The sequence below is a fragment of the Chrysemys picta genome, chromosome 8, assembly GCF_011386835.1.
Source record: "Chrysemys picta bellii isolate R12L10 chromosome 8, ASM1138683v2, whole genome shotgun sequence".
Classification (NCBI taxonomy): domain Eukaryota; kingdom Metazoa; phylum Chordata; order Testudines; family Emydidae; genus Chrysemys; species Chrysemys picta.
The window spans coordinates 49,301,637-49,445,815 of NC_088798.1; the positions used below are offsets into that span (position 1 = coordinate 49,301,637).

Genomic DNA, 144,179 nt, shown 5'->3' on the forward strand with positions numbered 1-144,179 from the left:
TTCTAACAAGCACAAATTCTACATATAAAAAAGTGTTCTAAGATGTATGGTATAATATCTTGCACATATTCTTAAACTTATAAATTTTACAGTAGCATTTCAAACCTGAAAGACTTCCCTTCCTGTATTCGGTGTCATGCTTTGCTTAAATTCCAGCACTGTGTACCATACATTGGTGTTAATTGTTCATTTTTTATTATACATTTTTTTTTTCAGATGACACAATGTACACCCAATGGGCATGATTTTCCATTGCCCTGCACCTTGTGTAGTTATTTACTCCAGGGGAAACTGAGTTTAATTAGAATGGTAATGTTTTACACCTACTTTGCACTGAAGTAAATTACTACACAAGACAATGCAGAATCAGGCCCAGTGTTATGTTACATGACATTCTGCTAAAGCAAATAAAAATAATGAATCTGCAGCTAGCTAATGGCTGGTAGAAATCCATACTGAAGCAGGACATCCTTGCAATTTGAAACAAGAATAAACTATAAATAAGAAAGACTTAAAAAAACAAGGGGTGAAAGACTTCCACCGATTTCACTAGAGCAAGGATTTCACCCAAGAAATGTAAAGCCTCATGCTGTGCCACTGAAGCGAGTCACAAATTACCCATTGACTTCAATGGTGCAGGGATCAGGGCTTTAATCAGACAAATTCTCATTTTTGTAAAGATCCTGGAGGACTCTAGCAGAGGTATAAACTCTGGGCAGTGACTGGCAGAGTAAATTATCATTCCTTCTATGGAGGTAAGGAAGTTAACTTTTTACCATCGTAAGACATTGCTGTCTCCCAAGAATGGAGGTAAATTCTTCCTAGGGAGAAAGTAGATTGATCGGAGGAGAGCCAAGGCTAATCAGGGCCCAAATCTACCAACATTTTGGGCCCTCTCACCAAGGCTTTTTGTTTTGGTATTTGAAAAGTTTAAAATCCTAAAATTTTACATACAGAGATGGCAAAGTTTTGCCTTCCCTTGACAGAGGGTTCCTCAGCTGCTCACACAACCATTATTTTGATAGTTAAGTACTATAACGGCATCAGATTTGCAACGTTAACAGCAAATACCAGCTTCTTTCATTTTTTGTTTAAAATGGTGAAGCAGCACATACCAAAGACCCAAGAAATACAATAGTGAATGTTATAGCAGGTTACTTATTATAATTATATAATCATTCTGAACTTAATTTTAATCTGTTGTATCATGCTGATTATGAACCAACCCTTGGATCTTGTAAAAATATTGTAAGTCATTTCAAAGAAGAAAAAACATTTTCTAAGCTACTGATCTACATTCTTGTAGTGCAGTCAGCTGTTCCCTTCAACTCCAAGCTCTGATGAGAGGTCTAATTCTGCCATTTGCTGCATAAGGACACTAGCCTGAAGTAGACATGGAAATATGAATTTTGGCTGCAGCTAGATGCACTGGGCCCTGAGCAAGGAGCAAAAACAAGGGCTGGGATTCTCAAGGCTGCACAGGGCAGTGGTTCTCAAGCTTTTGTACTGGTGACCACTTTCACATAGTAAGCCCCTGAGTGCACCCCCCCTTATAAATTAAAAACACTTTAAAACACCTTTTAAAAAATATTTAACACCATTATAAATGCTGGAGGCAAAGCGGGGTTTGGGGTGGAGGCTGACAGTTCACGACCCCCAATGTAATAACCTCGCGACCCCCTGAGGGGTCCCAACCCCCAGTTTGAGAACACCTGGCATAGGGGATTTCAGTGGGAAATGGGTGTTTAGATCTGATAGACCTCTTTGAAAGTTTCAGCCTAATCTCCTCCGAGGCTACTTCTGGAGCCAAGTCCTTCCATTTTCCTCCAAGAGGGCTCATTTTACCTCCCGCACCTTGGTGCTTTTCTTCTTTCCCTTCTCTGTTCCCCACTTCTGTTTGTGCCCCTACTATTTGATTTCCCTCATTTGCTCTCCCCACCTCTGCACATTTCTCACTTTTTCTTTCATTAACACACCTCTTCTCAGTTCCTTCCCAGATGTGTCTGGACTGCACTTCGAGTTCTTTGTGCTGTGTAATGAATTCATATTGCAATGTCTCCAGCATTAACCCAGGCACTGGATCCCCTCAGGAGAAAAGCACAGGCCTGAAATACTTTCTGAAAGGAGAGACTTTGCCTCTTTTTCATAGCAACACAGCAGAGACCCAGAGCCTGGGAGAACAACCTCTGCCGTTTCCCAGGCAGCCCTGTTTTGGACAGGTGATAAATGGAAAGTTTTGCTCCTGTGGAATCACATAATGTTGTCAAAATGAAGCATCTGCTGCTGAATGAGATTCTGCATCATAACATTATCTTGAACATGTTTTTAAAGGAGGGAACTGATAAGATAAAGAATATTGACAGAGAGAATAGAAAGGAGAAGAGAAGCAAAGTAGATTGTTGTGAGAAGTAAACTGCTATTTTTAGATGCTCTCTCCCCTGACTCAATCTCTCTGGCATACATGTATGAAGCTCCTAATGAAGTCAATGAAAGCACTATATATGTATCATAAGACTAAATTTGGGCAGAATATGTAAAAGAAAATAAAAAGTAAATGGATATAAAGAGTATATAGATTTGCATTAAGACCTCAAAGAAAGCACCATTCCCCCACCCTCCAAATGAGGTGGCACGTGCCAAGGAAAAAAGGAAAAAAAGAGACAACGAGAAAATAATGAAATAATGGTTTTCTTTGCATTAAATGATCAATACAAATGTCAAGATCTGATTGACTATGGGAGTAACTGTTCACTCATACAAATTTGGATTTTAAAATGAATGTTCACATTCCTTTTTTGGGTCATTGTTTGGGAATATGTTAGTGAGCCAGATTAATCAGGGATATTTACAAATAATGAATTTTAAAATAAGTTTTAATTTTATCAGGGAATATTACTCAAAAGTATTAACTTTGATTATCAGCTCTTTGGGCCAGAACCATCTTTTTGGTCTGTGTTTTTACATGCCTACCACAGTGGGCCCCTGGTCCATAACAGGTGCTCTTACAGACTACCATTTTGCACATGTTTATGAATTCAAAATCCACCCATTTCCACTTTAGAACTCCAATTCTGAAAGTCACATTCTCCTCCTGGAACAAAAATGTAACAAATGACCAATGCTTCCAATCGAAATATTACACATCTTGAATGAACAGTAGCAAATACTTACTGTAAACTTATCCAAACCAAGTTACAGGTAAAAATAAATAAATAAATAAAATAAAATAAAAACACCTTTGCACCATCCACTAAAGCAGTTGGCATTCACCACTGGCAGACATGATACCAAACTAGATGAACCACTGATCAATGCTGATATGACAACTATAATAGATTTATAAATTACTGCTTTGCCCACTGAAAGGTGCCACTTCACTAGTCTCATCTACACATTTAATTTTATAGTTCTGACAATTTTACTTGAGAATTAACTTCATCAACATCTAATAATTATTTCCACTCTTTTCCTCAGTTCCATATTAGATCACACTGATCTGAATTGTTTCCTTCAGTTGTAATAATACCATTCAATGAAGTTCCCATGAACATAAGTACGAACTTTCCCAAGAAGTTGCAAGATGGAGGTTAAGATGAGTTCCATGGAGGGTGAACACCTCGAAGGTCATTCCATTTGTCACAATATGGAGAGAGCACTCACCCTGGCTACAACCTTAGCTTTCTGGTGCTATCGCTCACCGGAGCTAAGAATAGGAAGAAATAGAGCAAATATGAAAAAGAGTATTAGGGTTACTCCGAAAAGAGTCTCAGTTAAGCCACTGTGACTCTTTAATCCACATGAAAGATCAGGTTGCTGGAACTGCTGGAATACAAAACATAATGTGCAGTGTGTCTTTTCATGGGGTCTAAAGGGACAGAATATTAAAACTCCACAGGTAGCAAAGAGAGGTGAGACCTATGGAGTCTCAGAGCTTTACAATAAATCTTTTCAGAGGTTCAATTATTACTTTTGGAAGGACTAAATCAGAGGTATTATCCAAGTCAATAATGGAAGACATACAAGACTAAGGTTTTGCCAAGCTGATGAGTTGAGAGACCGACTTATTTTTTTCAGCTTTATTACTGTAATCTTGTACAGAGCCCATAGTCAGTCAGTAATTAACCTCAGGGTACTGGCAGGCTTAGAGTAGAGAGTGAAGTCTGCCCTGTGCCACCTTTAAGGCTTCAGATATAATCGTTAAATTCCAGAAGTGTTAACTCTTAAAAGTAACTTAGCTTCAACTGTCTGGATTCTAAGTCAGGTACATTGAAACATATGGGAGCATCTATGTCAATCTCACCCTCAGACATTACATTGAGAAGAGTCCATTTTACATCTTGAGAAAGTTTTAGATTGAAAAGAAAATATAGGGATTGATGCATACCCCGTTGGCAGCTGTGGAAAATTTCCACAGGGCTCTTATATGGAGGCATAAATTGGCCTGGGAAGTCACTTTCTATTTTGTTTTCATTTATTATATTTTATTAGTTAAAACTCCTCTTTAAATTTGCAATGCGCAAATTGATGTTGCTAAATTGTATCAGATACTTAGGACTACATTTTCAGCTAGTGTAAATCAGAATATCTCCACTGAAATCTATGGATCTATGTTGATTTTATACCAGCTGATGATCTTTTCCTTAAGATGAGTTTTTCTTCTACTTTTTTAGCATTTTAACAACATAAAACATAAGTGATTCTGGTAATCTATATTTCCATTGAAATATCCATGTATTTATAATATAAACATACTATTATGATATGTGTTTAATACAAGTTTTTTAATCATAATACAGACCTGGATTGCTAACTATGGTAGGAAAACCTGCAGATGACTACTCTGGAGAAGGAAGGAAGTCTCTAAATAGAGAAGCATTTGCTTCTCACAGCCCTTGCCCTCTGAGGACTGGTCTTCACTAGAAAATTTAACCATTTTTTAAACAACTGAGTCGAGTGGTACAATGGTGACCACAACAGTCAGCGTAGATGAGGAGAAGTCACATTCAGCATTATGACAGTTCACCATGGGTAAACACCAGGTTTACACATGATTGGCTGACATGATACTGTACACAGGTCCTTATCTATATGGACAGTCAGCTCTGTGTTAGCCAACTTGACCATTAAAGGAGAGTTTAAATTACAATAAAGTTTCCTAGTGAAGGTAAGGCCAGCAAATGAAATTTAAATACCAGTGATAGTTCAAGAAGACTGGTAAGTAAGTTATAAATTAAAAGATTCTAATGTAAGATGTATGGAATTGTTAGCCAGTAATGTTTAAGTATCAATATTTATTATATATTGATAGGTATTTAGTTTTGCCTTGGAGTGAAAAATGAATAGCGTGTGCCTAGAAGATGAGAGAAGTTTACTGTCTGAGCTTCACTGTTTGAGGCTGTTCCCATTTGTTAGATTGAGAATACAATAAATATTGTGTACACAGAACATTCTTACAGGAATTGCTGTTAGCCTCATAATTGCAGTCTAATAACAAGGAGAGAAGAGTACAACATTAAACCTAATGACTATTTGTATCGCCAAGTTTCTGTTTAGTACCTAAACTAAATATTGTAGAACATTTTACTATAAAGGAAATTTACCTTTCCTGATTGATAATTTGCAGGCATATTCTTCAATCCTGACACTTCCCTCCAATCGGGCAAAAATATCTTAACTTCCTGTACTTTCATCTTCCTGGTATTTATTTTAAGAAGCAACTTTTCTATTCCATACAGCATTAACACTCGGTCACCACAGTACAAATACATTCACAAGTGAAAAGGCCACACATTCTAACCCACTAAGGCCAAAATTTCAAAAGTGGCCTTAGATTTTGGCTGTCTATCTTGACTCCCGTTGGGGCTGATTTTCAAGAAGATTAAGAATCAATAGATCTAATTGGTAGTCAGCAAGTTTGAAAATCAGGCCCCTTTAAAGGGTTTCATTTTGGGGACCCAAAATGCATGCCACTTTTGCAAAATTTGGCCAAAAATTGTTGCTCCATCTACCACTTGTTCAGCTATTATTGCCATACAACAGTTTAAATGTGTCAATTTGGCAGAATATGAAAAGCAATTTACCAAAATTCCCAAGATTTAAAAAACCCATCAACATCTCCATTTCAAGACTATCCTTCCTACAGTAGTTGAAGTTGCAGATAAGTTATTTTCTTAAAATTATATGCTTGGTTATACAAAGTTCTCTTTTTGGAGAGGGGAAGGGAAAAGGGTAAAAAATAAGCAACCTTAAAGATGAAACTTGGAACATTATAACATTTGCCTTTGAAGTTTCAGTCTTGTTCTGTGGTTACTGTGTAAATGAAGATAAACTCAGTTTAGGAAAGAAAAGAAACAAATTGAGCCATTTAATCTTCTTATACTGATAATTGCAAGCTGTGATAATTCTTTACACTTTGTGCTTTTAGTACTTTCACATGACAAGACTTAGGCAGCCCTTAGTATTTAGTTTAAATAACTTGTTATATTTAGCGCTTGCTTTTAGACTCACACTGCTTTTTGAATTTTACTTCCGATACAATTTTCGTATTTTTATTGTAGATCATCATGCAGGTATTTTTCTTCAGTAGAAACTTTAAATTCGGGGTCTCAGCAGAGAGGGATCTGAAATTGCCTCTTATTTAACTCTCACTTCCTATACTTATTGCCTCTGTTTGGTCACATTCACAATAAATTTGTATCCCCAATTGAACAGTAAAGGTTGTTGCAATTGAAGATTTCATCTCCAATGTTTATCCAAACACTAATCTAAAGCCTACTGAAGACAATGGAAAGACTCCTCATTGGGCTCTGTATCAGGCCTCCAATGAGAGGATCAAAAAGTAATGTTACCAATTTGTAAGTAAACAAAAGATTTTTTTTAAATTTTAATTTAAAAGCTTTCCTTTCTGAGAAGTAATTGTAGATCTCAACTTTAAATGAAGTAGCTAACAAATGTAGAAGGGGCCAGCATCCTGATTAAACAGAAATTTGTGTCTGCAGATCTTGTCCTGGGTTCTAAAAGTAGTTTGTCATGCACTACTGCAGGAGTTGTAGGAATAATATGGGTAATTCACAAAGAAGGGTTGCTGTTACAAAAGAATACTTTATCCAAGGCTGGTTCCCTCTGCTGAGTTCTCTTCAGTCTTTTAGGGAAATGATCCAGCTTATTCCCATCTGAGCCTACTGATTGCCCCAAATCATCTAATCCCCATCTGATCAGGATCTCCTGGGGGAGAGGGAAGTAGCTAATCCATCACTAGCACAGCTCATCTTGACTACTTTAAAGGGCTACCCAGCCTATGACAATCATAGCTAGTAAAATAAAATAAATAAACCACAAGAAATAAATAATAAATGCAAGCTAAACAGAAAATAACAGTTTAGAAAAAAAGAAAAAAAAAACATCAAAAACCCAAGGTTGGAATTAGGAAAGGGATTAGGGAAGAAACAAGCATTTTCTAAATACTACAAATTGACCACCCAACAATAGACAAGCATTGGTTAATAAACTAAAATAAACACAAATATGAGAAAACCAAACAAAAAAGGAAAAAATGTATTACTATTTTTTTCAAAAACATTTGTAACCTGTTTCACCTCCCCACCAAGACCCTTCTCGGCTACCCCGAAACATGGTGAGTAGTATCTTAGGCCTTGTCTATGCTAGCAAAGTAGGTCAGCATAACATTGTGATTCGGAGGTGTGTGAGAAAAATCCACACCTCCTAGTGGCATAGTTAAGCCAACCTAAGTACCAGTTTAGACAGTGCTAGACTGACAGAAAATTCTTTCATTGACCTAGCTACCGCTTCTCGGGAAGGTGGATTACCTACACGGGGGGGAGAACACCTCCCATCAGCATAGATAGTGCCCACACTGAAGCTCATCCACGGGGCTGCTGTAGTGTTTCAAATGTAGACAAGACCCTCCTCCATTGGTAGCACCTTTGAAAACACGGGGACTAATCATGGAATAAGTTACTAGTCAACATTAGTAAATGTGGCAAAAACAACACCACTGACCTTTAGTCTGTTTGTTGTCCATATAAGGCTTGATTATGTCATTTAGGCACAGTCAGAGGTATACTGGGGGGGAATGGGGAGGGTAGACTTGAAGCGGAAGCCAGAATAACCCACTTGTGAATAAAGCCCCCTTTGCTCAGTATATAAAAGTGGATTGCTCACTTTACTGCTTCAGTAGATTGAACTCATTGCACACATGAGGAGTTCCTTGAATCCTTTCATTCTCACCCACGAGCTTGCTGAGTACCACCCTCCTCTCTCCTTCTACTTCAGGGACTCTCTGCAATCCCCCACACTGCCCTCTTCTACCATGCCAGGGGCTGTGTGTGCTCCCATTTCCCTTCCCCCATGTCAGTGTACCCCATTCCCCCAAGCCAGAGACCCTGTGTGTACTCCCATTTCCTCCTTCCCCTGTACTAGGGTTTTCATTTTCCCCCTCCAAACCAGGGGCTCTGTGTGACTCCTGCCTTCCCATGCCAGAGTTCCCACCACACTCCTACCAGGGGCTTTGTGTGCCTCCCTTCTCTATAATTCCTCCATCCCCCACCATTATTATCTTCTTTCTGTTGGTAAGATAAGTCATTCAGATTGTCAACATATTCTACACTACTGGGAGGATGTGAGAGAGACAAGGTGGGTGAGACATCTTTTATTGGACCTACTTCTGTTGGTGAAAGAGACAAGCTTTTGAGCTACACTGAGCTCTTCTTCGGAAGAGAATCTTTGGAGGATGGGGGGAGATGAGATCAGGTATTATGTAAAGATGTTCAAGAACTAGCTGATGGCACCAATTAATTTATAGACAATTGCAGAGGTTCTTAAAATGGTGGTTTTAAAATACAAATGGCAGGGGCTCAGTGTTTCCCCATCTCCCCCCCCCCCCCCTCGCTGGTTTTCTGATTTTTCTCCAAATCAATAGGGTTCTACCCAATGTCTACAACATTCCCTGATATTGATCAGCATTCAAAAACATTCAGAAGAATCTTGTTACATCCACAGATATGGTGGGTGAGGTAATATCTTTTATTGGACCAACTTTTGTTGGTGAAAAACAAGTATTCAAGCTATGCTGAGCTCTTCTCCAGGTCTGGGAAAGGTACAATATGTTCCACCTTTTATTTAGCTGTGATACTGAGCATCTTTCCCAAACCTGAAGAAGGGCTATTTAAACAGAGAAATAAATAATATCAAATTGAGCATAAGGCCTCACAAGTTCAGCTAATACATTTTGAATACATGCTGTGTACAGCATGGATCATGGAAACCATTCACTACACCAAAAGCTGGTCTCTGTGCATGGCCACCAAAAACAGGATATGTGCAGAAAAACTATGTAGGAAACTGAATGTTCAGAATATCCACCACAGAGACAGGATGCACAGCATCTCTTCCATAATTGTAACCAAATACCACAATAGCCCCCATAGTCTGCAATGAAAAGCCTATATACATGGTAAGTCCAGTGGATCTTCAAACACAGATCTATTAGGCTGTCCTTATCTATCTTTCACTCAGTCATTCACTTCCAAAACTACTCTCTCAGGACCTAATGCAGAGGTAACCACAGAACTGTGCCCTCCAGTACACAAGGGATGAGGCGGTCACTGGACTGGCCTCTTAGCATTCGGTCTCTCCCTCGGAGGGCCATGGCCTATAAATGCACTAGTTTCCCTTGCATTCAGGGCTTTTCCAGACCCTTCTTGGGCTTCAATTTTTTTACATTTTATTGTAACCAATACCCTATTTCAAGTCCTTCTACCATTCTCCAGCACTCCTCTGGATTTCCATAGTACATTATTAATGCATCTATCATAAGCTCATAAATTAAATGGCAGAACTCTAGACTACAGTTCATCTAGGGATCAGCTATCTTAAACTACTGTTTTGAGATTTTAACAAAGTTTTGCAACCATCTCTCTTTTTCCTATTTGCTAAACTTGTTAAACACACTTCTTGGTGAATGGTAAATAGAGATGGGCAGCTGGACATGCAAAAATTGAATGAATAGCACTGAGAAGTGGATTCTATTTATTATGCATGGATGATTACTTCCAGCAGATATTAGTTTACTACCTGAACATGTTTAAATAAGGCTTTAATACAAGATATCAAAATATCATAGTTAAAGAGGTTAGCTGGTGTCTTTTAGGAAAACAGATGAAGACAGTAAAGAAAAAAATATTAGTTGATATGATGCAAAAAAAGTTGTCTAGAGATTGAGCTATTTTCTTTCCAGATGCTGTTAAAAGATAAAATGTTAGTAGAAATTACACTGAATACCCCACTTTCTAAACAGGCTTTTCATTAATTTCAGTTTCTTTCAAGGTTTTGTGATAGCTCATTAGGGCATCATGCAAATTAAGATTTACAGCATGAAAGGTAGTGGTTCAGGAACAAATTACATTTTGTCAGGTTTGTTGTTTCTCAAGTGTCCGCATGTGTAGATGTTTTATTTATAAGGGTGTTGTAGAGTATGTGTCACTTCCCTCAGACATCAACTGAGCTGAGTATCCTGCACCTTTCAAGGCTCACTATTTCCAAATCAAATAATATAATGCCTTGGAATTATCTGGCTTAAACATCTTGGAAATTAATTGTACTTTTGGCATTTTATGACTATAAAAGATAATTTGCCAGCTCTCTGAAAAATAAGTACTGGTAGGTTTATACCAAAAAAAGTGAGATAGGGGATATCAACTCAAGCTTCAAAAAGTGCTTCATATTTTACAAAAACATGGATTATGTTTTCTAGTGGTTTAGGAAGATTTTTTTCTAAAGGCTAAAAAAGTTAACAGAAATATCCCTGAAAGTTTAAAAAAAACAAAAACAAAACAAAAAAGGAAATCTGAAACAGCAAATGTCCTGTTCAACAACATCTATGAAATAATTCAGTGCCACCACTATGTTTTTAGGCATTAGATCAGAGACAGTTGGGGAATATGTAATAGAAAAATGAAACTAACATTATTTAATGCATATTACAGGTCGGCATGAACTTTAGCCTGAAGGGATAAAATTAAGCACAGATGTGATTTTTGCAGCTCAGAATCCTCTCTAGTTTGATCTATACATAAACATATGCTTGTATTTGTGTTTATATACATATATGCACACAGCATGTATAAATATATATACACACACACACACACACACAAATATATAAAATGTGTCACACACTGACCTAGTATGCCTTTGTTCCTCATCTAGTAGCTGGACCACATAGAGGTTTGAGAGTCTGCCATTGCTTTTGGTACTTTAACCTCAAACAGAAGAGGCTTGTGTGCTTTTAAATCCAGAGAACTAGGGTTCATTCAGTCTTCCTAGCCAGGATTATCGATACACATATACATGCTGTGTATAGCATAGGGCCATATTCTCCTCTACATTGGTGGTATTCACACAGTGGAAGAAACCTAAGGGAGTTGGAATTCATAGAGCTTCTTGCCCATTGTTCAGCTGGGACATCAGGTTCCTCTCACAGAACAGGTGGGGTACATCTTAGTGCAGCAAATGTCCTTCAGTCTATGCAGTACTCTGGATACCCATAGAAATCTTGTGCCTCCACTAGAGCTGGTCAGAACCTTTCATATTTTGAAATGTTCTAGGGAAAACCAGGAAACATTTATTGTGATTTATTTATTTATTTTTGCCAAAAAGTTCTGATTTTTCAACCGGTTCTAGCCTCTCCACGAAGAGCCCTGCTGGCATCTCTTCCCTTTGGCAGCACAGTGTTTTCCACAAACAAATTGATGGTCTCCCTCTACAGCTACACAGTAATACTGTCTGCAGCAGCATTATTTGTGAGTGTATTTCCAGTTACAAATCTTTGGGGTCAGTAGAGGTTCATGCCACAGAGTGTGGCTGCTCCCCTATCCAACCCCACAGAAACCAGAGGCTTGATGCAAATGAGCTCCAGCAGAGGGGCTTTTTAAGGGTTTTTAAGGTGGTAGAGCACACTGTGTCCCTTTGCCACATTCCAACTCTTCTGGCTCCTCTCCTCAATGAAGCAAAGGGAAGGATCTGACAGCTAGATTATACACCATTTCTGGTAGGAAAAATGTCACACATGATGTTTATATAGTGCTATGTAGGTGATTTTACTATGATACATATTCAGACTCAGACATACACCAGGACCAATCCTGTAGCCTTTTCTAACTCCCATTAAAGTCAATGGGAGATTGTATGGAATGGCTATGCAATAAGCCAGGAAACTTAAAAACTTAATTATGTCTCAACAATCCTCCATACTTACACATCCTTCCCTGCCCCATTTTTAAATGCCTGGGGAAAAACATGAGCTTTGCAATATGGCCTGAAGGTCACCGGTTTCAGGCTATACTTGAAGCAAAGTGAGGAAGATAATTCCAAAGTTGGGGCCCTCAAACAGTACACCCTCGCAGAAGTCCCTTCTCATTTATACTAACTTGGCTACAACTCAAGCAGCTCTGATACTTTCACTTGCTATACATTCAATTGTCATATATTCCATATTATAATGCTATATATTAGCAATTGATGGAATAAAATATGCATGATATGATAAACATTTCCCTTCTGTATTTGGGGATGGGAGAGATCATGTATTCATATTTACATATGATGGTGATGATGAAGAAATACTTTCCACTCCAACAGTAACTAAGGACAATGTTAAACAATAGCTACTAAAGTTAGACATATAATTTGCATCAAGAGCTTTAAAAGAGCTGGCCAAGAAGATCTCTGGATCATTAAATGTTGATAATCAGTAAGACTCTGAACACCAAGGAAGTTCCAGAGGACAGTCAGCCTGACATTGATCTCAAGAAAAAAATTGAATGGCTGATACAGGACTCAATAAAGAATTAAAGAGGGTAGTATCATTAACATCAATCAACACACATTTATAAAAAGTCTCAACAAGCTAATCAATTGCCTTTTTGATGCGATTACAAATTTGGTTGATAAAGGTAATAGCGTTGATATCATTTACTTAGATTTCTGCAAGGCATTTGACTTGGTACTGCACAATATCTTGATTAATAAACTTTAATGATATAAAATCAACCTGGCACACATTAAATGGATTAAAAACTGATTAAGTGAAAGGTCTCAAAATGTAATTATAGACGGGCAATGATTGAGTGACTGTTTCTAGCGTGATCACACAGGGCTCTGTTCTTGGTCCCATGGTATTTACCATTTTTTATCAAAAACTTGGGAAAAAAAGAGACTAAATGAAGGAGGAGGAGGACTGGTCAGCAATAGAGTGATCTGAATTGCTTGGTAAGCTAGGCACAGGCAAACAATATGCATTTCAACACAGACAAATTTAAGTTCAAATATCTAGGAACAAAGAATGCAAGCCAAACTTACAGGATGGAGAGGGCTCTATCCTGGGAACTAATACCTCAGATAAAGACGTGGGTTTCATGGTGAATAATCAACTGAACATGAGCACCATTGCAATGGTGTGGCCAAAAGGGCTAATGAGATCCATATACTGAGTAGAAGTAGGGAGGTTATATTCCTCTGTATATGGCATTGGTGGTACTGAGATACTGTGTCCAGTTCTGGTGTCCTCATTTCAGGAAGGGTTTTGAAAACAATTGGAGAGAGTTCAGGGATGAGCTATGAGAATGATTAAAGGATTGGAAAACTTGACTTATAGTGAAAGCCTTGTTAAGGAGCTATGACAATCAGGATCCAGACACATTCTGGGGAGAACAGAAGGTTTAACCCCTCAAAATGAGCAGTTAAACCAACTAATTGCATACTGTAATGATTGTGCTAGAAAAGTATATTAAGTAAGGTCTTTTATGAAAGCTTGTAATATTCTGAACTTGATGGTCATTATGAGATATGTATACAGACTGGGGTTATGAATTTATGTATTTGTACATACAGAAAACTGTGATCATAATCTGTACTACAATTCCAACTACACCTCACAGACATGCAGTGAGCATTAACGAGAGAGAGAGAGAGAGAGAGAGAGAGAGAGAAAATCCTTAAAAGCAAGGAGTTAAAACCAGAGTCAAGTAATGATCCATTGTCCAGCCCAGGAAAAGAAAATGATGGACAATTAGAGTTAATGGAAAGACATTGAGACACTCGAGCTATCAAGCCAAGAGGAAATCTCCCTATCCTAAATAAACATAAGTCACCACTGACTGACAAAGGGGGGAGGGAGGGAAAAAGCCTGTTATAAACAGATTTAGGACAGAGTTTTTATCCAGACCTTGAGGGAGAGTCTTGTGGCAGGAGGCTGTCTGTGTTTATTTTTTAACCAAGCAGGTCTCTGATGAGCGGAGTGTGCACGCCAAAGTAAGCTGGTATCAGCAGGGCAGGTTTCATGCCTTTGGGGGTGACTAGCCAGAGAGGAACAGTCTGAGTGACTGGTACTGAAGAACTAGAGGAGGGTGGATTTGAAGAGACTCTGCATTGTAAGGGCTGTTGGTGTCACCTTGCAAGGGATAACTAGCTGGTGAGACCCAGAGTGGGACCTTGTGTTTGCAAGCAAGGTACTGGTGTCAGGGAACTGAACCACAACTGCATATCATAAAGGTCCTCAAGTTTACAGGGCAGGCAGTGACAGAACCTCTTACCAGTCTGGGTGATCCCCAAAATGTCACAGGAGTTCAATCTATATATCAAAGAAAAGATTAAGGGGTGACTTGATACAGTCTATATATACACAGTACCTACATGGGGGGAACAGATATTTGATGATAATATTAAGAGAATCTTTAGCTGACAAAGAAACAAGAACTAATGGCTGAAAGCTGAAGCTAGACAAATTCAGTCTAAAAATAAGGAGGAAATTTTTAACAGTGGGGGTAACCAATCACTGGAACTACTTAACAAGAGTTGTGGTGGATTCTCCATCACTGGAAATGTTTTAATCAAGATTGAATAGTTTTCTAAAAGATATGCTCTTGTTCAAGCACAGCTACTGAATCTGAAGCAGGAAACTAATATAGGGAAATCCAGTGGCCTGTGTTAGGCAGGAGGTTAATTTAGAAGATTACAATGTTCCCGTCTGACTTTAAATGCTTTTCATTCTACATTACTATAATGAAAAAACAAAAACTATAAATACAATATCAGAAAATAATTCAAAAGTGAAAATGGCTAATCTTGTAATTACAGAACAGAGGGTTATAGAAAATAAGAACAACAAACAACAAACCTGCCAGATTATTCTAAAAGAATAGTGAGAACGTATATTTTCTCTTTACACTGAGGGACAATTAAATGTCATATTACTGGTAAAACAAGGACTATGTGCTTCTTAATCAGAAAAAGGCTCGACTGATTCTCTATAATTCTTCATTAAAATGTTCCTAGAAAGCCATTATCATTACAGTATGCGCTGAATTACACACACTTCTCTACAAAGCTCTTAAATGAGTTAGCCGGGAATTCACACAATTTGTTACGTGGCTCTCATGCAATTACTATAAATTTGATGTTTTATGGATTTATCCATAACACCCTCTCTCCTTGTGCTCTGACCTGACAGTCAAGATCAGCTGAGGCACTGGAGAACCCCTCTGGAGATTTGCACATTTTGGAACTGATGAGAGAGCATTTTCTGGGAAAAGCCTGTAAATGCGGAGCTCGCTTCTCATGCTGATGTGGTATCACCACAGTTAGGTGACTTTCAAGGCATGCTGCAAGCCCTATTTAATTGTACAGGCTTTTCTCTGAGGAAGTATTTTAGAGACAGAGACACAGAGACTGTGTGTGTATAGCTGTCTGTCAAAGTAGGGTATTGGGATTCTATTGACACCTACATTTTCAAAGGTGATTGCATGTGCCTCAATCTCTGGGTTGCCCAAATATGGGACATATTAACGATGAGCACCTGCCCACTGAAAATTAAACCCCTTTAAGGCAAAGTTGGGTAACCAAAAACATAGGCCTGAGCTTTTTAACTAACAATGGATCAGTTTGTTAACAGTTCGTTTCTTATTTAGAGTGCTTAATTTTTGCACATTTAAGAGAAATTTGATGCATACATTTAGTACATCTACATATATTGTGACAAAATTCCTCCTCTATCTTGGTGGGTCCTGTGCTTATTGGCGGATTTTCTTGCCTCAGAGATTCACCATGTGGGTTGGGGAACAGCCCAGAGATCTTCCCCTCTGGAAGAACCCACAGTCCAGGTCAATTGGGAGGTTTGGGGGGAGCCCAGGCCCGCCCTCTACTCCAGGTTCCAGCCCAGGGCCCTGTGGATTGCAGCTGTCTATAGTGCCTCCTGTAACAGCTGCATAACAGCTACAACTCCCTGGGCTACTTCCCCATGGCCTCCTCCAAACACCTTCTTTATTCTCACCACAGGACCTTCCTCCTGGTGTCTGATAATGCTTGTTCTCCTCAGTCCTCCAGCAGCACCCACTCTCAGCTCCTTGTGCCTCTTGCTCCCAGCTCCTCACACTTGCACCACAAACTGAAGTGAGCTCCTTTTTTAAAACCCAGGTGCCCTGATTAGCCTGCCTTAATTGATTCTAGAAGCTTCTTCTTAATTGGCTCCAGGTGTCCTAATTAGACTGCCTGCCTTAACTGGTTCTAGCAGGTTCCTGATTACTCTAGTGCAGCCCCTGCTCTGGTCACTCAAGGAACAGAAAACTATTCATTCAGTGACCAGTATATTTGCCCTCTACCAGACTCCTGTACCCCACTGGTCTGGGTCTGTCACAATATGTATAAGTGCTGATTATATCTGATTTGCAATATGTTTCACATTGATTTAGAATTCTTTTAAAAAAATAATTCCTCCTAAAATTAATTCCTCCTTAAGAACACAAATGTGATATGGGGGTGGGAGGTGGGGGTTGGCTGACTAGCAAGAGGTTACCATCTTGGCTGTTCACCAATGAATGACTAAACCCAAATGGAAACATGTTACATAAAACTTGTGCTGAAAAATAACTAGACTGAGTGGCAGATTAGGATAGATGAATGTATTTATTTATTAAAAAGAAGAAAACCTCACAAATATTTTCCGTCCATCAAGTTATGTATATATTCCATCTGCTGTAAGCTATGTAGCCATGTGATTTTTAGTACTGTTATCCTTCTCCTCTCCACTAGATACTGCATCCTTCATTCCTAACAAGTAGTACTTATACCAGTGAGAAGTGCCATGGAAGGTCTAAGTATTTCTCAAATTGAGAGAGGGATGTAGAATCTGACCCATCAAAATCAATGGCAAAACTACAAGGATCTTCAATGGGAGCAGGATTGGGCCCATTGTCACAGTGTAGTACTATTGACTTTGGTAAGAGGATCAGACCCATCTTAGTGTCATGGCATAATAGACTGGACTTATTTAAAGACATTAATTACATTCAATTTTTGTTTTAAAAACCTATTTCCTCTTCAGAGTTACCATTTTTGGTTACAAATGTCTCATGATAAAATATTACTAAATATGTAAACAGTCTTACATACCATATTAGGCACCCAGGCATAGATGGGCTTGCACCACATTGTACATGCAAACATCTTACTAGCAAAAAGAACAGGAGTACTTGTGGCACCTTAGAGACTATCACATTTATTAGAGCATAAGCTTTCGTGGGCTACAGCCCACTTCTTCTAATAAATTTGTTAGTCTCTAAGTTGCCACAAGTACTCCTGTTCTTTTTGTGGATACAGACTAACACGGCTGCTACTCTGAAATCTTACTAGCAGTATTTTAGTAACTTAGTTACTGATCCTGCCATTGCCTGCATGCAGCAGACATGTGTGGGGAGCCATTTGCAGGATTGTGACCTGATATGGTGTCTTTACATTGATTCCAGATCTGTTCCTTGTGGTCTGATTGACACCCTCAATTTTCCTCATGGGATTTATACTCAATGCTCCATTTTGCTCTCTGCGGAACAGACCACAGATCCGCCCACAAAACCTGCAGATCCTGCGGAGCAGCAGGAGACAGCACCATTTGCAGAGGCACCCTGTGCCTCTGCACCAACTCTTTACCCCTACTCCCATGAGCCCTGGCCATCCAGTGGACCCATCTGATCTCCACGATGGCAGAAGAAGCCTAGGAAAATGAATACAGGGTGAGGCTGTATTAATTTTCCATGGGGAAATCTGCTGGGCATTTGGAAGGAAACAATATGCATCCTCTCGGCCCTACTTACAGATCCCTGTTTCCACAGAAACCCCTTGGTAGGGAAAAGGCAGAGGTGGGGGAAGATATGCTGCCACATTAGCAGGGCCGGCTCCAGGCACCAGCATAGCAAGCAGGTGCCTGGGGCGGCCAATGAAGAGGAGGGCAGCACATCTGGCAGTTCGGCGGCAATTCGGCAGCGGGGCCGTCACTCCCTCTGGGAGCAAAAGACCTCCTGCCAAATTGCCACCCTAGAATGAAGCGGCGCTAGAGCTGCCGCCAAATTGCCGCCGAACACGGTCGCGGCTTTTTTTTTTTCCCTCCCTGCTTGGGGCGGCAAAAACGCTAGAGCCGGCCCTGCCCATTAGCGTTGTGTTCCACCCAGCTCTTTCTACACAGGAAGCACATGAACTGTCTACAGATCAAAGAGACATGATCAGGAGCTTAATTTTCAAATTTACAGATAGCATGAGGGGAGGAAAAATCTCCCCAATGTCAGATAGAACTCGATATACAGCCAAACCCTCAGCTACTATGAATGGGCATATCTTCACTTAAATCAACAGAGCCATGGTCATCTACAACAGCTGAGGATGTGGCTCAATATTTTCTAGTTGTTAGAATTAAATATTTGCATTTGCTGTAGACTACAAAGTAGATTATCCTGAAGGTTTACTGTCAATAGTACAGTGTATTCTATTTGTCCACTGAGAAGAGGTTCAGTTATATACCCAAGGTTATCAACTAGGTGATCTATAATAATATTTTCTTGTTTAACTTAGAGGCTCAGAAACAGTAAACAGGTGGAACGTGTACAAACAATATAGTGGCTGGGGAGAACAGCAGCAACCTGACTGAGAAATATTGTTTACAGACTTGATTATTTAATGTGACTTGAGAATCCTTTCAAGACCGTCAACAGTTTGTCCTTATTGCAGATAAATCACCATGAATGCACAAGCATTTTATTCTATATGAATAGAATTTTGGTATCTTGCTGATTCCTTATCCAGTTCAACTATTTGCTTCATTATCATTACTTCAATTAACTTAGTGCTCAGAGAAAACTGAAGAACTGTATTATCAGGAAGCTGTTAAGATTAATTTTCAGGCAAATGAGGTACTAAGTGGGGTTCTTAAGTGCGTAAAAATACAGTCTGTCTACAGCAGTAAAGCAACATTCACAGAAAAGGAGGCATTTTGATCATTTCAACCATAACTGCCTCTTTATTCACATTAAAAGGGATTTGAACATTTTATAGTGGAAGTCTTCCTCCACCATTAAAATACAGTAGAGTGAGAAGGCTGCAGGAGAAAATATCCTATCCTCAGAAAAAGCTATTTTCAAATGGGATGCTATACTTTTTGTGGAAATGGAAAAAATATCGGATTGTCAAATTGCTGGTCTGTGTCTAAAAAATGTAAAATATTGATCCAAATGCTGGTGGTGAATGATGATTATTTTCTTTTCTTCAAGACACTCATTCAAAGTTTCACAAAGCTGTGAAATAAACCATCTGAGAAATGAAAGCAGCATGAAGACTGTCTTGACACCATCTTCCTTACCAATGCTAGAAAATCAGAGTGCACTGTAGCAGTACTGAACACTCAAAAATATATAATACTGTGCATTTATATAATGCCTTTCATGTGAAGCTCTCAAAGCATTCTAGAAACAACTTTCATCATACACCTGAATGGTGAAATTCCCATTTGAGCTGGCTGTGTGACTGCCATCTTGGCTGACAAACCAGTGACCTATATCACTAAAAACATAAGCTGCTACACCTTGAGCTAAAGAGCCAAGGCTCCTTAGTGGGGGCTGTAACAACTCATCCCGTCTATTGATGGGTATAGAGAGGGACCTGTATCACCCAGATACAAGTGGCTTACAGTTGCATAGTGCATAAAGTGGTTGCTCAACTATTACTTTCTTGCTGAGCACCATGGAGTGATATTAGGAGCCACGTCACACAGGCAATGCCTTCATAATGTTCCAAGGGGCACTCCAGACAGGACCACGAGGCTAAAGAGTTCTTCTGGCTGTAATCTCCAAAACAACTGAGCTTGGATGAGGTCACCAGGTGATGAAGGAAGAGGTACATAGAGCATCCACATAACCCTCATAATCCTCCTAACGTAACATTACCGCCCCAGTTTAGAACAAAGTGTTGTCACAATTGGGGACAGAGGCAAGATCTAGAATCAGGATTCACTTAGGGTTGCTCAGGGGGGCAAGAAGCTCTTTCCATGAGCAGTCCTGTGGCTTCTGCCTTTTGAGAAAGTATGGAACCCTTTCAAGCTCATGCATTTCCCCACCCTGTCCCAACCCAGAACATGCACACACTCCTTGCTCACTGGGTGGATTATTCTTAGATTTAGTAAAACAACATTATATGCAACATATGGGGCTACTGCACCCCTTTTTACATCACTGATTAGATACAGGATTTTATCCTAAGTAACCTGCTCAAGGTCACAAAGGAAAATGATAGCAGAAGCCAAAATAAAATCTTCATTCCTAGTCTTGTGTTCTACTCATTAGAAAACACTCCCTCTATAACACTTGCAACCTTTTAATTCCAAACTCAACTACTTATTAACCATATGTCATGTAATAATCCATTGTCCTGTACACGTACACACACGGGCTGTCAGTGGACCTGGCATTGAAAACAGCACACCTCCACTAAGCTAAAAAATAGAACTCTTTTAGCTGTGAGAGAACAGGAGGGTTGAGTCACTAGGTGACCACCTTTAGGAGTCATTTTGCACACTAGAACTTGTGTAATAGGTGTAACTGTGTAATGCTGTGAAGAGGATTCTGAAGGTATGTTGGCCTTCAGAAACTTAGGGAGGGGACTTGACTTCAGAGAGAAAGCTGCATCTTTGAAGTGCTGTCTAAAACAACTGTTTTTAGACCACTCACATGAGCCTCGCTAGCCCAAGACTGTTGACCCAGGCTGGAAGGCTCACTCCAAAATGCTGCATAGACTCACCCTATGGGTTTGTCTACACTCTGCTGAAACCCCAAGTTTGTGGAAGCTGTGTTTGTGGACTTGGTGTTCCCAGGCTTGTGCTTGAGTGTCAGGTTTACAGTTGCCAGATCCACATCTCACAAACATGCTAATGCCTCCATATAGCACCACACAGATCTTCTGACTCGGGTCTGCAGCTTGAGCTGCTTCCACACTGCAAAATGATAGGGCTTGGACCCAAGTCTCAGAAGGATTAGATACCCACCCCCAAGGTGAGTCCTAAGTCCTGAGTTCTTGCTGATCCAAGGCCAGACAGCTGTGTGTGTGGACAGTAGGCGGATTTGGGCTCAAACTTGAGTCCAAGCCTGGGTTTACAATGCCATGTAGACATACCTTGAGAGGTGCCCCAGGCACTAGTCTGGTTTTAACAAACCAGACTGTGCTACAAAAGTGTTCCTCTTCATTCACCTAGCTTTGTTTGGATTTAGCCACTAAAGACCCATAGTTTTGGCAGATCTAAGCCATATTCAAAACTAAACTGCAGCTTGGGTTACTTATGTGAAGTCTATGCACTTAGTCAATCCATATTTATCAAAGCAATTTCAGGCAACAGATATTAGGATGCCTTTTGATAGACAGGCAGTTCAGGCAGTAATAGGAAAACACATTAAATACATAGGATAGGCATCACTGACACCTGATATGGCACAAGCCTTGGGCTGCTTACATCGTTAGCCAAATGAATGCAGCTGGAGGATGTCTATCAGCATCTACTATAGCTATTGGGTTTATTGCCTGGCAAGTCTGTATACTGACATTAGAATCTTATAGAAAAGAGAACAGACTAAACAACATTCAGAGAAGTAAAAATATGTTGATTATACTGCTCAGTTATTTTACCATTTGTGCATCTATTGTAATATTTGCATGCTATCATTCATCCCTGTGTTGTCTATGTGGATTGTAACCTTTAGAGAATAATGACTTGAATTTTTACTTGTCTATAAAGGACCAAACACTATGCTGGTGCTATATAAATAATACATTAGTACTATTAGGAATGGGAAGAATTATGAAAAACACATGGAATTAAAGTTATTCAGGTTAGGTAAATAGGACTATGGAGATTATCGGTGTACAGTAATGTGCTGAAGGCATTATTTGCTATTTTCTTTTTCCCCCCTGTGACTTTTTCCACCATTGGCTTCTAACCACTCTCTCTTTTCTTGGTTTCTTTCATCTACTTAAAACACATTGTTATACATTTTCCATTCAAAGTATTAAATAGAAAGTGAAGATTCTGAAACTGCAGTTGTATAGCAGAGCTAGTGAATGCCAAGTTTTGGTGTTTGTTTGTTTTTTTAAAACCATGATAGATTGCCTTAGTATTATACCTGATGCCCCCTGTAGATGAACTCAAACTTTCTCAGCTACTCTCGCAGCTCTTTAAATTGGGAGAAATTTAAATGCTGCGTAGTTGCTGCTTCATATAGCTGTTCTGAGCACGTTCTATTTCCCTTCCATCAAGTTCTCACTTCTACATATTCTTCTTAAACCTAACTTTGGTTATTTCTTTCTATTTCTCTTTTGCTTCTTTCCACCTTCCTCCTTGCTTGATTTGTAACTACATGAGAATGCATCGCCAGCACCATTGTTATGCCCTAGCATGCCTGTAATATACCACATATCCACAAAAGTGCTTCCAACAGAAGCATTCACATTGTTGTTGTGACTGCAGTTTCTCTGAGCAAGGCTAATAGATATATCATTTGCCACTGTGTCACTCTGCATCACTGAAGTGCCAGCATAGACATATCAACTGCATCCATTCATCTGATCCTTCCAGCACTTTCTCACACTGCACCAGTTACCCCTTCAGTGACCTCTGGCTGAGTTTATGTACTCTACTGTCCTGGGATCAAATCATCCAAGTGTCTTACCCTGGGAAAAAAATGGGCAGCATACTCCTCAGGCCTCATTTTATGCACATTTTCACCAGCATCCACTTCTGTAGATCCACTTTATTGTGTTGTAGTAAAAGCTTTGCAACCTGATTTAAGATCAAAGTCATATCTGCTTCTCAGAAGCCAGCCTAAAATACTCCTGGCAGACTACAAGGAATTTGTGCGGATCTGAGGTGAAGATGAGATCTGAGTTCAGCTGCATTCGATCATTTTGGAACACTCTTGTTTATGATGGAAGTCTGAGCAGCTGCCCAGATGGATATAAAGTGCACTAGGAAAAAATGTACGCTGTTTGAATCTGTCAGTATGTCTCTTTCCTGTGGCCAGACAAAGTGACTAGGGGAATCAAATTTTTCATTCTGTGATTGTACATGGCAAATGAAAGCAGGGGATACTAATGATAGTAACCTACTTTGCTTTATTTATCCATTTTGGATCCCTCCAGTACTATGTGCACAGGACCCAGAAGTGGTGCTCCATCACAGCACAGAAAAGGGAGCACATATCTGACAACTCATGGGTCAGGGTACCTGACAAATTTCAGGGCCAAAAGACAGAGAAACAAAAATGACACATTTGTGGCAGAAAAAAATGAGAAGAGTGTGTGTCCAGTCAGATGAGAAGGAGCAAAAGAGAAAAGTTGGAAGAGGAAGAAAAAACAGTACTTGTATGGACCATCAGACCAGATATAGAGACGAAGAACTCAAAGCCATGAGAGAAAACACTTACTATAAAAACAGTGAAATAAATCAGCAGGAGTTCCATAAGAAGCCATTTGAGAACATATGCAGATAACATGCCATCCCCAAGTACCTCTGCATGGTCCCTATATCTGTACAGAAGATACCCATATCTCATGACAGAAGAATAGAACAAGACAGTAACAACGCACACAAGAATGCTCTCAGTTTCTCCTGTTCCCATCCAGTCCTATCAGAGCTGTGACCAGGACAGAGACAATATAAGCCCAAATGAACCTCATTACCACGTCTTGCATTATTTCCCTATGGACTGGGTTATGTCTTGTGCTTTATATTCATTTTGGCGTGCTGCTCATGCTGCGGTTGAGCTACCTGTTTCTTGTTAAATTTTCCAGCATGTATGTCCATATTACAGCCAAAGCAATCAATGATATGTAAATAAAAGGATATTATTGACTATTTAAATCGAATTCCTGAAGGGCCAAATGGAAACCTAACAGTCCTCAAAACATAATTCACTATTCCAAAATTGCCATCAGCATCTATTGCTCTTTCACACAGTGCTCCAGAATTCATATTCTTTGCCTGAAGTCACAATACATGTAGCTATACATTGCAATTCACAAATGTAATATTCACTACCAGCAAATACTCCAAGCAGAAAGGAAAGCAGAAAAGTGAACAGTTAATGGCATTTGATTCAGTCTTTGCCTTTCCCTTGCTCAGCATCACATGCTTATTTGTCTGCAAATTTCTTACAGCATGTCTCATAAGTAGGGTGACCAGATGTCCCGTTTTTGGGGACATTTTCTTATATATTCTCCCACCCCCTGTCCCTTTTTTTCCCCCACCGTTGCTATCTGGTAGCTCTACCCATAAGGGTAAAAATGCCTCATAGTAGCAATGCTTACAATATCATGTTCCAAAAGATCTCTGTCTGTATTTAATTAAGCAGCAAGGTCTGTGATCTTTTCAGTTGTCAGCACTTCACCTTTCACAAAAATTCTGTCTAGAACACATCTGGTACATGCACTGGGGAAGGATGGATTTTCAAATGCACCGAGGTAACTCAGGAACACAAGTGTCATTGAAAGCCAGAAATAATCCCATTAGTTAGAGTTGAGTAAAGCTGGAGTAAGCAAACAAAGAATCAGGACAAATATCGCAAAGGTGGTTAGTATATGTCAGCATTCTGCTCAGAGATATGTTCTTCACTTTACCAGCTCGATGCGAGTGATTTTTCATCTTTATGTCTAAATGGAAAACTGGCAATTAACTTACTGGCCAATATAATTTTAAATCTACAAATATATTCTACAACTTCACTAAGGTTTCTGGTTTGTCTGTTACCCTTGGCCTTATTTATGCTGGTTTTTGAAAGTAGAAGAAGAACAGATATTTGCTACTGGGGATATTTTCCACAGATTGGAAATTTGAAGTAATGGACTGTCGTTCTTAAAGAAGATTGTACGAGCTCATATCAGACCTCTTGATACAGTAACATGAGTACTGCACCAAATGTAAAAAAAAAAAAAAAATAGAATTATGTTCACCTTACTCAGCAATGGAGTTTGTTTTTTGAAAATTTGAAAAGTCTCTGGGACTCAGATTAGTATTTTATCTATGGAGATAGTGTTTGTCAATTTAGAACATTACCAGTGATTTTTTTTTATATATATAAATTACTCTTGTTATTCTCCACAGGTGCATGAGGCAAAAAGCGTGGGCAGGTTTTCCTTTTCCAAAGGAAATACAAACAAACAATCACTAGAAAACAGAATTGGTAGTGACACTCAACATGTTGCACATTGAGAAGGGCCCAGATTCACATCAGAAAGAAAGTGAATTCTTATCTTCATACTCACCCAATATAAAGTTAAAATAAACATGAGAACACTACACAGCAGATTCAATAAATCAGATCATTTCTGGTGTGTGTGCGGAGAGAGAGAGGACTGCATTGCTGCCCAGCCCTGCACTTGAAAATTTCAACAGAATCAACTTTATTCTGTGAAGGATTATTTGCGTAGTTACAATCAGGTGTAATCAGCCAAGATTGGAAATACCAATAAATTGTTACCTGTATAAGACATCTTGAAGAGGGGAAGGGATAACAGGCTAAGACAAAACTACTACTTAGTGACTTCTGCTTATTCAGGATATATTTTTCTCCTCTTTAGATGGTTTCCAGATCTTTGTTAGCTAACACATCATAATCATTGCCAAATCTCTCTTCAAAAACCCCTACCAGTGGCCTGTAATTATGCTTGGAAGGGTTCAATTTTTATTGGTAAATGTGAGTAAATGTCAATTTCATCACTCACGCACAAAGAGATGAATAAAATATTTCCATTTATAATAAAAAATTATATATAGTCAAAGAACCAAAAATGCTGTTTGAAAATGCAGTTTTATTTAAGGATATTTACTTTGTATATTTGACATATATTGAAAATTTGTGTTTTAATAGTTATAGAGCTTTAGGTTTTTGAATCTCAATGCCTACTGTCGTTAACTAAATTACTGTCTGACCTACTGTCTGACTCCATGCCGCAATTGTGAAAATTTAAATAGTTTTAAAAAAGCTTAAAATAAACATTGATATTATCCATCAAAAGGATAAGAAAATAAAAATCAAATTCTGCCCAGCCTATCTATAGTCTTGAATTTATTTAGCAGATACTATAAGTACACTTGTCCTTCCAAGGCTCAAACCACTATATTTATGGCTCAGAACTAATCTCTCTATGATTAAATTACCAAGTAAATACAATCTCAGAAGCCCCCGAATACGCCCTAAACATTTTGTCACTATAAGGAGCATTTCTGTAACTAATTACAGCTAAAGCATCTGCAAGGAGACCTGATCCAATATTTGACTTATCATGCCATATTTTTAACAAGCTCTTTCACATAATAGTATTGAACCTATAGAAGTAAAAAGATAGTATGCCCAAGGATTTGGCCCTAAATCCCTTTTGTGCCACCAGTGGCACAAAGCGGATTTAAAGCTGTCCCGTAAATGAGCAGCTGAACTGTCTCCCACCTGGAGGGAATCCTTGGCTGGGACAGACTCCTGGAAAGGAAAAAGATCTCCCCCCCCACACACTCCTTTTTGTCCTCAGGCACACCAAGCTCTGCTCCAACACACCTCAAGATTCAAGGAATAGCGTGAGATTCAAGTTAATAACATGTTATTTTTCATTCTGAAGTAAATTTACATTGAGCATGTCACATTGTCAACAAATGATTCTGAAATTGCGTTTTCAAAACTAATTATAATGAATGAGGGCAGTCTCTGTAGTCTTTGCAATTAAGTCAAATTAGAGATTCTGCTTGCTCGCTGGCATAATCTAGCATGTAGCCTATTGGAAATGAAAGCGAGGGCAGATATATATATATAGATATATATATATACACACACACACACACACACACACACACACAAGGCCTGCATCTTCAGTTTTGATTGTTTTTGTGCCTTAAATAAATCCTTGTTTATAGGAGTAGACCAGCTGTTTCTTGTGTTCAATGTTGCTTGAATAACTTTCTCAAAGATTTCAGTAATGTTCACAATTTGGTCATGAATTTCCAATGAGTAAAACAAAAAGAAAAAGGGATCCTCACCTTTAGTAACTCTTTCACTGCAGTCAAGTTCTCTATAGTGTTTTACTTTATGAAGCAGAACTACAAGCATGGATGATATTGTGAGTCTTTTTTGCATAACATCACTCTGCTTCTAAAAATAAGCACCGAATTACACATCTATATAGGCTGTAATAATTAATTTCATATACATATTAATTTGCAATATATATTGAGGGGCAAGGTGGGTGATGTAATATCTTTTGGTCCAATAAAACATATTACTTCACCCACTTTGTCTCGCTAATATACTGGGACCAACATGGCTACAACAACCCTGCATAATATATATTGGGGAATTTCAGATGATGAAAATGAGGATTTCCTGAATCTCACTTACATTAAATGAATATTTGCTTGTGGAATACATTAAATCTATTCTACACACCACAATGGGTACATGTGAATCTGATGTTGCTGCTATAGTTATCAAATAGTGGTTAATCTACCCTTCGACTCATGTTCAATCCTATGTTTGACATTACACTATTGTTTTAAGGGGACTCTTCTGGTGTATTCAGCTAAATAATGTATGGTTTTGTTTTCTGTGCAGTGAATTTATTCACCCAAATTCCCATTAAAATGGGATTTGGAGATTTATAACCCCATCCTGAGGAAGAGATATGGCTGCCATTTGGTAAAGCATAGTATTGAAGCCCATTGTAAAGAAGACAGCACTGTGTGCTTGATTCACAGAGACTTTACACGTTTGTATTGTTTTAATTATAGATACACTGTGCAGTGAAAATTATAGTTAGGGTTGGACAAGCATTTTCATTCTGAAGAGTTATTTACAAATGCTGCTCAAACTTCATCAAGCTTTTGAAGCACTTGGAGGAGAAGAAGGTGATCAGGAACAATGAACATGAATTCACCAAGGGCAAGTCATGCCTGACCATCCTGATTGCCTTCTTTGATGAGATAACTGGCTCTGTTGATATGGGGAAAGCGGTGGATGTGAAATATCTTGACTTTAGCAAAGCTTTTGATATGGTCTCCCACAGTATTCTTGCCAGCAAGTTAAAAAAGTATGGATTGGATGAATGGACTATAAGGTGAATAGAAAGCTGGCTAGATTATCGGGCTCAATGGGTAGTGATCAATAGCTCGAAGTCTAGTTGGCAGCCGGTATCAAGCGGAGTGCCCCAGGGGTCGGTCTTGGGGCTGGTTTTGTTCAACATCTTTATTAATGACCTGGATGATGGGATTAATTGCATCCTCAGCAAGTTCACAGATGATACTAAGATGGGGGAGAGGTAGATACATTGGAGGGCAGGGATAGGGTCCAGAGTGTCACACCCCAATGGCCCCCTTGAGGGAGGGGGCCATTGGGGTGTGACAAGAGTGACCTAGACAAATTGGAGGATTGGACCAAAAGAAATCTGATGATGTTCAACAAGGACAAGTGCAGAGTCCTGCACTTAGGAAGGAAGAATCCCATGCACTGCTACAGGCTGGGGACCGACTGGCTAAGCAGCAGTTCTGCAGAAAAGGACCTGGTAATTACAGTGGATGAGAAGCTGGATATGAGTCAGCAGTGTGCTCTCCTTACCACGAAGGCCAAGGGCATATTGGGCTGTATTAGTAGGAGCATTGCCAGCAGATCAAGGGAAGTGATTATTCCCCTCTATTCGGCACTGGTGAGGTTACACCTGGAGTATTCAGAGTAACAGCCGTGTTAGTCTGTATCTGCAAAAAGAACAGGAGTACTTGTGGCACCTTAGAGACTAACAAATTTATTTGAGCATAAGCTTTCATGGGCTACAGCCCACTTCATTGGATGCATGTAGTGGAAAATACAGTAGGAAGATATATATATATATATATACAGAGAACATGAAACAATGGATGTTTCCATTCACACTATAAGGAGAGTGATCAGTTAAGGTGAGCTTTTATCAGCAGGACAGAAAAAACTGTAGTGGTAATGAAAATGGCCCATTTCCTGCAATTGGAGATATGAGGAACTGTGTGTGTGTGTGGGGGGGGGGGGGAGGCGGAATAAGCATGGGGAAATAGTTTTACTTTGTGTAATGGCCCATCCACTCCCAGTCTTTATTCAAGCCTAATTTAATGGTGTCCAATTTGCAAATTAATTCCAATTCAGCAGTCTCTCATTGGAGTCTGTTTTTGAAGTTTTTTTGTTGTAATATTGTGACTTTTAGGTCTGTAATCGAGTGGCCAGAGAGATTGAAGTGTTCTCTAACTGGTTTTTGACTGTTATAATTCTTGACCTCTGATTTGTGTCCATTTATTCTTTTACGTAGAGACTGTCCGGTTTGGCCAATGTACATGGCAGAGGGGCATTGCTGGCACATGATGACATATATCACATTGGTAGATGTGCAGGTGAATGAGCCTCTGATAGTGTGGCTGATGTGATTATGTCTAGTTTTGGTCCCCCCACTACAGAAGGGATGTGGACAAATTGGAGAGAGTCCAACAGAGGTCAATGAAAATGATCAGGGGCTGGGGCACATGATTTACGAGGAGAGGCTGAGGGAACTGGGATTATTTAATCTGGAGAAGAGAAGAGTGAGGGGGGATTTGAGAGCAGCCTTCAACTACATGAAGGTGGGTTCCAAAGAGGATGGAGCTAGGCTGTTCTCAGTGGTGGCAGATAACAGAACAAGAAGCAGTGGTCTCAAGTTGGAGTGGGGGAGGTCTAGGTTGGATATTATTTCACTAGGAGGGCGGTGAAGCACTGGAATGGATAACCTAGGGAGGTAGTGGAATCTTCATCCTTAGAGGTTTTTAAGGCCTGGCTTGACAAAGCCTTGGCTGGGATGATTTAGTTGGGGTTGGTCCTGCTTTGAGCAGGGGATTGGACTAGATGACCTCCTGAGGTCTCTTCCAACCATAATATTCTATGATTTTACAATTTGGGATGAAACTGGAACATCTGTTCATTGTCCAGAATGGATTTAAAGTTGAGCACAAGTGTTTTATCTATTTCAAGGAAGAAAATGGCAGATATAGTTGTGCAGTTTAAAAATTTAATTAAACCTTTTGAACAATTCCAGTGTCAGCACTGAATTACTCAGTAGTGCTGCAGAAAGGATAAATATGAGATCATAAGGCATATGCATAAGTGGACAGAGTTCAAGTGGCAACAAAACAAAACAAAAAACAATCAATTTTGGGATTTCCTTATTTTTCCATACTTCTATTTTGCATTCTTACCATTATTTCTTTTAACATAGTTTTTGTTGTTGTTGTTTGAAAACATGGACCAAAAAAGGCCATTCTGAATGAAAACTTTGTGTTGGTCTTTACCACATTATGCTTTTCATACACAAAGAGATGTCATGTCAAAGGCCTTAGCTTCTTAATGACCATTTTCCCACACAATTTTGCTATTTGCAATTTTTACCCAAATTTATTTTTCTGCGTTATTTCAGAGTTGCAAGGTGGGCGAGGTAATATCTTTTATTGGGCCAATTTCTGTTGGCGAGAGAGACAAGCTTTCAAGCTTAAACAGAGCTCTTTGTCAGGTCAGTGGGAAAATGGTTTAACTCATTAAGAAGCCAAGGCGTGGGAGATGACATCTCTTTACCCCGTTATGCTTTTCATACACAAAGGCCAACAGAACGTTTTATGGGTCTGAAGAGCTTTGTGTTGCTTGAAAGCTTGTCTCTCTCACTAACAGTTGGTCCAATAAAAGATATACCTCACCCTTGTTGTCTCTCTAATATCCTGGGATCAAGGCAGCTACAACACTTGTTTCAGAGGTGTGTAATAAAAATGTTCATTCTTCAAAAGATTTTATTTAAAACACAAAAACAAAATAAAAATTCTACCAAGCTTATTCAATCAAGATAGATTTCCACCCACCTCTTATTGATACCATCACATAGCTGCATCCCTATAAGTCTTCTCACCTCGCTGAGCATCAACACCAAGAGCAGAAGTACAGTGAACTTGGAAAACCAAGATAGAAATGGGTACTTCATGAGAATGAGGCTCTAGCAATCTAAGGTGAGCTTGTCCAGGCCAAGTACAGTTCCTATCTATTATTAACCATCAGCCAAAGACAGAGCTCAAACACATTCCAAAGGGAATGATAGTATGAATAACTGGGGCACTAAGGAGGGAATCCATAGTTTGATAGATTCCAAGGCCAGAAGGCACCACTGGGAGCATGAACTCCTGTATAGTGCAAATAATAGAATTTCCCCAAATCAATTCCTAGAACATATCTTTTAGAAAAAAAATCCAATCTAGATTTAAAATCATAATCTACCACAACCCTCGGTAAACTGCTCCAACAATTAATTACCCTATCAAAAATTTAAACCTTGTTTCACGTCTGACTTTGTCTAGCTTCAACTTCCAGTCACTGGATTACGTTATAAATCTTCTCTGTTAGATTGAAGAGCCCAGTATTAAATATTTGTTCCCTATATAGATACTTATAAACTGTAATCAAGTCACCTCTTTGTTAAATTAAATAGATTGAGTTTTTCGAGTTTTCACGACAAACCATATTTCTAATCATTTAATCATTCTCATCACTCTTCTCTGAATCCTTCCCAAGTTATCAACTTCCAGCTCATTACCCCCAAATCTTTCTCAGTTTAACTGCTTCCCAGAATAGAGTTCCCCATCATGTAAGTATGTCCTACATGATTTGTTCCTAGATGTATACGTTTGGCTATCTCAAAATGCATACTGTTTGCTTGTGCCCAGGTTACCAAACAATTCACATCACTCTGAATCATTGACCTGACCTTTTCATTATTTACCACTTCCCCAATGTTTGTGTCATCTGCAAACTTTATCAATTATGATTTTATGTTTTCTTCCAAGACATTGACAAAAATGTTAAATAGCATAGGGACAAGAAGTGATCCCTGACGGACCCCACTGCAAACACAACTGCTCAAGGTGGTTTCCCATTTACAATTACATTTTGAAAGATATAATTTTGCCAGGTATTAATCCATTTAATCCATGTTAATTTTATATTGTTCTAGGATTTTTAAATCAAAATGTCATGCAGTACCAAGTCAAACAACTTAGAGAAGTCTAAGAATAGGTTACGTTCTCACTTATTTATCTATTTAGTCACTTTAACAATTGATACCCTGCATGACCTCTATTGGTTGAGTTTTGACTCCCCCCTCTGCCAGGTTTTTCAAATAATGAAAACTGAATTTTGTTATTTATATGCTATTTCCATCTTGTGCACCTATTAATGTTTTGTTTCATTGTGTGTTTATATAAAAACAATAAAAATAAAGTTAAAAAAGAAAACACCTTAGATAAAGTCTATGTATATTACATCAACAGTATGACCTTTATCAACCAAACTTGTAATCTCTTCAAAACGAGGTATCAAGTTAGTTTGACAGGATCTATTTTCCATAAACCCATGTTAATTTAGATTAGTTATATTACCCTCCTTTCATTCTTTACTAGTCAAGATCCATATCAGGCTCCATTATCTCACCAGGGATCGATGTCAGGCTTAAAGACCTGTAATTATCTGGGTCATCCCATTTATCCTTTTCAAAAATTGGCACATTAGCTTTTTCCAGTGTTCTGGAACTTCGCCAGTGCGCCAAGATTTATTGAAAATCACCGTTAACTGTCCAGTAAGGTCCTCAGGCAGTTCTTTTAAAAGTCTTTGATGAAAATTAACTGGACCTATGATTTTAAAAGGTCTAACTTGTAGCTTCATTTTGTCATCCTCCAGAGGTACCAGTGGAATGGAAAGAGCATTTTCACCATATGATTAGACTATATCATCTGTTTTTCCCCAAATACAGAACAGAAATATTTATTTAACTTTTGCCTTTTCTGCATTATTAATTCTACCATTTCCATCCAGTAATGGACCAACACCATTTTCAGGATTTATTATATACATGTCTTCACTTCCCCTCTAAACCAGGCCATTTTTTAAATTCAGCACAGCTTTCTTCCTCAGTTATGGGATTACAGCTTTGGGGGCATCTAGTAAGGCATTCTTAAATGTTTCCCAGTTATCATTCACATTTTTCTGAAGTGTAACATATTCCAAAGGCAAATCTCACCCCTATTCCTTAAAGAGTGTTTCTGTTGGGGTGCCATGGTTTCCAGATTCATGGGTCTGGAGAAAGCAGGATAGTGAGAGGAGACATGGTAGAAAGAAGTGGATAGCCATCTGAACTGCTCCAGATTCTCCCCCACCAAAAGTCAACTGGAAAAACAGTTAAGTTAATAGCATATGGTGTCCCTATTACACTGTGGAGATAGGGTAGATTGGGATTGGGGAGTACTTCAGGAGAGGTACAAAAACCAGGAGCGGATTGATCCAGAAGGAGAAATGGAAGCTCAAATGCCTCTTGCTTCCTGAAAATGTTCAGAGATCTGCAGGTCAAAGGGGCTAACATGTAGATTCTTCTGAGTGTGTGTGTTTTGCCAGAAACTGGGAATGGGCACAGGAGATGGATCGCTTGATGATTACCTGGTCTGTTCATTCCCTTTGGGGCACCTGGCGTTGGCCACTGTCAGAAGACAGGTTACTGGGCTAGATGGACCTTTGATCTGACTCAAGCTGGCTATTTTTATGTTCTTATGTGGGTGTGGGTGAGTGAGGGGGGGAGTTGGAGGCAAAAGCACTTCCAACACAACAATGATCAACTTGAGAAATATCCTCTCCCCTCAGTTCCATGCAGGGCAGAATGGAATCCACATTTGTCATAAGAACTGTATATATTCAAAATATTTGATCAAGGTTAGGAGTACAGCGAGGTTGTAACCTTTACTGTTTGAGGACATGGAATATGGCAATTTACTGTAGCTTTATGAGGATATTATTAGAGGTGGAATTCCATACATGGAAATGAGGAAGAGTGGAGAAAAGAGATTTCTCAGTTTTTCAAGATGTCACTTAAGACCCAGTCTCACTGTAGTGATGGCTTCTAAAGATCCTACATCAGCAAAGAATCAGAATAGAAGTCATAGTTTTGAAGTAGTATCAGGGCAAAGGTTAGACAAAGTGGATGAGAAATAGCCATGACTATTACTATTTATTATTCTTCGTATTACAGGCAGTGTCTAGACACCCCAGTCAGGCATTTGGATCCCATTGTGCAAGTCACCATACATACATATTATGTAAGAACAGTCATTGTCCATAAAACGCTTACCATTGAATTAGACTTTGGGATTATTCTTCAAAGCGAGTTTGTGGTGATTAGTTGAGTTTTCCAACTGACCATAGCCATGAAATGTTGCAGATGTCACACAATAATTTAGGAGATCTGTTAAAATTACAGTAAATATTTGTAACAGGTGGAAACAGTATCCAAATACTTGTACAGTATACATATCGTAGATGAGAAGTGCCTATGTTTTGAAAAGAGATTCAAAGTAGATGGCTGTCAATATGCACGCAGGTTTTTTAAAATAGGCTTGATATTTTTCCCCATGGCGCATTTTTTATTCCCAGTTTTTTAATCAAAAATATAGATGTGAACTTTTTTTTTTAAAACTCATGACATCTAAAGGTTTCACATTACAGTCATCTGGCAAAATGCTACAAACCTCACTAATAAGAGATGACATCCTCTGTTGGCTAGCATCACATTTGTAATATTTGTTTTAGTGATAGTACTAATTTAGCTTAGCATTTTCTTTTTACTTTAACATATCATTTGTTATTTATATTGCTTCATAGGTGTGTGACAGGATGACAAGGAGTCAGAGCCGAATAGCTGTTCCCCGGCGTGCCGGAAGCGCTGTGAAGGAGGGGAAGGAGTTGATTAGCAGGACCCGCAGACCCCAGTTTGAGAAAAGCTGGTTTAGATAATTCAGAGGTTTTATCTGGCACAGCTCACATGTGGAGCTTTGCATTATAAGAGCAAAATAAAAAGGGATGCGCAGGACAGTGAACTGCATTGAATAAATTTATGTGGTTTCCAGTTTACCCCTGTCTAGCAGTGGGTGTAAGGTGAAAGAGGTTACTAGTGCCTCGTTTGCACACTGAGGATCCTGTGACAGGTGGGTTACAGAACCCCCCTTGGGATTGCCACCTGATGTGCCAAGGCTACCTTTGAGCCCATTTTCCCTGGCAGGTTGGGACTTCAGTACTCTGTCATGTTGAGCCAGGCACACTAACCCCTACAAACACACACCCAGGTCTGAACCATGTCCCCCACAAGCTGCAGACTTAATTGAAAACAGCTTAAGAAGTGCTACTGTTTTTAGCACCCAGATACCCAGTTCCCAATGGGGTCCAAACCCCAAATAAATCCATTTTATTCTGTATAAAGTTTATACAGGGTAAACTCATAAATTGTTTGCCCTCTATTACACTGATAGAGAAATATGCTCCCCCAGGAATTAATTACTTGCTCTGGGTTAATTAATAAGTAAAAAGTGATTTTATTAAATATAAAAAGTAGGATTTAAGTGGTTCCAAGTAATAACAGACAGAACAAAGAAAATTACCAAGCAAAATAAAACAAAAACATGCAAGTCTAAGCCTAATACAGTAGGAAACTAAATGCAGGTAAATCTCACTCTCAGAGATGTTTCAATAAACTTCTTTCACATATTAGACTCCTTCCTAGTCTGGGTCCAGCAATCACTCACACCCCCGTAGTTACTGTCCTTTGTTCCAGTTTCTTTCAGGCATCTCTTGGGGTGGAGAGCCAACTCAAGATAAAATGGAGGGGTTTCCAAAGCTTTTTATATTCTCTCTCTTGTGGGTGGAAACCTCTTAGTTCTCCTGTTCAAGATCACAGCAACAAGATGGAATCTGTAGCCACCTGGGCAAGTCACACGTCTATGGATGATTCAGCTTTTTGCAGGCCGACGCCATTGTTTACATGTTAGTTTGAAAGTTTCCAGGAAAGCTCGGATGTGGATTGGCGTCACCCAAAGTCCATTATTAGTTAAGTACTCCCAATTACTTGAATAACCCCTTCACACTATGTTGATCAAATCTGCCTAAAGTGTTTGCTGTAGGAAGCACATAAAATACAAGCATAGAGCCAACGCTCATAACTTCAAATATAAAAATGACACATGCATACAAATAGGATGAATATATTCAGTAGATCATAACCTTTGCAAAGATATGTTACATGGCATATCTAGCATAAAACATATTCCAGTTATGTCATATTTACACTCATAAGCTTATTTCTATAAAGCATTATGGGGTGCAATGTCACAGATGCCACATAACCCCATATTTCTGGACTTCACCTTGACTCTTGACTTTTAAGAGTAAGGGAGCAGGCATGACAGGGGTTTGCTCCCATGTATAGGTTCCAAACACACTCATGCTGGAGTTAACCACCTTGCAGTGTCACCAGGGCTTGCAGGATCAAGCCTAAGGGGCAGCAGAAGAATGTTATGGAGGAACAAAATGATTGGTAATGCTAGAGATGAGTTTAGATCTGACAATACAATTAAACTAGATATGAAGTGATGGGATCAATTCAAACTTTTGGTATAATATAGGATATGGTCAACATAGCTAAAATGAACATTCTGGCATAGATATTTATGTGTGTGGCTTTTTAAATATAAATATTATGCACTCAGGTTTTTTGTTTTGTTTTAAATAAAGTGTTTGTTTAAAAACAGTTATGTCAGGACTATGGAGATCACTGCAGGATAGCTCCTAACTGCTGAGACCTCCTGGATATGGTGATGTCACCAGTGACATAAACATTGCAGGAACAATAAAGTAGGACCAATTTGGTTCAGGTAAGGGAGATTTTTAATGGCTAGTGGGGCACTGGGGGAAAATACTGGTGTTATTTTTTATCTTTTGGGATCTGGCATTGTCATGAAATTATGGTACTTAGGAAGCACAGCAATTTGGGAGACCTGAAATTAGGAATTTAAAAACACCTCTGCCCTTTGGAGCATGCAGCATAAAAATGATTTTAATAGCCTATTTTCAGTTAATCATTAAATGTTATGGTTCAAATATAAGCTTCTATTTGAAGCTTATATTTGAACCATGAAAAATAGTTCTGCCCATATTACATAGAGAACCAAGCTTTTTTTTTGGCCACCTTTGGCTTTTATATAAGGAGAAACAGGAAGGTTGGGGTGATTGGGTACTTGGGAAAATTAGATTAGAAAAACAGGTTGATTATATTTAAATTATTCTTTTCTATTGATAGACTGAAGTACAAATATGATTCATGCCAAGCATCTCCAAACCACCGTCAGCATTGATTCATAGTATTTGCATGGCATTCCTAAAATATCCCCTCTCCCCCTCACCTCCTTTCTGTCTTTGCTTAACAAATGTTGCAAATGGCACAACTATTTAAGTTCCATGGGGGAAAAGCTGGTACATGGTTTTTATTTTCTTAAAGCAGAAGAGACACAAGTACATATAAAATCTTTTCTTAGCAGGGGCTGGATCTTCTACATTAGAAATCTTGTACATATGAATTATACCTCATCCCTGAATTTTATTTTATTACTAGCTTTTACTTGTTACTTTTTTTACTAGTTCAAAATGTCATATTTTATGAGTCATTTAACAATGCATTGTTCCAATGGAAAGTATCCCCATCCGTGAGCTGTGTTCCCTTTCATGTTATTTCCAGTCATGATACTTATAAAGTACATATTTATGTGAATGCCTGCATCTCCCCCCCGCCAAAGTCAATATTTACATTTCTACTGTATTCATCACCTAAAACAGCTGACATACCAGACATTGAAAAATAAGGTATAGGCATTAATGTTGCCAGTAATTGGAAATGGTGGGGAGTAATGGTGTTTAAAAAAATAATAAAGGAATAACAGCTAACATGCATTAAATACAGTATATAATATTAATAAAAATACCTAGCTCTCATATAGCGCTTTTCTTCAGTAGATTTCAAGGCACTTTAGAAAGCAGGTCACTATCATTATTCTCAATTCACACAAGAGAAAACTGAGGCACAGAGCAGTGAAGCAACTTGCCTGTGGTCACCGAGCAGGCCAGTGGCAGAGATGGAACAGAAGCCAAGTTTCCTGAGTCCCAGTCTAGTGCTCTATCAAGCTGGCCACACTGCTTCCCATGAGTAAATAAGAAATTTTAAAAATTAGAATAATATTGAACTCAGAACTCAAAGCTGAATTGTGACCATTACAAGCATCATATTACAGTTTGTCTATTAAGCCCAAATTTCCTTTTGCTTTGCTGAAGTGGCTATTCAAGTAGATGCTAAAGAGCACTACACTATTTGGGAAAAAACACCCAGATAATTGTGGGGTCTTGGCCAACTTTCCCTTTCTCAGTGCAAGTAGTTGTGAGAGAGCTATTTCTGAATGCATAATGGCTGCTCCATTTGCTGACACCATCATTGCACTCATCATACCTAACCAATTACTTTGCAATGCACTTTGAGAATGAGATGCCTTGACTATGAAAATCTATAAACCCTCTTCTATTCTAATTAGTTCTGTGAACATTAAAGCATTCACTTAATCTGTGAGTTGGCAGATATTCCACTGTTTGAAAGAACCAAGCTCTCTCTTAAATTAGTGAGAAATACTTTAAGTTATACTATAACAAAGTTTGATCCAAATGGTGCTAGATGTTGACATAAAAGGTGACAGTTTACCAAAAAAAAAAAAAACATTGAAGGAGCTAGATGGCAGAGGATTGGTTCTTCAAGTTTTGGCTAACAATCAGATGATTGAAATGGACTTCTAGTGATGGAATAAAGTTATTCCCTTGTCAACAAAACTTCAGTGTGATCTTAGGCCATTGCGGCTTATCTTGAGAAAAGAGTCCATCATTTGTACATTAACTGCTAAGTAAGTTGCTTACAATATGAAACAGGATATTGAGTATTTTTTAATTTTACAAAGAACTGCAAGAGGCCAATTTTGCAGCATAGTAAAACCCTAATTGTATCGGGAAGGATATTAAAGTGTTTTTTATCAGTTTGTTACTCATATGGGTGAATAAAAAAGGAATTCTGTGAGCCATCTTGGCAAAGAAATATGGGGACCTTTACAGCTCAATAGACAGAAGATAAAGGCAAACCAGGCTCTCTAGCTGTTGTGTGAAGGGGAAAGAGAAAATGGATAAGGTTCTGACAAGAATGAATGAGATCATTTCTAGTTTGGAATCAAAAATTCCTCCCTGTCCCTGTTCTGTCTTCATCTTTCATATATGCATCCGAAGAAGTGGGCTGTAGTCCACAAAAGCTTATGCTCTAATAAATTTGTTAGTCTCTAAGGTGCCACAAGTACTCCTGTTCTTCTTCATCTTTCTATCCACTTTATTTCCATTTCTCACTTCATTTTGCTGTTGAACCAAGAATCCCACAGGTCTCCTACCCTTCTCAACAGGCCAAGAACAAGTGATGATGTAATGCCAACAGACCCCAGTTGTCGGTGGAATTGAACCTGGGACCTCTGGAGCTTAGTGCATGAGTCGCTACCGCATGAACTATAAGCCAACTGGTTGTTAGCTAAGGCTGAGGAGCAGACTTAATCTCTCTCTCTACGTGGTCTCAGTGCCACTAGATGGGACAGAACACCACACCCAGAAGGTGTGTGGGTTACAATGAGATGGAGGAATAGTTAAAGCAAAGGGAGTTGAAAGAAATATGTGGTTACAGATGACAGTATTTGGATTAGATAGTTCAAGGCAAAAATATATCAAGAGTTTGTTGAATAGTGAGACTGTATACCTCTGTCTTGGATCCCTTATGAGATCCTTATCGCCATCATATGAAAATGAATCATTCTTGCTTTGTATCAAAATACAGTGGTTTGGGGTTTAAAATTGAATGTGTGAGAGAGGTTGAACTCTGTTTCCAAGACCTGGGGTGTCTCATCCATTTACATTTTAAAAGCTCCAAAGAGATGGTCATAACTAATGTAGGCTTTTTGACACTGTATGGTGAAAGTTATTAGCATAAGAAAATCCTACAGTTAAACATAAGGAAGCCTCCCCCTAGTGGGAGGGAAGAGTGGCACAGAGCAAAAGGTGAGGCAAGATATAGATATTTAGGAAACCTTCAACAAAAAAAAAACAAGGAAAATAAAATATTTTACCTTCTTAGTACCAGAGTATATTGTATTAAGTAAATAAAACAATTCCATTTACTCCCTGATTACGTATTCTGATCTGTTCCATTCTCCTTATTCCTCCACCTTTTCCCCTCTTTCATCCCCGAAACACCTATACTCCCCTCCCCCTTCTTCCTGCCCCCTCACAAACCTTCCTTTTGCTTTGGCAGCAAAATCTGACCACAATTCAAGCCCAATATGTGCTTGAACAAGGAAAGGAGATGCAGATGTGTTTTTATTGTGGAAAAACACAACAAAATTTGAGGCATGTCTCTGCCTTCACTTTCTGAAAACCCCTTAAATATGCGAGAAAATATATGAACAGTTCTGAGAGTTTGTTCCAAGTTGTTCAGAAAATCATCTTCCTCAGAAACAGTTCCAGAGACTAGAATGGCTTGAAATTATTAGGAACAGTGAGTCTCCTGGTACCTCCTAGGGAGGTACAAAGGTGGGTCTAAGCCTCTGAGCCATGAAGACTGAGCCACAGTATCCATTTCACTGTATCTGCAGAACACCAGCCAGCTCTGAAATAGTGTTCCCATTAGTAATTCATGTGTTACTTGACACATGGGTCATGGGTATTTTTAATTTTCAGAATGTCAGCGATGTGCTGGAGGTAGCTTGTGGGAACCCTTTCTTCATATTCTGCCACCAAAATGAGAAAGCAACTTAGGTGATTTCTCACCCTCTGATGAAGTTTGTTATTTCTCAAGATACAGCTGTATCACTAATCATCCCTGATGGAGAAAATGTTATGCCTGAGGTTCATAAATCTAACAAAGAACAAAATGTTTGCTTTTGGAATGCATTTCATTGCACTGAGAGCCATGTATTTTCAAAAATATTTAACCAGCAGGGTAACTCCTCAATTCCAAAACAAACCATCCTTTAATTATTTCTCACTATTGAGATGCAATACTGTGCCACACAGCCTATACTCACACAGGTTATTTTTCAGGGAAAGAAAACAACTATAAACATTTTCAAAGTGGGTCCTTGTATTAATTGGTTTGTCAAGTGGTATTGCCTCTTCTGTGAATTTTAATGGGAATCTCTTAATTTGTTTCCCCAAGTCCCTCGCCTTTCTCTTCTCTTGGAATGCATACAGCTTGAGTACACAGGCTTTATTGCAGGCTAAAGGGAGAACTTATTGTGGGAGCAGCTTGTTAAAATATTACTGCAAAAATCATCAATATACTAAAATGAAGAATCATACTCATAACATATCTGACTCACTTGGAAAGAGCCCATTCATTACATTGATCTTGACACCAACCCCACATCTTGAGAGATACAAGGTCCAATAAATGCATATTATCAGTATCACAGTCTGGTAACAAATGAGACTCAATTTACTATAGTCAATCCTGTAACTACTCAGAGTCCCCACAATGAGTCATATCCCTATGCCAGCACTGATATCTTTTGTGAGACCATGCAGAAAGTGGAAGAGGTATAAATTAAAAGCCAACTTAGACAGTATTAACCAGCTCCCTTCATCATGCTGCTTTTGTACAGAAGCACCCATGGATTTGACCTTGACCACAGAAAACAGACTATTTTTTCTAAAGATAGCACAAAAAAGAAGTAAGCCATTAATACCACATCATGTCTCACCCACATCTTCTCCTGATGGGAACAGGAGGTAGCTTTTGTTTATTTAGTGTGTAACTAGTGAAGGCTGAGTGTGACTTGAACCCTATTTCTCAAATATACACTTTGTACCTGAAGGGATCCCTAATATATAGAAACACTGAAAGAAGAAACAGGAAACCAGGTACAGTGGGGCAAACGGACTCAAACTCAAAACTCATAAATAGTGCTCAACGGGAGCACTGCCAGCTTTTCCGCCGCCCTAGGCAGCGGAAGGTCCCGCCCCGAAATGCCGCAGTCGCTGCCCCCCAAATCGCAGCGCCCTAGGCGACCGCCTAGGTCGCCTAATGGGTTGCGCCGGCCCTGGTGCTCAACAGAAATCGTATAGTAGTGTATATCAGCTCTGAAACGGTTTACAGTACTTATGCATTTTAGCCTTGATCTAACTCCCACCTGAAGACAATAAATAGACTAGTTGGATTAGGTCCTTCTTTATTCTGCAGATTGCAACTTGCCATTTTTTTCCTTTTCTTAGGCTACAGAGTATGTGAAAGACATGGCAGATCATGAGTTTTTAATGTTTTGTTTCTTGCCCTTATGGAGTAATTCTCTCTTCCCCTTTTCATCTCTCATATTCCTTTTGTGCTGAAAGAGTCCCCTTCCAGCAAGGCTAGTGTAAATTTCAAGTCTTCTGAGCATTGTGTTTGAATGGAAATGATTTGAGGTCAACAGTAGCTGAGTTTTGAGATATGGGTTTTCAGTATAATTTTCCCTCTTGCATTAGGAAAGTGCCTTTTATAATATCTTATTTACACCCTTTGTGACTGTATGAATTATATCCCTCTAATCTCCACAAGTCAGTTCTTTCCATTGTCATAGCAACACCTGGATAGGATCAGCAGCAAACTTCTCTATTTGCGGAACCCTTCAATTAATGACAAGCTAATGACAACAATAGACATTGTCTTCCCCACTAGCCTCCCAGGTACAGGAAGACCTCCATACCTTATCAGAAATGGCAGGGTCCTAAAACAAGGAGGGAGCAGTGATCAAAAACATTTATCTCTTGAGCCAGCATGCCAGCCTTAGAACTATCCTGTAGTATGCCCATTGCATGTGAGCAATCTGCAACTCAAGTTCTAAGCCAGAACACCACAGTACTTCAGCAGCATAGAGGCCGAAAAGGCCCCAAATCAGAATGTCAATGTTTAGAGAGGAACTAGAGCGTCAAGGTAAACAACACTCTAAGCATTCCCACCAAGAGATCAACTGTTGTCCTTGACCAGGAGTGCACACAAAAGAAAACACTAAAAAAGGTTTTCTTTAATGTAGACCAGGGCAGAGTAATATGTCTCTAAAGTAATTTCAAAGTGAAAAAGAAAGCAATAAGCACAGTGGTTGGTAGATTAGAGACTGTGGGAATAAGTGTGCTCAGAGCAAAGCCTTCTTATCCAAATGAAGAGAAATGAGGAAAAAAGCAGTAAGGACAGAAGTGCCATAGTGTAGCCAGATCTATTTTGACTCAGCTTATTTTCCCCATCACTGAGAAGGGCCAGCTATGCCATCAATCACAGTCAGATCATTTTTTCCCTGTTAAATAGACAACTTGTCAGGCAGGTAACTAAATGTATGTTATGCTTCAACAATGCCACTTAGGAAAAGAATCGACACACTGAGTGTGACTTTCACAATACAACAATTCATTACTAAAAGATGGTTGTGGCTGCAAATAAAGCTCTGAGGGCAATTTCCCAACAGCCATTCACCAGAGTCAACATCAGTTGAACTTTAGGAGAATGGAAAAAATGTTAACTTCACAAAAAATATTGCTGATTGAAATACAGCCTCCCCAGGAAGCTGAATACGCCCAGGCTAAAATATTTAGCTTATAGGAATATAGTATCATAATTTTAAGGAAATAACTTGATGAAATTGATCTGGGTTACAATACACGACAAAACTTCAGAAGAAATCTAAGCTTAAACAATGGAATTTCATTACAAAGAATTCCACACTGTAAAATGAAAATATCAGTGTTTTTTTTAAACACAGCCTTCTAAGATGGGACAGATAATAAACAATTTGGTGTAGGCGGAAAACATTTTTCTTCAGTTAGTTTTACTCTGGACTCATTGATTAAGCTCAGAACTTCATTGAGGATTTTGTCCCATATGCTAAAATGTCATCCATAAAAAATTATAGTCCCATTTTTGTTCTTTAGTAGCTCTGTTAAAACTTGGAAAACTTCAAAAGCGCTGGTAAACTTTGAAAACAAAATCTCCCAATTGGTGTAAATAATGTAGTAAGTTTAGCACACTCTTTGACCAAAGGAATTTGGCAGACCACTTGAGTCACCTAGCTTGAAGAATACAGGAGCTCCTGTGACTTTAGGGACAAAGTCTTACTATGTTAGAAGGATATATTTTTTTCTCACTACTGCTTCATCTAGATTTTTTAAGATCCACATAGGTTTGTATTTTCCCACTTTCTTCTTGGTAACCAGGAAGGTATTACAGAAGCCGTTTGGTTACTGTCTTGGTGAAATCTAGTCATAGAATGAACCACCAGTTTTGAGGGATTTTCAGGTTTTTTACCTTCCCTTGCTGCCTGTGGCTCTGTGTTACTTGCTAGGATTATCTGGGTGTATTTTTCAAGTAATTATTTCCTGGCCATTACTGGTGTACCTCAGTCACTTGTATTCTCTCCCTGTGGCACATAATTCTTTAGTCTCATGGGGGGGCTCTGTAATACTTTGGTCTAAGTTTGATTGTTGGGTTTAGTGTATTGGTGCTGGGTAGCCTGCAATATACAGGAAGTCAGACTAGATAATCTGGTGGTCCTCTTCTAGGCTTTACCTTTATGACTATTTTATTGTTTTAATATTTTTTTCCACAAACTGTCATAGCAGTGGGCAAAATACCTTTTCATAAAGCTAAACTATTTGTTCATGGTGTAAGATCATTATCACTTTTGAGCCAAGTTCTGAAGTCTTCAGTAAGTTTTTACCCTGAAAAGAGCAATGCAAAGCAGTATGAATGGGGATGGGGTTAATGATCTGGTCCCATAAAGTGTTACATCTTCATATATTTGCCTGGAATATTTCCTAAGCAAGGACCAAAAAGGTATTTGCATGTTACCTTCTGAGCTTTCTGTAATCCAGACATCTGCAGGTACCATGACAACAAAAGTTAATTACAGGCATTTTAGCTGACGCTTACATACATCTTTGAAGTGATTCTTCTTAGTTAATATTTTCATTTGTCTACATTTGCCATGGCATAATGGAAGATGCCTCCATAAATTCTTTTTTGAAAATTGCACTTATATGATTATACTGTCTAACTCCACCCACTTTCCTTCCAATTTGAAATCTGTAAAACCTCCAGCAGTAAGTCTACTATGGTGGTGTACTGAAAACTGTGTTAAAATTGTGATCACTTTCAATTCTATGGGGTTTTCCTGGTCCTGCTTGCAGGCCGGGAGCTCAGTAGGGAAGCACAAGATCAAAGTTAATTCAGACAGCCAGACAGCCTAAATTATGGTGGGTTGAGTTGTGCCTCTCCGTTTTACAGAGCGGCCTGCTTTCTCTCTCTCTGTTTTGGGTTCTTGTGTATTATCATTTTGGATTCTAGGACAAAGTAGTGTTAATTTTCAACCTTAAAGCAAAAATATTTGTATGTTTTTATTTAATTTTGCTGTTTGTACATTGTGAATATAACATGAGTAGAATGTCAGTGTGGCACATACTATTCATGCATGTACTGTTCTAAGCCCAGTCTACATCTGTACATAATAAGTCTCTGCTTTCAAATCCAAAACCTAGTTTTTGTGAACAAACAGCATGCACAATTTAAAAAAATCTACCAGTAGTGTTTTATATCACAGTGCTTTACATCACAGTAGGGGGTGGGGGTGGGAGTGGGGTATGAAGTAGTATCTTCCAAATAACCAGAAATTAAACCAGATGTGAGTTAACCAGATGTGAGCGCCCTTGGACAAAGCTGTTTAGGAGTCAACATTTGCTGACTTGGACTTCATTGAAAAGCTTCAGTCTTAAACTGGAATAAAAAATGTGCCATTTGTTAAAGGCAATAGGCATCAGTCATTGTAAAAGTTCTTTTTAAGTGGTTTATTTATGCAGCTATGAGGAGGATTTTTGCACTGATTGTAACTGAAGTGGTGAGCTCAGAGGAATGTATTTGTTCCATAATATCCCTCTGCAGGAAATAGGAGGGAACAATGTGTAGTAATGCAAATTTTCTTTTGAATCTTACAAAACCCTTGCTGCAGGGATTTTATTTTTAAGGGTCTCTTTTAACATTTGTTGCTCTACTGGATAAATTGTATGTCATCATGACAGGATTTTTCTATGCTAGAGCACAAGCTGATTTTATAGGTAAATCACTTATATATTTTTTTTCTGACACAAACACTAAACCAATACTATGTAGTTGTAAGTTACAAAAAAACACCACCAAAACTGCTTTGGTGGTGGTGGTAAGTAGCTAATTGGCTAAGTGTTAGAGATGAGTCTATGAAGATTTTTAATTATACAATGCATTGTCATGTGTATTGCTAAAAATGTGGCTAGTCAAATGTCCACACAAAATGTTAGGGTTAAATAGATAAGCTATAGTAAATGCATGCCAATGAATGTATCTGGGTTACCCAGAGGATTAAAGTACATTATTTACTATTCAGACATGTTCACACCCTGAATTCCACCAGAGGGCAAGATTCAATTACAAAAATATGGCTGTCTTCTGCAGCATAGGTGATACGAAAGGCAAAGAAAGTCCTAACAAAAACATTTTTCAGCTTTTCCAGGGTTTGCAAAGCTTTCTGCCTATATAAACAAAATATAACACTGGTCAAGGATAGATGGGAAAGAAATTGATGAAACTGAGGACAAACAAAAAGATTTGGTCTGAAAGTCAAACAATGCTTACTATGGGTACAGTAATATTTTACCTACTTACATGAGAACAGATTTCAAAACTACAAATATTAAACTTTCATTACCTGCTTTAATCACAAAAGATTCCAGAGCACTTTAAAGACAGTGCATTACAGAGCTGCCTGTGCAGTTTGCATTGTAATTTTTTCAACAAGTTGCTCTTAAAAGCATACAAGCCAAAATTTTCAAAAGCACTCAACAGCCAACAGCTCCTGGTTAGGTGCTGAAATGAAGTGGCCAGATTTCCAAAAGATCTCAGCACTCAGAAATGTCCACTGTTTGCAGAATAAAAAGAAAAATAAAAACCTCATGTACATCAATTTTAACATCTTTAGAAAGCTGTTGAAACAATCTGTTAGCTGAAGAACTCCACTGAAATAACATTTGTGCTTACTTTATGACTTAGTTCACATATTTGTTTATTTTTAAATTAGATATATGCATGTTTTTCCAACTTTTGCCATTCAGGAAATTACTGATAACATTGAAAAAGATGAGTGTCAGAGAAACAGAGTACAGAATATATCTGAATGGTATTTAAGCATTTGACAGAGTGCTTCATGAAATTGAGTGAATAGCAACTCTCCAAGTATTCACATTTTCTCCAACTTTGATACAGTATTGAGCATTTCATAAGACATCAGTCCTTCTGTGGCCCACGTTTCTGTGTCAGGCCCCCACTAGCTTATTGTTTGATTGTCAAAGCATTCTATTCTTAGGACCATCAGTGATAGAATCATAGGACTGGAAGGGACCTCAAGAGGTCATCTAGTCCAGTGTCCTATCTGACAGGTGTTTGTCTAACCTGCTATTAAAAATCTTCAATGATAGAGATTTCACAACCTCCCTAGGCAATTTATTCAGTGCTTAACTACTCTGAGAGTTAAGAAGTTTTTCCTAATGTCCAACCTAAACCGCCCTTGCTGCAATTTAAAACCATTGCTTCTTGTCCTACCCTCAGAAGTCAAGGAGAACATTTTTTCTCCCTCCTCCTTGTAACAACCTTGTATGTACTTGACAATTGTTATGTCTACTATCCGTCTTCTCTTCTCCAGACTAAACAACCCAATTTTTTTCAGTCTTCCCTCATAGGTCATGTTTGCTAGATCTTTAATCATTTTTTCAATGATCCATGTTCCTTAATCTGAGAACCACTGTGCCTGAGTCAACCTTATGCCTCTGAACATTCTCCACGGGCCTGATCCAACTCCCATTTAAGTCAATAGCAAGTACTCTGGGCCCTGACAATGCCCTCAGACTAAATTACTGTAAACAGATCTTTTTTTGCGCACATCATGCTTGAAAGTTCCTTTCCTAAAAAGTGTCACAGTATGTACCTCTAGAAATTGATTTTGCCAATCAGTGTTGAGGTTATTCCTAGAAGAAGGTCACTTTGGGGGGTGGTACTTTCAAGGACACAGATATTGAAGAAGGCATTGATCACCAGCTTAGAAGCACTCTTTATACACGCAGGAAATTTTGCACCACTAGATTTTAGTATGGTCAGTTCACCAATATGTCCAAAAATACTGGTTTTATTGAGGGGCACCCACAAGTCTAACATCATAGATATACCCTATTTTACATCATCAACTAACTTGCATAAATATTTATAGTAAGAATATCCAAATTAACTTCCAATGCCTAACTGAAATACTTTCACATTCTTCAACTGCCCTCTGAAAAACCTGAACAAGAAGTATCACTACAATCTATATCAGATATTTTTTAGATACTCTGTGCAACTGCTTACTATGGAGAGATATCAAAGTATGTGTCATGATTGTCAGTCCTATAATATTTTCCAGTTAGTGTTTCAGGATACCCATAAATCCTCCTTATGAGTATAGCAAATTTCATTTCCTCACATAACTGTAAACTCATGAATTCAATAAATTTCATTACAGTAAAACTGACTCTCCAGTGGCTTGTTCCCTGCTAAGTGACTGGCAGCAAGTGTTTAATGACTTCATTATTTTACTGTTACAGAGTACAATATGTCATCCCAACACTAAAATATACAGGATACATCATTAACAGCTCTATCCTGATTTTGAGCAGAAACATGAACTATAAGTAACAAATATACACATTAAGTACATGGTCTAATGAAAGTGGCAGGCTTCACACTGTATTTGTGTTCCTCATCCAGCATCTAGAAATAACATGTGCTGCCTAGAAATAACGTGTTGTGGCATTTAACTACCTTCATCAATAGTATTGAAATTCAGCCTACAGGCTCCAAAGATCTAATGCTGCACATGCATGAAAATGGAGTTTTACATCTTGCGATCTGTATTCTCCATCATGGTCACAAACAGTTCAATATCATGCTAATTTCAGGTAGCCCTCAAAACTCTGGCAAGTCCTTGGTTGGATATAGTTGAGAGCACCTGACAAACTTCTGACTGAGTAATCATCAATTGAAATAATTTGTCATTTACTGTTGTAGCAGATAATTCATTTCAACAACACAGAAAAGTGTATTATTTTAAAATGTGTTCTTTTCTGTTGTTGTATGAGACCCCAGATGATCTTTTAATCAAGAGAGAAAACAGAAGTGTATCAGTTTCTTCCAGCTACCTTATCTTCTTCATCTACATTCTTTTCACCATGAAATTCCTCCTCACACTCTTAAATATGCTACTGTACAACACATTGAAAACAACACTCAGTGGAAAACAGAACAAGTTTCCAGTGTTAATGCATGGATTGTCAATCAGATAGTGCTGACAATGACCAGAGCAATAATAGCATGACCAAGGATAAAAATTTATACAGGATATCAATCTTCATATCTTAGGACATAAGCCAACCACTAATTGCAGAGGGATGGGATAAAGCTTCCTCGGAGATGTTTTATTGCATAATTATCTGTCTCCTTTGAAGATGACTGCTAGAGACAGAACAACAACCTGCCCTAGATGGACTATTGGTCCATCTAGTATGGAAATTTGTAAGTTCCCGTGATTAAAGTAAGATTTGAACTTACTTGCACTTTAAATCTAGATCCCACTGAGTTACTTTTCAACCAAACCCTTTCTCAAACAGCTAAATTTGCAGCACAGACCTTCAAATTAGGGATGTAAATTGGGTTGCATAAAATAGGAACCAATACAATTCTGGAGAATAAATTTTATTTTATTTTATTTTGGTGTGGGATTTTTCCATTCCACATCCTGGGCATATTTAGCCTAAGCAGAATGGGTTAAACACAGTACAGTAAAAACAAAAATTGTTCTTGTTTCCAATCTAGCAGGGCAGAATAATTTAAATGTCTTGCTTTTTTAAAAAAATATCACTGATTTAAATTAGTTTGATGCTTTAATTTATGCCATTGCAAACTTTAGATTAAAGTTTATAATGAATTTATAATGAACAAAAAACAAAAACCTGCTAGGATATCTTACTTGAATTTTACAAAACTGCTATAGGTAAAAAACAAATATTTCAACATTTAGCCTGTCATCCTGTGAACACTTAAGAAGGTACATAACTTTACTCACATGAGTACTCTTGTTGACTTCAATAGCAGTCATGTGCTTACAGCTAATCATGTGCAGAAATATTTACAAAAATCAGAGTCCACGTTTATTTTTATTAAAAACTTTTTAGTTGAAGCAAATTAGATTTTATGCAAAGCAAAATAAAGTGTTTACAACTAAAAGTTACTTAGAGTTTCAATATTTTAAACAAAGTTATTGTAAACTTTTTAATATTTAGGCTCCGAAGAGCACAAGTCCCATTGACTTCTAACTGACAACCTGGATGAAGTACAGGTTGAAGATTTCCAGCTTATATTGAACTTCCACAAGCCAAGTACACCTCTAACCCAATATAACGCGACACAATATAATATGGTGCATATAGTGTGGTAATCCTGGGGCTCCGGCAGTGGGGCTCGGGCGGTGCTTTAAAGGGCCCGAGGCTCCAGCTGCTGCAGGGAGCCCTGAGCCCTTTAAATCACCACTGGAGCCCTGCCGCCGCTATCCCGGGGCTGCGGCAGTGGGGCTCGGCCGGCGATTTAAGGGGCCTGGGCTCCCCGCAGCAGCCGAAGCCTGGGGCTCTTTAAATCACCACTGGAGCCCTGCCACCGCTACCCCAATATAACGGGGTTTCACCTATACCGTGGTAGGGATTTTTGGCACCCAAGGACAGTGTGATATCGGGGTAGAGGTGTATCAGAAAATGATGCATTGGTTGCAAATATAGCACGGGCTATTTGCTTATCAATGTTGTGTGTGACTTTGTGTTGTTTTCGCAGTAAGGATGTTCATGAGGACCTGAACTGGTCCTTTTCATCAGAGACAAATATTTTAAGTGTGAAAGTTCTTTGAGATTTTTTCTATTATCTAACAACAAACTCCACTAGCAATTACAACACTAAACAAGTAAATACAAAACATCCACAGTAGCAGCATATGGCTATACAATGGGGAGGAAGTAAAAGACTAGAATATGAAAAATAAAATAGATCTGATTACTTTTTAAAAACCTATTCAAATAAAAATATTGTATTGATTAAAAACAAATCAAGGTTATTTGTCTAAAACTACAACCTAGGTTAGCAGATGCAAGAAGTCTGGATAGTTTGGCTAAGGCTCAGAATCAATATGTGAACTTGTGTGTCCTTATCTTAGCCCACCTTCTGAACCTGCCAAGATACGCTCTTCCTAATTTGTACATTGTAGATATGATGAGATTGAAACATGAACAGATATGGCCTTCAGAGAGGAGATTCTCAGAAGATAATGGAGTGCAGCAAATGAAAAGTGTGGAATAACTACTTTAGCTGACAAATTAGGGGAAAAAATATTTACTAAAAATGAGGAGTGAAATCCTCCCCACTGAAGTTGGTGGCAAAATTCCCATTTTAAATTTCCCTCTTTATCTGGCATTTCTTTGTCTCCTGTTCCCTGCCACTACACTACCTAAAATTTGAAACAAATACAATAAATTGTACTATAATAAAGACTACAATTATGGGTTATTCTTCAGTGAGTTTTTGCATTTTCCCCACTTTGGGAGAAGTTAAACTATAAATAACAAAGAAATGAATAAAAATAAATGAAGGAAATATTCAAAATCCTCAAATTGGATTATCATAGTCAAGAATCTCTACATTGTATGAATTTAGTTTTGGGGGCATGGATCAGCATTCACATCACACTCCCCATCAGTACCCCCGGTCCGGGCAAGCTAATAGTCCAACCAGCAGACCAAATTCAGTGATGAATCCTGGTCATGTGCCACCTGAGGTACATTGCTCATACACTAGGAAGAAGAATTTAGCTCTAGCTAGAGAAAAATAATTAATGCAGTTGTTTCTTATATATGAGGTCCTAACAAGACCCTGGAATACGCTGTCTGCTTCTGTGTTGTAGGCAGGCTATTCCTGAGGTAAACTACAAGAAAAATGAATGGTTTTATCATTGGTAACACTAGAAGTGTGAGAGAGATTGGCTCCATTATAATAATAATAATCGGAACTCTAAACCACCTCTAGATTTAGAGTAGTTTATTTTTGCACATGTGCATTGTTATTTGCATCCATGCCAGAGACAAACTGCAATGCCATTTAAAACAGAATGATTTACGGAAACAGAACTCAAGCTACTGTCTTCTGATGCAAGAAAATTCTGTGTCAAACTATTGCCTTCAAGGTCCATTCCTGTAGGTAGTGCTAAACTATCTCAGTCACAGATCATCAAATGTAGTTTGGTATTACCCAGAGGCTTTCACAGTTTTCTGAACCAGTTTTGCCCATCTTGACCTATCGCTTTCCTGTCCATTGCCACTGTCACTGCATAGATTGTGATCAGGAACAGACAGCCCTCCCAGCCTCAAAGCCTTGACCCGATTCTCTGACACATGTAATGCCTCAGTGTGCGTCTCAGGAAATCAGCTACTCCTCAAGGTATGTGTGCATATGCCAAAGCTCATCTTCAGTGGCACATATGGATGTGCATTGCATGTTAATGCTCATAATGGACTGGAAAGCAAAGGTGGGATTTTCAAAGCTGCCTGAGAGAAATTGATGGGAAGGGTATCCTGGTAGCATAAGCAGCTTTGAAATTCTCAGAGTAGGACTATCAACACTAAAATTTTCTGAGATCTTTTGTGGAGTTGAGTCTTCTACATGAATCCCAGTTTCATTACCAGTGAACTGAAGTAACTTGCTCATGTATTTTCTTATAAAATATGACAAAAGTGTGGTTAATGCATCTGGTTTATTTGATATTAGCTATATTCTAAAGGTACCAACCCCCCCCCCCCCCCCCAAAAAAAAAACCACCCTCTTTCCCTTCCCTTAGACTGCTAATTCTAACTGCTCTTGAGGCAGTTCCCGAGTTATTCTCACAAGGCCCTGCATCCTTATTGTAAAATGCCATCTTAAGGTGCTCTAGTTTTAAACACTTATATGCACAAGATCGAGTCCATATAGCATATTTACTATTTTATTTTTTAATTAGGCCAGTACTTATCGCACTAGGAAACAGCTAGCCACTTCCTTCTGCACACCCCATACTGATCCAGGTTCCTTACAACATGGATAATGGCCACTTAGAAACTTTCCATACATTTAAAAAGATTTGATTACTATTAAAATATCCTGTTTCTGGGTATTTCTTTTCATCTATTTAATCGATTTCAGCAAAGAAAGAAAGATCCAATGTTTGAAGAACATATGGGGTTTTACAGAGATGAAAAAAATATAATATAACTAAAGGCCTTTTTTGGCCCCAAATGCCTAACTTACAAAAGCCTTTTGGGAGCACGAACCTAAGGAAAAAGACGACTTGCGGTTACACAGTCAATTTTTCCCATTTTCCACTAGTTTACTAAGGAAAGCATAGAATTGTAAAAATTCATTTCTAGGAGTTAGAAGAGGCTTTTACTGAATTCTCTTAGACTTTGAAGGGCACACTTGGCAGTGCTTGAGATAAAGATTAAAATGGCATAGACCTTATTATACAGAAGTGGCTTTAGATACAACAACGGCCTTCTGGAAGCTGAAGCAATCAACACATGTCAGACAACTAAATCAAAGATATACTTGCTGATAAATAAAAGGAGATCTGTGGGTAAATCAGTGTTTTTCCTTTATTTAAAGTAATTCAGTGCTAACTCTAGTGATAGCCTATGGAACACTGCAACAGGATTGCAAATATTTTGATACAGTATATCAACAGTATCAGTATCAATGGATACAATAGCTACAACAGTGTTGGAATTTTCATTCCTCTTTACGATAATCATGCAACTACTATACTAAAAGGAAAGTCACAACATCAGAGGTAACCACTCCTTGTAATATATATAGTTGACTTTTCCTTTAAAATAATAGGAAGCTGCTAAGAAAGAACAGTTTTCAAACTTCACAGCTGATGTGGTTGAGATTGTGATCTTTCATAATGGGGAAATAGACATATATAGCATGATGGCATGACCTATCAGAGAGGAAAGGAGAGGAGAGGAGAGAAGAGAGAGAGAGAAAAGAGCCAGTAGCCAAGTAATAAAGAGCACAGCAAAGAAAGAGTTCAATTTATCCGAATTGCCAATCACAGAGCTCAGCATTAGTCACAATACACCCTTCCTGGCCAGCTTGTGCGCTTCCTTTTAATTCTCACCCAGTCACCCAATTAGCACCTTATTAACTACTCACACAGGGCTTCTACTTTCAGACAAGTCCACTGTAGCTTATAACTCATTATGTACATAAACACCATTGCATCCTATACTTCTGCTTCAGGTATGAAATAGATTCTAGTGAATAGCAGCCTGTAAACAGATCCTGCAATGGATTTTAGCTTGAAGGACTACCATTACTTCCTGTAATTTACAGTAAACATATTAATGAACATTTGAAATATAGGGCAACATCCTATTTTAATAGGTATATTACATTACATACATACATCTCAACTAATCAGTAGCATTACATTTCATATTGTTCCCTATTCTTGGCACCTATAGATCTGCATTTTGGCTCTCATCTAATGTATTGCTTCCAAAGGGCCAGATCTTCCATTGGTGTAAAGAAGCATAGCTCTAATGGTTTCAATGGAACAATTTTAATTTTCTCCAACTGAAAATGTAGCCCAAATTCTCTTTTGAATATCAGCTATTTTGAAACAAAATATGAAAATATCTTACAGATCCTCATGTCCTGAATGCTCACTGGGAGTTAATCATGAACTGGGAGTTAATCATGAACCCTTCATCATGAACTGTTTCTCCACTTGTGGGCCAAATTAATGGTGCACTGGGTAATCAAGGATTTTTGGGGAGCATCCAGGAGAAGGGTGATTTTCTATCACCATAGCATTTGACTGGGATCAAGTCCCCAGCCAAAGGTGACAAGAATAGTGGGTCTGGTGTGCAAGGGTGCATTATGCAACCAGGAAACAAGGAGAAACTGGGGGTAATGTGGCTATTTCTTGGGGAGGTATTTTTCTCCCACCACATTGGACCCAAGACTCAGTTTGTAAGAAAGGCCAGGTGTTAGCAGCTGATATAATGGGATATAAATATTTAACTAAGACTCCAAAAATAAAATAGAAATAGCAGCTTCCAAGTTTATATATATATATATATATATATATATATATATATATATATATATATATATATATATATATATACACACACACACACACACACACACACACACACACACACATATAATTCAAAACAAATGCACAGGACTTTTTAAAATCTCAGCAGAGCAATCATAAGCTCTTCTCACAAAAAATACACTTAAATGTATTTGTCTGTTTTTTATTTTAATTAAAATGATCTCCTCCTGATCCAGCTGTTGGTGGATGCCAGCTTGTGAAATAATTAGAAACCCCATGGAACACAAGTAGTATTCCAGTCCAGAACAAAGTTGTAAACAATTTCGGAAACAAATCTTGCAGCCATTGAAATCCACTGTACCTTTCCCTTCTACTTCACTGGGAGCAGGATTTGGCACTGTTTAGTTCCGATTAAAACATCAGTGGAGGAAATGTATTTTTGCAGCACATGCGGTGTTTTCCGGCAGGTTGATGCACAGTTCCCTGTTTAGAGATGTAAACATCTAGGACAAAAGCAATGCAGTAGCTCCACATCACTATATCCATGGATCTGTGAAAATATCTGATTGAGCCCATAAACAGCATAATTAAACTGGACCAAATCTTTCAAGTCCTTGCTCAGAGCCTGTGACAGAATACACCTCTTTATGCACACCCTACACACTATTATAAAAATGTTTGTAAGGTATCATTTGAAAACTCAATTTGCTGGTCAGTATTGTCCTGATAAAATATGTGGGGCAACATTTTATGTGAAGTTTTAAGATTCCCCTATATGGTGTTATTAACACATGTTCCAAATCCCACAGTCCTGCCTAAAGAGAAATTTGCCAACAAGCCAATCCTAAACAAAAGAATGTGTGCTCTGCTTAATTTGCATTTAAACAGTAAACGGAGTCATCAAGTAAGGAGCGAAACAAAGAAAGCTCAAATAGGTGAGAAAAGCCAGCAGGGGTCATCCTTCCACATAGACTCTGTCTTCCAGTGCCCAGCTGGAAATGTTTTTTCAAGTGACGTACCGAAACTATAAAAAGGAGGGCAAACACCCTAAGGCACCTCTCTTTCTCTGCCCATTGCATTGACTACACCTAAAAGAGACAAAGGAAGTATTCATTAGACACTGAGGGAAGGGTCGTGACCTGAGAGTTTTGTCAGTAATCTGCTGGAGCATATGGTGAGAAACTTTGCTCAAGTGTAATACAGGTTGTTAAGTTAGGCATTAGTAAAAATTTTATCTATTTTTCTTGTAACCATTTCTGACTTTTGTGCCTCATTGCTTGTACTCGCTTAAATGCTATCTCTTTGTTGTTAAGAAACTTCTCTTCCTGTTTTATCTAATCTATTGTGTTTAAATTAAAGTGTTTGAAGGACTATTTGTGATGCATATTATTCCCTTTAAAAAAATAACAGACTTAAAATACTAGTATGGCCCAGGAGAGGACTTACATTCTGGTGAAAATACGAGATTGGGAGTGTGTTGGGGTCATCTTGCAGTATAAGCAAGGTTGGTGAGAGCCAGAGTGTAACCCAAGCGTGGCTGGCAGGCTGCAGTTGCACACACAGACATTCAGCGTGTGGCTTGCATGCTTGAAGGCTGTTTGTGGGCAACCCAGATGGGAGCTACTTCAGCAAGACATTGTAAGGTATGGAAGGTTTCAGGGCATGGGTGACACAGCCCCCAGCTGGTCTAGACTGTGCCCTGGGATGTCACAGAGCACTATGCAGCTCTCCACATCCACTAAAGCAGGGAAGACAAATTTTGGATCCGTCTGGGAAACACAGATATGAAGAGAGATGGCTCTGTGCCATCCTCTCCTCTAAGCCTCCATGAGACTCCAGATCTGTAGATGGGGAGGGTAACAGAAGTGGAGGGTGAGGAGGCTGGTTGTGCTCTACCCAACCCCTTCCACCGCCCCACCCCTCCCACCTCCATGCCTGCTGAAAATTCCATGTGCAAATTATTCCACAGACTGCATTATCTTACATTTACTCCCCCTTCATATTATGGAGCCACTTCTGAGGAAGAGATGCAGCCATGATCAGTGGGGTCCCTGGAGCTTGGCTGCTGCTTGTAGGAGTAGCAGGGAGAAAATAGGCACCACTGAATGGCCCTTGCCTTGAGATCCACATTGATCTTGGGGGTTTAGCTGCGGTTTAGCTCTGTGCTCAAAGGACTTTTCCCTTCCCACTCCCATGATCAGAGACACACAATGCACAATGGGACAGGAGGCAGGAGCCCATTATGTTTTGGCAAGTGGAGCTGGCTATCCGCATACATCTGTATGCCACAAACTGTGCTCTGCCTTAGATAGCATTTTTCCACTCTGTTTTTGGTGTGTTACTGTGCCCAATGATACCAATTAGCCTTTAGGTTGAGAATGTACTTCTGTGACCCAGCCATCAGGCTAATGAGAAGCAAGGATGGACCAGGCCTCAGGCCTTCTCCTACTACTCATAGGATGCTAACACTAATGGCAGCTCTAACATGGAATTGTGGCTCTAACTCTCCAGAGTAATGGTGGAGAGTTCTTTGTGGCATATCCCCACTTGTACACTGAAGCAAATCTAGACACAGCCTGCCCTACAATGCTGCAATAACAAGAGTTACCTAGGATCAGGTCCTACATATACAAGAATAATATTATCTCTATATCCTAGTCTTGCATAGAGTGAGTATTTTTCCACATCTTTAGGCATGTTCAAAAATGTCATGACTTTGGGCCATGTTACCAGGAGTCAATTCCAGCATTACTTGGCCGCCTAGTGACAAATCCTCTCATTTAAATTCTAACAGAGAGAATGGATTAATATCTTTATGTTCACAAAGCCAAATAAATATTTAATTCCAAATTTCATAACATCTCTCACATGAATGACTTATTGGAGATAGGAATTAATATAAGAACAACAACAAAAGGATGGACATCACCTGTAGCTCAAAGGAAACATTCTGGCTACTTCATATAAATAGATTGCAATGGCTAGCCAGAGACAGAAAGTCCTGTTGGACTCTTAATATCTTTTTAATAATTTACTACAATAATAAAACACAGCTTTGAGATCAATGATAAGAAGATAGTCAGGTGAATTACCAGCATCAGCAAGAGAAATTAACATCACTATATTCACTATAATCAAACAAACATTTAGGACTGTGGATCAGATTTACAAAGGCATTTAGGCCCCTAAAGATGTTATGATTTTCAAGGAGAGATAGGCACCTAACTCACATAGGTTCTCTAGTAAATCTAATTAGACACCTGTCTGTATCTGTAGGTATCTAAGTAAATGAGGCCCTGCTTCATATATGCAGTCTTCCCTTCCCTCCCCGCCCACCACCCTGTTGATCAAATTTGGTGGCACTCTTTGTAAATTTTTAGAACCCTATGAACAGATGAAGATAATGGTTTAGAATAGCAGTGTGACAGCACTTGTATCTGCTATCACCATCCTATAATATTCAAATGATACACAGAAAACTTATTGCACATTCATATTGCCTGACAAAGTCCCCCAATACCAAAGTTACCACAAAGAAATCAAATAGGATATACCACTCACAAAATTTTAAATACTGCCATTTGGAAGCAAGATTTTTGAAAGTCAATTACTATGGCTTTTGTCTTCCAACTGGTTGCCCCGAGATTGCCACTGATTTCAGTGGGATTTTGCCAAGGGCACCTGAGTCAGACCCTATAGAACAAACTGCAAGATTGCGTATTAGCAATATCATAGAATGGATTACTACCTGAAATTACAACATGAAGTACGCAACAGCTGTTTGCAGCCCGCTGTAGCTCTTAAACTGCTTTAGTGGTTCTGCCATCATGGATGAGAGTAGTGAAAAAAAACTGTACCGTATTTGGCAAGGGTGATCTGATGAAGTAAGATGTTCTGAGTCTTGTGGGACCTTTCCTTGAGCTAGCCATCAAGATTGGATCTTTCAGCTAGGACATAATGCATTTCCCACTGATTCTGTACCACAGAACTACATCTTCTGAATCAGAATGTATACAACTCACCTTATCAACCTCCTGGATACTACCATGCCTCCATAATAAACACAATAAGTCAGGGGTCGGCAATGTTTGGCACGCGGCTTGCTAGGGTAAGCACCCTGGCGGGCCGCAGAGCCAGCTTTAGGAAGTGTGGGGCCCGCTTTGAACAGTTTTGACGGGGCCCCGGCAGGGATGACTGAAAAAAAAAAAACCACGTAAAAAAACATGTGGGGCTTGTTCTCACCGGGCGGCACTCGTAGTCTTCGGCGGTTTGTCCTTCACTCGCTCCGGGTCTTTGGTGGCACTGAAGGACCTGCTGCCGAAGTGCTGCTGAAGACCCTGTGCGAGTGAAGGACCCGCCGCTGAAGTGCCGCCGAAGACCCGGAGCGCTGCCCAACATTTGTAAACCCAAAGGAAACATGCTCATGAATTGTCATAAGCAACTCAAACAACTCAAGGAATGCCTTTCCTATTCTCCAGAGCTGTGCTGTGGAGCCTCAGATGTAAAGGGACAGAGGGCTGGTGAGACAGAGGGCTGAAAGTATCAAGCTCTGACATTTTATTCAGTTTTAGAATAATCATTTCATGTAGCTCGCCATTATTATATATCTGAGCACATTACAGCCTTTAGTACATTTATCCTCAATTCCTCTGAGGTAGAGAAGTACTATTATCCCCATTTTACAGATGTGAACTAAGACACAGTGAGATTAAGGGACTTGTTCTCACAGGAAATATGTACTGGGGCAGGGAATCACCCCGGGACTCAAGAGTTCTAGGCTAGCACCTTAAATCACTGAACATCTCCAAGTAAGCTACAATGTACACAGTATTACAATCTATAACAGTTAAACTTATGTGATCTTGCCTCTCCCCACACCCCTTATTTGTGTCTGCAGCCAGGGTAGACAGCTGCTAGGGCTAAGGATCCAAAGACTTCCAAGGTCTATGGGCCTGTGGCAACCACATCATGCAGACTGCCCCAGGATCCCAGGGTTTCCAGACTCCTGGGCCACCTGACTCCCCAGGCTTCCTGATTCCCCCAGTCTGGGGAGCCATCTGCCCCCAAAGTCTGGAAAGCATAGTCACAGTCCAGGGCAACTACACCTGTACTGCCCCACTCATGATTCCTCAAGGGCACATACTGTAGGCTCTCAACTCCCAGCCATCACCTCTCTTGGGTGGAGAGCTGAGTCTCACTCCCTCCTACTGGGGTTTTCCAGGCTGCACAGTTCCCTGCTTATACTGTGATATCCCCAGAAAAGAAGACTGCCTAAAAAGCCAACATCTGCACTTCGCTTTCTCTCCAGAGACTGTGACCAGTGTATTGCTGCAGTTATAGGTTACCATACAGCCCTTTCTAAGGGCTTGTCTACACTGGCAATTTACAGCACTGCAATTTTCTGGCTCAGGGATGTGAAAAAAAACACACCCCTGAGTGGAGCAAGTTTCAACACTGTAAAGTGCCAGTGTAAACAGTGCACCAGCACTGGGAGCCGCTCTCCCAGCGCTGATAGCTACACCTCTCATGGAGGTGGATTTTTTAGAGTGCTGGGAGAGCTCTAGCCAGTGTAGACTAGCCCTAAGAAAGCACATTACATTTCTCCTCTAGAGAGGTTACATGCAATCCTGGCCCACAATACAATGGACCCCAAAGATACCTACACTTAATTCAATAAGATCTCCCAAAGATATACAGGAAATTACCATATCTGTCACATTCTGGGTCAATCGGCAGTTGTCAGTTTCAGTGCCGGTAACCAGAGGCGGCAGCAGTGAAACTGACAAGAATCATATCAATGTTTGTTAGAAGCTACCAGGATCCTGGGGAGCATATTTAGTTTGTGTTGTGTTTCTGTAAAGGAATTTTTATGGAGTTCCCATTTTGTAGGAAATTTTAAAAAATAGTTTTAGTTACAAATTAGAAGGTAAATACATTTTAATGTCAAAATGTCCTGATCAATGGAAATTTGAGTTTCAACCAGCTCTACTTATACATGAGAACATTCTGCTCCTGGTCCTGGCCAGAGATTGAGAGGACCTACCACCCTGGATAATGAAGACAGATGACCTTATTGGGAGAATAAGGGGTAATTCTTCAAGATAATGGGATAGATACTCAGCTCCTCTGCTGGGTGTTCACATGGTATATGGCCCGCAGTACCATAGCATATGAGAGCCTAACAATCTAGAACATATTTATCCTCACAACGCAGATATGAGGTGGTACTTCCCTATTTATTCCCATTTTAAAGGCACAAAAAGACTTGCACAAGACACACAGAAAATCTCTAGCAGGCCAAGGAATTGAACTCAGGTCTCCCAACTGTTGGTCTAGTGCCTTACCCACTGAGCTTTCCTTTTGCTACATATAGTGAGACTGACTTACTCTGGTTGAGAACCGGGCCCTATATATTGCCAACTCTTCCAACTAATGCCATTTTAGCCATTGCTGGGGCCAGTCTCCCCAGGACTCCTCCAGCCTACATAATTTCTACTGAGAAGCCTAAAAAAAAAAAAAAAATCAACCCACCTTTGAATGGTGACCTCACCCACTTCCTTGCTTCCTGGGAAAGAACAGTCAATCAGAGCTGTTCCAGGAAGGCATCAGCTCTCTGTCCTCAGGAGTCAGAGAAGATTTGGGAGGAGGTGAGAGAGGAAGCATGCAAACCCTTTTCACAACAGCTGAAGGAAGATGGGAGGAGGGAGCAGAAAAAGCCCAGCCATAAAGAGTAGCTCTGCTCCTTCTTCCCTCCTTGAAGGGGTGGGTAATCTCTGCTCCTCCCCTCTCCAGTGCTGCAATACAAGGTGTGAGAGGACAGATGTGTGAAGATCCCCAGGAGCTGCCCTCCTCCCCAGGCCTGGAAGGGAGTGAAGAACCTCCACAGATACAGGACCAGCAGACATGTGCTGGGATGCAAGGGGTTACAGAGTTGATTTAGGAGCTGAGGCAGAAAATTAACTGATGTAGGAGTGCAATGGCCAAAATCTCATTTCTCATTATAAAAGCAGCAACACTAAACTGTCACACACGCTGGGGAGGAGGAAGGGAGTTCAGAAGTCTGTTAAAAAGAACATTTAATTTTTTAAAAACAAATCTCATTATTTTGGGTCTAATCTCATTTTGTTTTTTACTCATGTTTTCATTTTTAAACTTTTGGAGTTATCAGTACTGAATGATATCCATCCATACTATATGCGATGCCAACCACAGTATTTACTCTTGCATTTATTCAAGCATTTTTATTTCACCCGGGGGGTGGGAGAGGGAAGGGAGAGGGAGAGAATGAACATGCTACTGAAAATTTGTGCAACTTAACCATGATAGTAATACCTAGCACAAGTAAAGCACAGGTAAAGTGCTGGCATTCCATTTAATTATGTAGAAAGACAGTGTCTACTCTGTTTGAAGTGATTGTCAAGTATGGAAATTTCAACCTACCTTCAGACATAACAGTGAAAAATGAGTTTCACTTTGGAAAATTATTTGCAATGCAGGTCTCTTCCCACTTTGATCACATTTTGCAAATTCGCCATCATTTTGCAGTCCTTTTTGTAAATTATCACATCTGTTCTGCAGATTTGTCCATCATCTACCTATATATTTTTAGTGTGCCAAACACTATGGTAGCTAGGCAAAAAATGCAAATGGCCCTATGTGATGCTTTATGATTGAATATGACCATTTATATCACTGATATTGCCACTGTTATACAACTGCAACAAATCTTGTACAAAGTATGTCATGTAAGGTATTGATGGAAAAGTTATGATTTGCTAAGTATGGCTATTCTATACTATTTGCTAAGTATGGATATTTATATGCAAATATCATTTTTGTATTTGAAGTTATGAATATTGGCTATGTAGTGGCATCATACACGTGTTCCTGTGGGTAACACCCACCAGATAAGATTTACCTCAAGGCTAGACTGCTATGTGTTGATGGCCCATTAAGGATATTTCACTCTAACAGTGGGCCATAGGAGAAACGCATCCCACTCCGTAAGCCTTCCTGTGGATTCCTCAGCAAGAATATGGGCATTGGCTACCCCTGAGAGTCAAAGTATGCAAGGACATATGCTATGCTCAGGTGAACCGAGACTCCATCTTGGTCCAGTAACTTTCTATACACATGGGCTATGAGATGTGTTTAAGACAGTAAAATTCCAGGCACATGGCAGAGGATATAAAAGACCCCTGAAACATCTCCACCATGCCTCTTCCCTGCCTTGATTGTCTGGATTATGGATTTACAATAAAAAGGAACATTTTGAACTATAAACGGAGGACCTTCCAATCTTTTGGAAGATACCAGAGAGACTTTACAAGCCTGTGGTTTATTCTATCACTGTTACAATCCTGATATAAGGAGTTTCCAATTATTTGTAGGTATATGATTTATTAACTATTAACGCTCTTCTTCTTGCATTTTATTATTAAACCTTTAGATTTTAGTTACTAAAGGATTGACAGCAGTGTGATTATTGGATAAGATCTGAGTTATATATTGACTTGGCTAAGTGGCTGGTCTCATGGGAATTAGAAGAACGCTAAATTTGATCAAGTATCAGAGGGGTAGCCGTGTTAGTCTGAATCTGTAAAAAGCAACAGAGGGTCCTGTGGCACCTTTTAGATGCATCTGAAGTGAGGTTCTTACCCACGAAAGCTTATGCTCCCAATACTTCTGTTAGTCTTAAAGGTGCCACTGGACCCTCTGTTGCTTTTTCCTAAATTTGATGAAATTGGACACTGAGTGGTTACTGAAAACCAATGTCCGGGTGGTGAGACAAGGGCTGGAATGCCTAAGGAGAATGCATCTTTTTGTAAACCAGTGTGGTGAGATGGAAGTTTGCTTTTGCTACTGGCTTGGTATAATTTACTGATAGAGTAACCACCAATTTACAGTGAGTTTGTCCTATTTCTCAGCAGTCCTGAATCTGGTATTCTCAGCTGTGACCCACTGAGGCATGGTGTCACACCGGAAAGACCAAGGCCTGAACAAAGAATGTGGAGGGGCAGGATCCCATGAGTCTTATTTCTTTGAGGGGAATAGGATATGCCAGTCAGAAGGGCATCACTTCTGGGACAGTTTAGGCAAACATGCATCTTGCATTGTTCTCTGAATGAAAGAAGACATTGCTGTCCTGTGCTAGGGAGTTCTGCGACCAGGCGTCCTTCTTGGAGAATGCCTTATCTCAGCTAGAACAAGTTTAATCCCAAATACCATGACCTGTGGCATCCTTGTTGATCATAGAATTCTTGGAGTAGTTCAGATTGAGGAACTGACACAAAATATCCCATTTTCTTATTCAAGCCAACAAGGAGCTTAAATTAGGTAGTTTCACTTTTGGTGCTAACCATCCCTTTTAAGACACTGGGTATCTAAAGATTAATAAACTAGTTTGGCCCACGTGTAGGACTGAGTATTTTCAAAAGAGGTAATAGCAATTTAAGTGCATAATCTAAAAACTCAAATGTACTTAAAAAAAAAAAAAATAAGTGATGTGTATGAATTTGCTGATGAAAGCAAGAGTAAAACTCTGGCTAAAGCCAAGAATGCTGCCTATTAGGCCCTGAGCCAGCAACAATATCAATTTTAGCAAACTAATTTTCAATAGAGTTCTGCCTTGTGTTGTATTTAATCTGATGCTTGGCACATTAGAGCAGTTTTCAATAGAATTTTTTCCTTTTCCCCTTATTAGACATTATCTATAATGCCTGCTAAAGTCTATATTAAGTCTGTTGTGGTCAAAAAGAGAATAAGTAATTATCTATTTTGAAGAATGACAAGATAAATATGTAAGAAGCTGCCAAAAACCTGATGATGAGCACAGGATAAACTGTTTATCAGGAAATGAAATGCAATAAAATTATTAGTTTGGGGGGTTTCCTACTGAATAGATGATTCAATTCCTAGTCAACATGTGTACCTGTTTTGGATACCCATTATAAGCACATGTAAATTAAAATGACAGTAGTTTATGTTTTAGATATTTAACAGTTAACCATGGTGTACAATAATAAGATGACTTATACTGGTGAATTTTAAGGGGAAAGCTTTGTTAAAGCTGCAATAAAACAAGATGTCAAAAAGGTGGTTTGAGAAAGATGTTGAAATATGACCTGTGATTCATGCTATGCCTTATTCCGATTGCTAGCCTAGAAATAAAATAGAAAAATAAAACAAAGGTTTTGTTTCCTTGTTTGTGGGAAAGGAAAATCAATTAGTATTTCTTATTCTACAAAACGTATAATATATTGCTGGTGTTTTGTTTCAAATTAAAACAGGGCTAGAAAGGCATGAAGGAAGATGATGTTTCATCAGCACACAAATAATAGTTCTTTCAAAAATCAAAGTAGGGCAGTTTGAAGCAAGATTTCGTAGCTTTAATATCTAAAATGTGTTTGGTCCTTAGGGTCAGAGGGCCATATTATTTTATGAGTAACCTGATATGAAAAGGGCATAGAGCCAAAAGCCACAGGGGAGTCAAACAATATGAAAGTTTGAATCTCAACTTACAGGCCAAGAGTTAGTATGTTATTAAAAGAGCTCTAATACAACTATATACTTTGGGGAAAAAATAAACTAAGACAACTTAAGTCTCAACTTTTCCCAAAATTAGATTAGATCTCAGGTTCTGTAAAGGAATTTAGCCAACTAAAAAGCTATTACTTACTGTACCCATATCAGATGTGAAGAATTGCCAGCAGAAGATTGAGGTGTTTCCAAATACGTGGGCACTTCATAAGGGCAAAAAAATACCCACCTAATATAATAAAGTAGTACAACCTTTTTCAACTTCAGCACTATCGTCATAATAATAAGAGGGTCTTTTAATTATATTTTTCACTGTTCTTTTGAAGTCCCTGAAAGTTCACACCTTTGGCACAGTTGGCACCTCAAAGAATTTGGTCACGTGAGAGAGTGAAACAAAAACCTAGGTTTAATTTATTTGTTTAATTCCATTTTTGGTGGGTACCTGCATCTTGGATTAAACTCTTTTCAAAGGTTTTTCATGACAACAACATAGTCCCAGTGCTGGTGAGTCCACAACCACAGCAGTGCCTGGACACATTCCAGAATACTGCCTCCTTTCCTACCTGGTTTAAATGAGGAGCTTTTCCCTTGCTTGAGACCCACAAGCCCTATCCCTCAGATACTGGTGACCATAATGGCGCAAAGGACAAAGCTTTTTGGTAGTATGTTACTGTCTTCTACAAAGCACGTGTAAAGCTTAATCCACATTGGTTAGCAGTCCGAGAAATGTCAGTATGGCTATATGAACAGGAAGTAATAGCATAGTAATGCTTTGCTTCACACAAAAGAACCTGAATAAAAAACTGTATTCAGGTACTAACTCAAAACATTTAATCACATGGAAATTAATCCAAATTCCTCAGACCTAAAGAAATGGTGGGTTAAAGTATTCAAATACTATTCACACAGGTGATGGTTGCAGTGTGATTAGTTGTTTAATGATGTGATAGACTAAACTTTTTTTTCTGTATTTTTTTATTGATTTAAAACAAGTGATTTGTTCTTTTAGTATATTCTTTTACTTGGTACTACTATTTTACACATTAAATTAATTAGGTTGTCCAAAATTCTGTGGCAAAAACAAGTAAAAATTGATAAACTATTTTTTTTGTTGCTAAACTTAGTTAAATATGTGTTAAATCAGATTGTTTAAATTAATCATTAGCCCCTACACATTCCATCTTGAGCATCTTGCTGAGTCCATTTTGAGCTTCCAAGTGTAATTAATGGCTACTTTTCTTCCACTAAGAGCTGGATTAACTAACATAATTAAATAAAAGAAAATAGAATTATAAACCTCATAAAAGAAATGACTGGCTAATAGACCATATTGGAAGGGATGCACTCTTCAAATGAACAGATGCAGACAAGAGCTACTAGGATGATCCAAGGAATGGAAAGCCTACCTTATGAGAGGTTTCAGAGTGGTAGCCGTGTTAATCTGTATCAGCAAAAACAACGAGGAGTCCTTGTGGCATTTTAGAGATTAACAAATTTATTTGGGCATAAGCTTTCATGGGCTAGAACCCACTTCATCAGATGCATGGAGTGAAAAATACAGGAGCAGACATAAATACATGAAAGGATGGGAGTGCTTTACCAAGTGTGAGGTCAGTCTAACGAGATAAATCAATTAACAGCAGGATACCAAGGGAGAAAAGTGGTAAGAGAGTCGCCCATTTAAGGAGCTTGGTTTGTTTAGCCTAAGCTAAAGAAGGCTGAGGGGAGATATGATTACACCTCTATAAATTCACCAGGGGGATAAATACCAGGGAGGGAGAGGAGTTATTTAAGTTAAGTGCCAATATGGACACAAGAAAAAATGGACATCAACTGACTATCAATAAATTTAGGCTTGATATTATGTGAAGGTTTCTAACTATCATGGAAGTGAAATTCTGGAACAGCCTTCCAATGGGAGCATTGAGGCCAAAAGACTTAACTGGTTTCTAGACTGAGTTTCATAAGTTTATGGAGAAGATGGTATGATGTGCCTACCTACAATGGCATGTAGACAATCTGTGACTGCAAGCAGCCAATATCTCCAATGGCTGGCAATGGGACACTGATGGGGAGAGCTCTGAGTTACTACAGAGAATTACTTCCCAGATATCTGCCTAGTGGGTCTTGACCACATGCTGAGGGTCTAACTGATTGCCATATTTGGGGTCAGGAAGGAATCTTCTCCATAGTCAGATGGCAGAGCCCCTGGGTTTTTTTCCACCTTCCTCTGCAGCATGGGGCATGGGTCACTAGAGTAAGTGGTGGATTCTCTGTAACTTAAAGTCTTTAAACAATGATTTGAGGACTTCAGTAGCTCAGCCAAAGGTTAGACATCTATTACAGGAGGGGGGTGAGTTTCTATGGCCTGCAATGTGCAGTAGGTCAGACTAGATGATCGTGATAGTCCCTTTTGACCTTAAAGGCTATGAGTCTTTTTATTCAGATTCTTATACCTAACACTCATCAAGACTATCACCATTTTACAGATTGCCACACTAAGGATGTGTCTATGCTGCAATCAGTGGTATGACTGAAGCATACATAGAGATAGCTCAAATAACTGTGTAGCTGCAGCTACATGGGTGGCAGCACATACTAGTTTCTCTGTATGTGCCCAGGATCTCAAATAGGATTGTACTCAGGCAGCCAGCATATGCCATCACATCTACACTATTGTTACTTGAGCTAGCTAGATCAAAGCTATCTTGGGTATCCCCACACATGCTTCCAAATCACACCTTTTGAGTGCAGAGCAAGCAGCTTGAGAAGTTAACGGATTTATCTAAGTTCACACAGCAAGTCCATAGCAGTGCTGGGAACAGAATCCAGTTCTCCTCACCCTTAGTCGCAGGCCCTATTGCACACCCTTCCAGTTCTCATGTCTCTAGCTTCCAGTAGAGTAAGCTAATAGCATCCAGTCCCTTGATAGGAAAATATTCATTTTTCCCCTATCACTTATTGTCCTATATGTTTTTGTTTTGTTATATTGTTTTTAAGAAGGACACTTTCAGTACAGATAAAAACAAACTAAACTATGCAAAAAAGATCAGCAGAGTAAGTGGTTAATGCTATTAATGAGAGTTAGAGGAGTCTGAAAAGATCAGGTGGTAGTCCTCTGCCTGAGCAAATTCTTAATGGCTTTGTTTCATGTTCTGATAACTTCACGGAATAAATGCCCTGTGAATTACTTCACTACAGCTATTCCAGACTCCATACATGTTTCCTACTTCTCAGTGTTTAAAGCTGCTCTCTCAATCATTGATATTTCCAGATCACTTGCTTTACATCTTACTCTCTGCCATAACTAATTTCAGCACATCTGATGTATAGTTCAACATTCTGGCAAGCTGATGCAATTTAAAGAAAATTAAAATTTGATTTTATGGTGCCATTTTGTGTTTAAGACTGATTTAAAAACACAGCATGAAGCAAATTTTGTTTTTTATTTCCTGCTTCTTATACTTTTTTGTTCTTTCAAGATTACATCCCTATTCTGACATGGACACATCACCCTAAGGCCAACATTCCCTTCCTAGTAAAGTTCATGAGCTGAATATCAGCAAATAATCCTTGCTTTTTAAAATAATCAAAGTCTGCAAGAAGTGTTCAGCCAACCTACTTCTGCAATAATATTTTATTGTCTTTTTTGAAATGCCAAGCTCATACACATTTTTTTATTATATCACTAAACCATGTATTTCAGTTCAGTCAGAGGTTTAAACATTACATATACCGGATTGTGTTTCACTCTGTGTTGCAAACACCACTATATTATGGTGCAGCTGTCAGAAAAAGGAAAATAAAATGGTGTACTGGATATAAAACCCAAACTAAAATACTGCATAGTACAAAAAACAAACCCAGATCTGGTAAATTGCAATTAACATTGTGATTTTGATATCCAGTCTAACTACAGCGATGCAGAAGAGGGTTTTCTTAAGCTAAATTCAGAACAGAACTATGTGTTGCAAATAAGTTCTAACATTTTTCAAAAATCTTTTTTTGTATATATTATCTTTCAACCCAGAGTGCCCCTAACACTCTTAAAAACTTTGCAAACTTGTATGAGGAATGACTTTCCCTCCCTGAAATACACCATCTTTTGGGAGAAACACTCAGCGCTTGTCTACATTTGAAGTGCTATAGCACTACAGCTGCAATGCCACAGCTACACCAATGTAGCACTTCCATGTAGACACTACCTGTGCTGACAGGAGGGGTTCTCCCATTGCTGTAGTTAATCCACCTCCCCACGAGGTCTTCCATGAACCTAGCATGGTCTACACTGAGGTTTAGGTCAGCTTAATTACATCGCTGTGGATTTTTCACACCCCTGAACAATCTAGTTATGCTGATGTAAATTCCCAGTGTAGACTAGCCCTCAACATTACATGTTAATCTAGTAGGGGAAGCAAGAAATACTATGTCTAACAAACTGTAAGGAGAGCTTATTTAAGCAGAATGCAACTACAAAAGCAGCCATTAAACAGCCAACATTTGCCACACAGGTACCAAAGATTTTTCTTATTTTAAATTGAAGGAACATTTGTTGTGATCTCAAATACTACCATGTGGTGACTGCTGGCAAATGCAGATCTTGATAGCAGGTTCTATAGTTAGGTTGGAAATAGTCTGGACATCAGGGTTAAAACCTCTTAGTAGCAAGAAGTACTAGTAGATATTAATGATCTCAAGTGATCAAGATTTGGTGTCATCTGAGTCAAAAGATGTAGTTCAATGCCCCTTAACATCATACTGGGACACTGGTTCAGTACTGACTGAGAAGGAAGCGAACAACATTGGGTATGGCCTTTACTACTGCTGGGAGCAAGTCTCACAGCCGAGGTTGACAACTTATGCCAGCAGGGCTGGGGCTAGTATGCTAAAAATAGCAATATGGGGCTGGAGGCCCCATAGCTGGGGCTGCAGCTCAGGCTCTGAAAACTGTGGGGGAAGAGAGAGGGGCTTCAGAGCCCGGGCTCCAGCCAAGCCTGAATGTCAAAGCAATATCTACACAACTATTATTCACTATTTTAACATCTACACTCTACCCCTGACTCCACTAGCTCAAGCCTTTCAACTCAGGCAACAAGACTTGCTCCTAGCAGTTGCTTAGGCATATCCATACTGAATTACCAAGATGAAATCCTACAGCATCCCGGTGATTTTGAGATTTGCAGGCAGTTTCACCCCATAGTTATATGGATACACATGTTGTATGCTAGGTCAATTCATAACAGCCTATAAAAACGTTAAATGCCTCAATTTAACAGGATGCTGGCAACAATTTGTTGTGATCTGGATTTTTTAAGGAACTCTAGGTTTTTATACAGTCAGGATAGTTCATTCTCAGAAATATGATACCAGCAAATAAAGAGTTGAGGAAGTTTTTGTCCAAGGGAAAAATACACTTCATTCTCTTAATACATCTTAATAAGTTAAAGCAATCTTGATTAGATCGTTTTAGTTGTGTTACTGAACCATAGTAGTGATATACATGATCTTTCATATAACCGGGAGATAAACAAAATATGCTCCAAGATGTTATTAGCAATGCTTGTCATACAACCATGCATCTTCTGGAAATCATTGTTTCATGGCTGCAAGCAAGGTATTGCTATATGGCACACGATAGCCCCTTTACAACACATTTTTTCACCAGTTTGTATGTGCATTACAATATCCAACCTCCCAAGCTGGAGATTCTCTTGTAAGCTCATGCCTCTCCTTTTAAGAAGCGTTCTGGATTTTCTTCGGAGACCCACTTATATCATAGTTCATCCCTTTCAGATAATATGAAGCACTGAACTACCACTGGAATATATTGGAGAGTCAACTGGACCCAAGAATGAGACACATTCCATCAGTATTTGAGCATTAATATCATATCAATGTAGATACGACACCTGACTATTCACACAGCCCTGTAGGGAAAGAAACATTTTTCCCACAACAATAGTACTAGAAATATCACAACTTTCTGTGTAAGACAATCCTTAGCTGTTCTAGAGCAGTGCAATTGTGCAGAGAGGGAGGGAGGCGAAAGTGGTTTTCAAACATCACTCATCCTTCCCATATCCTGGGACCATCCTGCAATACAAGTTAGACCAGCCAAAGAGTCACTTTAACTACACCTCTACCTCGATATAACACTGTCCTCGGGAGCCAAAAAATCTTACCGCGATATAGGTGAAACCTGCGTTATATTGAACTTGCTTTGATCCACCGGAGTGCGCAGCCCCGCCCCCTCGGAGCACTGCTTTACCGCGTTATATCCAAATTCATGTTATATCGGGTCACGTTATATTGAGGTAGTGGTGTATTACTAACATGTAATGCCCCCCTAGCGTAATTACACTAATGAAGGGCACCACACCACAGTGCAGTCTAGATATGACTGCTTTGGCCCCTATTAAGCCCCCAAAACAATGCCTTGTGCTGTGGGGAGCAGGTGGAATTGATCTAGTTACATCACCTTTTGACACCTGAAGATGCAACTAAACCAGGGAAACTCCAGCTGTCCTTTTAGCACATATTTCATTGCCTACGTAGTTTAATAGGACTCAAGGATACAACACTTTGTATGTGAAGTCTGGGCAAACAAACCCAGCATAGCCTAGACATCATGGCAACTGGCATATTCAAATACACCCACAGAACTTATACATTATAGCTATATTCACAGACAAAAGAATTGATTTAAATGTTTAGCTAATCAATGTTTGTGATCATCCATAAACTGAATTTCCTATTTTTCATTATTTAAAGCTAATGATTAAAAGCTTGCAAAGTCAAGTATTCTAAAATTAGGAAATGCCATAAAAAAACACGCCCATGCGTCATAATTTGGCTAGCTTGAGCACATGCTTTATGATACCCTTTTTTCACCCTTTTAAATCCTTAACTTTGTATGTTCTAATTTTTATGGTTTAATTTATTGATGAGAGCAACCTTAACCAAGGTTAAATGATTTTTGTTGGTTTATGAATTTCTATAAGGCTTTTTTTTAATAGAAACAAAATATTTTACATATGTATGTGTGCTATTTAAATAATAGAGCACTTACAACAAATTTGCTGTCCTTGGTGTATTTTATTGCTATTGTTATCCTTGTGAAGCTCCGTATTTCACCACTCAGTGCCATGTTGACTAATATATTGCAAGTAATTTAACTGTATTCAAACAAAACATTTTATGCAACTTCAGTTTTACTGCTGTTTCTAAATTACCTTTTTTTGTTTTTAATTGTGAAACAGAAAACTCAGTTGGGATTCAGACCTATAATTTCCCAGCTTTATTTAAAAAAAGGTAAAAAGCATCCAGAAATCCACAGCCCGCAATTTGTAAGAAACATATAAACTATATCCAGGAAGGGGAGCTAGGATGTTGTATCTTATTTTCATGTAGCAATTACCCTTTGAAAAGAAAGTAACTTATCCCAGTGCAAATCCACAGGACGACAGCAGGGGGCTTATCCCAACCCACCCTCCTTTCATTACAAGTCATCCCGGGACCCTTCTTTGTAATTATGTCATGGTCTTTTGAGATAACACAGTTACCAAAGGCAGCCATTGTCATGACAAATCAGGGCAGTAGTGATGTCCCCCCCAACAATAGCACAATGGTAAACAAAATAAAGTGGGCAGACTCCTAAACTGCACTCCATATTCCCCAAATGAGAAGTGGGTAAACAGAATTTACCCTTGACTACACTACTGCTCCCAAGTGTACAAATTAACTGGAGTGAGTGAGTGCTGAATGGCTGATTATCTCTGATGTCACAGTGTTACTGAAGGGTTTCTTCAGGTATGTTAGCAACAAGAAGAAAGTCAAAGGAAGTGTGGGTCCCTTACTGAATGAGGGAGGCAACCTAGTAAGAGAGGATGTGGAAAAAGCTCATGTACTCAATGCTTTTTTTGCCTCTGTCTTCACGAACAAGGTCAGCTCCCAGACTGCTGCACTGGGCAGCACAGTATGGGGAGGAGGTGACCAGCCCTCTATGGAGAAAGAAGTGGTTCGGGACTATTCAGAAAAACTGGATGAGCACAAGTCCATGGTGCTGGATGCGCTGCATCCGAGGGTGCTAAAGGAGTTAGTGGATGTGATTGCAGAGCCATTGGCCATTATCTTTGAAAACTCATGGCGATCGGGGGAGGTCCCGGATGACTGGAAAAAGGCTAATGTAGAGCCCATCTTTAAAAAAGAGAAGGAGGAGGATCTGGGGAACTACAGGCTAGTCAGCCTCACCTCAGTCTCTGGATAAATCATGGAGCAGGTCCTCAAGGAATCAATTCTGAAGAACTTAGAGGAGAGGAGAGGAAAGTGACCAGGAACAGTCAGCATGGATTCATCAAGGGCAAATCATGCCTGACTAACCTAATTGCCTCCTATGAGGAGATAACTGGGTCTGTGGACGAGGGGAAAGCAGTGGATGTGTTATTCCTTGACATTAGCAAAGCTTTTGATATGGTCTCCCACAGTATTCTTGCCAGCAAGTTAAAGAAGTATGGGCTGGATGAATGCACTATAAGGTGGATAGAAAGCTGGCTAGATCATCGGGCTCAAGGGTAGTGATCAATGGCTCCATGTCTACTTGGCAGCCAGTATCAAGCGGAGCGCCCTAAGGATCAGTCCTGGGGCCGGTTTTGTTCAATATCTTCATTAATGATCTGGAGGATGGCATGGACTGCACTCTCAGCAAGTTTGCAGATGACACTAAACTGGGAGGAGTGGTAGATACGCTGGAAGGTAAGGATAGGATACAGAAGGACCTAGACAAATTAGAGAATTGGTCCAAAAGAAACCTGATGAGGTTCAACAAGGACAAGGGCAGAGTCCTGCACTTAGGACAGAAGAATCCCATTCACTGTTACAGACTAGAGACTGAATGGCTTGGAAGTAGTTCTGCAGAAAAGGACCTAGGGGTTTCAGTGAACGAGAAGCTGGATATGAGTCAACAGTGTGCCCTTGTTGCCAAGAAGGCTAACAGCATTTTGGGCTGTATAAGTAGAGGCATTGCCAGCAGATTGAGGGACGTGATCATTCCCCTCTATTCGACATTGGTGAGGCCTCATCTGGAGTACTGTGTCCAGTTTTGGGCCCCACACTACAAGAAGGATGTGGAAAAATTGGAAAGAGTCCAGCAGAGGGCAACAAAAATGATTAGGGGTCTGGAGCACATGACTTATGAGGAGAGGCTGAGGGAACTGGGATTGTTTAGTCTGCAGAAGAGAAGAATGAGGGGGGATTTGATAGCTGCTTTCAACTACCTGAAAGGGGGTTCCAAAGAGGATGGATCTAGACTGTTCTCAGTGTTACCAGATGACAGAACAAGGAGCAATGGTCTCAAGTTGCAGTGGGGGAGGTTTAGGTTGGATATTAGGGAAAACCTTTTCACTAGGAGGGTGGTGAAGCTCTGGAATGGGTTACCTAGGGGTGGTGGTGGAATCTCCTTCCTTAGAGGTTTTTAAAGTCAGGCTTGACAAAGCCCTGACTTGGATGATTTAGTTGGGAATTGGTCCTGCTTTGAGCAGGGGGTTGGACTAGATGACCTCCTGAGGTCCCTTCCAACCCTGATATTCTAGGATTCACTGATTCCAACAAGTGAAATTATCCGGCAGTTGTGCGAAACCATGTGCTCTATATTAGTAATAAGAAAATATTCAGCTCCATGTATGGCTTTCAGATATGGATTATAAAGAGCCACCACAACATTGAAGGTTACTTCCTACATGTATTTATGTGAATAATAAAAAAGAAAATACATGCTAACAAAGCAAATGCCTTTTTAAGCTCACTGGATGCATTCAACAAGCAGCACCCAGATAGGATGTTTGTCATAAGTCAACAGAAATAATTCTGCTGCAGGAATGATGACCCTTTTTATATCCTCTTTATAAGATGAGAAAGTCAACTTTGTTCATAAGCTTTCTGAGAGCATTCATGTTTAAGCCTCTACTGAAAAAAGCTGCAGTATAAAAACAGAAAATATATCATTTGTGTAAGTAAAAACAGAAATAATATGTTTTATGATGTATTGATATCTAACAACAAACAAGAGGAAAGGAGGACAGGTTTCTCACTTTGTTCATTAAGTGGAGTTCTTTGAGATGTGTCCCCCTGTGGGCACTCCACCTCAGGTGCGCCTGCACCCTATGCCTTTGATCGAAGATTTTTGGTAGCTTTGCTTGTATGCCCCATACAGGTACTCCACACATCCTCATTCTCTGCACCAAGGCTATATGGGGCTGCATGGCTGAACCAGCCTGAGTTCCTTCTCCGCCATAAAGTCCCGCGAGGGAGACTATGAAGCAGAGGGAAAGGAGGGTAGGTCACCGAGCATTCCCATAGGGGGATGCATCTAAAAAGAACTCCAGTTACTACACAAGCAGCATCCCAGTATGTGCTCCACTCCCAAGCAATATCCCCCTAAGGAGCTGGGAAGTTCAGAGCAAAGTCCAGTGCAGGAGAGAGAACTGTGTTGCCCACAGCTGCAGCTGATCTAGCCACAGGCACCAAAGCATAATGATTAGATAAAGTATGAGCAGAGGACCAAGATGTCAATCTACAGATGTCTGCTACTGGTATATCCTACAATAAGGCTATAAAATGGGCTACCACTCTTGAAGGGGGTTGAACAGAAGTTCCATCATAACAGATCTTAATTCATAGAATCAAATGACTGAAAGGGATCTTGAGAGATCTTCTAGTCCAGTCCCCTGCACTCAAGTCAGGACTAAGTATTACCTATTCTAGATAACCCCGACAGGTGATTGTCTAATCTGCTCTTAAAAACCTCAAATCCAGATATTCACTTTGATAATCTTTGTTTTGAAATTGCTAAGCACTTGTATCCATTGTAGACAGAAACTAGTAGTCTAGGAGATCTTCTAAATGGTTTGGTCCTCTGTAGATACAAGGCTAATGGCCTCTTGACATCTATGGTATGGAATATGACCTTAAGCAGTTTGATGTGGTTTGGGGGAGAAAGAAACAGAAGATGAATGGTTTCATGAATATGAAATTCTGAGAATGGGTGCATAGACATACTTTCTGATGAATACTATCAATGGGGGTGGGGGAGGGATCTGCCATTAAAGACTCCAGTTCGCTTAACCTTTGGGCAGAAGCAATAGCTACCAGGAAGGCTGACTTCACAGATAAATCAAAACAAATAAGTTGCTAGTGTCTCAAATGGATGTTTCAGACAGCAATTAAGAACAAGGTTGAAATCCCAGCTAGGAGTAGTATCTCTGATTTTTGGGGAGAGATCTGACAAACATCTTCAAAATCTTGTTGTGGTTGGATGAGTGAAGTGCAAAAAATCCCTTATGGATGCATGAAAAGCTCCTATTGCAACTAAGTGTACCCTAATGGAATTCATAGAAAGACCCAATGTTTTCAATTCTGACAGGTAATCCAGTGGCCTGGGAACAGAAGACCAAGTCAGTGAAAACACAACAGTTACAAAGATAACATCATCTTTTCCATTTTGGGAGGTAAGTATTTCTTGTGGATGCTGTGTAGTTGTAGCCATGTCAGTCCCAGGATATTAGAGAGACAGAGTGGGTGAGATAATATCTTGTAAATCACAAACACAAGTTGGTCCAATAAAGGATATTTATCTACCTCACCCACATTGTCTCTCTATTTCTTGTATTTTCTAATATTTAATAATACAAGTTGTACCACTGATTAATAGGATATCTCTATTCAGAGAATCATCAAGGAACCATGCTTGGAGCCTCAGAATCAGTACGTTGGGGTGAAGTGTTCAACCAGCATCCTGTGTCAGTGGGAGAGGAATGAATGCAAGCTGCCATGGAGGGTGAAAGGAGCCTGATCAGATATGGATTCCAAACTTGTCTTGGCCCCGTTGATGCAATCAGTACTACCCTTACCAGAACACATTATCTTCACTGCTGCTAAGACTTCCTGATACAATTTGCCTCTGATCAACCAATCATCCACACACATGAAACCGATTACACCTAGAATACATAAGTGGGTGGAAACTATTACTCAAATCTGAATATCCTTGGGAAAGAAGATAGGTGAAAATGGAGCACCCTGCATTGATAAGGCTTGTTCTGGATAAGAAAATAAAGAAAGCTCTTGTGTGAAAGGTGAATAGTGACATGAAAATGGGGTAATTATCCTGAATTTCTGCTGTTTTACAAATGTGTTTGGAGAGCCAAGGTCTAAAATTGGCCTCCACCCTCCCTTCTCAGGGACTGGATTAGAACTTTCTTGACCAGTCTCTCTGCTGCTCTAGGTACAGGTACCGAAACTCAGTACCAAGTCTGTCTTAGACAGCTGACTCCTCTTGCCTTTGTGTACCGACATCACTCCGAGTCTGCATGGAACTCTCCTTGGGACCTGCGGTCTCCACAGTCGTCTTCTGCATCAGTGACAGATTTTCTTGGAGATTTATTCCTTACCTCCTCTGGCTTAGAGGCAGCTGTCAAGGCTACCTCTACTGATGACTTTGGTGCCTTAAATGTACTCAGCACCATGGTACCATCTACCTCTTTAGCGGTCTCCAGTCATGGAGATCTTGATGCAGACAGGGCACTGGGAGACCTGGGAGGTCTATTTGGATCCAAAGCTGGTCATATAGCTTGCTCCATCTTCAGGAGTTTGAACTTGATTTTCTTATTTTTTTTTATCATCTATCTTGAAGGGCGTTTAGACCTTACACAAGTCCCCAGAAAGTGCATCTCCCAAACAGCAGAGCACTGAGAATGTCTGTCACTGATGGCAATCTCCCCATGGGAGGAGAGGTATCTTTTGAATCCCAGCAATCCCAGCATTCTTGAGTAATATAACAAAGAAAGACCCTTAAAAGGGGGAAAGCTCTTAACTCCTGTTTAAATGTATCCAGTAATATCTTTTCTTTCAGTTAAAGGCAAAGAAAAAAAGGGAAAAATTGCTCCAACAACTCTTTACACACATTATAAGGTATCTAACTAAATGCTACTGAACAAATTATAGAATACTATAGGAAACAGGCACATGGGATTCGTCTCTGTCCAGAGGCTGCTGAGAAGGAACTGGGGATGGTTTGCCCACACATAGCCTCAGCATGAAACACAAGGATGTGTGGGGCACATGTACGGGCTGAACAAGCATTGCTACAAAAAAAACTCCGATCAAAGGCACAGGTGCACTTGCAGTGGAGCATCCTCTACTTGACACTACTTGAAGGAGAACTTACATATTTTATGTAAGTGGAGGAAGGAGGAGTAAGGGAGACTGGTTGTGTAAAAGGGGAAAGAAAAAGCCAAAAATAATTGAGACTGCAAATGGCATCTCGAGAGCTAAAATGGAAAATATGGCTTTTATGCTAATTGCTAAATTGTCAGTGGACAGCTTGTCAAGAAGTGGAGCAGGCATTACAACACCCATAAATTAAAAAAAGAAAAAGGTTTAAAAATGTATTGCTGAAGAACATTCAGTTAAATAACAGTTTTTCCCCCCTTTACAAAGGAAAACAGTTCAAATAGCTTCACAATGCATAGCAATAAAACAGACTAGTGAAGGTTTTAGTAGCTCAAATCATGAGCAGACAGGATTAAAGGCTATACCGGGAAAGCTGAATGCAAAGTTCTATTTATGTGGAAGATGCTGTCATAACTAAAAGGGAAGGGTAACAGCCCTCCTGTGTACAATACTATAACCCTCTTGGCCAAAGACACCAAAATTCTTTTACCTGTAAAGGGTTAAGAAGCTCAGGTAACCTGGCTGACACCTTACCCAAAGGACTTTCAAATCTTGGTGGGGGGAAGGCTTTTGTTTGTGCTCTTTGTTTTGGGGGTTGTTCGCTCTTGGGACTAAGAGGGACCAGACATCAATCCATGCTCTCCAAATCTTCCTGAACAAGTCAGGCAAGGCATGTTAGTTTTATCCTTGTTTTCTCAACTTGTAAATGTTCCTTTTGCTAGAGTGTTTATCTCTGTTTGCTGTAACTAAAGTTATTTTCCATCCTGATTTTACAGAGATGATTTTTACCTTTTCTTTAATTAAAAGCCTTCTTTTTAAGAATCTGATTGATTTTTTCCTTGTTTTAAGATTCAAGGGGTTGGATCTGGACTCACCAGGAACTGGTGGGGGAAAGGAGGGGGGATGGTTAAATTCTCCTTGTGTTAAGATCCAAGGATTTGGATCGGTGTTCACCAGGAAATTGGTGAAGGTCTCTCAAGGCTACCCAGGGAAGGGAATTAGCACATTGGGAGTGGTGGCAGCAAAAGCAGATCTAAGCTGGTAGAGAAGCTTAGTGGTTTTCATGCAGGTCCCTACATCTGTACCCTAAAGTTCAGAGTGGGGAAGGAACCTTGGCAGATGTGAATGAAGCCTAAGGGCTCTGCAGTAAGAGAGTAAGGCTCTTCCCATATTTACTGGCAAAATGGAAGATTAGAGAGCATGGGCCATGGTATCCCAGGCATCTGAAGTGTAACCAAATGAGGAGTATGATCAGGAAGTGGAAAACAGGGTGAGAATCTGACTTGGGGAAGAAGGCAACATTAAGCTGGTGGTTGCTGAAGCAGGCTAAGATTGGTGAAGAGTTCTTAGCCTGGGATTGGGGAGCAGAATAATGGCAAGATGAAGGGAGATGGAGTCAAGGGCTGTTGGGCCAGAGTGAAAGAGGGTTTGAGAGAATGAAAACAAGGGAATAGGACCTAGGTATGTGCTGGAGATAGAGAGAACCTAGAGACACCAAAGTTGCCAGAGAGATGAATGCTCTTTAGGAGTATTCACCACTGATGGGAAGTAGGGGCCATAAGGAAGGGAGAAGTCATCTACAGTGCAGATATCTGAAACCTAGCCCATTAAGCAAAACCTCATCCACAGAAAAATTGGCTGAGCTCAACAGCATTCTAGTTGGAGGCATGTAAGTGTTGCTCTGCCCCTTTTCTCCCTAGCCATACCTTTTTGTCTCTTCATCTCTGCATGGCTAAGAGCAGAAGAGGGGAGCCCAGTCCTTCCCTGGAGCTTGGATACAGGACATCATGGTGGCTGCACAGATAGGCTCCTCACTATCTGCTCTCTAGGCTCTCCATTCTGTGGCACCCAACCACACAGCAGGAGATGCCAACACAATGTTCTCCTTTTGCTCTCACACAGAGTTCCCATCGACTGAGTACATTTAGAAAAGGCTCCATAAAGACCAAGGAATCCATAATATCCCATTTTCTAAGCACTAATTTGGTGGTCTGCATAAAGGGGAAAGCCTTCAACAGGGTCCTGTCCAAGGGAAGTTTTGACTGGAAAGTAATTTCCCTACATTATTTTTCAAAGAAAGTGATTTTTACACCACAGGGGGAAAATGATGAATCTTGCACGCAATTTAACCCCTGATGTCAGCAGTAATGAAAACTGGGGCAGTCTGTTCCACAAACGGATTAGGCATTTATCCAGGATTGGAAAACTGTCAGTACTGTAAACATTTTCAAAAGCATACGCTCCACCTGGGAATCCCACAATTTTAAGGCATCTTGGCAAACAAGCTTTTTTGTTTTTAATGAATCACTTGAAAAGGTCTAGGGAACTTCTATTTTTCATAATTTTTTTTTAAACAAGGAAATGATTAAAACATCAAAATGAATTTCAGTACACATATTGTAGAGGGCAGAGGGGAAAATTTCTTTTACTACCTATATGGAATTCTAATTGCATGTTAGCAGTATATTTTCCAGATCTAGGGGAGCAGAAACAAGTATGTCTCGCATCTACTTTTACTGAATAGTCTCATATTTTCAGTTCTAGTTTCTCTATTGTTGCCCACATATGTTCACAGCAATGAAGATTTTACTTTTAGCTACATCTCACCCTTAATTATATATAAAAACCAACAACAAAATACTTGCCAGTAACATTTTCACATCAGAGAGAATCAGCCATTCAGCACTTACTCACTCCAGTTAATGTGTATATTTGAGGTGCAATAGAGTAGTGAATCTGCAGAAATTTGCTACTTAGGCACAAGAGTGCTGACAAAGTCAGCATGGTCTTATGCTAGGCCTACAGTACACCCTTTTCCACACATTGCTTTGTGACTCAGGCACCTGCTACATTTGCTGCCATCAACCTGTCCTACACTGGCTGGGCCAGTAGGACAGTTCTTCTGCCTGGCTACTCTTTAGTGTAGTCAGCAGCCCTTTTGATGACGAATCATCAATCTGTCCTGCATGGCACCCAATGTAGCAGGTGCCTGAGACACAAGTGCCTTTGACCCTAGTGCCTCCATCCCTGCACAGGGACAGTAATCCTGACTGCTGAACTGGGATAAAGCAATGGAAACTCTCCCATCAACCTTTCCAGTCTAACTTTTGCCTCTTCCTGGCTTCATGCAGCATTAGCCCATCCTCTTTTTATGTGGTTGCTTTTTTCCCTAGACTACAGTAATGTTGTTTTATTAGAAAACGTGTATTTGTAAGAAACTGACATTGGTATCTGTATGCCAATTTACACCAGTGCAGGATCTGGACTTATAACTATTTATATAATGTTATACTCTTTTTTCCAAATAGAACTCTCTATAAGTATTATAAAATACAGCCAAGTTAAACTTAACCCACCGAACCTTAACAAAAGCTAAAACTAATAGAAAAGGAAACAATATAAAAAACTAACCTTTTCTCTTCAGTATTAACAAAACCAGAGACTGCAGCCTTCTGTTAGTGAATCAAAACAGACGGACTACAAATGAAAGGGAAACTGACAACTGTTGTCCAAGCTGACGGAAATGTGAAAAGTAATTACGTTAAGGAAAGGTAAATTACATTTTAAAAATTATTTCATTTTAATAATTTAGTGTTTTGTTACCATGGGCAAGTAAAGATTTTTAACCTTACAGTGTCCTTTTAAAAGTTGTGTTAGGTTATTTCCAAAGCAGACAAACAGCTAGATGCAGTCTTGTGCTTTGTTGCTTTTCTTAACACTCCAGTAACTGGAATCTTGATTATGTGAAAAATCTCATCTTTCACTGGGGGCGGGGAGTAGGAGGGGGCTGGAAGAGAAAGTGAATTTCTAGCCCTCCAAGTTGTGGAGAAAAACTTGAAAATATACGACTGCTAAAGGCTCAACAATCAAAAGAGGAATAAAAAGCATCAACATTTGTATTAAGACGTCATGAGTTTTAAGCAAATCTCAATATTTTGAGGGCAAACTTATGATTGGGCTTGGCAGGATAGACAGATAACTTCTATTCCTTTTAATGGAATATGGATCTAAATCCCTGAGACTCTTTTGAAATTCTAAATCAGTCATTACATGCAATATATGAAAAAGTCAATGTTTGACAATACAGTCCACACATCTCCCATAATTATTTCTTTCCAAAGAAGGGGGAGAAATGCTTTTGATATTTCCGATATCACCATTGAGTAACTATTGGTAATTCCTAATATGTTTAATGAATATATTAGTCCATAATAATACTGCATTGACAGTCAGAGAGCAAAATAATCTATTTATCCCCCTGAGGCCCAGACTCCTGTTTTTCAGTTGCAGATTGTTTGTCTATAAAAATGAACTACTATGGTAAGTCTGGGATCCACCTGGTTTGTACACTCAGAAGGTAGAGATGCAACCACTGAGCTTTGCACTGGTACTTCAACTGAAAGTGCAAGTTGTGCCTGCAAAAACCAGAAGCAATTATTTTGAAAATAGAAAAAGAAAAAAGGAGCAGAACAAAAGAACAAGAAAGATGAGTTTGTGTTTAAAGCATTGGTCTGGGACTGAGGTGATTAGGTTCAATTCCAGCTCACCTAAAAACTCCCTGTGGCATGTTGAGCTAGAAACATATGGACAGATTTGCAAAAGAGCTCAGTACATTTCAGTTGTTTTGAGAAAGAATTAAACACACTGGAGAATGGTGTAGTAAACGGCTGAGAGATTCAAACTGGAAATGGGAAAAATCAATTCATATTTTACCCTGCAGCCACACACTAATCATAGATTCATAGATTCTAGGACTGGAAGGGACCTCGAGAGGTCATCGAGTCCAGTCCCCTGCCTGCATGGCAGGACCAAATACTGTCTAGACCATCCCTGATAGACATTTATCTAACCTACTCAGGGTCAAGCTGGTTCAGTGCTTGGATAGGGAACTTCCATGGATCACTCAGTGTCTGCAGGAAGGGGTGTTGATGATTCCATAGGCGGTACATTCCTCAGAATCACCTCATGTCCCAACATGGTGTTAAGAGTTAGGCCATGTCTACACTACTGCAGTAAGTTGACCTACGCTACGCAACTCTAGCTACTCGATGTACCTTAGGCCGAGTTACCACGGGGTCTACACCGCAGGGGGGTCAACAGGAGACTTGTTTTACTCTTCTTGTCAGGGGTAGAGTACAGGGATTGACTGAAGGGTGATCTGCTGTTGATTTGGCGGGTCTTCACTAGACGCGCCAAATCAACCGCCAGTGGATAGATCTCAAAGCATTGATCCGGGCTATAGTGTAGACCTGCCCTTACTTTCCTACTGTCTTTCAGTTTAAAACTGAAGCCCTCACCACTTGCAGTCATTACAGATCCCTTTTTATTTGGGCAGGAATATTAAGCCAGTGGGGCCTACCCAAATTTCAGTTCTGACAATTACATTCTTCCTGCCTAAATTCTACCGCAGTCTCCAATTACTATATTTTTCTTCACTTCATCACTTAAATGTTGTTTAGTGCCATTATGAGTAATTAACATTCATCTCAGATGTGGCTGCATTTTTGTGGTAGGTAAAGTGATTCGCTGACATCCTATATATCACAGGCCACCAGGAAACTCACCTGTACACAACCCAGCAATGGAAATTAATGCTTTATGATTAAATATTTATATAAATCTATACAATGAGAATTTATGTGAACCTTCACCCAAGCCTTAGAACTGAGTCAGAATTAAACCATGCAACAGCTTATAAAATAATCATTGCAGGGTTCGAGGAATTTTTCACATGCACCCCTCCCCAAGGATAGCTTTGCACAACTGGATAGCTGAGGATTGTTTTATTTCCTAATACCTCGGAAGCATTCATTTTCCTCACTGTAAGTAGCAAGCCTACTAGATTTGGACCAATGAACTGAAACAGAATGGTAATGCTGTTTCTTCATTCTTACGGGGAGTTACTATTTGTTTTTTCATGATGTAGCAATCAAGAGTATATTCTACCTATCATCGCATCTGATACATTTGACCTATTGTTCTGCCTGACATTTATTTTAATGAGTTTTCTGAAAATTAGTAACACAAAACAATTGCACCAACACACTAGAAGATAGCAGGGTACATGCACGGATCCCAGTTTTTTTTAAATTCAGATATACCTGACAATTTCAGAACTACCTTAGCTCATAAATGGGATGCAAATGTCTTCCTGGTCGGGACTCAGACTGTGGTAGGTGGATGTGCGTGGGTATCCATGATTCTGACTACTGCCAGTTGAAAAAATAAGAAGGAAACCAAAACTGGAGCACTCTCCCTTTTGCTGTGCATACATTGCTTTTTCTTTTCCAGTTTCAGGTCAAGTCTTTTCATATCATTTGATAAGGTTCAGATATGAAGTTCTATAGAACTTCAGAGAAACAGTAATTAGAGAGATATTTAAAACTTTATTTTTATAAACAATATTTTTAGAATTTGGTAGTGACTTTAGTCATTTTACCAAGAGGACGTGACAAATTTTTGTGTCTTGTCTAGAGATTTCCTTCAACAAAGAACAAGAAACTGCTAGCAAAAACCTGCCAATGTTATTTAATTCAATAGATTATCTAGCAGATATTTTTATGATGGATATCAACCCGAATGACATTAATACCCTTGCCTTGTCTGGCATAGAAATCCAATCCCAGACGTACTGTGCAGATTCAAAAAAAAAAAAAAAAATCATGCTAGAACCAAAAAAAAAAAAGTGTCACATTCTTCCCACAGGTTTCAGAGTGGTAGCTGTGATAGTCTGTGTCAGCAAAAAGAACGAGGAACACTCCACATTCTTCCCACAGTAGTTCTTATATGCAAGTCAGTTCATGCGTTCTTCACATTCATGCTAAAACTGGGCAGAAATTCTAAATTCTACATTCAAGTCAAGTTTATTGCTATTTCCTGGAGCTTCAAACTGGCCTTTTTTCATTGGAGTTCACTTATACACGATTTTGCAGCCTCTGTGGAATGGAATCATGGTTAAAGAGAACAGAGCCATGTAAAAGCTTTGTAAAGAAAGCAAACAAAAACCATAATGTAAACACCACGTAATCATTTACACCTCTAACCCAGAGCAAGTGGGCAGGGACAGGTAGGGAATAGATGGAGCCTTGGCTCCATTTTCCCTACTGATCCAGCATGAGTCTGCCTTAGTTTGCTGACTGTGTAAAGAAAGTGGCAAATTACTAAACCTCTCTTCTTCCATCCTACTGCACTCCAAGAAAGGAGGAAGCAGGGGAGGGATTGGAACTCAGATATGTTGTAATGCCTCCAGGCAATACTCCAGGGTGGTGCAAATAACACAGTAACAGGTGTTCAGAGCTGCATCTCAAAATCATAATCTCACCTAACATGTAATTGATCCTCCCCTAACCAAATGTCACTGAGATTTCCCTTTCAGAAAAAAAACAGCAGCTTGATTAAAATACCAATTTCCTGGAAAATAATAAAAATAAAAGTGTCCATAAAGAAAAACAGACCATCTACCCAGGCAGCATTTTTATCAGGGCATGCTTACTACTACTATTTAAACAAACTGATTAGTGCTTGGTCTGACAGCAGCCTCCCTGTTTCTTGGCCACAGACTGCCCGACTCCTTCAGCCCTGGATCACTTCTTCCTAGTCCTTAATCACACCCTTTTCTCCCAACAGTCATTGCTCTAGCTAGAGACATGATTGAAAATCAATGGAGGTTATCTGTTTGAATTATTTTAGAGAGACCTTCAACTTCTAGCGCTCTGAGTTCACAGCAAAGCAGAGATGGAACCGACCCATCCCTTCTCCTAGGCAGAGAACTAGCACTGAGGATGGCAAACCCAGGTACAGAGGAAGAATAGTATAAGTAGCAGAGCTCTATGGTGTCAAATACTTTGTTTAACTTGAGGCTTTTCTTGCTTCCTCCACCCCCTGGTGTTCATGTCTCACTGACATTCATCCACCAACACTGATTAGACACATTACCAGACTTCCAATGAATACATGAACCCATTAGTACTGCTGAGGTGGGATTGGTTTCCTTTGTTCAATTTGCTTGCCCTCTTCAGAGCCAGAAAGGCTTTCCCCCCCCCCTTTTGAATTTTAAAAGACAGCTAAAATTCTGCAGAAGTATATGGGGTAATGTTAGGTGGAGGCCTAGGAGACAGAAACATAAGCTCCCCCAGGTCCTAGAGCAGCATTGTCCCTTATACAACAATTAATCTACTAACTCCAGATTATGCACCGGGTTCTGATCCCCTTACACTCTCACTGAGTAGAACCTTCCATCATGAATAGTTTAACTGAAGTCAAAGGGACTACTTGTAGAGTAATGTGCTGTTAAATGTAAGTAAGGGTATCAGAATGTGCTCCTATATGATTGATAAAGTCAACTACTAGTGTGGTAAGTCTTTTATTAAATAATTAGTTAAACAACTTCCTGATAAAAATGGAATGAATGTGATATTCATGGGCTGGAAGGAAATCACAGGCCACTCTTTTGTTGTGGAAACTGCAACTTTTAAATAAACACTTCAACTTTGTAATAGTTGCTGGAAGTTTGAGTACTGTTGTGACTCCGTGTGCCAGGTTGAGAAACCATTTGCTCAGATTTGGCCTGGCCACTGAATTATGGAGGAATAGCCAAATTTGAGTGATGGGTGTTGCAACGGCACTCAAATTTTGACTGGCCAGCCCTCCAGCCTTAGAGAGTTAAGTGGCATCTGTGGCATCCCTTCTGTGCTGCTGCGCTGCTTTGGAAGAAGGTGCTGGAGCTTATGTGTGAGTCTGCACTTAGGGCTGATGCTCCTTCTGAAGGTACGCAGATTCAGGTTTTCAACCTCTTCAGAAAGCAGGTTGAGGGGAAGCCTCGATACTAGACCCCAGGAGAGTGCCAAGCTGACACACGGATGTCATCAAAACCACAACTTTAGCGAACTTTGATGGCAACCTTTGAACCAACCCCCCACAACTATCTTAAAGCATTAAATATGTACATTATGCCCCTTTCCCTCTGCTTGTGGTTAAGTAGTATTGAAAATATAAGACCCTAATTCTCTTTTCACCTACACTGGTGCAAATTTAGAGTGACTCCATTGAAGTGCCCCCTGTTGTGCAAATCATGTGTGAGGAGAATCAGACCCTAGAATTCTGATATGAATGCTTCCATCTGACATAGTCATTTTAATTGCAAATGGTTTAGCTTTTATAGTAGAGTTGATGTACAATTGCTCACGCACATTATGTTGACTTATACAAACTCCCCAAATGCACTTAAATTAAAAGGAAACACATTAACAGGGCCAACTCTAGGTTTTTTGCCGCCCCAAGCAAAGAAAAATTTGGCTGCCCCCCGTCCCAGCCCTGGGCCGCCTCCTCGCCGCACCCCCCTGCTGCCCCAGCCCTGGGCTCTCCCCCCCTCCCCACACACACCCTGCCGCCCCAGCTCTGGGCTCTCCCCCCTCCCCACCTGCACCCTCCTTCCGCCGCAGCCCATGGTCACTGGTAACTTGCTCCCAGGGCAGGTCACTCAGCAGGAATTTTAGATGTGCACAGAACACAGACAGGATTGGTTCCCATATGGTTACAGAACTGTAGTAAAGTGGAACAATTTTCAGCTTGTGTGATTAGAGGATATCTGGATGCATATTATAAGACTGTTCTACATAAATGAGGAAAAGTTGAGGTGCCTTCATTATTCTTTTGTTCCACTCTTTCTTTCTATGGGGAATTTGCCAATGCAATATCACGGTCTTCCTTTTAAACAAACAAACAAAAAAGGCAATGGCTGTTGAAAATAGCAATTCCAGTCCTAATAACCACTGGGAAGCATTTCTTGCTCAATTTTATCCTATTTTTTCTACAGCAAGTTACAGTGGATCAGTATATTTGATTTGGGAGAAATGAAGTAACAGCTGCTCAAATTGAGCTTGAGCACTCCTGAATTTTGAGGTGTTCAAATCTGGAAGGCAGGTGCTGGGGGTGGGGAGACTGTGGCTCCGCAGAGGAGCATGGCAGCATTTATACAGCAGCGTGTCTGGTGCTGCGCGGAGCCAGACACACTGGTCTGAGTGGCACAGTAAGGGGGCTGGGGGGTTGGAGAAGGGGTAGGAGGTTCCGGGGCGGGCAGTCAAGGGACAGGGAGCAGGGGGGTTGGATGGGTCAGGGTTCGGTGGGGCAGTCAGGGGACAGGCAGTGGTTGGATAGGCATGGGAGTCCCAGGGGTTTGTCGGGACAGGTAGGGGGTGGGGTGCTAGGGGGGATGTTGAGGGAGGTCTCAGGAGGGGGCAGTTGGGGAGAAGGAGAAGGGAGACTTAGATAGGGGGTGGAGTCCCAAGGGGCAGTTAGGGGCAGGGGTCCTGGGAGGGGGCAATCAGAGGACAAGGAGCAGCAACTCTTAGATAGGAGGTGGGGTCCTGGGGGACAGTTTGGGGGGTCTCATGAGTGGGCAATCAGGGGACAAGGACCAATGGGGCTTAGATAGGGGGTGGGGTCCTGGGGGGGCAGTTAGGGGCAGGGGTCCCAGGAGGGGGTGAACAGGGGACAGGGAGCAGGGGGGTTGGATGGGTTGGGGTTCCTGTGGGGGGCAGTTGGAGGGAGTGGATGGTGGCAGGGTGGGGCTACCCTCCCTCTCCGTGGAGTGTCCTATTTTTTGAATGTTAAAATATGGTATTCCTACTCACAGTGCAGCTCTCCATTCACAGCAGGCTGCAGCATGAGGTCTCAGCTTCCTCACTCCCTCCCCCTCTTTCCTGTTGGTAGTGGCCAAGGGAATGCTGGGAAATGTAGTTCTTTCCCTGCTCCAGGGCTGGATCTATAGGCAGGGAGCTAACCAAGTAACTACAGCTCCCAGGCTGGATCCCTGTCACCCCTGCAAATGGGCTGCCCCAAGCACGTGCTTGCTTTGCTGGTGCCTAGAGCCACCCCCGCACATTAAGATCATGAGACTCCTGTAATTTTATCAAAGTAGCTTGAGTTAAGGACAGAGTGGTGACCTTACCTTTGAATTTTCTGATTTTGTCAGTTTGTCCTACAACTTTAATGGGATTGAAACTACGCTTTTCGGCATTATACTCTCTCAATGGTCATTTTAGCAGATGTAATTTCCTCTGTGCAATCAATTTAGAGTTCCTAACCCTTTCCTGCTTATTCAGTAAAATATATTCTTTTAACTCATTGACATCCTTTATGGGAGATAGTCATAAATGTTTCTGTCCCAGTAACTTCATTTAGTTTGCTTCCCTCATTAATATGCAGTGGTTGATGCAAAGATCACTCCTATGTTGAATAGAATGACACATATACACATTAGGATTACAAGTAACTTTAATGTATCTATTATAATGATGTAACAGAATGAGCTACTGTTATTTGCATTAATCTCATCCATTATTTACATTGTGATCTCCTGAAACACTCTTTGCTTTTTGTATCACCATACTTATGTTTTGGAGTAAGAATGAGCAGATGGAAGCTAGAGTTCTAGTAACAACTGGTGTCTTTCTAACATGCTTAAACAAAGATACAAAATATTCATGGTTTCAAAAACAAATGGAATCTGCTGTCCTCTAGCACAATACAGCTATTACTAGCTTCCCTTCACCCAGAGTCTGTCATGTCTCCAGGAACATGAAAGGAGACGGCGTACAGACAAAGCTAATGTTGATATTTTCTGGTCCATACAAAGCAAAATCTGAAGGAAAGTGAAGCTAAATTAATAGTGTGGATTTATGAGACATCTATAGCATATGAAAAATCAGCAAGTAGAATGTAAAAGTAATGAAATTTTTTTTTTTTTGATAAATATAGAGCATATGTTACGCTAAGAGTAGACCTGGTTTTTGCTAGACACATCTGCCAGGGAAAAGAAACCAAAGAAATCTTTGAAACATTTATGCAATTAATTATGCAATGAAAGCTGTTAGGGGAAGACAATGAGCAAAGCATGAGACCATATATTCTTGGATGCAAGTTCTTCCGGTGTTACCATAGAAAGATATATTTTCTTGAAGATGCATGGAAAAAGCAATAGATATATCTAGATTTAATTAATGAAACACTAGCTGTAAACTGTGTCTGGGGTATATAATGCAGAGTGTATATGCAAATAGCAGCAATGGTACATAAAGTCTAAAACAAAAAACAGTCTGAGAGCTAAATGCACCACAGAGAGACAGCAATGAGAACTTTGTGAACCCAAAGGCATAGAAATTGTGCAGATACTGAGTAAGAACATAAGAACATCAATTTCTCTTGCAAAAGGCCATCACTGTGGAAAACATAGGCAAAAGGGATAATTCAAAGAAGGGATTGTGATCAGACTTGACCTCCATCAGGCTTTTAAATATGGAAACAAAGTCGTGAAGTGAGTGCCATTTTGGGGGAGGCAAAAAAACAAAAACAAACAAAAAAAACAAATAGAAGGACCATGGGTCATCCTTTGGCAAATTTGGAAGTATCAAGTGCAGTTTATTCCATTTTAAATGCTCGTGGACCAAGATTTTTGGCAAAAACCAACCAAACAAAAACAAAACACCAAAAACCAAGAACCCTCCCGCAAGCCCTCTCCTCAAACATGCACAAAAGAAAAGCCAATTTATTAACTTGGAATATTAAATTGTCAGTGGCAAATGGTGATCTATTAGATACAATGGCAACTTCACGCTTCCCTCCATTATTATTACCCCCCCCCAAAAAAAAAGAATTACTACACTTCAGAAAGATAAGAAAAAAAATAATCTCTTCCTTTTCCCCCCACACTTGCGTACTTTATGCATTTTACAGTCCTTTGTGGATAGTCAGCTTCACAGTTCTCCCTCTATAGACAGTTAGGCCCATTTCTGCAGTCAGATTCAATGTGCCTTCATTACTACTTAAAAACAAAAAAGACCCCCACAAACCTCAGCCTAATCTTCAGGGATCTTGGCTGTCCCTATATTTTCTCTATTTTAACATCCCTCTGACCTAGCTCCTTCTTACTAGAAAGCCAGCTCCCCCCACACACACTTTTATTAAGGGTGGAGCTAATGAGCTGCACCTTTCACAATGAGTCACCAAGACTTCTCACAGCTTTAGGCATGGTTCTAACACCTGCTAAAAGGGAGAATCAAACAAACAAGGCCTGAACACAGGACCAAAACAAAGATGGGCATGCTGCTGACTCCCAGGTGAAGAGATGATAGAGGACAAAGTTTCTAATTGTTAAGAGGGTTTGTATTTGTACAGTCAAGACTAAACAATGCTCAAATACATCATGAGTAACTGTTATTGCACAAAACTTATTTTTGGCAAAAAATGCAGATCCAGATCACAGAAATGAATTAATGCTGATTCTGCCAAATTCTTAAGATAAGCTAAAAAGATTATGAGGGGGAAAAAAATCAAAACACTTCATTCTGAAAAATCACAAAAAAATGAAGTTTTAATTTTTCAGTTCAAAATGAATTTTCAAATGTTTAATGTTATTAAAAAAAATCTTTAAAAAGATCAGCATCAAAACAAAATGCTTTGTTCCCAGTCAGGCAAAGTGTTTATTTCAGCCTGACACAAAATAGTTCTCAATTTTTTGATTAGTTGAAAATTTAAGAAAAAAAAATTGTTCAATTCAACCCCAAATTGTTGTAATTATTTTTTTTCAGAATAGCCAATGAACCAAAAAAAGTGCTCCCCCCCCAGCCAATCCGGGCGGCACTTGACCTCCCACCTCCCCGCCTTTCCATGCGGCACCTCTGACTTTGCTGCCTATAATATCAAAATACATGTTCTGTAAAGTCCAACTCCAATTTCCAAGGCCATTCACAGATGACAATTTTAAAGTACAAGGTATCTTCAGCAGTCTAGAAAGCATGTAGAGAAACATCATGCTGAAGCTTGCATTTTGCTATGTTAATACTTCCACAACCAATTATGGAGCTGATACCAAATGTTTAGATCTTTAGTGAGGGATTTTCACCTGTTTAAAAGGCACATGTATTAGAATTTTCAATGGTCTAACAATTCTGCATGTGCAAATTTATAAGCTCGTATGTATGCAGGTATATACAGGCTATGTAGATCCAATCGATAATATGAATCCCAATATTCTCATTGACTATGGATTCATCTTTAAGTCACGGTATTTCCTGGAAAACATTGGTTTTATCTTAACTCAATCACCCCTCCTATTGTCTATGCACCTGAAAAGATGAACACTTGCATTTCCTAAATGCCTTAAGTAGGGATTAGACTACATTGCAAACATGAAGATCATAATTTAAATGACACTCTAAAGACTGATTCTTGAAATAGTTGTAGAAAAGCTCTGCAAAAGACAAATTGATACTTACATCAGTGTAACCCCACTGACTTCAGTTGGTTTAGTAGTTTGTAAAGGAAATCAGAATCAGACCCAAGGCCTGCAGGACCCTCCCAGCCTTAGTTAAGTCATCTATACTACCTCTTTACCAAATTTAGAAGACGCTAGTGCTTCGTTGTTCTTCAGGGTGCTTGCAAGCCAAATCAGAAATAGGAAAAATTGTTTTGACAGTCCCCCTTAACCACTTTGATGCATTCTGGCTAATATAGACTCCTTGGCCTTCTTTTTGGCATCATCTCAGTGCAAGATGAATTCTAATTCAAAACTGGGTAGACAGACAAAGGACTCAGTTTGGGTCCTTGAGGACAACATTTCAGCGTTTGGAATTTTAAGGAGGAATATGATTGCAAACCTTTTGTGATGTACTCCAACAATCACATGAAATAAGTAAATCCTAATCAGTATTGCCAGGTCTCATGTTTTCTTGAAGCCTCAGTTCCTGGAATCATGTGATTACATCAGAATTTCAACTTCCATTTAACCAAAAATAATAAATCAAGGGTTCTTCTTATTCACCTTATAGCACTTGAACCTGTCAGATGCACTTGAGTCTTCTCAAGCAGGAGTCAAAGTGTGGAAGAAACACGTTTCACCTATTTTTTAAAAACATTTTTTTTTTTACTATTTTCCAACTCGAAAAAGTTGAACAACCACAAGTGTCAAAATATGGTGGCTTCCCCTACACCCCCCCTCCCCCACACACACTCTTCAGCACCAGAGCAGAGTTTCACATGGCACTGAAGTTTTGAAAATCACAGTGGCTGAGCATCAGACTGAACCCCAAGCAACCAGGCAATCAGTATTTCCAGTGAAGAGAACAAACTTTTAAAAGGCAAGCACAGATCATTTGGGGCTTTGAAAGTTCCTCTTCTTATCTGAATGCCCATGTCTTTGATTGAGTGCTCACAGAGATTCCATTGAAAATATCCTTTTCCATAACATCACCCCTTTGGATGAGTGGTGGTGAAAGCTCTCACCAAATTTCTAGTCCTTCAAAGAACCCTCAAGGAAAAGCACACACAGAGACACACACGGGAGAGACTTGCTATTCCACCTTTTTCAACACTTTTAGGCTTTTATTAAAAACAACAAAAAATAAAATTGGCCCAGCCCTATTTCTCCAACCCCGCTCCTCCCCCGCCACAGGTCACTCAATGCCAGTGAAAATTTTTTGTTGAATTACAAAGGATATTGAGTGGGGAAAAGAACCTCTTTATACTAGAGAATGTTGAAATGCCCTTTATATTTTATACTATGAATTCTTTGAAGTATGTATGGGTCTATTTAGTCTATCTGTTGGGTCAACATGTGTAGAAAACTCCCAATGCTATAACTTACAGTAACCGTATTTTTTTTCCAAAACGGAGACTGAGGCTTTTCAGGTAAGAATGAGAATATGGTAAAACTGCAAACCCAGTTTCTGAAAAATCCCAGATTCTTGACATTTCTGCTGTTAAACTAATAGATAAATTCTGTTTTAGTAGAGTATCTATTGCATTGGTGTATCAGTTGTAGTCTTGAGACTGCTGAAGGGAGGATCTTAAATACTAATATAAATCAGAAGCCATCTGTATGTGTTCATTTGATTTTATATCTAAGAGGTTTCTAAGAAAATATATTGTTTATGTTTGCAATGAAAAGGTATTTTAAGTTACTTAAATCAATAAAAGCTCATTACTTAGATAACAGAGCTTGCAAAACAGCTAATTGTCCTGCACCATTGATTTTTCAGAATCTGCTTTTGTAATAAAAGGCTTTTAATTCTCTCAAAGCAAATGTCATCAAAGTATTTCTTGTTCAAATAGAATCCCAAGCACTCTTGAGTTTAGGATTATGAGTAAGGATGAAAAAAATGATAAGTTAAGCAAAGTACGTCCAGTAAAAAATAAAAAAACTAGTATGCAGTTAAGCACTGTGTTAGAGCATTCTTTGAATCTGAATGTAACTGATTTTCAAATTCATTTTGCTACTTGAGGTGGGACCTGTCTTTTAGAGAGAGAGAGAGAGAGAGAGAGAGAGAGAGAGAGAGAGAGAGAGAGAGAGAGAGAGTGTGTGTGTGTGCGCGCGCGCGCACACACACTATACCTAGTCCCAATTTGGTTCAGATTTCTAGGAAATACTATAATACAAATGTTAAATAGTAGTATTTGACGAGTGTTATCAATTTCCATTGGCAGCCCTTACATTACATTCACATCATTATCAATAAATTGTCTTCTGAAATACCATTTAAAATGGGTGGAAAATGTTGACTAAACTTCAGCTTTTACATAAGCATTTATGTTGCCTCTACTCAGACAATGGTCAAGGATATTGGGATGGCGTCTTCTGCATGGTCGGGTTGATTTAACAAATAGAAAGGAAAGATTTATACAGTAGCTCTCTCATACATAAGGCATCTCAAAGTTCTTTGCAATAGTGAGTGAGACATTGGCCTTGTAGATGAACGTTGCAGCTCTTATGGTCAGAATAAGGTAAAAAATGGACTTGGTCTGTTCTACTAAGAGAAAATGCGAGGCAGGACAAGGAGGGTATTTCATTTAGCCTGTCTTTTGATAAATGCCGGAAAATATTTCAAATTTATATTTTTTACAGTCAAAGGTGGTGCCCCAATTAATTGGCTTATCTAAATGATAGCAATGCCTTTAGCATTGCAGCACACACACTATTGCTCAGTACTTTCAGAAATGTGTGCAAACAGACTTCCTAAGGAGGAATTGAATTAATGGTCTGCTGTGTCAGAGGCAAACTTACTGCCAACTGAGCTAATGGACAACAAAATTACTAGCTTGTTTAAATGAAATCAACAGATAGCAATGTAATGGGACCCCATTCTTGGCTGGCCTATAGGCACTATTGTAATAAATATAATCAATGATAATTTTGGGGGGGGGAAATGACCTTAGATTTTTAGAGTATGTCTATTGTGTTTTATATACTCTTAGAAGATAAACTTGCAAGAAGTATTAGATTTAATTTCTCAAAAAAATTAGGATGTTTTTCCTCTGTGATAGAATATCTTATAATAACTATATTTATTGAAAGACCATGCTTGAATAAGTTATCAATCCAAATTGAATGATGTTTACAAATAGCTTTAGCCTCCTGAACTCCCTAACAACCAAATCATATTAACTATGAGGAAATGTTCTGTTTTCTGTGTACTATATCTTTAAATGAGGACTGTTTGAGATGCCACTGCCATTGTGTGTTTTAGTTCACAGACTGATTTGCTAAAAGAATGAGTCACTGTGTTCTCTTTCCAAGCCTATTTATGTTGCTGCTTTGTCATTTTCCTTCATCTGAAATGAGTAATCAAGACTGAAAAAAAAATACACTTTTTTCTTGTTGGTTTATGGGGGAAAAAACATAAGAATCAAAGACTGAACTCACTGGTGTGTTGCACGTCACAGCCAAGGTTTTTGGACAGCAGGGAGTGGAGAATTTTATACTGTGCCTGAGTTTCAACAATTCTGTTAGTCACTCATCTTCTTGAGCACACTCACAAAAAAAGAAAACCGAACACAAAATTTAAACATGAAGGATGTTACATTGAGACAACCTACTGGATTCTAGCAACTTTTATAGCTAAAAAGGAATAAAAGCATCTACAGCAGATCATCTCTCCCTCTCAACTAGAAGAAAATGGAAAAGAATCCTTTAATACTAGATTTTCTGTAAGCAATTTGGGGGAATATCCATTCCAGTAATCTGATGAATGTCAAATACAGACTGTGTCATAGTTGGAAGAGAGCTCATTTTCATTTTCTTAGGGCCAGATTAACTCTTCCCTGGATGAAAACATGATGGCCTCCATCTTAGCCAACATTGGGGATTTAAACTAGGGAGCTGCAGAGCTAAATGAAGTCAGGCTCTTTTTACTGACAACTGTAACAGTCACAGCCTGTGAACTGAGCAGGGGTTGGGGGGAGCTAAAATATACATTGACTTAGAGGGTAAGTAAAGCTTTGAGAGGGGCTCTAAGAGAAGAAATTCTACAACATTCCCCTCAGAGTCCCATTCAGAGGGGGTGGGTTTTTCCCACCCGTGGAGCAAGTCATGGGGTCTGTCTAGAATCCTGCAGATTCTAGAAGATTCTTAGTAGGGTAGAGCCATCTGCACTGGAGGTGCAATGTCAGGCCTCTAACAGTCAGCACTTCCAGGCAGAGAGGGCTCTGCAGAACCTTAGGACGCATTATATGTTCTAGATAACCTTCAAGGGGCATGAAACAAGATATGTCCATTTCCTCCAAGCCCCCATTATTCCCACATGCATCCTCATTCTTATAAAGGTGCTAGTGTGTGGTCAAGAGCAAGCAGGTGGACGGTGGTTGTGGTAGGGAGACATCATAAATGTGACTGGGGAACAATATCCAAACTCATTTAATTGTTGTTAGAAACCTTTATTGCCAAAGCAATAAAAAGTTTAATTTTCTTATTTCTATACTCTGCAGTTTAGTTTCATAATCTTTCACTAGATGTATGACTGCATAGTGTATAGAATACTTTTTTTTCCGTAAAGTCGGTGACCAATTATGAAACCCTACAAAGTCAAAGTGATCATATGACCTTTATGATCAGTTTCTTGATTTGTGAACCCATTTCTTATGATAAATAGGTGAATCAGCATTCATTTTTCATCTATAATAGCAATGCTGCACTACCCATTATCACAGGCTTCACTATTTCTTTAGTTTTCTCAAGAAGAAAACATTCCATATTAAGGAAAGTAGACACATTTGATTGATAGAAACCCAAATGCTCTTTCAGGCCTCCCTGGGATGTATTTGCTCTTGATTATTTTTACAAATACAAGGAACACAATGCTTTGTTCTAGTTACTAAGTCTTCTGCAATACAGTATGAATTTGTTTCCTTCATGTTAGTGAGCTATTATTGTTAATGAGCTATTATTGTTAATGAGTTGCTGTAAGTTATCTTTTAAATATTATTTTTATGCTTTTCATCCTTGTCATTAGAAGGCTGCTAACTAATACATTTATTTTAAATGACTATTGGTAGGTCTCTCTGTCAACTCTTTGACGTGTTTAAAGCATTGTCCACAGGGTAGATTTTATTGAAGTTCACATAAGTGTTGTCACACTTGATTTATTTATACATTTTTACTGCAATGTATCTAGATTAAAATATGTGCAAGCACTGACAATATTTGAACTCTCGGTTCTCATTTAGTGATGAGAAAGTAGTGTGATGGATCTGCTAAGCAGAGGACTACAACTCTCATCAGCCCTCACCCAACTTCACACCCCTTTCCTCTGGTCAGGTGAGCAGGAAGCTGAAGAGAAGCTGGAAGCAGAAACAGATGCACAGCCATAGGTAGAACAGGCTGTGACTGCCGGACATTACAGCTGAGTGCAGGCCTGTTTTGGGCTTATGGAGAAGCAGCATCAGCTGGTCAGGAAGCAAGTGCAGAGAAGCCCCAATGAGACACACTAACTAAGCCTGGCCCAGAAACCCAAAAGCTCCTATTTTCTTTGAATATAGACTGCAATGGAGAGGGCCTTCCAGGTCAGCAACTCTGAAGATCCCTGACTCTTGATTGGACTGCCCCAAGGACCCAAACATGTATAACCATCACTCACTTTGAACTGTAACTGTTTCAGCCTCTGTCCTTTGGTATGCAATCATAGAACTAGAAGGGACCTCGAGAGGTCATCTAGTTCAGTCCCCTGCACTCATGGCAGGACTAAGTATTATCTAGACTATGCCTGACAGGAGTTTGGGGATTTTTAAGAACAGGTTGGACAATGATGGAGATTCCACAATCTCACTAGTCAATTTATTCCAGTGCTTAACTACCCTGACAGTTAGGAAGTTTTTCCTCATGTCCAACCTAAACCTCCCTTGCTGCAATTTAAGCCCATTGCTTCTTGTCCTATCCTCAGAGGTCAAGAAGAACAATCTCTCTCCTCCTTGTAACAACCTTTTATATTCTTGAAAACTGTTATGTGCGCCCCCACCCCTACCCAGTCTTCTTTCCTCCAGACTAAACAAATCCATTTTTTTCAATATTCCCTCAGAGGTCATGTTTTCTAGACCGCTAAGCATTTTTGTTGCTCTACTCTGGACTTTCTCCAATTTGTCTGTATCCTTCCTGAAATCTGGCACCCAGAATTGGACACAATACTCCAGTTGAGGCCTAATCAGCAAGGAATAGAGCAGAAGAAATAGTTCTTGCATCTTGCTTACAACACTCCTGCTAATACATCCTAGGATGATCTCTTTTTTGCAACAGTTTAACACTGTTGACCCATATTTAGCTTGTGATCCACCATGACCCCCAGGTCCCTTTCTGCAGTACTCCTTCCTAGGCAGTCACTTCCCATTTTGTATGCATGCAATTTATTGTTCCTTCCTAAGTCTTTCTTAGGCTTTATTGAATTTCATCCTATTTACTTCAGACCATTTCTCCAATTTGTCCAGATCATTTTGAATTTTAATCCTATCCTCCAAAGCTCTTGCAACCCTCCCAGCTTGGTATCATCCGCAAACTTTATAAGTTTATAAAAGTGTACTCTCTATGCCATTATCTAAATCATTAATAAAGATATTGAACAGAACCAGGACCAGAACTGATCTCTGTGGGACCCCTCTCCATATGTTGTTCCAGCTTGACTGTGAGCCACTGATAACTACTCTCTGGGAACAGTTTTCCAACCAGTTTTCTTATAGTAGCTCCATCTAGATTGGATGTCACGACTTTGTTTATGAGAAGGTCATGAGAGACAGTATCAAAAGCCTTATTAAAGTCAAGATATACCACATATACCACTTTCCCCCATCCACAAGACTTGTTACCCTGTCAAAGAAAGCTATTAGGTTGGTTTGATAGGATTTCTTCTCGACGAATCCATGCTAAACTTATCACATTATCTTATAGGTGTCTGCAAATTGATTGCTTAATTATTTGCTCCATTATCTTTTCATGTACTGACATTAAACTGTCTGGTCTGTAATTTCCCAGGTTGTCCTTATTCCCCTTTTTATAGATGGACACTATATTTGCCCTTTTTCAGTCCTCTGGAACCTCTCCCACCTTTCATGACTTTATGAAGATAATCATTTATGGCTCCCTTGAAGGTATCTAACTTGTCTAAGTAACTTTGTTTGTTCTTTCACTATTTTAGCATCTGATCCTATCTCATTTTCCCTGGCATTCACTATGTTAGACATCCAATCACTGCTAACCTTTTTCATGGGGGGGGGGGGGGGAAATCATATAGCACATCTGCCATTTTCACATTTTCTGTTACTGTTTCTCTTCCCCCCCCCCACCTCATTGAGTAACAGACATACCTTGTGCTTGGTCTTCCTCTTGCTTCTAATGTATTTATAGAATGTTTTCTTGTTACTCTTTATGTCTCTAGCTAATTTATTCTCATTTTGCCCCTACATACTTGTGTTATTTGTTTATATTCATCCTTCATATATTTCCTTTTCCTACCAGCCCTAGTAAAATAACTCTTCTCTTAGCCATGTGTATGAGTGGTTATTAGAACCCACCAGGGTTAGTCACTACAAGACCTAGCTGCTGAAGCACCTATAGTGCTTGCTTCAAAGTTGTGGTACACCTGGTATAGTACTGACAACCTAGGGGTTTGCTGTACTCTGGTAGTGAGCAGCAGTAATAATTGCATTGGAATTAATCAGGTTACTAGGGAGAACCATTTCTCCATTTTATTTATTTTATATATATGAAAGCTATATCATCTACTTGGCATTAAAAATTCACATTACATTTCAAGGGAAGAACTTCATTATGCCTTGGCTTCAAGTATTTTCTAGGAGAATCCTTAAATTACATAGACAAGCAGTTTGTCACCATGGACAAAGTGACATTTTATCCAGAAGTGTCTGAACAGCATGTGATTTCTGCCTTCTGTTAAGATTAAAGCTACAAGCCTCTTCTTTCATCTGGGTTTATACACCATTGGATAGGGTGATGATCCTCAACACCCATTAATTATTCACCGGGAGAGGAAAAAACCACAGGAGTCTGCAAACAGATTATTACAAAGCTAGGCTTATTCATCTGCACACAAACTGTTACCTGAATTCATTGTCCAAGCCCCTGAGCATGACTCAGTGAGAATTTGAATATATTAATTGCTGAAAAGTTCCCATAATACCTTGAACTCTGTTACATGCAAATTAAAAGCAACAATAGATCCCACTAATATTGCATCCTGAAAACTTACTTGTAAACAGTACCCAGATGAGTGTTGAATAGGCCCAGAAGAAAACACATAGAAATAGTGCAAAGGCAGAATGGACTTTGAAAGAGGATTTGAGCTGGATTAACTAACAGATATATTAAACATTACCCACAGGAGTTGGCCTCCTCATTGTGCATCAAAATATAAATACTAGAATGTAGACTACCACATATTGAGATTGAGGAACTTCTACAGAGAAACTTGCATAATTAATGAAAAACAAACAGGCATAAGAAAGATTTATAAAAGAACACAAGCAAGCGTATGCAAAATTTCTGTCACATCTTATTCATAACAAAGACTGGGTATACACATAACCCCAGATTCCAGCTACTTCATGTAGTTCTACATTTGGAGAGAAAGTATCCTTATTCTCTTCATAAGAGGCCAGATTCACCACCTTCTTGCTCCTTGTCTAGTTATTTATGTTCAAAATATGTGTAACACATACAAACAAAATCAATATGGTAGCATGTTACACACCTTTGAAGTCTCCGTTACTACACAGAATGCGAAACAGTAGAGAATCAGGCCAAAGGGCATGACCGACTTCCACAAAAATGGATGGCAACAGAGCACATGCATCCAAAAGGTAGAATTTTGGCTCAGGTTAAGTAATTCTAAGTAGGCCGATCCTGTTTCCACTGAAGTCAATATGACTTTTGCCATTCACTTCAGTGGAAACAGGATCAGCCTGTATGTGACCTGTGAATTGCAGATGCCAGACACAATCATTTTATTGCAAAAGTCATATTCTTGTGTGGGGCTGAGAGGGTAAAGGAAAAGAAATGAGAGAGAAGAAATTATTTCTTTCGTATAGAATGCTTTCTGATGAGACCTCTTATTTTTACTGCACACTTTGTTTAGGCCCTTTTTCACAGTTACTATCCTCCAAGACAAATTCCCTCGGGAGATCCAGACTCATCAATGCTGCTACTGTATTTAACTTAACACTAGTTAATAGTAATAAAAATACAATAATTTGCATAGGTGTAAAATGATTATACACTGGAGAACCTATTTACCTGTATTTTAGGTGTGTGTGTGTGTGTGTGTGTGTGTGTGTGTGTGTGTGTGTGTGTATGTATATGGCCCTATAGTTTCTAAGTGCCTCACAGTCTTTTAGTGTATATATCCTCACAAGACCCCTTGGAGGACAGGAAGTGCTATTACCCCCAATTTAGAAATAGGGAACTGAGGCAGACAGACAGACAAAGGCCTAGTCTACACTGGGGGTGGGGAGAGTGCGAGCTAAGTCGGTCTAAGTTATGCAACTTCAGCTACGAAAATAGCGTAGCTGAAGTCAACGTACTTTGAGCTATTTACCGCCTGTCGACTCTGCCTATACTTCTTGCTCCAGTGGAGTTCAGGAGTCAATGGGAGAGCGCTCGGTGGTCGATTTTTCGCGTCTTCACTAGACGCGATAAATCAACCCCTGGTGGATCAATCACTCTGGAGGTAAGTGTAGACATGCCCAGAGTGACAGGTTGAAGGTCAGAGGAAATCTGTGGGGAACAGGGAATTGAAGTCCCAGGAAAGCACCCTAACCACTCATCCATCCTTCTTCTCATTCTGACCCCGATGAGGAAAACAAGAGTTTTGTCCTTCTGCAGGAAGGGAAGATGGGATAGTTCCTATCGCATTCTTACCTCATGTGGCCATGAAAGGATAGGACACAACTACACCCTTAATTATTATTTGTTCTACACCCAAAGATGTACACAAGGCACCTAACAGAACAGAAAGCTAGAAAGATTTGTGGCCAACTGAATCTAGGCCAAGATTTTTAAGGAGACTAGAGATTGTGGATGCTCAATTTGGGAAAGGCTAAAGGACCCAATTACAGGAAGTCGGGTTCTCAGAACTTTCCAGCTTATCTAGTTATTCTCCTAACAATTGAGGTGACCTATATCACTATTACTTTTGAAAATTTGGTCCTAAAGTTAAGAGAAGACATAAGAGCTAGAGTGACTGATGGAAAAGTGGGCATGAGATGCAGTTGGCCACGGGTACAGTTTTGTGGCTGTGTGTTAATGAACAAGGGTTTGGATTTTCCTTTTAAGTTTTAGTTTAATATATTAATAAGTTAATTACTCGTAAGCTTTGTTTAAAAAGTGAGACTTTACTTGTTCCATGCACTCAACTGTCATACACATAACAGATCTCTGTGTGTGGAATACCTGTGAAATACCCATCGAAGTCTGGTACAACAAAATAGAAGATGTACAGTGCAGTTTGGAGGGGATAATTTTGCTTTTAATAAAATAAGTCCACCTGAACATAAGCAGGAAATAATATTCATGGGAGAATTATACAACATAACCAGGCCTTCAACATCATGACTGCTTCCTCTCTAATTTTTTTAATATACCTTTTGTTTTGGATTTTTTATGATAGATAGAAATAAAAAAAAAATATTCTCATGCAAAACTTCTAACCCCACATTCTGTAATGTGACCCATTAATAGCTTGTCAAATTGAATCCCTTATATGCATTCATAGCATATGCCTTCAGAACAATTATGGTATAGAATATGCATGAATAGCATGTATTCCATAAATATGGATTCAAATTAGAGCATTCATTTAGCTAAGTTTTGTTTATTCTTAACATGCATTCACAGCATATTGTACAGCATAGCAGCTCCTTTGAATCTTTTAGAGAGTATGCTGTGAATTAATATTAACAAAAGCATAATCTGCAAATTATGGATCTACATTACATATGTATTTGTGATGGACCAGAATATCAATCTTGTAGTAAAAGTCTTTATGAAAAGTAGTTACTGAGGGAGCTGCATTTTAAACCCCAATATGTTAACAAATTTATTTTTATTTTGCAAGCAAATACCTACAGAGGACCAGTTCACATTATGGATTAGGGGGCTGAAATGCTACAGTTTAATTGCAGTCATTCTATGTTCACAGTGAATTTTTTTTAATAAATTCTAAATACTGTTAAAGACTCCAATACCATTAAAGAATGCACATGTACATTAAAATTTAAATTTTAATTGTGCATTTTATAACAAAACACTTACAAAAAACCACAGAAACTTTCAATTTATCTGCCTAGACCTGATAGGCACATTCGGTTTCCTCATGCCATTATTGATATCTAAAACAAACAAAAAATCTCTTTTCACTGCTTTTAGTGTCAATGATAACATCTGTTTCAAGAGAAGAAAACCTGAAGTTTAAAAATAGAGGGCCAGATCCTTATAGACTCAGACTTTAACGACAGAAGGTACCATCATGATCATCTAATCTAATCTAACCCCCTGCACATTGCAGACCACAGAACCTCACTCACTCATTCCTGCAATAGATCCACAACCTCTGGCTGAGTTACTGAAGTCCTCAAATCTTGATTGAAAGATTAAGTTACAGAGAATCCACCATTTACTTTAGTTCAAACCAGGAAGTGACCCGTGCCCCATGCTGCAGAGGAAAGTGAAAACCCCCAGGGTCTCACATGGGAGAAAATTCCTTCCTAACTCCAAATATGGCGAATGGCAGTAAGTTAGACCCTTACCATGTGGGCAAGACCAACCAGCTAAAGAATCTGTGAAAGAATTCTCTTTAGTAACTCAGTGATCCCCATCTAGTGCCCCATCTCTGGCTGGTGGAGATATTTGCTAATAGAAGATGTGGATAGGCCTTATCCCAATCTCTTCATACTATCCACTCCACAAAACGTATCAAGCTCGGTCTTGAAACAAGTTAGGCTTTTTGCTCCCACTGCTCCCCTTGGAAGGTTATTCCAGAACTTCACTCCTCTGATGGTTAGAAACCATTGTCTAATTTCAAGTCTAAACTGGTTGATGGTCACTTTGTATCCATTTGTGCTTGTGCCAACATTAGCCCCTAACTTAAATAACCCCTCGGTATCTCCCCTCATCCTTTGTTTTGTTTGGCTAAACAAGCCAAACTCTTAAGTCTCCTCTCGTAAAGCAGGTTAACCATTCTCCTGATAATCCTTATAGCCCTTCTCTGCAGCTGTTCCAGTTTGAATTCATCCTTCACGAGTGTGGTCAGATGTTTGGCTGCGTGTTCCCTCTGTGTGCCGCCCCAGCCCTGCACAGACTGCCAGCATGGCAGACCTCGAGTGATCTGTTAGCATATGAGTGCACCCATCCAGGTTTATTGTTGACGAAGCATGGTACTCGTATCCCACAGACTCTACCAGACCACTAATACATGTGTGCCCATAACAATGGACCAGCTCAGTGAATGGTGGGACTTTCCATTCCCCCACAGGCTAGACAGACATTCCCTCTGAGATACATCTTTATACACAGATGCAAACAAGTTACGTATTGCCCCTCTAATATAGTTAGTTGACACCCTCTGATGTTACCACCCATCACTTTGTACATATCTATCCATCACTCTGACATCCTGACCTTATCTTTAGGAGGTGTCTGTGTGTTCCTGTTATCTTTGGGGAATGTGTTTGTACCATTCTTGGTATGGGGTGTTCTGGTGCCACCCTTCTGGAATATGTTTGTGAGTGTTTTGTGCTTAGCACTTCTTAGTAATGTGTGTTTCTGCAATATTAGCCCTGTTCTTGCCAGATTCTGTGCGCAGGGCCTGCCTCTAGCTCACGGCCTGATTTTGCTTTATATCTGCAAAGTTTTGACCGTTACTTTAGCCCAGGCCTCGGGCCTCATACCAGGCCTCTAATACAAGGGCTTATGTCTCAGGTTCTCTTTCTACTACAGTTAGTATAAAATCAGCACAGCTACATTAACTTATCTATAACAATTTTCATTATCTGAGGAAATGGCCCATCAAGTAAAAACACATATAATGGGATATCAAAATGTGAGCAATACATGCTCACGTTATAGTGTTGTAGGGACACACAAAACAAGGGGGTCAGCAACAGACATGGTTTATGTTATAGAAATCTGTCAGTGTGGCAGGAAGTAGGTGCTCATCCAAAATCAGCAATGCTGAACAATTGGCACTGTTCAGAATTAGGACTGCAGTGATGGGCAAGCCTGAAATGTTTTGGATGATTAGCTAAACGTTCTTCAATGCTTCCTCTTTATACAATATTCCTGCTTTCTAATAGGACGAATCTCTCCCAATCTTAAAATAGATTTTTAGCACCACATTGTTTGGGCAGTCCAACCACAGGCCTTCTGTCCTATCTGCAACAGTGACAGACTCCAGGATTAAGCATGTGGCAACTGAATCTGCACAGGGTCCTGCCACAGACTCTGATTAAATGGAATCCGAAGCTAATGGTGGTTGGGAGCCACTAGTCTAAGGAGAGATGTACAATGGGAAGCTGGGGGCCCAACTCCCATTAAGAGTCAACGTGAGTCAGACACCCAACTCCCATTTTTGAATTTCAATGGGAATTATCCATTAAGTGCCTAAGGCTCAAATTTTTAAAGGTATTTAGGCATTGGTCTGCTCACTGCCTAAGTCACTTTTGAAAATGAGACAGACTTCAGAGTTAGATAGATGTTGCAATGCTGTTTGGAGCAACACCCAATACCTTTAAAAATGGGGACTTACCTACATTTTCAAAAGTGACTTATGTGCTTTGTTGGTTTTTTCCTTTATTATGTTGCCCCAAACTAGCTCCCTAGCATTCCTCAGAATCCTACTTCATAAAATCATTCAGACATGTATCTGTTACCTGAAAAGAACAGACTAATAAGCTAGAGCGGGAATGTGCTATCTTGACTTTCAGTGAGATATTGGTCTCCAGTAACAATTGAGTTACAGCACTCTAGGATAGAGAGAGATTATTTCAAAACCTAGAGCACTCAAATGTATATCCATTGATATTACTACAATTCCACTTGAAGTTCTTTAGGCTGTCATAGGTGAACTGGTGATATTTAAAGAGAGGTATTTATGAGGTTTTAGTCAATAATTCCAATGTAAGGGGAAAAATATTTGAAAGCTTCAGAGAGAGTTGTTGAAACAGCCCACATTCAAAAGGCATATATCAAGGAAACAAGTTTTTATTTTTAAATAAAAATAATGACTCCTTAGAAGATAACTCAGCTACTGAATCATGTTATTTCAAGACAATCACTCCTGTTAAGATATCCCTATGAACATGAGCATTAGGGAGTACAAAAAGTGAAGCTATTTAGATACACCAGACTGTTGGAATTCTTAAATGAGGCAGCTGCAATACTTATGTGACCCTGGGAACAATATTCGAGGATCCAAGTTTTGTTGATTAAAGTAATAGTGTAGCTATAATATACTTAGGCTGACGTAAGGGGTTTAACTTGGCACCACAACATTTTGATTAAACCATAGAATATAAAATTAACATGACACATGTTAAATGGATTACAAACTGAAAGGTTTCAAAATGTAACTGTAAACAGAGAATCATCATCATTAAGCAGATGTGTTTCCAGTAGGGTACTGCAAGGATCAGTTCTTGACCTTGTGCTATTTAACATTTTTATTAATGACCTAGAAGAAAACATGAAATCACGTCTGATAAAATTTGCAGATGACACAAATGGGGGAAAATGGTAAATAATAAAGAGGACAGGTCACTTACTCAGAGCTATCTGGATTGTTTGATAAACTGGATGCAAGCAAATAACGTATGGGGCTAAATGTAAATGTATACGTCTAGGAACAAAGGACATAGACCATTTGAACAGGATGCGGGATTATATCATGGGAAGCAGTGATTCTCATAAAGATCTCATAATTAGCTGAACATGGTCACAGTGTCCCACTGGGAGCTCAAGAGAGCTTCTGAGATACTGGGTTGCATATTCAGGGGAATCTTGAGTAGGAGTAGAAAGGTTATTTTACCTCTGGTTGACTGCTGCTGGAAAACGGTGTCCAGTTCTAGTGCCCACAATTCAATAAGTATGTTGATGAATTGGAGAGGATTCAGAGAAAAGTCATGATAATGATTAGAAATATGCCTTGTAGTGGTAGACTCAAAGAGCTCAAACTATTTAACTTAACAAAATAAGTTTGAGGGGTGACTATTACAGTCTATAAGTATCTACATGTGGAACAAATATTTAATACTAGGCTCTTCGATCTAGCAGAGAAAGACAGAACTCAGTACAACGGTTGGAAGTTGAAGCTAGACAAATACTAGCTGGAACAAGGCATAGATTTTTACCAGTGAGTAATTAACCATTGAACAATTTACCAAAATTCATGGTGGATTCTCCATCACTGACAATTTTAAAATCAAGACTGGATGTTTTTCTAAAAGATGCTCTAGGAATTATTTTGGGGAAGTCCTATGGCCTGTGTTATACAGAAGGTCAAAACTATAGGATCACAATTCTTCCTTACAGCCTTGGAATCAAGTAATTTAATTCATGGCATCAGTATTAAAGCTCTTAGGGAGCACAGGTGTATCTGAAGACAGAATTGAACTTATTCATGTGTTTTATATTACTAATCAATAAAGGTAATGGTGGTGGTTTGAAATTGTGACACTATGTCTCATTTCACCAGCTAATCATGAATGTGGTTTCCTTAGATCAGAACATTAAATTCCTTCCTGTTTGCTGATTGAGTAAAAGGACTGATCTCGCTATTTGTATTTCTTTATAGTTTACGCAGTTTGACATATCTAAACCAAATGCTCATACCATATGAAAGAACCCCATACTCATTGCTAGGAACATTATACAAAAACCTCTTACAACTTACAGTCCAAAACTACTAGGGGATCTCTAAAAGCTTCACTTTGGTGTATTACTACCTTTAGTAACAAAAAGGGTAAATTATCTAATCTTCAGGAGAGTTTGTATTTGTGAAGTTATTTTATAAAGAACCAAAGAGTGAGTTAGTTCATTATGTGAAAAAGGTCCCATAATTTCTCCCCTTCTAATTTTACTCTGTATGAACTAAGTTACTAGACTAAATATAGGCCTACAGTAGATTGCGGGAGCTATATCTTAACCTGTTTGTGGGTGAAATGCTGGGTTAAATCAGGTTAATGTCAAAACCCCCATTGACTTCAACAGAACCAAGATTACATGTTATTTCTACCAGGTATATTAGCCTCTTGTCTCTCCAAGGAAATGGTGCTGAAGAAATCCAACATGGTGATCCCATGAGGTGAAGAGGTTTTCTATGCCTTCTCTCTCCATTACATACACACTTGATCACCAAGCGCTTGACCCAATTGTTATTCACTTCAGTAACAATCTTTCTATTTTCTTTAATGGGAGTTTGATAGGGTCCCATAGAAATAGAGGCCATTAATGGGAGAAATAAAAACAAATCTGATACACTTTTATTATTTACTTTCAATTTTCTATGACCACTTAATTTTGTTCATTTTTCCTTAAAGATGTCAAAGACACCGTGGAGGCCACTTTAACCAATAATGGAACTAGCGGGTGCAATACGTTACGTGAGACCCACCAAAGGGAGGTGTTGAGTTTCTGTCCTGCAGAAGATTCTTGGCTCCACCTATGCTCAGTATCCATTTGCCAACTGCTTGCTGCCACATATAGGGATTCACAATGTACAGTAGATCTGGTTGAAATTTGGGTCCTCCCCCCATACAGTTTCAAAAGAAAATTAACGTTTTTTTTTGTGTAAAATTGTTTACTTTCAGTTTTCATTGAAAAATATTTAAAAATAAAAAAGTGGAAAAAAAGGTGGGGAAAGCAACAAAAGTAAGAACATGGGGGAAGAAAGCTCCTATTATGCTCATACCCATTAAAAAAAATCTCCCTTTTCCAAGGAGAAAAATTAGATAAATAAGAAGAAAACACACCTTTTCTTACTATGTTTTTGTTTTTTTAAACTTTTTTTCTCTATTTTGCTAGTGGAAAACCAGGGAGGGAAGCAGGCTATAAAATAAATAAAATAAAAGTGGGAGTTTTTACACTGCTTTGCAATGAACATTTTCAAGAATTAGAACAAAAAATCAATTGGGATTTTAATGTTGTATTTCCTCCCTACCCCACCCCTCCCCATTAACCAAAAACAATTTTTCAAGTTTTCATTTTTGACAAAACCCCATTTTTAATGAAAAACATTGAGAAAACTTCAGCGAGCTCTAGTTAACAGCCCTTGTTCAGCTACCCCACATTCCAGTCCTGCTTGAACAATAGAACTGTAATAGTTCATCTGCACAGGGTATTTCCCCAGTTGCAGAAGACAGGACTAGATATGCCCATTTTGAATATATAATGGATATGGAAGGGGAGGTCTGAGGTGACAGTGAAAAGGTCCCAAAGAGTGGTCACCATTACATTCTTTACAATTGCTACTTGTAATTATTTTTATGTGCCATTCCTTGTACTCAATATGGGCATACCATGACTACTGTGATAACATTAATTCATCCAAAAGATAGTATTGAATAGATGTTTAATGGTGACCTCTTCATCTCATGCTCCAATTACAGGGGTACGCTAAAGTTCAAACACATCTGACCCCAACTCATTTGATCGTATCAATGGTCAGCAGATGTAGTACGTTATTAAGCTGTTATGGAAAAATAGTTGGAGGGGCTGAATGCTTGGGTCTCCTGGGGGCTTCAGAATTATCTGTGCCATCCCCTTCTTTCACATTGCTGCATTGTACTGGTTTGCTGCTGTCTCTCATTAGCAACAAGTAGATCAATATTAATTCATTGTGAGAGCTAGCCAGGGCCGGTTCCAGGCACCAGCTTACCAAGCAGGTGCTTGGGGTGGCCACTTCAGAGAGGGGCGTCACGTCCAGCTGTTTGGCGGCAATTCGGCGGACGGTCCCTCACTCCTGCTCGGAGCGAAGGACCTCCCGCCGAATTGCCGCCGCAGATTGCAATCGCGGCTTTTTTGGTTGTTTGTTTTTGTTTGGCTGCTTGGGGCGGCAAAAACCCTGGAGCCGGCCTTGGAGCTAGCTCGTATATTCAAAGATAGATGATCCTGACATTAATGCAGTACAATAAAATAACAATAATGACTCCTATTTATAAAGTGACTTTCATTTAGAAGGCTCCCAGAATGCTTTCCAGGCTTTATAGACAAAAGGAAACATTTGATAGCTATTGCTGAAACGCAGTCACCTTTGGAGTAAAATTAAAGCTGTGTAAAATGTTGCAGTTTTACTGCAGAGGACTGAGAGGAAGGCACTATGGCCTGGAACAGCAAAATTAAGATTAGGAGGGGCCTCACGTTCTCAACTAGCTCTGCTACTGACTTGCTTTATGTCCTTCCACAAGTGTTTTCACCTTTCTGACTCAGTTTCTTTATCTCTAAAGTGCACATAACAACTTTCCCATATTTTACAAAGGTATGGGGATTAATGTCTCTATAGTGCCTTGAATATGTAGAGTCCCAAACAAAAGTTACATAGTAAGTGTTTAGATACCATAGTGCTAAAGAAAATCCTAAAATAAAAGGACACAGACAGGACTGAGCTGCTGGACAATATAGTTACACAGTATGCCTACATGATTATTTTCTTCATTACATCACATCACATCACTGGGGGGTTCAACTACTCATGTGATCTCATGACATTTCAATATTATTTGAAAAGTGAAAAATTTGAAAAGATGTTTTGAACTTTTTGATATAGTTACTCATTGGAAGTTTATCACAATATTTTTTAAAAGGATCATGGTTCTTCACAGCAGGATTTATATTTTTCAATGTGGTACTCTTCTGTTTTTGAACATCTGACTTAAATGCTGTATTCCAAAATTACATTAACCCTATTGGTAGCTGATTTGAAAATAGGATGTACATGTGACAAATTAAGTATTTGTATAGCTTTATTTTTGGCATATCTACATCACTGTGAAAATTAACTCGGTGATATTTTAACATTGCAACATATTCTGTTCTTTGACTGCTGTTTTCCTATCGACTTCACTAATTGGTGAAGCCCCACAGTCATAATTAATAAATAGTATAGAGAATGACAAAAAATGAATCCATCTCATGAAAATAGGGGGCCTGATTTTCAAAATCGATTAGTGACTTACGGTGCCCAACTTGGGACCTATCTTCCATGTAAGCGGCGCAGCCACTCAGCAGTCTATTAGCACTGCACAGGCACTCAGGGAACCCGCCCAGTTCACAATGGGCCAAATTCACCAGCGGTTTAATTTTCCTGAAACCCAAGACTTATAGCATGAACCAATTCTGCACCACTGTGCTTGCCCGATGAAAAGTTTCTAAAAGTAAATAAATGCATCCAGGACACTCTGAGTTCTGCTTAAGAACTCAAAATGGCCAGATCTTCAGCTAGAGTCAGCTGGAGTAGTTCCCATGGAGCTATGCCAATCAACACTAGCTAAGGATCTAGGCCAATGTGTGGTTTACAGGTCACTGTTCTTCTCTCACACCTTCTAATACAGTTCTGTTGGGAATCTGATGAGAAAAGGAAACTCTCAGATAAATACACTCAAATCAGTCAGTAATTAAATGAATGAAAAGCTATCTCCACACATGCTTTTACTAAAATGCACATTTACCTCTATTAAAAATAGAAATCCTTCATATTCCATAGCCTGGTTGTACAATAAAATGTGAAGAGCAAAATGCATTAGTAGCATTTAGCTAGTAGTGGAAAGGATGTAAAGAAGCAATGCTCCTCCATTTACTTAACTGCAATTTGAACTTATTTTTCCCTATAGCTTGAGATTTAATGAGAAACTAAGATTTAGTGATAAACATGCTATTAAAAATGGTATGGAGAGATATGGAGACAGTCATTACCATGAACATGCAGATGTTTTCTGTTTATATTATAGTGTGAGCTTCCATCAGACACTCCTAATTATAGCCTGTACGCTGGTGTTCCTGCAATGCTAGCCATTAACCTTCAAGGGAATCACCATTTTTTGCATAAGGTGCATTGTCATTGTAGTGCTCTCTGTAGTTGAAATAGTATCAATACATCCAGAATGAAAGGTTGATTTTTTTGGTGGTGGTGTTTTTTAAATGTGGCTTACAGCACTTTTTTTTTTTTTAATTTGGTCTTTTTTCCAAGACAGACCACAAACACTAAACTGAGCATAAGCTATTTAGCCATTTACAAGTGGAAACAAAACAAAATAAAAAAAAAGATCTTGTAATTGCAGCATCAGTAATAATGAGTTTCTGAAGAATGCTTTTGCTCAGAATCAAGAGAAATACAAAGAGAATTACAGGAATAATTTAGGAAATTCAAAAGGAAAGATGTGCAATTATAACATGCAATTAAATTCAAGAAAAGAAAGGGAAACTGCATGGCGCAATCCAGGGGTACATCATTTAACAAGCGAGTACTTCTAGTTTGGCTAATTACTACTTAAGATTCAAATTCTCTTTTTTTTTTTAAACTAAAGGGTACAGCAGTGTTACGCTAGAGAAAGGTTATTGCTCGTTTATCCATGCATTTCTGAAAACGCTTTGTTTTAAATCACCCAATGTTCCTTACTTGAAGAAATATATTTTGAAGTTAAATATGCCAAAATTAACCTAGCCATGTGTTAAGAAATTAACCATAATCTTATAAATTAGGTTTGTCTAACCCAAGAAAGTATTATTTTTGACATTTCCATTTCAGTTCATTAAAAAGGATTAATATTTTTTAAATATAAAATCCACTATTATCTATTTAAGCGTGGGGGGAAAGTTTGTTAAACTTCTATTGACTATGTATGTAATAAAACCTAGTTATCAATGCAGACTAAAAATGTTTCTAATTTGACTATTTTTCTGTGGTTTTTTTATATTTTTTCAGATGATTATTTAACTCAGTATAGCTGCTACTTTGCCATCTGCACTGTGTTTTGAAATATGGAATGATTTTAAAGTTTTCAGCTGAATGTTCATGGAGACCTAACGGGTCTGCACACCACGATCAAGATTTTCAAAGTGATTTGAGGGAAATCTTCTACTTGAAAATAGTGAAAGGCAGCTGTCTAAATCCCTAGACCACCTTCAAAATCTCAATGTGGGTATCTTACTGGGCTACAGTTATTGCCTATCATCTTGTTCTCTTAGGTTGAAGTGAATTAAACTTTTAGGTCTGCAACTAAGAACAGTGGCAGAATTGATTCTGCAGATATTTTGGCCTTCAAAGGCCTTGGCCTCTCTAATACCTTTTTCTTAATGTCATGGAATTAACCTCTTAATCAAATTAAGGTCTTCAGGCCTGTCTAAGTTCTGACACACTTTAATGTTAGAAACAGAACTCTGTTAAATATGTATAAGAGTCTAAGAACATTTAGGTATATTGGTGCCATATCAATAAAAATGTATTATCATCTTTAGTGCTATGAGATTGTAGTTCGTCTCTTATTCCCAGTCTCACTTCCAAGAATCACTCTGGAGGATATGAAGCAACTTTTTTAAAAAGTGAGGAAATTGTAAATGCGCTACTGAAGAAGCATGCATTTGTTGAGTGATAATGTGCCCACCAGAAATTCCAGGTTGGGTTAAAAAAAAAAAAAAAACCCAACAACATTCAAAACATGACTTATCTATTTTAGATGGGGAAAAAGCAATATTTGCTTGGTTATTCCACTGTTCAGTTGATTTTTCAAGCAAGCGAGATTTTGTCTATTAAAGTTAGGGTGACCAGACATCCTGTTTTTAAAGGGACAGTGAGGTATTTAAGCCCTCCTGCAGGTATCCCGACTTTCTTAAAAACAGGCAAATTGTCCCATATTTTCTGTCTCCCTCCCCCCATCACTACTGGTGGGTCCTGCTGCTGGCCAAATCCCTGCTCAACAGCTGTGGGGGTAGGGAGCATGTGACCCTGAATTGCCCCTCCATGTGTTGCCTCGGGAAGACATGGTGCCAGGTACCATGAGAGGTGGGTATGTCCTGAGGGCTCAGCCAGGCATGGAGGGCAAAGAGCGCCAGGCAGGGAGGGTCAGGTTGGATGGTTCACGCCCCTCCCCTTACCCCCCAGTCAGAGAGGCGTACGGGACAGTGTGTGTGTGTCTGTGTGTGTGTGTGTGTGAGAGAGAGAGAGACCCCTTCCCATGTGATCCCTAAAGCCTTACAGATAAGAAGATAAATAAAAAGAATCCAACTATGCAGTATTTCTTTTTAATGGGGGCTCAGTCAATTGGATGTTAATTTGAACGCTTGTATGATTGATTACTGAATACGGGACACTGGTAAAATTATTTGTATTCAAATGAGTTCAACGGCAAAGGGAAATATGGTCACCCTAATTATAGTTAATATACAAAACATTCCTGAAAATAGTAGTGCTAGAACAATCTTTACAGTTGGGGTGCTGAAGGCAGAAATCATGTATTTGGGTTATTACTACTTCAAGCCAGGGGGTGTGGCAGCACCCCCAGAACCTCTAGTTCCAGCACCTGTGCATGAAGAAAAGAGATTTCATTATATGCTGAGTGAATCAACATTAGCCTACTCCAAAATTTATCTGTTTAACTTTAGGTGGGTTAAGATCATACCAGCAATTGTTACTTCTGCATGGTGCCTCCAGTTGGGAAAGGTGTGTCAAAAAAGAAAAAGTGGACTGTGCATTATCCAAACATTCCATCAGCTATATGCCCAGTACCCCACGGAGAAGGACTGCTGGTTCCTGATGCACCAGAATCATTCTCACTTGAGTCAGACGAGGAAGAGGAAGAGGATGAAACTTCTGGTCCTGAACCATCAATGTCACAGGACCCACATTTTCTCCCATCATCCTCCTCTGAACCACACCTCATAACACAAGGTGAACTAAATGACCTTGTCAGGGATTTGGAACTACCCAAGAGTAAGGCAGAGCTGTTGGGCTCAAGACTACAGCAGTGGAATCTCCTGGCAGGTGATGTTAGGGTTTCCATGTTCCGTGACCGTCAAAAGGCTCTTGTCCCATTCTTCTTCATGGAAGGTGATCTTGTAGCTTGCAACAACATCGATGGTGTGATGGCAGCCCTCAACATCGTTCACGATCCAGATGAGTGGAGACTTTTCATTGATTCATCGAAGACTAGTTTTAAAGCTGTTTTACTGCATAATGGCAATGTTTTGCCATCAATTCCAGTTGGTCATGCAGTCCATATGAAGGAAACCTATGACAACATGAAACAACTTTTGAGGTGCATAAACTATGACCAACATCAGGGGCAGCTTTGTGGCGATTTGAAGGTTGTTGCTCTCTTGCTTGGTCTGCAGACTGGATACACAAAGTACTGCTATTTTCTCTGCGAATGGGATAGTCGTGCAAGAGATTCCCACTACATCAAGAAAGATTGGCCACTCTGACAGTCATTGGAGCCTAGGAGGAAAAGTGTTCAGCATCCACCACTTGTTGAATCAAGGAAGATTTTGTTACCACCCTTACACATCAAGCTGGGTCTGATGAAGAACTTTGTCAAGGCCATTGACAAAACACAAGCAGCTTTCAAGTACCTCTGTGGAAAATTTCCAAGGTTAAGTGAAGCTAAGATAAAGGAAGGTGTCTTTGTTGGTCCTCAGATTCGTGAACTTCTTAGAGATGATGCATTTGACCATGCACTGCGTGGCAAGGAAAAGATGGCATGGAAAGCCTTCCAGTTAGTGGCAATAAATTTTCTCGGAAACAACAAAGCAGACAACTACAGGTTGTTGGTGGAAAACCTCCTCGAGGCATACAAAAACCTTGGTTGCAACATGTCACTAAAGATACATTTTTTGCACTCTCATCTAGATTTTTTTCCACCGAACTGCAGAGCAGTGAGCGACGAGTACGGCGAGCGATTTCACCAGGACATTGCAACAATGGAGAAACGCTATCAGGGCAAATGGAGCCAATCAATGCTTGCAGACTATTGCTGGACAGTGACAAGAGATGCTCCATTTAATGAATACAAGAGACAAGCCAAGAAGCGCCGAGTAGACACTGAATAGGACTAAACTATGTACATAATAGTTTTTTGCCTTTTGTTTCATAATAAATTTTATTTATATAACCCTTTTGCTGATTTTTAAAGTGTTACATAAACAGGACAGGTGAAATATTATCATGTAAAGCAACCATAAACACATGAAAAGACCTAGGTTTACAATTTATGATTAAAACTCTACTATCTACACAATATACATAGACATAAAATGTAAAAAACTTAAATATTTTAGAAACAGTAGCCAATCAGTTGTTTTAATTATCATATTTGAATTCAGCCCATCAAAATACAGAATAAATAGCACATTTTATCTCTGAAGCAGATGACTTCTCAAAAATTGTAGACCAGTGTAATCAAGCTCTATAGCAGACTTCCATTTACCTCAATTCCAGTACCCTATCTACTACCCCATACTGTAAAGTGATACAGAAGGGAAGTGAGATTAATGAGGAATGATACTGAGTACAGAAATGGCTGGACATTCAAGAGGAAATATCACAGAGGGAGCTAGAGCTGTGCAACTGGATGAAATAGAAGCACTCAAGTATGCAGTGGTACACTGGAGAAAGATCAGTATAGAGATGGGTAGGTGAAACCAAAACATATATAATAGGAGAGAGAGAAGAGGAAGGAACTGAGAAGCGAACCCTGGCTGAGGTAACCACTACATAGGAAACAAAAAACAAAAAAGTGGGGGGAGGAATGAGGAGCTATTAAAGGAGTGATTAGTAAGAAGTATCAGGAGAACAGAGGGCCGGATTTAACAAAACACTTAAAATGCTAAAAGTGGTTTGCTGAATTAGGGATGAACTTTGCCTCATGCTAAGTGTTTTGATGAATCAGGGCCATTGCAACTAAAGCAGGCAAAAAGGAGTAGGGTCAAGGGGATAAATTCAAGAATTAGGGCAAAAAAAGTGTGAGGTTTTAAGACCACAACCCTCTCCTCTTTCTAATACCTTTTGTCAAACCCACTTTTGCTGCGAAATCTACAAGAATTCCACTGATGGTCATGTTGCATAGCAGATTGTGTTATTTGATATTTATGTATTTTAAAGCCTGAGTGGATTGTTTTTCAAGCAAATATGAGACCCCCCCCACACACAACAAAACAATTCTTAGATGATTCAGAAGCACCTTTTTGCTCATGATTAACTGATTATTGTTGTTACGTCACTATTTCTCATTTTTTTTGGTCACAGCCTGTCTCTAAATTAAATTGTAATTTCATCAGAACCAGGGCTATGCCTCCCCATATATTTGTACAGACGTTATCACAATACAAATAAACAAAGTATGCACGGAACACTCAGTTGGAAACAGGCGTAAAGGGTGAGAGGATCAAATTAGGGAAGAAGAGTGGGGATTGGCAAGGTTTCTTCTCCCCCTTGCCTATTACTATCAGTTTTGTTTTTGCGGAGGTTGGCTAGATTCTAGGAAGGAAAAGGATGGGGAGGAGAAAAAAGGGTGTTTGGAAAAGGATTTCTGAAAGGAACTGAAGACAAAGGTCAGCAGGGGCTATAGGCATAAGAGTTCATTAGGGAGAAGTAAAGTTCTTTGGAAAGGAAGAGGACAGAGCTGAGAGAAACCTGGAGGGTTTTTTTTTCCTTAGTGTGGTTCTATTTCAGTAAAAAAGTTCTATGTTTCTCTTATCTCAGTGATTTTCATATCAAGTGTGATCCACGTATAGGTAAAGAGAGCTAGTCAGCCTGAAAATTCAACTAGAGACCTGAAAACCAAGTTGGGTTCCTTCCAGCTTATAATGATGCCCCTCCCCCCTTAAAGAAAAGGGTTCTTTGGCCGGAGCAGGCCCATGGCTACACCTGTTCAATGCCTCACTTTTGAGGTAAAATGAGTAGACAGCAGTACACTCTTATGTTAGTCACTGAAATAGCAAGTCTTATTGTGAAAATGTTCAGGGAGTAGGTCTGGAATGCTATTGATATGATCACATTTTAGAGTGCACTACTTAGTTTGCAAACTCTTCATGGCCGGGACCATCTCTTTGCTTTATATTTGTGCAGTCCCTGGCTGGGCCCTCTAAGCACTACCACAATGCAAATAAATAACAATGGAGTAGAACTGCATATTAGTGTGGAAGAGGTCAGCATATCCACTGGACTTTCTCCAAAGTCATTAGGTATCATGAAAACAAGGCTGGAGATAAGAGAACAGATTTGCAAAGTAATGACTAGGGATTAGAGATGCAGACAGGAAAGTATGGGAGAGGGGTAAAGGAATTCAGAATAAGAGAGAGGATACAACCAAATAGTAGAAAGGGAGAGACTGGGGTTAGAGCAGCAAAGAAATATGTTGAAATACAGTGCAGTGTTACTAAAAGTATTGAACCCTCTAAGGATTAGGCACCTAAAAATAATTTGACCAAAAATAAAAAAAAAACAAAAAAAACAAAAACCCAAATAGGTTTCAAATTAAAACACCTATATTCAATTAGCAACCTAACAAAGAACTGCTACATTTCTAAAGATGTTATTGAGCCATATCACCCATTTTTACTGGGGATGAAGATATTTTGCAAGCTCAGTAAACCAATTCAGATACTGAATATTTGCAAACACATAATTCCCTGGATAAGAGCTCAGGGAATCATGTCATGTAAAATATTTGCTATTTGAAATGACAAAGTTTACTTTAAATGCTATAACCAGAACGGACAAGAAATGTACAAAATGAAATGTGTGCCCGAGTTACTAAAATGCTCTGGTCTACATGTCTTTGTATTGCAATCTCTATCGGAGCACTTGAGTCTATTGAAAAAGGTTGGAAGTTACTTATTGGACTGGCATGAATACGGATATCAGAAAATGTCAAAGGTTTGAAGATGAGCTCGACATTCAAACTTGAAACCTTCTTTCCTGCAGGTTTCACAATAGCTGTAGAAATTGTTCAGCCTTTGGAAATGTCATAAATATACCCAAATCTATTTCATATAATACACCGAAATGATAGAAGAGAACATCCTTTCTTGATATTTTTCCATTCTTAATTCAAATACATGCTCAGCTTTTCTGCCAAATGGTAAAACCAAGGACAAATGCTGAAGGCTCACAGACATGGTTAGTCAAAAATGCAAAGGACCTCTTCTATGAGCACAGTGAGGAAGTAGATGAGATCATGGTACAAACCTGTGTAAAAATTAAGGGCCAGATCCTTATCAATTGTAAATAAGTTTAGCTCCTAGAGTTACACTGATTTAGACTAGCTCAGGATCTGGTCCTTACACTCTAAAGCAAGAAAGACACTCTAAAGTAGCACCTTCACTTTTTTATATACTTTTTGCCCCTGCACACAGCAGAACAAACATCAAACCCAGGTGCCTTAAGTTAGTCTCTGATTTTCAGAAGTTCTGAGCAGCCAAACTCCAGTGAAGTCAAGGGGAGCAAGTGATCAAGATCTTTGAAAGATTAAGCCATTTTTATTTAAGTGCTTAAATATGGTCCTTAGGCCAATATTTTTAAACCTGCAGCCTAAAAGTCACTCTTTATTCATTGGTTTCCATAACTTAACCACTGTCATAGCAACAAGAGGATATAATGGCAGGTTCCTCTTGCATAATTGCATCGCAAATACTGAAACCTTGTAAAAATTAAGTAATGTGAGTACTGCATTTTCTTTGAATTTCAGCTTCTGTATAGTTTCCCACAAAGCGGTACACCCTGATGAATGTGACAATGTATTTCCTTTATATAGAAAAACTAGAGCTGGGTAAAAATTTTCAGTCATAACTTTTTTTCCACCACTGGAAAGGGGGGGTGGGGAAAAATCAGATTCAGGTCTACCAAAACATGTTGGAAATGTGTGTTTAATCTGGCACATTGTTTAGGTCAAAATGATCCCCTCATGCTCCCAGAAATGTCTAAGTGAATCCTTTCAATGTTATCAAAATAAAATGTTTGGATTTTTTGGGTTTCACAATGAGGAGGAAGATGGGGATGGAGTGGTGTCCTCACTTATCTTATAGCCCAGTGGTTGGGGCATTCACAAAGGGCTTGGGGAAACAGATTTGAATCCTTGTTCTGGAGCAGAGACTTCAACCAATATCTCCTCCCACTCTGGTAAGTGCCCTCACTGGATTATGGGGTACAGTGGGACAGGGTTCTCATTTTCTCCTACTGAAGCTTTTCCACATGGTATAAATAATTAAATATTCTTTAGACCAGGGACTTGAAGCCAGGTTTCTCTCACAGTAACAGAATGCCCTAACCTCAAAGCTAGACAGACAAACACTCTCCTTCTCCCTCCCTCTCCCCAATGGCTATACAAGTATTTGATACTAAGTTGAACAGCTTCAACAAAATACTGGGACAGTTATTGGGCTAGAGTCAGAGCAAGAATGAATTATTCTCTAATTCATGGATTAGCCTTGAGAGCCACCTCACCTATTATAAATCTGGACAAGGTACTATCTTCTGAACTGAAGATGGGATCCCTCCAACTTCCTTATAGCTTCCCTCCACTCTCAATCAAATATTATATATTTTATTAAAATATATTAGAGTGCTCTGAATTTCTGTCTTGACTCTGAAATGTTAGGTTGCCCATAGGGTTGCACACAAATAAGAAAAAGTAAATGTCCTTCAAATAATCTGATATTGCAAAAATATCTCCTGAAGTTCAGTGGGTGAAATTAACTCCTGTGCAAAAGAAAAGCACAAAGGACTAAGCACCATTCAAGTTCTCAGAATAAGAATTGAAAGGGATTTATGTGCTGTAGTGGGTTTTGCTGGCCCTCTCCACTGGGGTAGACTTTATCCAACAGGATAAAGGCTCAGCTCATGTGTATCAGTCCCCCAAGGATTATTGATCTAAACCCCAAATTCCATTTCTGAATATTCATCATTCTTGTAAGGTAAAATAAGCTGATTCATTGTGCACTATTAGCAGTCTGTGCCATGTGGCTGGTTAACAGGTCTTACCTTCTATAGACCAAATTTGCTTACTCATTCCCATACTTTCACCCACAAAAGAAATATAGAAAAACAAAAACAAATTTAGATAACCACATGTACGACCTTAAACCCATAATATACACACAACAAGCACAGCACAGCTTCTGCAGCACGCCTGGAACACACACAAGTAAACAATTTTGGGTAAAAAGCCTTTCTCCATGTTAGCTACAAAATTTAAGCAACAAGGTCTGTTACATGTGTAACCATTTTGAGAGAGTTCCTGATTCACATCAGAATAAGAGTTAGCATGTTAAGGGAACAGTGATTGGCTGAAATGGCTTGTAGGAACTTTTCCTTACTTTACCCTTTGATTTTTCATCCAGAGATCAAACCTTCTCTCTGCTTTTCTTTATTTTGCTTTAGTTTGATTTTCCTTCTCACCCCAGGTCCCTGCTTTAAGACAAGGAGCTGTTATGCCCTGTAAAATATGGCTTAGGAGGAATCAATCAGTGAAGAGACAATTTTCTCAACCCCTCCCAGTGAGGCTCCAGTCTCTGCAGCATCCCTATGAATGCTATTTTGGAAGACTGCAGGATTTTTAGAAGGTAGAGCACAAGAAGCAGTGAACCGTCGGTGTGCATGAGGGATAGTGCTAATGAACAGAACACATTACTAAGTATATATATTTTAGGAAGAGTCTCCCTTGAGCCAGGATAAACGTATGACTAAGAGATACATTCTGGGATTCTAGGAAAGCTGTCTGAAAGGGACAATACACTGCTCCATTGGACTATCAGAACTATGTACTGCCCTGAATCCACACACAAACTTTATGCAAATGGAGAGCAGCATGTAGCCTGAGCACAGTAACAAGTAACAAGCCTGATTTAACAAATGGTTAATTTGAGAAATCTGACTGAGATTTTGGCCTCAGTGCTGCTCCCATTAAAGCCACTGAGAGAGTTGCCACTAAATGCAATGGGAACACGAGTGGGTCTTTAGCATCTGACTTTTTATTTAATTTTTTGAAAGTCTACAAAGAAGGCATCATCATTTGAAAAATATAAACCTACCATGGACTTGTATAACTAAAGACAAATAGTTCTCTATACAACATATGCACACAAGACAAGTTTCATCATGTGTGCACAAAATATTCCACTTTGCAAAACCCAGGTTTTACAACGTATGCAGGACTATGCTAGAACAAAACATGCACTGGTGTTATATTTTAAACTCGTGTTAGGCACCTTGCTAGTACAAGGGCGACTGTGTTATAATTGGCAAGACAGGGTGCTGAACATGTGCTGCTTTGCTACTGTAATTAACATTGATAAGAATCAAAGTGTGCTACCAGAAGTCATAAGTCAACTTCCCGTTGTCTTATTATCTTGGAGTGGAGGATCGTGAGGAAGAAGAGATGTTGATATGCAAAGAACGATAAGTCATCCTCTTTATCGCAATAGTTCCCTGTACTTCAAACAATATTTTACTGAGATATTTATATTAAGCCAAGACAAAATTTTCATCTGGTCTGTAGTTGCTGTTGGGAAAGGTAAGATGGAATCTTGTCTTTTCATAGTACCAATGCCAAAACATACTAAAAGGAACTGAAATGCAAATTGAATTCTAAAATGCAAACAAATATGGGAAGTTCAAAAAACAAAGTTTGGAAGAACAAAACCATTCTTCACCCACTTTCACTCTTACCCTGTTATAAGATCAAACTTTTACTGTTCTGGTTTCTAGTGCAAATTGCACATACAAAACCTACTAGAATGCATCGTGTGCTGTGTCCAATCTGCTATGCGTGATGCTAAAGATTTTACTCCTTATTGTGGTTATTCAATACTTTTAAATGGTATAAGGTGAGTATTGTCTGAGGTAAACTCTTCTCCCACACACAAATTTACAAAATCTTTAAAGCTCATCCATCACTAACTCCACCCCTCTCTCCCTCAATCATCCCGGAGTTGGATCTTTGACGCAAGCAAGAGAGATTCCCTTATGCTTGCAAAAGGTTCCCAGGCTTGCAGCTGGAGTCCTGCCCATCGTAATCAGGAGCCTGCTTCATTTTCCTCCTTGTCCCCAAGTTACCAAAGAACTCTCTTCCTTGCCTTCAAAGGATCTGACAATAATCAAATCAGAGCTGAAAACAACAATCAGTTGTCATTTTAGTAGAAATGAAAGCCCATAAGTAATTAAATTCAAACCTTTAAAATGTCTCTGTGGCCAAGAAGGAGAGCAACAGTGCTCCTAATGGGAGCAAAAGGCAAAATGTTCCTCTGTTTATGGGTATCTATTTTAATGACATGTGTAAGCAAAAGCAAAGTCTTCCAAGTGGTACCCCGGGTGGGAAGTTCTGAAGTTAAGTTGTGCTGGTATGTCTTCTGTGTGATCTAACAAGGCCTTTCTCATGCAGATCCTAGATTCCCTGGGAATATCTTCCTGTTCTTTCAAGGCACTAAATTGTAAACAACAGTTTTTTGTGCATTAAAATGACTTCCCCTTGAGAACTCCCAGAAGTGGAAAGTGAGCTCAAGCTCACTTTGCACTCAAAATCTTGCTCCAGGCAGGCTCAAGTGAAGTCATTTGTCAGAGTTCAATGTACTCCTGATCTATGCAGTCAGTGTCTCTATTCAGAGGGCACATATAGCACAAGTATTTAAAAAACAAAATAAGGAGCTTTACAGAGAGGAAAACACTGGAATATCAAACATTTCCAATATAAATGCTTTACTAGAGTTCAAAGATGGCCCTACTGATGTATATCCCCTCTGTCCTATTTATCCATAAGGAATTAAAAAACCTGTCATACTTCAAACTTAATTAAAACATGTTCAAGGGCAAATAAATCTACATGAATGTAAACTTTAAGGGTTTCTCTAATAACTCAATAAAACCTGAGCCCAAAGGGATGCAATAAGAATTAAAGTCATTCTTTACAAATAATTTACTAACAGGATCTTCTGAAAACTGGAGAGTTGGAAATAATTTATTGCTAGGAAGAAAATTAAATATTTTTCTAGGAAAGTTCCCATTCATTTTAATAGTATTACCATTCTCAAATCAATTATTGTTTCCTTGGTCCTTGTGTTTTCTCCTTAGCAGAGAACAAATGAAAAAGCAAACAAAATCACATTTGGTAACTTTGCCTTGACTCTTAAAAGGATGTCCTCAACAAAGTCACATTTATTGTATAGACATACATAATGTTAAAAGAACAAGTATTCAAAAGTTAGGAAATGCCAGAATTAAGAAGTGCAGTCTCCTCCTTACTGCCACCCCTGCCCTCCAAACAGCTTACAGTCCCAATCTCCTTGCCCAGCCAGTTTTAGTCCCTTCACCCCAACTCTCAGTCTATTTCCCTCTTACACTCCACCAGTCCCAGTCTCCCCTGCCCACTCTTCTCTTTCTGCCCATACCCTCTCCATGGGCCGGGGGGAGGTGGTTCTCCTCAGCATTCTAATCAGAAACCTTTCTTCTCCACACTGCCTGTGTCTAGCAGGAGGGTTCCTTGAGAGCACAAGAGGCAATCTCCTTGCTGTCATTTCAGGTGCCCAAACTTTGACCCAGCCTGGCCTACAGCAGACCAGAGCCACAAATGCAGGGAAAGTTGTGCTCTGCCCCAAGTTGGAACATGCCCAGTGTGACAGAAGAATCATCAGGAAATTTAGTTGCTAAAATATTAGTGTCTACTGAGTATGTGCAAACTAGGCTTATTCAAAGGCTTATAACTTAACCAGATTTTCACAGGGGTTGCAAAAGGCATGTCCATGATACAAAGGCCACCCCTTTGACAAATATCAAGTCGCTGATCCAAAATATGGGTGGTACTAGAGCTTTTCAAATAAAAGGTCACCAGAATTTTCTAACATGTGCAAAACAACTTATTGAAATGAGTCTCATTCTCAGAAACATCTGAACAGTTTTGGCTGAAATTAAAAACAAAAAAACAACAACAAAAATCAGCCTGAGGCAGACAACCAACGTGGAAACTTTCTGTCCAAACAATTAAAGTTTGACAAAGATGTAAGCAGGATCTTACAATGGGAAGTGCGAGCAATATTAATAATAGGTGGTGATTCCAGATCCTCCTATAATTTATATATTTTAGATTATTTTACTGGAGACAGGCAAAGCCTGAGTGGCTGTCTTTTTACAAAACATCATTGGGTAGTTCAAATCCAAGTCCCACTATATTTGAACACAAAATTTAGATTGGTTGTGGCAAATAGAGGTGGTCTTCTTTTATACCCTACTACTGTTGTTATAACCACATTAAGGACAAGATTCCTCTTAGCTAGCAGAAGGGAGCAAATGGCACATAACATGTTCAGGGTTAATGGGGGCCCAGCACAGCATCCCTGCCTTTGTTTAAAACATAAGAAAGCTCCATCTTCTATCCCTGACTTCATAAGTAGTGCTTCCCCACAGTTCCCCCTCCTTTTTTTCAGTGTATTTTCACTACTGATGGTGTTAACTTATTCTTCAGCATGGGCTACCTACATCAACAGTCTATGCGAGAAGGGGGAAAGCAATTTCTGCTTGTCTATCAGTTGGAGTTGGTTAGGCAACATGCAGAAAGGTGCATGGGCAGAGCTGAGCCAGCACACTAGAATAATCTTCTAGCAATATAGATCAGTGGTTCTCAACCAGGGGTACACATTTTCCCAGGGGTACACAGAAGTCTTCCAGGGGGTACATCAACTCATCTAGATCTCTGCCTAGTTTTACAACAAGCTACATAAAAAGCACTAGCGAAGTCATTACAAACTAAAATTTCATGCAATGACTTCTTTATACTGCTCTATATACTATACTTTGAAATGTAAGTACAATATTTATATTCCAAATGATTTATTTTATTATATGGTAAAAATGAGAAAGTACACAATTTTTCACTAATAGTGTGCTATGATACTTTTATATTTTTATGTCTGATTTTGTAAGCAAGTAGTTTTGAAGTGAGGTAACTTGGGGGTACCCAAAACAAATTAGACTCCTGAAAGGGGTACAGTAGTCTGGAAAGGTTGAGAACCATTGGTATAGATAAGTACCTGATTACTTCCTGCTAGAGGAAAAAGGGGAAGCCAGAGAGGCAACTGTGGCTCAGATTCATAATTTGTTCTCTGAACTGCTCCACTGGTGGCATAGCTACATATTGCCCCTTACCAGGAGCTGGGAGTAATGTCTCCATCTAGTCCTAAATAATTAACACAGCAAAAATGACAAAAGAATATTTTGTTTTTCACTCAGTTTAGGCAATGAAAATAAACTGGAATATTCATTGAATGCAATTCCATATAACTTGAAGTACTGGGATACCAAAATACAGGCTTCACCCATTACAAAAACCTGACAATTGGACGGGATCACAACAAACTGGATCTCAGGCCAAATCCCAGTCTCCTAGCATGTACTCGGGAACTTTATCCACCTTTGCTGACACCAGTTCAGATCCACAGTTGTCAGCAACAATATGAGCATTCCTTAGCATAGTCAAGGGTCTAAGAGTGTAGTCCACTGAAGTCAATAGGATTATTGTGTCTGTACAGTGAGCAGCATTTGACCCTCTGCTTGCCACAGTTATATCCATTGTCTCCAGTGAGATTAGACTCAAGCCTTGTGATGGCTTCCAATGTTGTCGATACTTTTCACCAAGACAATACATTCAGACTTTATGCAGGTAGAAGGTAAAGGAATTAAATCTAGTCCCCCATCCCAATACCTGGACATTGGACTACAGTATGTGGGTGGCTCTACAACTGCTATTCCTGCCTATGGCTTAGGTAAAGTTGTCACAGCCCCTTCAGTGACCAGTTGCAAAAGATTTATGACCACTAGATCCATACAAATTCAGATCTGTAGTCTCTCCTTCAGCCTTCCCTGACTATAAACTTGCCTACCAACCTATAATAGGGCTAGTGAGGTGACCATATTCAGGATGCAGAGGGATCCACCTGCAGTGCCCCCCCCCCACACCCATGCCCTTATGACATAAGTGATGCAGAGGGCCTTGCACTTACTCACTAGCCAATAGATGAATTTCACCTAAAACTCCTACTGAAATTAAATGAAAGAATGCAAATCTCTCTTCTCAAAAAGTTTTAGACTAAAAGAAAGAACAAGAAGTCAGTAGGAAAATCAATAAGCTTGCCATCCCCCAGTATAAAGAGTCCCTTCAGTGATAAAATTATAGTACTATAACTGCTGCAATGCTACTAACTTTTCAGGTGTGGAGCCTTACCATCCCGATGATCTGCTCACAGACCCTCGCTTTGACAGCTGGCACTCTCTTCCATGACATGTTAACTACAGCCAGGGAACATGTGCTTGTTGTATAGACAAGTACCTAGGAGAGTATCTGAACACATTGTTTCCAAAAACTACTGCTGGGACAAATGCATAAGTTAATCACAGTGAAGGAGTTCTAAAATTGCTAGTTAAAAAAGGAGCAGTATACACAACATGAGCAATAGCACACCTTAAATGTATTGTAAATAAAGAAAAAATCATCCCCACCCCCCCGTTGGAATGAGGGGGAAAATAACATTAAAAAAACCCCTAAAATGCCATACCTTACACACACGACACCAAGATGAAGTGTCAGCAATACAGAGCAACAATGTACCTGCTGTGTATCACTTTGTAGAAAAAAAATAAATCCCTTTCAAGATGCTCTCTTCAAGTGTGAAAAATGTTTTATGCATGGTAATATTCGATCACATTCAAGCATCCAAAATGATCGTGCAGCATGTAGATGGAGTTAATTATTTTTTCTTTACTTTTAACATATATGATGCAGGAGTACTTACGTTGAACCACTATTTAGAGCATATATTATCTAAATAGATAGCAGCACCTACCATAAAACACTTGGCTAAATTCTTGGTCTTGTTTCACCCACTTTATGTTGCTTTTTTGGTTGAAAGGCAGCTTCATAGCCCACTGGGGATTCTCCAGGCAGCATAAAGCCAGAAAACCAGCTCTACACCATCAGGTACTGGCCACCCCTCTTTAGTCAGAGAGAATGTTCAGGGAACATCTTGAGGGTGTGACCAGACCACTTTGCACTCCAGAAATCCTAGGCTAGTGCAGTGCCCCTTAAGGGGCAGTTACCAGTTGGTATGTCTAAGAGCAGCAGCCCTGAAGCACCTCCAAGTTATGTAGGTAGGAGATCTGACTCCCTGCTGTCCCAGAAATGGGATGTGGGAGCGTAAAGTTGATATAATGCCATCCTTTGAGTCCCGCATCAAGCGGAGCTTGGCCTGACCCAAGAATCTCACACAAAATTTCTCCTGCATTGTAACGTGACATTACCTAGAGTTGTACTTACCCTAATATTTACTTCCGATCATTTTCAATTCAAGTTTTAAAATGATGGAAGTGACACAGCTAGGAGCAATCTCTCCTTTATAGCATTGGTTGGGAATTAAGTTAACACACATTCGCAACTAAACCTTACAAGCCTGGGCCATGAATAGCTCTCTCCTATAGATTTATTCCCTTTTGATGTTCTTAGTGAGCTGTCAGTTTATTTACTGAAAAAAGTCTGTGGTGGGGGAGACATGGTAATTTGTGTTTATTTATGGTTTGTTTTACATTTAACAGTTTGTCTGACAAATTAAAGAAGTTTGCATTTCATAAAGGAAAGGTGTCATAACCAAAGAACCTCAGTAATACAGTCACATAGCAGCTTGTTTACAATGATAAAAACTGAACTCTCTGACACCTACTGCTGACTTGCTGGGAATAGCTAAGAAGATTGCACGGAAATGGGCTATTAAAGAAAGAGCAACTCACTTTTAATTTTCACTGGAAGAAAAGAAAGACTTTGCCAAACTTTTGTAAAGTCAAACTTATAATTATCACTCACAAAGGGTAAATTTATTGCACTTAAAGCCAGTAAGGCATTTTTAAATTTAAATATATCACTTTCGTACTCTGACATTGAACATTACAGCAGAATATTTAAAAATACCCGGCACAATTTGAAACAGGATGTGTCACCTCAGCACTATCTATTGATTGAACAAAATCTCACTAACTGGAAGCTGAAGTACTCCATCAGGCAAAGACAGCACCTACCAAGTGGGTTCAATAAACTCACCTGTGCCACTAATGATAATAAAGTGGAATCTAGACACCATCATTGTCATAAGAATAATAAATGGCTATTCAATCTATCCTGAAAAATCCTGCCTTTTACAGAACAAGGGCAATAAGTTATCCATAAACAAATCACAGCCCATACACAACTACTCAGAAGCTCAGCACCCTCAACATAATCCTGTTAAACATAACAATGTTAGCATTTAAATTTCTACCGTTTGAAATCAGCTATGGAACACAATCATGTGCAACCGCTGTTGAAATGAAATCAAAATGAAGTACCTTAATAGGGACTATTTGTTATGGGTGAAATTTGCACAACACCCTCCCTCCCAGCACAAAGCCACTGTCACAATCTATGGAGTCCAGTCCTTCAACATCAGGAATGTGTTAGGAAGAACAGCAAGAAGTTTCAGATGAAACATGCTGTCTTCCATCTTTTATTTTTGACCAGACACCACTCCCTCTTGTAGAATTTTCCACACAACACTTAAACTTTTCGTGACCAAACAGTATAACTGCAAGAGGTTATTATGATAGGCTTCATACAGGGAACTCCAAAGAGGTTGCAAAGATAGAATTCATTTGTAACAGACTTACTATTCACTGCTGGGGTCCCTCCTTGTGGCTAGGTCTGGGGCTTAGCTCTGCCAGGTCTGATGCCCTGTTTCTTTGCTCATTTCCACCACAATCCCTCTTGCTCTCTAGGAGTTACAGTGCTTCCTCTTCATGGTTTGGCCCTTTCTGGCCAGGTCCCTGTACAGTTTTCCCCTTCTGGTGCATCAAAGTCTCACCAAATCATCTGGCCAGATGTTTTTTTCAGGCAGTCTTCCAATTCAAGACTGTGCTACTCTCCCAGGGGCTGATAGAGGATCCCAGCTCTACCCACTACTCCAGGCTCTAGCCCAGTACCCTACAATTAGCACCCAAGTTCTGCACAGTCTCAACTCTTGCTGTCAATTCCCTGACCTTCTTCCTACTCCACCATCCCTCTGGGTAAACCCCTTCCCTCAGGGTCAGGATCCCAGGGCTTCTATTCCTACCCTGACTTTCCTCCTTTTCTCCACCCTGTAACTGCAGAGCTCCACACTGCAACACCCTTCTCTCACACTTCCCGGTTTTAAACAAAACTCTGCCTACTCCTGCCCAGATGGGCTCCATCTTGTCAGTCAATCTTAAATCTTCCCACAGGTGCAACCTACTTGGTTAATTAGCCTTTTCTGAGCTACCTTCAACCCCTGAAGAGGTGGTGTCAGATGAATACCCCAACACACCACAAAAACCATGTAGGAGAGCCCTTGAGTAGCAACATTATTCCAGCCTAGAGACTGGAATATAACCCTATAAGGGGTTGTATAATTTTTCTAGATCTCGAGGATTATATTAATACAGAGAATAGCAAGCCATTAGGTATAAATTTAACAAAATCAAATTATAAGTATTTAAAAGTTTAACACCAAACTTTTATTTAACTTACTGCTGATTTCCTTTCTCTTCAGCTTTATGAAGCATAGTTGATAAAAATGTTAAGTTCTTGGTTACAATACAATAGCCTTAAAGGCACACAATTGCAATTCTTAGTTGAGAGAAGCAACAAACATAAGTGAGGATACAATAGGAGGAAAGGAAAGTGCCTTTCTTGCCACAGATAAGGAATTTAAAAGACTGTAACCAGTTGCAATAAATAAAATATTTTAAGAGCACTAAACTGAATGACTGCTGCATGATGTGCTTCTTTCAGATTTCCTAAAAATCCAGACAGATCAGTATCCAAAGAGGTTAATACCAAGTCTGACTGACCAAGAAAAGAAAACCTTTCTCCAAATGGGAATTCACTAAACCTGAATTTTCAAAGCATTTGCATTACCTTTGAGGAAGGAAGAAAAAAGTTATGGGTAAATCCCATGTAATTGATGATGTAAGGTACACCTCCAAGCAATGCTAACCTTCTAGTGCAGTGGTGCCCGAACTTTTCCTATCACGCCCCCCACCTTACCAGTAATGGAATTTGTCTTTGCCCCCCTCCATTACTGCAAAATTGCAGGGGAGCTTGGGCTGAAAGCAGAGCTGGGGACAGAACTGGGGTCGGGGGAGGAGCTGGGGCTAGAGGTGGAGCTGGCCTGAGGGTGGAGCAGGAATGAGGGCAGAACAGAGCTAGAGTGGAGCTATGGCTGGGGCAGAGCAGGGTTGGGGATACTCCCTTCCTGCCCCCAATGAGGGCTGACCTGTGCCCTGCTGTACACACCCCACAAATATTCCTCCGTGCCCCCTTACAGAGTCACACCCCATAGTTTGGGGACCATTGTTCCAGTGATTGATCCACATAGAAAAACAACCAACTAGTGCTCCCAACTAATGAAATTATTCACGCTTTTCAAATAATATAGGTCTGTGCAGTGCTCAGTCTGGGGAGGGGGGGAGGGGTTGAACCCTGATAATGATGATTCGCATGGGAGGTTATTAGCCTTCTCTGGCAACTCCTGGATTGATAGCAATAATTGATGGAACCTTGCCAACTAATGGGTTGCAGAATCACATTAATTTAAAGATTGGATGAACTCTTCAGAATCACTAAATTGTGCCACCATAGTGGGTGGAACAATTACAAAAAGTGTACATGACCTATATTGGATAGGATTTCCTATTTGTATGATGGACACGAATTATTTATGGATAATTAGGAACACAATTCAGCCAATTTATTACACAGCCCACTTTTCTTTAAACAATCAGCAGCTATAGGGTTTTTTTTAAAAAGTGCAGCACACTGTTGAATTATTCAGACAATTTTTAGAGATCACCTTTACTACAGTTTGTGAAACAGATCTGATTTTTTATTTTCTTGTTTGGAAATGCAATCAAGTACTCAGTGTTACTTGCTATGAAAGACACTGCTATAGGTGTATACATATACATACACACTGTGCAGCTCTGCACACAAGGTCTTCATGACTATGTGCTGTTTTATTTGTTTTTATTATTTACTACCCAATGTGCTTTACAAATGGAGGCCAAGTTTTTTCACTGGGCTAAGCTCATCTTTTTTTATTCTTTGCTAGAATTCTGAACATTGTAAGCTTTGTACAATATTTTCCTCTCTGCTACTGTGCTTCTCTTAGGGCAGGAAAATTTAGAGCAAAGCCAGCAATGTATCTGCTAATGGCAGATTGATATGCCATAAAGAATATGGCTAAACGCTTCACATCCTACTACTTGGCATATAGTGTCAAACTATCACATCTGCCTAAGAGATGGAAAGCCTGACAAATGCAGCTAAGGGAGAATTACATACGTTTTTCTAAATCTGGGATTTTAATTGATGATTTAATGGTGGCCTGATCTACAGCAGTCTCCATTAAAATCTTTGCAAATAATTAATGTTACTGCAAAATTCACTAGCGATTATATTGGGATAAACCCACATGTGACTGCACAGGGAGGGGGAATAAAGACACTCATTCCCCCTTGTGTGTGGCCCATGTATACAGCAGCCAAGTTTGCAGCCCCCGTGGTCAGGTGAACACTGGAGCTGTGATCAAAAAGGAAAAACATGGTGAACAGGAGGCATAGGCATGACTGTATCCCTACACATAAACCAGCAGATCTGGCTGGCTGGGGTAGGGTAAGGAAACTATGCCACACCTTTTAAACTCCATAAATACAGTCAGGGAGCCCCGGGGTGATGAGCTAACTCCAGGAGGTGGAATTTTTAGAAAACCACCCATTATCGTGAGATTTGTGATGAAATCACAAGTATTGGCAAGTATCAGAGGGGTAGCCGTGTTAGTCTGGATCTGTAAAAAGCGACAAAGAGTCCTGTAGCACCTTATAGACTAACAGACGTATTGGAGCATAAGCTTTCGTGGGTGAATACCCACTTCATCAGATGCATTGGCAAGACACTCAGCTCCCCAAAGTGCTCTTAGAAGTGAAAAAACATGATAGCCCATCTCCTACATGCACATGGTGAATTAGTGATGAGGTTTGGGAATGAAATGCTCTTCCTTCTTTTACCTCCTTTTCATTCTATTCCTAATTGAATTTTTAAGCGGGGTTTTCCCCTCATTATTTCAATGCATAAGGTCTTATAAATAGTTTAATTCTCCATTGCATAAAACACAATACTATGGGAGTGGAGTCAGAATGATGTATGTGTGGTGTATATACAATAATTTACCATCTTTTCAGGAATAAGATAGGAAGAGCAAAGGGAAAATATTATAGGATTTAAGAACACTTACCAGTGAGAAGAGCAAGTAACATAGTAAGCAACAGTAAGTTACAAGATTGCAACTTAAGGGCAGCAGCTGCTTGCCACTGCCAAATTTAAAGGGCCAGTACCAGAAAGGCATGATGGGAAAAAAGAGCCTTTAAAACAGAATCCCTGCCCAAAAGGGGATTAAAAAAAGTTAAGGAACTACAAAAAAAGTACTATTTGGGCTTACACAGCCATTTAGGGGATTCATTTTTATTCCGTTTACATGGGAGTTGGGTGTCCAAATCCTTCAACAGTTTGGAAAATTCCAGTCTCTATTTAGAACATGTGACTTTCAAAAGTACTCAGTGTTAGCCAAAGTCTGCTTCTGCTGAGTCAATGAGAGCAGAGTTAAGTCATTGTTAGGTGCTGAAAAATCTCCTCCCTGTCATGCAAACCACCACCATTTAGAGAAAGATTGTATAGTGTATATTTTATCTGGTGATGAATGTTTTTTATAGCATTCTGTATATGTTTTTTTCGTTAAATACACTAAAATACATATTACAAATCAATTCTGGAACATGCAGCGCTCTTCCAAGTCAATTTTCTTCTATAATATTATCTTGCAAATGCAGTCATCAGTAGCATGTGTGTGCCCAACTTTAATATGCATGTGATGGAGAATGTTTTTGTAGCTATTATACAATTATTTACTTTTAAATGGAAAAGATAACCGAGAATCTTTCCTTCAGGGTTAGTTAAGTGTTTTCTTTTCAATATCTTTGATATTAGTATCTACTGCTTTTTTTAAATAATTATGTATAAGGAAGCTCCAATACTATGAAGCAAGTGATAAGGTGCATATTTTTAACAATGAGCGCAATTAACCATTAGAACAATTTATCAAAGGTCCTGGAGCATTCCCCATCACCGGCCATTTGAAAATCACAACTGGATATTTGTCTAAAAGCTCTGCTCTAGGAATTATTTTGGGGAGGTTCTATGGCTTGTGTGACATAGGAGCTCAGACTAGATAAGCACAATGGTCTCTTCCTGCCTTTGAATCTACAAAATTATGATTTCTATTATATGGGTCTAAAATTCAGGGACACTCCTTTGAAATGATTCCCATGTACACCTGTTAATGAGAGCAGGATTTGGCTTTTGATATTTGAGTTCCAGCCAGTTATTGAATGTCTCCATATTTGAGTGATTGGTGGGGTTCAGATTATTTATTTATTGTTATTTTTCCTTTCCCCAGCTGTGGTCCGGGTGACTGTTTTAAGAAAATCTTTGCTAGTTATTAGATTTCACAATCTGAAAGCCCTTTTCAGAGCCCAATTTGGTTAAATCCATAATTTCATTTTAATTTATGAGTGACAAAAAATGTACACACCATGACTAAAACCTCTTTTTGCATATAATAAGATAAGAAAAAGGCATGCACTTCTCAATTAATCCAAAACCAAGAACCACTCAGTCAGTAAGACTGAGAATCTGCATGTTCCTGAAGCAATAATGTATGAAGACCCTTAAGCCTCATCACCTCCCTCCCCCTCCCCCCCCTCCACCACACACACAGGCTGCTTAACTTGATAGTTTCTTTCTAATTTTATCCGAACTGAACAACTCTTTGGCAAAGACCAAAATGAAAACCTCCCTCCAGCCTGACAGTTCATCTTTCAGTATGAAACATTTTAGTGTCCCCTTTAAGCAGCTCCTTATCCATCTTTCAATTCTCATAGTAATCTCCATCTTCTCCAATTTAACTAATAATTTGAAACTGTATCAAATGCCTTACTCAAATCCAGGTAGATTAAATCTACTGCATTTCCTTTGTCTAAAATATCAGTTACCTTTTGAAAGGAGATCAGGTTGGTCTGGCACAATCTATCTTTTGTAAAATCATGTTGTATTTTATCCCAGTTACCAATCACCTCTAAGTCCTTAACTACTTTCTCAATTTGTTCCAAGACCTTGTATACAATTGAGATCAAACTAACAGACCTTTAGTTTCCCTAATCACATTTTCCCCCTTTCTTAAAAATAAGAATTGTATTAGCAATTGGGCTTGCAATTTCATGTGCCACTTCCTTTAATATTCTTCAGTAGAGATTGTCCATACCCCCCTGATTTAGAGTCCCATTAAGCTGTTTGAGTTCAACTTTCACCTCAGACATGGTAATTTATACTTCCATATCCTCATTCCCATTTGCCAATGTGACCGGAATCCCAGAGAAGCCAGCTGAGGTCACTCAATTAGGGTAAACTACAAAGAATGGGGCAGACAATCCCCAAAGCTAGTGGTTATTCCAATACTTAGATTTACCAAGCCAGCACAAAACAGCTTCTGTTATACCTCACTGGTTACTCAGAAGTCAACACCACAGTTCCCTTAAAGTAACCCAGCCTCAGGCCTCCACCTAGACACCCAAGTAAAAATTAGGAGGATTACTGAAAATCTTATTCATCATATTAAAAAGTTCTACCAATCCCAAACGATCAGACACATTACCTCCCAGGTTAATGAATATTCCAGATTTTACCCAAATACAGGTTTACAGCTAATTCTTATTAACTAAACTACAAATTTTAAAAAAGAAAACAGAATGTATAGGTTAAAAGATCAGTATATATACAGACATAAATACAATCTTGAGCTTCAGATTCATAGCAGAGATGGTGAACTTTGTAGCTGCAAAGAGTTCTTTCAGAAATAGTTCATAGGTTATAATCCAATGTTTGTATTCAGGGTGGTCCAGTCAGAACTGGGATCTCAGCCCCTGTAGTTTAGGCTTCCCCTGCATGAAGCCTCAAGTTAAAAAGGATTGGGACCCAAATATCTTTTATACAGTTTCAGGCCTTCTTTGACAGCTTGGAGTCCTTCAGGGAACAATAGGCACTCATGTTGAAGTGGACCCATTTCCTAAGCATCACTGGTAACTATTCGCACAGATTAACATAAGGCAATTGTCTGTTTTTCTACCATCTGCAGATGATTTGCTATACATTTCAAAGAGATATGAATATAGTGATATCTGATGTTTACAGTTTAAATGTTAAGATGTCCTTTTGATCTCTGAATTAACAGAATACAGCATAGATAGGGACTGTTTGATTACATTGTTTATCTCTACCAATATATATGTAAACAACACAAACATTATCTACCCATATGTTTTTAAGGGTTGAATTTGAGTAATTTGCCCTGCAGGATTTTTTCATAGATTTTCATAGATTCATAGATTCATAGATTCTAGGACTGGAAGGGACCTCGAGAGGTCATCGAGTCCAGTCCCTGCCCTCATGGCAGGACCAAATACTGTCTAGACCATCCCTGATAGACATTTATCTAACCTACTCTTAAATATCTCCAGAGATGGAGATTCCACAACCTCCCTAGGCAATTTATTCCAGTGTTTAACCACCCGGACAGTTAGGAACTTTTTCCTAATGTCCAACCTAGACCTCCCTTGCTGCAGTTTAAACCCATTGCTTCTTGTTCTATCCTTAGAGGCTAAGGTGAACAAGTTTTCTCCCTCCTCCTTATGACACCCTTTTAAATACCTGAAAACTGCTATCATGTCCCCTCTCAGTCTTCTCTTTTCCAAACTAAACAAACCCAATTCTTTCAGCCTTCCTTCATAGGTCATGTTCTCAAGACCTTTAATCATTCCTGTTGCTCTTCTCTGGACCCTTTCCAATTTCTCCACATCTTTTTTAAAATGCGGTGCCCAGAACTGGACACAATACTCCAGCTGAGGCCTAACCAGAGCAGAGTAGAGCGGAAGAATGACTTCTCGTGTCTTGCTCACAACACACCTGTTAATACATCCCAGAATCATGTTTGCTTTTTTTGCAACAGCATCACACTGTTGACTCATATTTAGCTTGTGGTCCACTATAACCCCTAGATCCCTTTCTGCCGTACTTCTTCCTAGACAGTCTCTTCCCATTCTGTATGTGTGAAACTGATTTTTTCTTCCTAAGTGGAGCACTTTGCATTTGTCTTTGTTAAACTTCATCCTGTTTAACTCAGACCATTTCTCCAATTTGTCCAGATCATTTTGAATTATGACCCTGTCCTCCAAAGCAGTTGCAATCCCTCCCAGTTTGGTATCATCCGCAAACTTAATAAGCGTACTTTCTATGCCAATATCTAAGTTGTTGATGAAGATATTGAACAGAGCCGGTCCCAAAACAGACCCCTGCGGTACCCCACTCGTTATGCCTTTCCAGCAGGATTGGGAACCATTAATAACAACTCTCTGAGTATGGTTATCCAGCCAGTGGATGCTTAAACCTTTCTGGCCATGCATCACAGCCACCCTGCCACTACCCCTAAGCTTTTTATTAACCTTATTAAAAACTGAGGGAAAGTATTTGTTTAGGTGTTGAGCCATGCCTAGATTATCTTTAATCTTCATCCCATTCTCAGTGTTTCCCTTCTTTTCTTTTTATTTATATGGCTATAGAATCTTTTACTATTAGTTTTAATTCCCTTTGCAAAGTCCAACTCTGCTTGGTTTTTGGCAGTTCTTACTTTATCTCTACACTTTCTGACCTCCAAGAGGTAGCTTTCCTTGCTGATCCATCCCATCTTCCATTCCATGTATGTTTTCCGCTTTCATTTATGCACCTATTTGTGATACTTACTCATCCAACTTGGTCTGCAACCCTTCCCTATAATTTTTTCCCCCTTGGTTAGGATTCAGGCTTCAGATAGTTTCTGAACTATGACAAAGACATGACATGGCATACCTCCTCCACATTCAGATCTTTGAGTTTCTCAGTTCAGTCCACTTCCCTTATTCCCCCCTTTTTTTTTAAGTTATCCCTTTTGAAATGAAGGGCCCTAGTTGCAGATTTTTAATAAAAAATCTTTCCATTTAGTTTAAAGTGAATTAGCTCATGATCACTCAAACCAAGGTTGTCCTCTACAACCAGTTCTTCTATGATGTTCTCAATATTCACCAATACCAAATCTAGAATTGCATTACCTCTTGATGGTTCAGTGACTATTTCGTGAAGAAATCTGTCAGCTATCACATCCATGAAAATCTGGGCCCTACTATTATTAGCAGCACTTGTCCTCCAAACTATATCTGGGAAGTTAAATTCTCCCATAATCACACACATTCACTTCATTAACAACATTAAAGAGGTCTCTATACATATCCAAATCTGATCCTGGGGTTCTGCTACATACCCCAAGTACTAGCCCAGTGAAACCTCTCATAGTTTTTTCCCCCATAGTTATTTTAGCCTAAACAGACTGTCCTATCCATTCCATCAATTCTAATATCTTTACGGTTTATCTCATCATTAATCACTCCACCACCTTTGCCTTTATTTTTGTCTTTACGAAGAGCACATACTCTTCAATATCTTTACTCCAGTCATGACTACTATTCCATCCTCTTTCTGTTACTCCGATAATATCTGGTTTTACTCCCTTCACCAGTAGTTCTAGTTCCTCCATTTTGTTACCGAGGCTCCTTACATTGGTGTACAAGCATCTTAATTTTTGCTACTTGGCTGCACCCTCATTCCTCACCCAATTTGAGTACAGTCAGTCATTCCACTACCAGAATCACCAACCTAACTGTTAGCTTCCTTGGTATCAGCAAGTGTCCTTTCTGCATTATTGTTTCCTTTCTTACTTGATTTTCTTCCCTCTCTGTGTTAAAAATCCAGCATGGAGATTATATGAATATCTCTCAGCTGCCTCCCTCAAGATCCTAGTTTAAAGCTCTTTTAATCAGTTTTGCCAATCTCCATCCCGGAAATCTATTTCCTTCCCTACTCAGGTGCAGTCTATACCATAAAATCAGTCCTCTGTCCATGAATGCCTCCCAGTGGTCAAACATCCAAAAACCCTGCTTATAGCACCATTACCTCAGCCATCCATTGATCATCTTCTCGTCTTGCCTTTGTTCTCCTCTTCTAGAGACAGGTAGAATCACCTGAGCCTCCATTTCCTTAAGTGTCTTTCCCATCTGGCATAGTCTCTCTTGGTACATTCCAGTGAAAATCTAGCTATATCATTTGTTCCCACGTAAAGGACAATCAGTGGATTCTTTCCTGCTCCTTTTCAGTCTCAAGTCCACATCCTGTATCTTCACTCCCGGCAGACAGCACACCCTTCTGTTTTCCATATCAGCTCTGGTGACAAGTCTGTCTGTTATTCTTAATAAGGAGTCTCCAGTCATGTAGATCTGTCTTTCCTGGTGATGGTGTGATTCTCCAGCATTCCTCTTGTTCTTTCTGGCTCCAAGTCCTCTTGTATTTTATTCTCCCTTGCAATCTTTGTATCCTCCTGGGGCAAGACGAGAAGATGATCAATAGATGGCTGAGGTAATGGTGCTATAAGCAGGGGTTTTGGATGTTTGACCACTAGGAGGCATTCATGGACAGAGGACTGATTTTATGGTATAGACTGCACCTGAGTAGGGAGGGAAATAGATTTCTGGGATGGAGATTAGCAAATCTGATTAAAAGAGCTTTAAACTAGGATCTTGAGGGAGGCAGCTGAGAGATATTCATATCTCCATTGACTCTTCCCCTTTTCTTATAGGACTAGCCACTCTTCTCTTCCTCCTTGCCCTCCCACCTTCAGTTACTGCCTCCTGTGCCCCTTCTCCATTTTCCAACTCACCAAACCGAGTGCAGATGCAGATGCAGATGGTGGAAAGAGTGAAGGAGTTCTAACCCCTAGACTGCCTGTGCTAGAAACAACCACCATTTGTTTCCAGCATACAAATGAGGGGAAAGGAGGGTTCTCTGTCTGCATTTCTGAGCAACCCCAGATTGGGCACTTGGAAAATGAGCCATCACCCCATACCCTTTTTGTCATGGTACGTGTTCTGGGGGAGAGCTCATTAAACCTTGACAAATCTGAGATTGTAAACCAGGGGTAGGCAAACTACAGCTCGTGGGCCACATCCGGCCCACGAGACCGTCCTTCCTGGCCCCCGAGCTCCTGGCCCTGGAGGCTAGCCCCCAGCCCCTCCCCTGCTCTCCCCCTTCCCCTCATGCTCAGTCCGCGTCCGCCGCTGGCGCAATGCTCTGGGCAGCGGGACTGTGAGCTCCTGGGGCAGCGCAGCTGCAGAGCTCGGCCTGACCCAGTCTCTGTGCTGAATGGTGGCGGTGGCGGCAGCAGCGTGGCCCGCTGCAGCCAGGTGGTGCAGCTGTAGCACCACCAGCCACCATTTCTCCAGGCAGCGCAGTAAGGGGGCAGGGAGCAGGGGGGGTTGGATAGAGGGCAGTGGAGTTCGGGGTGGTGGTCAGGGGGCGGGGGTGTAGATGGTGGTAGGGGAGGAAACAAGGGGTTGAATGGGAGCAGGTGTCCCAGGGGGCAGTCAGGAAGGAGAGGGGGTTGGATGGGGTGACAGGAGGCAGTCAGGGGCAGGAGTTCTGGGGACAGTCAAGGGACAGGGAGAAGGGGTGGTTGGATAGGGCAGGGGTCCCGTGGGAGCCATCAGGAATCAGAGGAGGGGTTGGATGGGGCGGACTGGACTGGGGGCAGTCAGGGGATGGGGTCCCAGAGGGACTGTCAGGGAACAGGGGGTTTGGATGGGGCAGGAGTTCCCAGGGGGAGGGGCCAGATAGGAGGTGGGGGCCGGGCCATAACCCCCTACCCTAACTGGCCCTCCATATAATTTATGAAACCTGATATGGCCCTCAGGCCAAAACGTTTGCCCTCCCCTGTTGTAAACTCTTCAGGATATGGACTGTCAGTTATTATATTTACCTAGACCTAGTGCAATGTGATCCCAAACTGGATTGACCTCTAGACACTACTGTAACATAAATTTGAAATAACAAAAAGTATAGCAAGTGGCCTCTTATAATCCCTTCCTCTCTCAGCCCTTCTTTTGTTCTCCTGCGCATCCACAGGGTACATACTACATTTCATCTTGTGACACTTTTAGTGGTATTTCAGTAGAAAAGTTTGCACTGCAGTAATTAAGGAGGTATACTTGAGGGGGAACTAAGATGTGCTTACCACAGGTCAATATAGTGAGAGCTGCAGGAAGTAAACAGATGACAAAAATCTCTGTCTCCATTTTGGGCAGTCTTTCTCAGATATTAATGTATCCTTCTATTCCAATGGCAATTTGCAGATATTTATTGTGGGTGCCAAGCTGCTAAACTACCCATTTCTCAAGAGATCTGTGGAACTTGCAGAAAGCAGGGTAAGATAGATATTTTATTTCTAGGGCAGCTCTAGCTATTACTATTGGTAATGAATTGATAGATGCTATTTATCTTGGGCAGTTCTCACTTTTAGAGATCTGGGCTGTGGCACAAAGATGTTCTGTCAGTCAGCAATGGCTCAACCCTACTACAACAAAGCAAAAATCTAACTGTTTTTCTGACAGACTACAAAAGAGTCTTGAATCGTGTTGGTAGCTGTGCTTTTGTCCAATTCAAACAAAACATCCCTAACAGAAGATGAACTTAGGAGAGGAAAATACAATAATGTGCCCTCCACAATAAACAAAAAGGATAAATACAAAGGAAATGTTTATTGTTGCAACATTTAACATGCTAGCTATAGTTCTTGGCTTTATTGGCTTAAATTGGAAGCAGATGGTCATAAGAAAATAAAGAAGAATGACAGTTACACAAAAGTTGTATATCTTCAGTGAAATTGAACCAGCTGCTTCACTGGTAAAATACAGTCAAGTAACCCCTTAGAATTAGAACCAGATATTCGAGGGAAAGAAGCATTTCTCAGAGTTCAAATGATTTTATTAAGTGTTCAGTTTGATTTCCTATAGGAAATCAAAAGCCATAACTAAAGACCCATAAACAAAGTCAATTTAAAGATTTTTGCAAAGAACAAAATGATATCAGAAGGCAACAAAAACATCAAATAATTTTCCCTAGTGTTTTTGTTTGACTGATTTGCTTGAATTTCTAAAAGCTGAGAATTAAACAACTTTGGAAGAATAATAAGTATTACCAGCCTGGATAGTATTGGTTATTTTATGGGTATGTTGGTCTTGGGGCTATTTTACATGACTGGGAGTGATTTGGGTTCTATGCCCAGTTCTGCGTGACACTGACAGTCACTTTTCCTATCTGTGACTCAGTTTCACTCCCTGTGAAATAAGAAGTAATAATAATTCAAATTTGTTACTAAAAGACAGATTCTTGGATGGAACTTGCTATAGAGCTGCAAACAACATATAACAATTTCTATCTATCTATGCCTAAACCAATTCAATTAAGCTTGCATACTTTTAAA

At 39.5% G+C, this 144,179-nt stretch overlaps 1 long non-coding RNA gene across 1 annotated transcript; it reads right to left on the reverse strand.

Annotated features, from left to right (window-relative positions):
• Positions 1-34,554: 34,554 nt before the first annotated feature.
• LOC122173841 (uncharacterized) lies at positions 34,555-101,938 on the reverse strand. Its single transcript, XR_006174754.1, has 2 exons — positions 101,869-101,938; positions 34,555-34,668 (listed from the first exon to the last, which is right to left on the reverse strand). It is a non-coding gene; the product is annotated as an uncharacterized LOC122173841 (long non-coding RNA).
• Between the last annotated feature and the right edge of the window lie 42,241 nt (positions 101,939-144,179).